Source organism: Mobula hypostoma, chromosome 31 (genome assembly GCF_963921235.1).
Source record: "Mobula hypostoma chromosome 31, sMobHyp1.1, whole genome shotgun sequence".
NCBI lineage: Eukaryota > Metazoa > Chordata > Chondrichthyes > Myliobatiformes > Myliobatidae > Mobula > Mobula hypostoma.
Window position 1 is genome coordinate 25,487 of NC_086127.1, and position 143,233 is coordinate 168,719.

A 143,233-nucleotide genomic window follows, 5' to 3' on the forward strand; every position below is an offset into this window, starting at 1 on the left:
CTGTCACACCCTCCCTCCTCTACACCCCTCCCGTCTCCGTCACTCCCTCCCTCCTCTACACCCCTCCCCGTCTCCGTCACCCCCTCCTTCTCCTACACCCCTCCCCGTCTCAGTCACCCCTCTTTCCCCTACACACCTCACCGGCTCCGTCACCCCCTCCCTCCCCTACACCCCTCCACATCTCTGTCACCCCCTCCCTCCCCTGCACTTCTCTCCATCTCTGTCACACCATCCCTCCTCTACACCCCTCCCGTCTCCGTCACCCCCTCCCTCCTCTACACCCCTCCCCGTCTCCGTCACCCCTCTTTCCCCTACATACCTCACCGGCTCCGTCACCCACTCCCTCCCCTACACCCCTCCACATCTCCGTCACCCCCTCCCTCTCCTACACCCCTCCCCGTCTCCATCACCCCCTCCCTCCCCTACACCCCTCCCCGTCTCCATCACCCCACCATCCCCTACACCCCTCCCCATCTCCATCACCCCCTCCCTCCCCTGCACTTCTCCCCATTTCCATCACCCCCTCCCTCCCCTACACCCCTCCCCGTCTCCATCACCCCTCCCTCCCCTGCACTTCTCACCGTCTCCATTAGCCCCTCCCTCCCCTGCACTCCTCCCCATCTCTGTCACCCCATCCCTCCTCTACACCCCTCCCCGTCTCCAACACCCCTCCCTCCCCTACACCCCTCCCCGTCTCCATCACCCCCTCCCTCCTCTACACCCCTCCCGTCTCCATCACCCCCTCCCTCCTCTACACCCCTCCCTCCTCTACACCCCTCCCCGTCTCCATCACCCCCTCCCTCCACTACACCCCTCCCTGTCTCCATCACCCCCTCCCTCCCCTGCACTTCTCCCCATCTCCATCACCCCCTCCCTCGCCTACACCCCTCCCCGTCTCCATCACCCCTCTTTCCCCTACACACCTCACCGGCTCCGTCACCCCCTCCCTCCCCTACACCCCTCCACATCTCCGTCACCCCCTCCCTCTCCTACACCCCTCCCCATCTCCATCACCCCCCAATCCCTTACACCCCTCCCCGTCTACTTCACCCCCTCCCTCCCCGTCTCCGTCACCCCGTCCCTCCTCTACACCCCTCCCCGTCTCCATCACCCCTCCCTCCCCTACACCCCTCCCCGTCTCCATCACCCCCTCCCTCCCCTGCACTTCTCCCCATCTCCATCACCCCCTCCCTCCTCTACACCCCTCCTGTCTCCATCACCCCCTCCCTCCTCTACACCCCTCCCCGCCTCCATCACCCCCTCCCTCCCCTACACCACTCCCCGTCTCCATCAGCCCCTCCCTCCCCTACACCCCTCCCCGTCTCCATCACCCCCTCCCTCCCCTACACCCTTCCCCGTCTCCATCACCCCTCCCTCCCCTACCCGTCTCCATCACCCCCTCCCTCCCCTGCACTTCTCCCCATCTCCATCACCCCCTCCCTCCTCTACACCCCCCTGTCTCCATCACCCCCTCCCTCCCCTGCACTTCTCCCCATCTCCATCACCCCCTCCCTCCTCTACACCCCCCCGTCTCCATCACCCCCTCCCTCCCCTGCACTTCTCCCCATCTCCATCACCCCCTCCCTCCCCTACACCCCTCCCGTCTCCATCACCCCCTCGCTCCTCTACACCCCCCGTCTCCATCACCCCCTCCCTCCCCTGCACTTCTCTCCATCTCCATCACCCCCTCCCTCCTCTACACCCCCCTGTCTCCATCACCCCCTCCCTCCCCTGCACTTCTCCCCATCTCCATCACCCCCTCCCTCCTCTACACCCCCCGTCTCCATCACCCCCTCCCTCCCCTACACCCCTCCCGGTCTCCATCACCCCCTCCCTCCCCTACACCCCTCCCCGTCTCCATCACCCCCTCCCTCCACTACACCCCTCCCTGTCTCCATCACCCCCTCCCTCCCCTGCACTTCTCCCCATCTCCATCACCCCCTCCCTCCCCTACACCCCTCCCCGTCTCCATCACCCCTCCCTCCCCTGCACTTCTCCCCATCTTCATCACCCCCTCCCTCCCCTACAACCCTCCCCGTCTCCATCACCCCGTCCCTCTCCTACACCCCTCCCCGTCTCCATCACCCCTCTTTCCCCTACACACCTCACCGGCTCCGTCACCCCCTCCCTCCCCTACACCCCTCCACATCTCCGTCACCCCCTCCCTCTCCTACACCCCTCCCCATCTCCATCACCCCCTCCCTCCCCTACACCCCTCCCCGTCTCCATCACCCCACCATCCCCTACACCCCTCCCCATCTCCATCACCCCCTCCCTCCCCTGCACTCCTCCCCATTTCCATCACCCCCTCCCTCCCCTACACCCCTCCCCGTCTCCATCACCCCTCCCTCCCCTGCACTTCTCACCGTCTCCATTAGCCCCTCCCTCCCCTGCACTCCTCCCCATCTCTGTCACCCCATCCCTCCTCTACACCCCTCCCCGTCTCCAACACCCCTCCCTCCCCTACACCCCTCCCCGTCTCCATCACCCCCTCCCTCCTCTACACCCCTCCCGTCTCCATCACCCCCTCCCTCCTCTACACCCCTCCCTCCTCTACACCCCTCCCCGTCTCCATCACCCCCTCCCTCCACTACACCCCTCCCTGTCTCCATCACCCCCTCCCTCCCCTGCACTTCTCCCCATCTCCATCACCCCCTCCCTCGCCTACACCCCTCCCCGTCTCCATCACCCCTCCCTCCCCTGCACTTCTCCCCATCTCCATCACCCCCTCCCTCCCCTACAACCCTCCCCGTCTCCATCACCCCCTCCCTCTCCTACACCCCTCCCCGTCTCCATCACCCCTCTTTCCCCTACACACCTCACCGGCTCCGTCACCCCCTCCCTCCCCTACACCCCTCCACATCTCCGTCACCCCCTCCCTCTCCTACACCCCTCCCCATCTCCATCACCCCCCAATCCCTTACACCCCTCCCCGTCTACTTCACCCCCTCCCTCCCCGTCTCCGTCACCCCGTCCCTCCTCTACACCCCTCCCCGTCTCCATCACCCCTCCCTCCCCTACACCCCTCCCCGTCTCCATCACCCCCTCCCTCCCCTGCACTTCTCCCCATCTCCATCACCCCCTCCCTCCTCTACACCCCTCCTGTCTCCATCACCCCCTCCCTCCTCTACACCCCTCCCCGCCTCCATCACCCCCTCCCTCCCCTACACCACTCCCCGTCTCCATCAGCCCCTCCCTCCCCTACACCCCTCCCCGTCTCCATCACCCCCTCCCTCCCCTACACCCTTCCCCGTCTCCATCACCCCTCCCTCCCCTACCCGTCTCCATCACCCCCTCCCTCCCCTGCACTTCTCCCCATCTCCATCACCCCCTCCCTCCTCTACACCCCCCTGTCTCCATCACCCCCTCCCTCCCCTGCACTTCTCCCCATCTCCATCACCCCCTCCCTCCTCTACACCCCCCCGTCTCCATCACCCCCTCCCTCCCCTGCACTTCTCCCCATCTCCATCACCCCCTCCCTCCCCTACACCCCTCCCGTCTCCATCACCCCCTCGCTCCTCTACACCCCCCGTCTCCATCACCCCCTCCCTCCCCTGCACTTCTCTCCATCTCCATCACCCCCTCCCTCCTCTACACCCCCCTGTCTCCATCACCCCCTCCCTCCCCTGCACTTCTCCCCATCTCCATCACCCCCTCCCTCCTCTACACCCCCCGTCTCCATCACCCCCTCCCTCCCCTACACCCCTCCCGGTCTCCATCACCCCCTCCCTCCCCTACACCCCTCCCCGTCTCCATCACCCCCTCCCTCCACTACACCCCTCCCTGTCTCCATCACCCCCTCCCTCCCCTGCACTTCTCCCCATCTCCATCACCCCCTCCCTCCCCTACACCCCTCCCCGTCTCCATCACCCCTCCCTCCCCTGCACTTCTCCCCATCTTCATCACCCCCTCCCTCCCCTACAACCCTCCCCGTCTCCATCACCCCGTCCCTCTCCTACACCCCTCCCCGTCTCCATCACCCCTCTTTCCCCTACACACCTCACCGGCTCCGTCACCCCCTCCCTCCCCTACACCCCTCCACATCTCCGTCACCCCCTCCCTCTCCTACACCCCTCCCCATCTCCATCACCCCCCAATCCCTTACACCCCTCCCCGTCTACTTCACCCCCTCCCTCCCCGTCTCCGTCACCCCGTCCCTCCTCTACACCCCTCCCCGTCTCCATCACCCCTCCCTCCCCTACACCCCTCCCCGTCTCCATCACCCCCTCCCTCCCCTGCACTTCTCCCCATCTCCATCACCCCCTCCCTCCTCTACACCCCTCCTGTCTCCATCACCCCCTCCCTCCTCTACACCCCTCCCCGCCTCCATCACCCCCTCCCTCCCCTACACCCCTCCCCGTCTCCATCAGCCCCTCCCTCCCCTACACCCCTCCCCGTCTCCATCACCCCCTCCCTCCCCTACACCCTTCCCCGTCTCCATCACCCCTCCCTCCCCTACCCGTCTCCATCACCCCCTCCCTCCCCTGCACTTCTCCCCATCTCCATCACCCCCTCCCTCCTCTACACCCCCCTGTCTCCATCACCCCCTCCCTCCCCTGCACTTCTCCCCATCTCCATCACCCCCTTCCTCCTCTACACCCCCCCGTCTCCATCACCCCCTCCCTCCCCTGCACTTCTCCCCATCTCCATCACCCCCTCCCTCCCCTACACCCCTCCCGTCTCCATCACCCCCTCCCTCCTCTACACCCCCCGTCTCCATCACCCCCTCCCTCCCCTGCACTTCTCTCCATCTCCATCACCCCCTCCCTCCTCTACACCCCCCTGTCTCCATCACCCCCTCCCTCCCCTGCACTTCTCCCCATCTCCATCACCCCCTCCCTCCTCTACACCCCCCGTCTCCATCACCCCCTCCCTCCCCTACACCCCTCCCGGTCTCCATCACCCCCTCCCTCCCCTACACCCCTCCCGTCTCCATCACCCCCTCCCTACTCTACACCCCCCGTCTCCATCACCCCCTCCCTCCCCTGCACTTCTCCCCATCTCCATCACCCCCTCCCTCCTCTACACCCCCCTGTCTCCATCACCCCCTCCCTCCCCTGCACTTCTCCCCATCTCCATCACCCCCTCCCTCCCCTACACCCCTCCCGTCTCCATCACCCCCTCCCTCCTCTACACCCCCCCGTCTCCATCACCCCCTCCCTCCCCTGCACTTCTCCCCATCTCCATCACCCCCTCCCTCCTCTACACCCCCCTGTCTCCATCACCCCCTCCCTCCCCTACACCCCTCCCCGTCTCCATCACCCCCTCCCTCCCCTACACCCTCCCCGTCTCCATCACCCCCTCCCTCCCCTACACCCTCCCCGTCTCCATCACCCCCTCCCTCCCCTACACCCCTCCCCGTCTCCATCACCCCCTCCCTCCCCTACACCCTCCCCGTCTCCATCACCCCCTCCCTCCCCTACACCCTCCCCGTCTCCATCACCCCCTCCCTCCCCTACACCCTCCCCGTCTCCGTCACCCCCTCCCTCCCCTACACCCCTCCCCGTCTCCGTCACCCCCTCCCTCCCCGTCTCCATCACCCCCTCCCTCCCCTACACCCCTCCCCGTCTCCATCACCCCCTCCCTCCCCTACATCCCTCCTGTCTCCATCACCCCCTCCCTCCCCTACACCCTCTCCGTCTCCATCACCCCCTCCCTCCCCTACACCCCTCCCCGTCTCCATCACCCCCTCCCTCCCCGTCTCCATCACCCCCTCCCTCCCCAACATCCCTCCTGTCTCCATCACCCCCTCCCTCCCCAACACCCCCCTGTCTCCATCACCCCCTCCCTCCCTAACACCCCTCCCGTCTCCATCACCCCCTCCCTCCCCTACACCCCTCCCCGTCTCCATCACCCCCTCCCTCCTCTACACCCCTCCCCGTCTCCATCACCCCCTCCCTCCCCTACACCCCTCCCCGTCTCCATCACTCCCTCCCTCCCCTACACCCCTCCCCGTCTCCGTCACCCCCTCCCTCCCCTACACCCCTCCCCGTCTCCGTCACCCCCTCCCTCCCCTACACCCTCCCCGTCTCCATCACTCCCTCCCTCCCCTACACCCCTCCCCGTCTCCATCACCCCCTCCCTCCCCTACACCCTCCCCGTCTCCATCACCCCCTCCCTCCCCTACACCCTCCCCGTCTCCATCACCCCCTCCCTCCCCTACACCCCTCCCCGTCTCCGTCACCCCCTCCCTCCCCGTCTCCATCACCCCCTCCCTCCCCTACACCCCTCCCCGTCTCCATCACCCCCTCCCTCCCCTACATCCCTCCTGTCTCCATCACCCCCTCCCTCCCCTACACCCTCTCCGTCTCCATCACCCCCTCCCTCCCCTACACCCCTCCCCGTCTCCATCACCCCCTCCCTCCCCGTCTCCATCACCCCCTCCATCCCCAACATCCCTCCTGTCTCCATCACCCCCACCCTCCCCAACACCCCCCTGTCTCCATCACCCCCTCCCTCCCTAACACCCCTCCCGTCTCCATCACCCCCTCCCTCCCCTACACCCCTCCCCGTCTCCATCACCCCCTCCCTCCTCTACACCCCTCCCCGTCTCCATCACCCCCTCCCTCCCCTACACCCCTCCCCGTCTCCATCACTCCCTCCCTCCCCTACACCCCTCCCCGTCTCCGTCACCCCCTCCCTCCCCTACACCCCTCCCCGTCTCCGTCACCCCCTCCCTCCCCTACACCCTCCCCGTCTCCATCACTCCCTCCCTCCCCTACACCCCTCCCCGTCTCCATCACCCCCTCCCTCCCCTACACCCCTCCCCATCTCCATCACCCCCTCCCTCCCCTACACCCCTCCCCGTCTCCATCACCCCCTCCCTCCCCTACACCCCTCCTGTCTCCATCACACCCGCCCGCCCCTACACCCTCCCCGTCTCCGTCACCCCCTCCCTCTCCTACACCCCTCCTGTCTCCATCACCCCCTCCCTCCTCTACGCCCTCCCCATCTCCATCAACCCCTCCCTCCCCTACACCCTCCCCGTCTCCATCACCCCCTCCCTCCCCTACACCCCTCCCCGTCTCCATCACCCCCTCCCTCCCCTACACCCCTCCCCGTCTCCGTCATCCCCTCCCTCCCCTACACCCCTCCCCGTCTCCATCACCCCCTCCCTCCCCTACACCCCTCCCCCTCTGCGTATCTGCTTCCCTCCGGCCTCATTGACCGACTGCCCTCTCTGCTCCCTCGGCAGGTGAACATCGGCCTGCTGGCCCTCTCGTCGATCGGCTTCCTGCTGCCCGGCTACCTCTGGTACCACCGTCAGCAGCTCCTCCGGGGGATGGAGAGGGGGGCCGGGGTCCCGTCCAGCCCCGGCAAGCCGGCCCCTCAGGCCGACCCCGCCTGCAACGGCCTGCTGCCCGCGGACGAGTCGACGGCCTAGCGCCCGGAACCCATCCCACGGATCCACCCCCTCCCCTACTCCCGCCCTGCCTCATCCCCTCCCCGCATCACCTCCATGGAGACGCAGAGAGAGGCCCAGCCTAAGCTGCTGTCGACATGGTGACTGGGAGAGAGGCGAGGCCTGAACTGTTACCTCTTTTGTCACCATCGTTAACCTGAAGGGAGATGAGGCTCGGTCTGTCTCCATGGTGATGGGATAGGAGTTGGGGTCTCGCTGTGTCACCGTGGAGATCGGGTGCGAGGCGGGGCCTGCTGTTACCGCGAGGAACCGGGGAAAGGGGAAGCCATGCTCTGTTGCCGTGGTGACGCGTGGACAGAGCCAGGGCCTGTCCTGTCGCCACGGTGAGTTACCAGGTGACGTGAATGCAACCGTGAATTGGGAACAGGAGGCAGCCATTGTTCTGTTGCCGTGGTGACTCCAGGACATCGTTTGGATCCTGGTCCCCCACCCCTCACCCCCATCATGTGAGGACGCGGAGGACCCTCGGGGACAGGGTTACCGGGTCCTCACAGCCATCACCGTGGAGACTGGCCGATGGTGGCGGCCTTTGCTCCATTGCCGTGGAGACTAGGGCCTAACCACAACAGGCCCTGGTTTCCTATTAATTTATCCAGTTCAATTTCTTTTTAACTCTGTTTCTCTTTTTTTTTTGGTAGGTTTTAATAGGAAAAGAAGGGACGATGAGAGTTTATTATTAATTTTTTTCCAGTGTGTCCATCCATTTCTCAGCTTTGCTGCCTAACTTCCGAGGATCGGGAGGGGCGGACGCCTCGTTCCCTTCCTCCTTCATTCATCCCACTGGTATTCATTATTGTAACGGATGTAAAATGAAACCGGTGGGCCAGATTTGAAGGGAAGGGTTAATCAGGGAGTCCAGGCCACATCGGGTGGCCCACGGCCTTGCCCCTGCCCTCTTCTGGGGTATAAGTCCCGGTTGCCAGGTCGACGGCGACAGGGCGGTTGCCCCGGCAACTGCGTCCAAGGCAGGCGGGGAACCAGGTGACGGTCATTCAGACAGTTCTTGACCAGAAGGTCAGCACCGTTGCCTGGGCAACGACCGCGTGACTGGTGAAGGCGGCCATCTTGCCCAGGCAGGCGATTGTGCTGTTGCCCCGGCAATGGCCGTGGCCTTGAACAGGGAATTTTCAAGCGACGTTAAAGTGGAGCAACATTTCACCTGAGCGTGTGTGTGTGTGCGTGTGAGTGTGTGTGTGAGAGTGAGAGTGAGTGTGTGCGTTGTGTGTGTGTGTGTGTATCTGTAGGGAGTTTTATTTCAACTTGAACTAAATGGCACCCTTCCGAGAAGCCCTCGCTCAGAGGTTTGATCCCGGGCGGAGGTTCGTGGTGGCGCTACTACCTGAACCCGCCCCGAGGCTGCCTCTCTCGGTGAGAATCCGAACGAGGAAAAAGCTGGCCTCAAGCTTCGAGACCGTGGCCGCTTGAAAGGTCAAGTTTCTGAGGGGAAGAACACTATTAAAAATGTCATTTAAATATCCAGAATCTTGTGTTCAGAATGAGTTCATGGCCCACAAGGTCAGTGTGGAGCTAACTTCGCCACCAACACGTCTCTCCCCACCCCCCCCCCCCCAGTGTGGGCACCGAGCGCTCCCGGGACACGGGTCAGACACGGTGTGGAGCTCCCTCTACGTCACCCCGACAGTATGTCCCCCCCCCCACTTTATCCCCAGTGTGGGCACCGAGCGTTCCCGGGACACGGGTCAGACATGGTGTGGGGCTCCCTCTACATCACCCCCACAGTGTGTCCCCCCACATTATCCCCAGTGTGGGCACCGAGCGCTCCCGGGACACGGGTCAGACACGGTGTGGAGCTCCCTCTACGTCACCCCCACAGTGTGTCCCTAACCCCCCCACTTTATCCCCAGTGTGGGCACCGAGCGCTCCCGGGACACGGGTCAGACACGGTGTGGAGCTCCCTCTACATCACCCCGACAGGATGTCCCCCCCCCACTTTATCCCCAGTGTGGGCACCGAGCGCTCCCGGGACACGGGTCAGACACGGTGTGGAGCTCCCTCTACGTCACCCCGACAGTATATCCCCCCCCCCACTTTATCCCCAGTGTGGGCACCGAGCGTTCCCGGGACCCGGGTCAGACATGGTGTGGGGCTCCCTCTACATCACCCCCACAGTGTGTCCCCCCACTTTATCCCCAGTGTGGGCACCGAGCGCTCCCGGGACACGGGTCAGACACGGTGTGGAGCTCCCTCTACATCACCCCCACAGTGACCCCCCCCCCCCACTTTATCCCCAGTGTGAGCACCGAGCGCTCCCGGGACACGGGTCAGACACGGTGTGGAGCTCCCTCTACGTCACCCCCACAGTGTGTCCCCCCCACTTTATCCCCAGTGTGGGCACCGAGCGCTCCCGGGACACGGGTCAGACACGGTGTGGAGCTCCCTCTACATCACCCCCACAGTGTGTCCCCCCCACTTTATCCCCAGTGTGGGCACCGAGCACTCCGGGGACACGGGTCAGACACGGTGTGGAGCTCCCTCTACGTCACCCCGACAGTATGTCCCCCCCCCGACTTTATCCCCAGTGTGGGCACCGAGCGTTCCCGGGACATGGGTCAGACACGGTGTGGGGCTCCCTCCACATCACCCCCACAGTGTGTCCCCCCACTTTATCCCCAGTGTGGGCACCGAGCGCTCCCGGGACACGGGTCAGACACGGTGTGGAGCTCCCTCTACATCACCCCCACAGTGTGTCCCCCCCCACTTTATCTCCAGTGTGGGCACTGAGCGCTCCCGGGACACGGGTCAGACACGGTGTGGAGCTCCCTCTACGTCACCCCGACAGTATGTCCCCCCCCCCACTTTATCCCCAGTGTGGGCACCGAGCGTTCCCGGGACACGGGTCAGACATGGTGTGGGGCTCCCTCTACATCACCCCCACAGTGTGTCCCCCCACTTTATCCCCAGTGTGGGCACCGAGCGCTCCCGGCACACGGTTCAGACACGGTGTGGAGCTCCCTCTACATCACCCCCACAGTGACCCCCCCCCACTTTATCCCCAGTGTGAGCACCGAGCGCTCCCGGGACACGGGTCAGACACGGTGTGGAGCTCCCTCTACGTCACCCCCACAGTGTGTCCCCCCCCCACTTTCTCCCCAGTGTGGGCACCAATCGCTCCCGGGACACGGGTCAGACACGGTGTGGAGCTCCCTCTACATCACCCCCACAGTGTGTCCCCCCCACTTTATCCCCAGTGTGGGCACCGAGCGCTCCCGGGACACGGGTCAGACACAGTGTGGAGCTCCCTCTACATCACCCCCACAGTGTGTCCCCCCCACTTTATCCCCAGTGTGGGCACCGAGCGCTCCCGGGACACGGGTCAGACACGGTGTGGAGCTCCCTCTACATCACCCCCACAGTGTGTCACCCCCCCACTTTATCCCCAGCGTGGGCACCGAGCGCTCCCGGGAAACGGGTCAGACACGGTGTGGAGCTCCCTCTACATCACCCCCACAGTGTGTCCCCCCCACCCCCACTTTAACCCCAGTGTGAGCAGCGAGCGCTCCCGGGACACGGGTCAGACACGGTGTGGAGCTCCCTCTACGTCACCCCCACAGTGTGTCCCCCCCCCCACTTTCTCCCCAGTGTGGGCACCAAGCGCTCCCGGGACACGGGTCAGACACGGTGTGGAGCTCCCTCTACATCACCCCCACAGTGTTTCCCCCCCACTTTATCCCCAGTGTGGGCACCGAGCGCTCCCGGGACACGGGTCAGACACAGTGTGGAGCTCCCTCTACATCACCCCCACAGTGTGTCCCCCCCACTTTATCCCCAGTGTGGGCACCGAGCGCTCCCGGGACACGGGTCATACACGGTGTGGAGCTCCCTCTACATCACCCCCACAGTGTGTCCCCCCCACCCCCACTTTATCCCCAGTGTCGGCACCGAGCGCTCCCGGGACACGGGTCAGACACGGTGTGGAGCTCCCTCTACGTCACCCCCACAGTGTGTCCCCCCCCACTTTATCCCCAGTGTCGGCACCGAGCGCTCCCGGGACATGGGTCAGACACGGTGTGGAGCTCCCTCTACATCACCCCCACAGTGTGTCCCCCCCACTTTATCCCCAGTGTGGGCACCGAGCGCTCCCGGGACACGGGTCAGACACGGTGTGGAGCTCCCTCTACATCACCCCCACAGTGTGTCACCCCCCCACTTTATCCCCAGTGTGGGCACCGAGCGCTCCCGGGAAACGGGTCAGACACAGTGTGGAGCTCCCTCTACATCACCCCCACAGTGTGTCCCCCCCACCCCCACTTTATCCCCAGTGTCGGCACCGAGCGCTCCCGGGACACGGGTCAGACACGGTGTGGAGCTCCCTCTACGTCACCCCCACAGTGTGTCCCCCCCCACTTTATCCCCAGTGTCGGCACCGAGCGCTCCCGGGACATGGGTCAGACACGGTGTGGAGCTCCCTCTACATCACCCCCACAGTGTGTCCCACTGCCCACTTTATCCCCAGTGTGGGCACCGAGCGCTCCCGGGACACGGGTCAGACACGGTGTGGAGCTCCCTCTACATCACCCCCACAGTGTGTCCCACTGCCCACTTTATCCCCAGTGTGGGCACCGAGCGCTCCCGGGACACGGGTCAGACACGGTGTGGAGCTCCCTCTACATCACCCCCACAGTGTGTCCCCCCCCACTTTATCCCCAGTGTGGGCACCGAGCGCTCCCGGGACTCGGGTCAGACACGGTGTGGAGCTCCCTCTACATCACCCCCACAGTTTGTCTCCCCCCCCCACTTTATCCCCAGTGTGGGCACCGAGCGCTCCCGGGACACGGGTCAGACACGGTGTGGAGCTCCCTCTACATCACCCCCACAGTGTGTCCCCCCCACTTTATCCCCAGTGTGGGGACCGAGAGCTCCCGGGACACGGGTCAGACACGGTGAGGAGCTCCCTTTACATCACCCCCACAGTGTGTCCCCCCACTTTATCCCCAGTGTGGGCACCGAGCGCTGCCTGATCACACACACAATTTAGTCATTTCGTTGGGATGGAGGAGACCGGTGGGCGGGGGGGATGCAGAGAGGAGGAAAGAGAGAGAGAGAATGAGAAAGAAGATGAATTGAGTGGTGTGGAGGGTGAGGGGAGGCGAGAGAAAGAGAGGCAAGGATTAACAGACAGAGGTGGGGGGGGAAGAAGGGAGAGTGAAAGAACGACGGGGAGGGAATGAGGGGAAAGGTGAGGGAGGAGAAAGAGAGAGTGCTGAAGACAGGACAGGAGAGCGAGGGAGGGGGCAATGTGAGTGGGTGAGGGAGTGGTCGAACATTCACCCTTTCCCGTCTGGGAGTGGACGCGCGGCCGGGAAATGTCCAGGCCCCGGTGAGACTCGAACTCCTGACCCCTGGTATTAACGATCCCTGTGTCTCTCCCTGAACTGTGGGAGCCTCTTTGGACAGCCACCACGTTGTACGGCGTAGGGCCAGGCCACTCGGCCCGAATTGTCCGCGATAGCCCAGCTAGCCCCGCCTCTTCCTCTCTGCGTATCCGCCCAAGTATCTTTCACATATTGCTCCTGTATGGAAGTCAAGCATTTCCCCCGGCAGCTTGTTCTACTCCCTGGGTGAAAGACCGGCACCTTTTAAATCACTCCCTCCCCCCCACCACCACCACCTTCTCATCTGTGATCTCTAGTTTTCCTTTCTCCCCGTCCCCCACAAAAAAAACCTCTCACTGGCAGCGGAGTACATGTCGCTCTCTGTGTGAACGACTTCCTACTTTGAGTCCCTTCCAAATTTCTTCCCCCACCCACCAAATCCGTCCTCTTGAGTTTTATCTCCGGGTGGGTGACGGGGCATAGCAGCTTCTTTCAGTCACCCCTATTGACGTCCTCCGTGTTTATATTTTTCTCCCCCGGGGTTAATTTTATTCGCCGCGGACGGTTCCGCGCGTTAGAAATTTTCCCGTGACCTGTTGGCACGGCCGCAGATTCATTGCAGGAGTGATTAATAGTACTGCTGAGGTAAAGTCAAAAAGTGACAAAATTCAGCTGGTGGTAAAAGCAGCAGTAAACCATTTAGGGTTAGTAGGACTGACATGGGAGGAAGTGAGGGAGAACCTCAGTAATCAGTCAAGCCAGGAAGTGTCATGTGTTGGTTAATACTAATTATGGTGATTCTTTTACAATGGAATGCAAGGAGCTTACTGGCCAATAGCCAGGAATTCAAGCACTTTATTAAAGAAATGGTTGTAAAACCAGATGTAGTGTGTATTCAGGAAACTTGGTTGAAAGCAACTTTAGACTTTGTGGTATATGGGTATACAATGATAAGGAAAGATAGAAATCTAGGGGGAGGAGGGGGTTGTGCTATGTTAATCAAGCAAGGTATACCATATAGGGTACTGGGAAAAGGAGATGATCAGGAATACATAGTGGTGGAAGTGTGGGAGAGAGGGGAGGGAGTGGTTATAATTAACTACTACAATCCATGTAAAAGGTTGGATTTGGACAGCCTATTAAAGATACAAGGACAAAACAGACATAAAGTAGTGTGGTGTGCAGATTTCAATGCTCACAGCACAATATGGGGGGATCAGATTACAGATCCAAATGGAAAGGTAATTGAAGATTTGATGGAAGAAAGGGATTTGGTGTGTATGAATGATGGTAGCGGCACAAGGATAGATATAACAACAGGAACTGAGTCAGTGTTAGATATTACGTTAGTGTCTAATACCTTGGCTGGCATTAGTAACTGGGGAGTTTGGACTGCTTCAACAGTAGGCAGTGATCACTACCCAGTTTTGTGTTCAGTGGGTAAAAGAGTTGAAGTAAGACCAGGTGGCGGAACCCCAAAGTGGGTGTTTGAAAAAGCTGATTGGGGTAAGTTCCAGAAGTTGGGTGAAGAAGGGTTGACAAAGATTGATATTTCTGGAAATGTAGATGAATTAAACAGTCAGGTGACTTCAGCAATTATCATGGCAGCAGAAGGATCTATACCCAGGAGTAAAAATAGGATGAATAGAAAACTGGTACCATGGTGGACAGAGGAATGTTGTCAGGCTGTAAAAAACAGAAATAGAGCATTCAGGCTAGTTAAAAGAACCCATAATATGCAGCATTTGGTTCAATATAAGAAAGCACAGGCAGTGGTGAGAAGAACTATACGTCAAGCTAAAAGGGCAAGTTGGAGGAGTTTTTGCGACAAGATAGGAAGAACAACACCTGTGGGAGAGATATGGGGAGTGATTAAGAGGATGGGAGGAGATAGAAGGGAATGGGAATATCCAGTAATGATATCTGAGGAGGAAACTGCAGTCTCCAGTAGGGATAAGGCTGAGGTCATGGCCAAGTCATTTGTACTGATACACAGTTCAGAAAATTTGTCTGAAGAAGGGAGAAGAAGAAGGGACAGAATAATGAGCCAACACCCAGGTGTGTTAAGCAGGAGGGAAGGAACAGATGATATAATTGATGATCCATTTACATTAGCAGAAATGGTGAGAGCAATAAAGAGATCGAGACCAACCTCCCCAGGGAAAGATCTGATATGCTCTGTGATGCTAAAAAATCTAGGAGAAGGAGTGCTCTTGAAGTTGCTGCATTTTTATAACAGAGTGTGGGAGGAGGGAAGATTACCAAGTGCATGGAAAGAAGCAGTAGTAATTCCAATAAGGAAGCCTGGCAAGGATCCGTCAAAACCCACTAGCTACAGACCAATTGCATTAACATCAAGTATATGTAAGATAATGGAAAGGATGATAACAGAAAGGTTATCGTATGAGCTTGAGAAAAGGGGAATGCTGGCAAGTTATCAGAGTGGTTTTAGAAAGGGAAGGAATTCCATGGACTCAGTGATTATGTTAGAGACTGAAATAAGGAAGGCCCAGGCAAATAGAGAGTCAGTAGTGGCAGTGTTCTTTGACATTGAAAAAGCCTATGATATGATGTGGAAGGAAGGATTATTAATTAAACTGCACAAGATGGGGGTTGGTGGGAGAGTTTTTAATTGGATTAAAGATTTTTTGTTTGGTAGAAAAATTCAAGTTCGGATTGGATCAGAATTATCAAAACAGTACATAGTGGAAAATGGCACACCTCAAGGTAGTGTGATTAGCCCGTTACTTTTCATGATTATGATCAATGATGTCTTCACAAAGGTACCAGTGGATATAGGTAGGTCACTGTTTGCGGATGATGGGGCCTTGTGGAAAAGAGGCAGGAACATGGACCATATAATCAGGAAACTACAAGAAGCAATTGATGAAGTGGTGGAGTGGGGTTATGATTGGGGATGTAGATTTTCAGTAGATAAAACTCAATCTGTATTTTTTACCAGGAAAAAGATTGAGGTAGGGAAGAAGTTAAGAATGTATGGGGTTGAATTAGAAAGGGTTGCATCATTTAAATTTCTGGGAGTTATATTTGATTCACGATTAACATGGGCAGACCATATCAGGAAAGTTGAGGAGAAATGTAAAAAAGTAATAAATGTGATGAGATGTTTGACTGGTAGGGAATGGGGAGCAAGTTGTTCAGCTTTGAAGAGAATGTATGTGGCTTTAGTAAGATCTGTATTGGATTATGGAAATATAGTATATGGATCAGCAGCTAGGTCTCTTATAAGGAAACTGGATGTGATTCAGGCTCAGGCCTTGAGAGTGTGCAGTGGGGCTTTTAAAACGTCACCAGTGTCGGCCCTACAGGTAGAAATGGGAGTAATGCCTTTGGAACTAAGAAGGATGCAACTGATGGCAAACTACTGGGCTAACTTGCAGGGGCACAATGATTCTCACCCTACTAAAGGAGTGTTGCAGGACTGCTGGGAAAATGGGAGGTTTCAGAGGGATACCTTTAGTCGGGTAGGGAATGATATCGCGAAAGAATGTGGAGTGTTTGATCTGAGGATAAGTCCTTCAGTAGTTTATCCGGTTGTAGCTCTATGGAAACTTGTATGGCCTGACATAGACTGGCATTTGTTAGAGGTAAAAAGGAAAGAAAGATATAAAACAGATTTGGTAAATGCATTTAACTGTCATGTGATGGAAAAGTATAGTGATTATACTCACATTTATACAGATGGTGCGAAGGAACCTGAAACAGGAGTGACAGGGTTTGGGGTGGTAATACCAGCAAAAGAAATTGGAATCAGCAGGAGAACATCTAATAAGTTAGGGGTGTTTACAGTGGAGATGCTGGCAGTGTTGGTTGCGTTGCAATGGGTGCAGAAAGCCAGACAAGCCAAAGCATTGATATGTTCAGATTCATCCTCAGTTCTAGCAAGTTTAAGGTCTTTTCACACAAACAGTCGGCAAGATGTACTTTATGAAGTCCTTCAGTTAGTTACAAGAATTGCAAATCAGGGAGGTCAGGTAAAATTTCTATGGGTTCCAGCACATGTAAGGGTGAAGGGGAATGAGAGGGTGGATGAGTTGGCAAAGAGGGCGTTAAAGAAAGAAAATGTGGAAATGCACATTAGTATCAGTAAAGCAGAGGTTAAGTGTGTAATCTGGGAAAAAGTCAACCGAATGTGGCAAGAAAGATGGGACAGGGAGGGGAAAGGGAGGCATTTATATCAAATACAAAAGAGTGTTGCAGTTACTAGGGTAGGTAATGGAAACAAGAGAGGAAACTGTGTGGACTAGGTTAAGGCTGGGACATTGTGCATTAAACAAAACATTGAAAATGATAGGGAAACACCAGACAGGATTGTGTGAGGAATGTCAGGAAGAGGAGTCAGTAGAACATGTAGTTCTGAGTTGCAGGAAGTATGGGATACAGAGAGAGATGATGAGAATTAAACTAAGGGAGTTGGGGAAGCAGGAATTCACATTAAAAGGGTTGCTGGGCATGGGTGAGAGAGCACAAGTCCGGGTATTTTTAGCGTTTTTAAGGGGTACAGGGGTTTTTTATAGAATATGACGAATAAACAGGAATAGGATACTAGGATGGTCAAAGATGGGAGGGTGAAGTGTAGGTTTGTGTGTGTGTGTGTGTGTGTGTGTGTGAGATTGGGTGAAGGGATTTAGAATGTATGTCTAGTGCACATTCTGGAGCAGAGGGTGGCGGTAATGCACCACTAAGCGGGATGCCAACCGCCGTAAAATAAGATACAGACAGACAGGCACGGCTGCAGGCAGCGCAGTCTCCTTGCGCTGTGTGAGGCCGCACCTCGAGTACTGTGTGCGCAATTTCGGTCCCCGTATTGTGCGAGGGAAGGGAGGCTGGACTCCCCCCCCCCCCGAGGTCTGCAGGGGGTGAGCTATGAAGAAAGAAGGGGGGTAAAATTAAACCTTTGTCACTAAAGTAGGCGTAGATTGAGAGGGGACGCGACAGAAAGTCGCGTACGGGTTCAAGGGAGTGGAGGCTAGTGCTACTTCAAATTTAATCCATCACCCAGGACACGGGGACAGAGACGGAGACTGGTTAAAGCGAGATTTCAGACTAGCGCCGGGAAGCATTTCTTTACTCAGCGAGCTACCTCATTGTACAGGCCTCGGAGAACTTCCGAATATGTTACTTCAATGCAAACACGAGGAAATCTGCAGATGCTGGAAGTTCAAGCAACACACACACACAAAATGCTGGTGAACGCAGCAGGCCAGGCAGCATCTGTAGGAAGAGGTACGGTCGGCGTTTCGGGCCGACACCCTTCGTCAGGACATTATTTCAACACGCGATGTGAGGAGGAGTTTGGCCAGCTTTGGCTGCTCTTGTCAAAAACTTTCTATTGTTCTGATCTTTAAAAAAACACACACACACAACATTCAAGAGTGGAAAAGAATTATATATTAACAAAAATAAACTTTTGAGGTTCAATTACAGATATGGTATTAAAATGTGCATTTTTATGCCTGTGTTTACAAACAAAAAAGCGTTATAAGAAGTGGTTTACAAGTGCAGTGACGGGGGAGTGGGATAGATATAGAGAGGGGGTGCGGGGGTTAACTAGAATCTTTGATCAGATTAGCTGACTGGGAGAAGAAACTTCTAGGATGGCTTGAAGTTATTGTTTTAATATCCCCCTGTCGCACTTTCCAGAAGGAAGCTTCTGGAAAATGAGGTTTTTCTAGGTGAGCAATGTCCACAATGATTTTTTTTCCTCCCACTGCCCGCTTTTTATTGTCCTGGGCAGGGGTGCAGTGCTAATTGTTTTAGGTGATGGAGCTGACAAAATGCTTGCCATTTCCCATATTCATTCTCTCTCTCTCTCTTTATCATGTCACACCCAATTTGTGCACCTGCTCCTTTCATGTACTGGGCAACTACCTTGTCCCATTCATTTAATGAGCAGGTACACAAATTGGGTGTGACATTGTGTATACATATATATGAATACGGCTTCTTACAATGTCAAGCACTAAACCAAGATGAAAGAAATATATGAATTCCAGAGCTCCACAGAAATATAGTGATAGTTAAGACATTAACAAGATTATAGCCCATCACTACATTTCAGTGTTTACCTGGTACAATAAAACATATAATACTTAATTTAATAATATGACAGTATTGCACAGTTGTACTCACTAATGATAAAATATACCTTAACAAGCTACTGTGCAATCAAGAATCTCCGGAGGGGAAGGCCCCAAATCCTCGGCTTTGCCTATTGCCTGTTGCCGGGGCCGGGGTCAAAGCACTCGGCAGAGACGGTGCTCAGTGCTCGGTGTCGGAGAGCTGGTCGGAGGCTCGGAGTTTTCGGACGGACTCGGAGTCGGACTGTGGTCGGATGCTTCCAGGATGCTGCATCGGCAAGTTGGTGGTGCTGGAGGTTCACCGTCTGCGTGAGATGATGGGACTTGCGAGAGACTTTGAGACTTTTCACAGTGCTCATGGTCTGTTCTTATCAAATGACGGTATTAAATTTTGCACTGTTGTAACTAAATGTTATAATTATGTGTTTTTTGTCAGTTTTTCAGTCTTGGTCTGTCCTGTGTTTCTGTGATATCACACCGGAGGAATATTGTATCATTTCTTAATGCATGCATTACTAAATGACAATAAAAGAGGACTGTGTGTCCTCATAATCTAATCCGAAATAATTATCAAGCAATTAAAGAAAAAGGTGGTAATCATGTATTTTACCACTTTAAAAGTAATTAAATGCCACCAATGAGAAGTTTCACAGTAATTTCCACAAAGGGTCAGGCGTAATATGTGTTTGGGGGTCTGAAGCAACTCTTGTCCTGGTGTCATCTGCTGATCTGTGGTACTGCAGCCATGTTGTGACGTACGGCTCAGGATTCCACTGAACTAGAGGAGGTCTGTGTAGTTTAACAAACATCAGTGCTGATACATGATCTATGAGAGTCCTTGAGCATGTTGTTGTTATTATCAAGTTGATGTGACTGAATCCTCTCTCACACTCAGCTGTACTAATAGGAATAACTCGTGAACAGCTCAGTAATGGGTGTAAATCTTGGGGGATGCGGTGTCCACGATCCTCCACATAATCCCTGAAGGCATTTATTACAGAGGAAGAAGAAAGCTTAAACCTCTTACAGAGAGATGATATTGCAGCGTCTCCATAATTGGGCAGTATTTCAGCCGGCCAGTTATCTTTATCAAGGACACACATTTCATTTATCAGGGATTTATACATACTTTGAGGTTTAGAAGTTTGAGAACCTTTCAAGGATGTTGCCGTGAACATACGGTGCTGCAAATTGATTATGAGACTAGTAAGAAACTGTAGATAATTAATGGAGACAATTTTGCTGTTGCTTGTTAAGGTAATTTCTCCAATCTTCCCCTTTTCAACTGCCTCTTGAGCTTCTAGAGTTTTTGTACCAGGTTGGTCTTTCAGTCCATGCAGTGATCTTATGCTCTGTTGGATCAGTTTGTCTGCATAAACAATCATAGTGGTGCATTTCTGTAAACACTCTGACAGTAAACCAAGTTCATGCAATGTGTCATATGTTAGAGCTAAGTCCAATAGAAACTGTTCTGAAGAATCTTTTCAACAGACCTTCATAGGTTATTCTGTCACTCCCAGATCTTGTTTCATCCTTCATTGCTTTTTCAAAATGAAAACACAGTGCTTCGTAATTTTGTCACACTGCTGAAACTGTTCAAAACGAGCTAGCTACCCACCGGGTGCCCAGAACATGGCCTATTTTGCGAATTTGTTGTTCTAGTTGAGAGGCATATTCAGACAGTTCCTTTTGAGTTAGAGGTGATCTACTGTAAACAGAGTACAATTTGTCCATAAATGATTGAAAATGATTTATTCCATGAACTTCTCTCACCGAATCACCTACTGCAAGTTCTAATCTGTGATTAAGACAGTGCCAAATTGTCACATCAGGGTAATGTTCATTGAGAATTGTAGCAACACCAGATTTGACACCAACACATTACGCTCGCCCCATCACTGGCAAATGCTACAAGGTTCTGTTTCAAGTAAGAGTCATCAAACCCATGGTTATTGAGACAGTTCAATAGATGCTTAGCAATAGTTGCAGCTTTCTGATCAGGCAGTTCAATTAGATCTAAAAACATAAAATGGGGATCACCTTCCTTATCACTTCCACATTTCAAATAAACTACTAGGGCGGTCTTAATGCTCAGGCTTGTTGATTCGTCAATGAGAACAGAAAATTTGCCATTTACCTGCTTCATATGCTGGCAAATTTTCTTTTTCATATTAATGGCTATGTGATTAATTATCTCTGTAGCACTAGTGAGGGAATGCAGTCCAATTCCAATGTCAGTACCATTTCCTTTTGAAGTTCCAATAAGCCAAAGTGATCAGAGTATGGTCTGTCATTCTGAGCTAAATAATATGCAGAACAAAAAATTGAACAAGTTGTCTTCAGATGCGAAGCATTCATGGTATCACATAATTTTCCAAGAGCATCTTCACTGGCTATAATTTCAACACTTAGAGCAGCAGTGGTGATAGTTTGTCATCCATTTTTCTTCAGTCCAAACACCTGAACAGGGATACAAGCCCGACTTCGAAGGACCATTACTTTTCAGAACTGCATTTGGACCGGGTTAGAAAATTTGAGCTAGAAGTAGGCGAAACACAGTTGTTGTCACTTTTGCAGTCTCTTGTACGTTATTCTTGTTACCCTCCTCGGCTTGTTCACGAAAGAAAGAAGTTAACGTTGTTTGCTTAGAAGCCTTAGGGCTGTTAGTGAGAAAAAATTTAATTTTGTATTAGCGAGTATCCACGGACCACCACAGATGTAGCCTCACTAAATGTTTTCTCACGCATAATTTTGCCATCAACAGGGGTATGCTTCTGTGACATGTCCTGTAGCCACACAGTTAATGCTTTCACAAACACGAGGAGTTAGTCCTGACGAAGGGTCTCGGCCCGAAACGTCGACTGTGCTTCTTCCTAGAGATGCTGCCTGGCCTGCGGCGTTCCACCAGCATTTTGTGTGTGTCACTTAATGCTTTCTCAGTCTTTGCAAACACTTTATCACAAACCAGAGAGGCCATTTTTTGCCGCTGTAGGGGTAGCACTAACACTTCCACAGATTACAGCTTCTTTCTGCTTCATTGTGCGGATGCTCGATTCGTTCTTACCGTTCTCGAGGCCCACTTCGGCAAGCGACACGCCACTTCTCAAAAGATCTAAGATTTTTATTTTCTCGGCGAGCAATGCTCGAAGCAACGAGTGCTGGGGAGGGACTGAGGATCTGTGAAATGGCGGGAGGCTACAGCAGGGTGTGCTGGGACAACGGGTCGAGCGAGGAGGAATTTCACAAATACCTAAATGAAAAACCAGTCACAGCTCCAGGATCACGCCCAAAACGATCAAATATCTGAATGTTATTAGTGGTATTTTCCCCACCAGCCACCACCCCCTGTCATCAACCCCGGCTTCCGCAAATTTTCCTCTATTTCTTTCTTTTTCAATCTTTTTATTAATTTCAAAATACAGAAGCAGAACATAGCCATAATACAAATAGAAGGAGATGTAATGTTACACTTAAAAAAATTAATTGCAAAACCAAGTAGTGGAAATTAACAAAGCTCCCAAACATGTAGAACTAACCACGGATAATACAAAATAAAAAAAAACTGGGAAAAAAAATGAAAAAGGAAAAAAAAACAAAAAAAAAACCCCAAAGAAAAACAAAATTAATCAACTAACCTAAAAGACTTGGACAAAACTAACAACTTAAAAATGGAAAAGAAGAAAACCTTAGTGTCGACGACTCCAATCCCCTCCAACAACAGTACAGGGAGATAAAACAAGTTAGGAAATGATCAAATTACATCAAATGAAAATGCTGAATGAATGGCCTCCAAGTTTTTTCAAATTTATTGGAAGGGTCATAAACCACACTTCTAATTTTCTCCAAATTCAAACACACCATAGTTTGTGAAAACCAATGAAATACAGTAGGAGGGTTGATCTCTTTCCAATTCAGCAAAATGGACCTTCTAGCTATTAAAGTAAGAAATGCAATCATCCTTCGTGATGAAGAGGTTAAATTATTTAAGTCTATCATTGGTAGTCCAAAGATAGCAGTAATTGGATGAGGTTGTAAGTCTATAGTTAGGACCGTTGAAATAATATCAAAAATATCTTTCCAATATTTCTCCAACAAGGGACATGACCAGAACATGTGCGTTAAAGAAGCTATCTCGGAATGGCACCTGTCACATATTGGATTAATATAAGAGTAATAACGAGATAGTTTATCTTTGGACATGTGAGTCTATTTACTACACGGCCGCTATTAAACTCCAAGGGTCCCGGCCCGAAACATCGACTGTAACTCTTCCTATAGACTATAAACTCCGGTTGGAGGAACAACACCTTATATTCCATCTGGGTAGCCTCCAACCTGATGGCATGAACATTGACTTCTCAAACTTCCGTTAATGCCCCACCTCCCCCTCGTACTCCATCCGTTATTTATTTATATACACACATTCTTTCTCTCTCTCCTTTTTCTCCCTCTACCCCTCTCACTATACTCCTTGCCCATCCTCTGGTTCCACCCCACCCCTTTTCTTTCTTCCCAGACCTCCAGTCCCTGATCCTCTCATATCCCCTTTTGCCTATCACCTGTGCAGCTCTTGGCTCCATCCCTCCCCCTCCTGTCTTCTCCTATCATTTCGGATCTGCTCCTCCTCCTCCCACTTTTAAATCCCTTACTCACTCTTCCTTCAGTTAGTCCTGACGAGGGGTCTCGGCCTGAAACGTCGACTGTACCTCTTCCTAGAGATGCTGCCTGGCCTGCTGCGTTCACCAGCAACTTTGATGTGTGTAATCCAGAGGAAAGCTTGCGCGTCTGGGGCCGGCTCGGCGGCAGGAGCTGCCGGGAGACTGTTCAATGGCGTCCTGGCCGCCTTGGGGTGGGGCTCCGCTCCGGATCTGCTGCCTGGGTGTAACTCCCGGAGCCTTCGTCCCTCCCGACGCCGTTCACAGGACGGCCGGGTCTATCCACCCGGAGCCGGGGATCTGACTCGCGAGGACCGGGGCGCGCCCAGAACGCCGGGTGGGCTCGCGCTCTACGTCGTGTGGGGGAGGGGGGTGCGGACCTCCCCCTCCCCCTCCCCCCCCACCCCCGTCCGTCCTGTGGGGTGCGGCCCGGGTCCGAGAGGAGTTCGGTTCCCGTGTGCCGCCGGCGCGGGGGCCCTGCGTGAGGCTCGCCGCTGGAGAGACAGGGAGAGACTCGCACGCTCAGCTCTCCCTTCCGTGGGAGCTGCAAGTGAGAGCGACGGGCAGGACGCACCGCACTCCCACACTAGACGCGTCACAGCAAATCAATTACACCAAGTAATATATATATATATATATATATATACACACACAAACACACACGCATATATTACACAGAGCGTCATAGGAAGTCATTCCTGCCTGTGGCCATCAAACTTTACAACTCCTCCCTTGGAGGGTCAGACACCCTGAGCCAATAGGCTGGTCCTGGACTTATTTCCTGGCATAATTTTCATATTACTATTTAATTATTTATGGTTTATTACTTGTCAATTATTTATGGTGCAACTGTAACGAAAACCAATTTCCCCCGGGATCAATAAAGTATGACTATGACTATATTTACACTAAAAATGGCGCAACCCCCCCCCCCCACCCACAAAGTAGTGAGGTAGTGTTCGTAGGTTCAATGTCCATTCAGGAATCGGACGGCAGAGGGGAAGAAGCTGTTCCTGAATCGCCGAGTGTGCGCCTTCAGGCTCCCGTATCTCCCTCCCGACGGTAACAGCGAGAATTGGGATGCAGCAGCACGAGTAGTAATCACGTCGATTGCGCTCTCCCCCGTTTCCGGAGGCGTTGTTGAAGTCTCCCGCGGCTGGGGATTGAGTGTTCCAGGGCAGGATAAACGGAATGAAAGAGGCAGCCCGGAGAGGGAAGGATGGGACTGGGAGAGAGAGGAGAGAGCAGGGACCTTCGCTCGGAAAATCGCGGCGTGGCACCCGTTTTGAAACATCGAGGGTAAGGGGACGTTGGCGGGAGCTGTCCGAACACCCCACGAGCAGGGTAAATCAGGAAATGAGACTTCGACTCGACTTGGGGTAACGCGGCGCCGACGGGAATACATTCAGACGGGGCTGTAGCCGTGGGAGGTGAGGTTTGCCGAGATAACACGGCAGAAATGTGGAGGTTGTTGAGTGACCCACTTACATGGGGTCCTGGACAGGTTAAGATACAGGAGCAGAATCAGGCCATTCAGCCCATCGAGTCTACTCGTGGCCAATCTCGGATGATCCCACTCAACTCCATACACCTGCCGTCTCACCATATCCCTTGATGCCCCGACCGATCAGGAAACTATCAACTTCCGCCTTAAATATATCCACGGACTTGGTCTCCACCGCAGTCTGTGGCGGAGCATTCCACGGAATCACTACTCTCTGGCTTAAAAGAAACCGTCCTTACCTCTGGTCTAAAGGGTCACCCCTCAATTTTAAGGCTGTGCCCTCTAGTCCTGGATACCCCCGCCACAGGAAACATCCTCTCCACATCCACCCTATCAACATTCGGTGGGTTTCAATGAGAAACCATCCCCACACATTCTTCTAAATTCCAGCGAGTTCAGGCCCAAAGCTGCCAAACGCTCCTTATCTGTTAACCCCTTCATTCCCAGAATCTCTCCAATGACAACACATCCCTCCTCAGATATGGGGCCCAAAGCTGTTGGCAATACTCCGAGTGCGGCCCGACTGATGTCTCATAAAGGCTCAGCATTATCTCTTTGCTTTTATACTCTATTCCCCTTGATATAAATGCCAACATTGCATTTGCCTTCTTTACCACAGACTCAACCTGTGAATTAACCTTCTGGCAGTCCTGCATGAGGGCTCCTAAGTCCCTCAGCACCTCCAATGTTTGAACCTTCTCCCCGTTTGGATAATAGTCCGCACTATTGTTCCTTTTACCAAAATGCATTATCATAGATTTCCCAACACTGTAGTCCGTCTAACACACATCAAAGTTGCTGGTGAACGCAGCAGGCCAGGCAGCATCTCTAGGAAGAGGTACAGTCGACATTTTGGGCCGAGACCCTCCGCGAGTCCTGAAGGACGGGTCCCTCGGCCCGAAACGCGTCGCCTGTCTGTCCTGACGAAGGGTCTCGGCCCGAAACGTCGACTGTCCCTCTTCCTAGATATGCTGCCTGGCCTGCTGCGTTCACCAGCAACTTTGATGTGTGTGTTGCTTGAATTTCCAGCGTCTGCAGAATTCCTCGTGTTTGCTGTCGTCCACCTTTTGCCCATTCTTCCAATTTGTCTCAGTCCTGCTGCAGTCGCATTCCTCCCTCAGCACCACCTACCCTTCCGCCTATCATCCGCAGACTCTGCCACAAAGCCATCGACTCCACTATCTAAATCACTGACCAACTTTGTGAAAAGTTGCAGTCCCGATACTGACCCCTGAGGGGCAGCACTGGTCACCGAGGCGTTTATACCACTGAGACCGCGACAGCCCGGCAGGCTCAAAGAGGCATGATTGGCTTCAGCCAAGAGGAACAGGAGTCGGACAGGGCCCTTGAGAGTTATAAGGTAAGGAAGGAGCTCAACCAGGAACCCGGGTGAACACGAGAAGGCCTTGGTGAGTAGGATGAAGGAAACCCCCAAGGACTCCTACAAACACACGAGGAACAGGAAGATGCCCAGAGTGAGGGTCGGGCCGATCGGGGACAAGGTTCCCTCCGATTTGTGATTGACCGGTGGGCGCTGCGCGATTTTGCTTTTGCCCGGCGACAACGCCATGTGCGCACTGAATTTTACATAGAGAGGGATTCACTTTAACGGCTAGCGAAACACTGTCAGTAAGAACTTCGATCCCCTCTGGGTCTGATCGTGTCCCCTCTCGCTCATCTGCGCTCTCACGAAACATACGTCGCCGGCCTGTGTCGGGTAATGAAGGATTTTCTCGCCGGATCCATATGTAATGTGCTTGCTAAATGACGCGTTAAAAAGTCCAGTTTCCAAATCTCACTCCACTTCTTCCCACCTGTCAAATTCTCCAGCGACTTTTGCATCGTGACAATACACGCGGGTAACACCAGTTTCCGAACTGCACGTAAATATTTCCCGTAGCCGCACGTTCCTGACCTCATGCGCTCTCGGTGTAGCAGTTTCCACTGTTGCACTGAGCCTTCCCGCTTTCAATGGACCGGCTGTTCTTTTGCGCTTCACGCCATTTGCTTCTTCAGAATTCGACACGGTGAATCAATAATTTCTTCAATAAAAACAGTATAAATCAGCCGGTTCTAAACTCTGCAGAGAAATCATCGCAAATCCACCGTCCGCGCCAGAAACCGGAAAGGGAAATGTGATTGTGTACCATAGTGAAATGAACTTCATACGCCGACGGGGTCGAGGGTGACGAACTGTTGTGCGGAGTTTACACTCCTGCGTGCACGAGCAGCAAAAGATGTGTGTGCGCGCACGCGAGAGGGGACATTGACCGGGGATTAAAGGGGAAATAAGCGCCCCGAGGCGGCAAAGGAGGAGGTAGTGGAGGCCTTTAACGAACACCTTGCTTCAGCGTTCCGCAGTGAGAGGGGCCTGGTCCAATATGAGTTTCGTAATAGGAGAAGGTGAAATAATATTCCATGGATGTGGGATGGGTAAACGGGTCTGAAACCAGAGTAAGTAATCGAGGTCGCGCATTAGCCGGGAGGCTGCGACTGGTGTGGGGTCGCCGCGGGGGTCCCAGCTGTTCGCTCTGTTTCTCTCTCTGTCGACGCTGGGCATTTCCGGCACCCCTTCTTCGGAGCTAAACCTGAAGCCGTTCGTTCCTTCGTTCTCTCTCTCTCTCTCGTTCTCTCTCTCTGTCTCTCTCGATCTCTCTCTCCCTTGTTCTCTCTCTCTCTCTCGTTATGTTTCGTTCTCGTTCTCTCGTTCTCGTTCTCTCTCTCTCGTTCTGTCTCTCTCTTGTTTTATCTCTCTCTCTCTCTCGCTCTCTGTCTCGTTCTCACTCGTTCCCGTTGTTTTTCTCTCGTTCTCTCTCTCTCTATCTCTTTCACTCTCTCTCTGTCTCTCTCTCTCTGTCTCTTTCTCTCGTTCTCGCTCTCTCTCTCTCTCTCTCTTTCTCTCTCTCCATCTCTTTCACTCTCTCTCTCTGTCTCTTTCTCTCGTTCTCTCTCTGTCTCTCTCTCTCTGTCTCTCTCTCTCTCTCGTTCTCTCTCTCTGTTTCTCTCTCTGTCTCTCTCTCTCTCGTTCTCTCTCTCTCTGTCTCTCTCTCTCTCTCGTTCTCTCTCTCTCTCGTTCTCTCTCTCTCTGTCTCTCTCTCTCTCTGTCTCTGTCTCTCTCTCTCTCTCTCTCTCTCTCTCTCTCTCTCTCTCTCTCTCTCTCGTTCTCTCTCTCTCATCAAACTCGACAGTTTTTTCCTGATGGTTTTTTAAATGATCATAATCACCCGGTAGTCACTGTTTATGAACCCGTGAATTTTCTTGAAAAAAAACTTGATCATGTCTTCCCTTCTGAAGAGCCCGTGTTGCGCTGCATTTTAAAACATTGCCACCCGTTTCCGTACGCGTTTTTCACTGCGCTGCAATATTTGTTTTTCCAATTGTCGAACGTCTCACTGCGGTCTACCAGGCCGGGTTCGTTTGGAAAATACCGCACCGCAGGCGCTACGTTCCGTAACTTCGAAACAGTAAATTAATTCAAAGGAAGACATGGGTGTCCGAAATGCGGGTCTAACTTCGAGTTCCGAATCGACTTTAAGCGAGGCGCTGCGGGTCACCTGGTATGAAAACAAGAGCGCGCCTCGCTTAAAGCAAACTTTAACCCGTAATGAAAGAGTGAAACGAACAAGAATCAATATTTAGATATATACGCACAAACACACCCACTCATACACGCGATTACTCAAATATTAAATAGACGACAGTCACAATCTGCCGGTTTTTTTTATCTTCTCACCACTAAAAGCACCCTGTCCCGCCTCCCCCGTACGGAGTCCGTCTACACCCCTCGCTGCCTCGGTGAAGCGGGCAGGACAACCAAAGCCCCTACCCCGGACATGTTCTCTTCCTCCCCTGTCCCATCGGGCCGAAGCCTGAAAGCAGGCCCCACCGGGCTTTCGCCCCGCCGACAGCGGACTGTTGAAGGGCCAGAATCGGGTACTGTACATATTGTCACTGGCGTGCGTCTCACGCCACTCGCCAACGGGGAGGGTTTCCCCGGATGCCAACCACCTTAATTCCGATCTTCACTCCCATTCCGACATGTCAGCCCGCGGTCTCCTCTCCTCTGGGGCGTAGAGCCCACTCTCAGGTTGGCGGAGCAACGCCACATATTTCGTCCGGGCAGCCTCCAACCTGAGGGCATGAACATTGATTCCTCCAGCTTCCTGTAATTCCTCCTCCTCCCTTCCCTCTGCTCCCGTTCCCCACTCCGGCTCCCGCCTTCCCTCCTCCTCACCTACATTGCACCTCTTCCCGGTGCCCCTCCCCCTCCCGCTCCCTTTCTCCCATTGGCCACTCTCCCCTCTTATCAGATCCCTTGTTCTTCAACCCTTTACCCTTTCCACCATCACCTCCCAGCTTCTGACTTCACCGGCCCCTCCCCCCCCCCACACACCCACCTGGCTTCACCCCTCACTGTCTAGTTTGTACGTCTCCCCTTCTCTCAACCCAATTCCACCTTCTTATTCGGGCTTCTAACACGCTTCCTTCTCGGCCCGAAACGTTGCCTGTTGATTCCCGTCCACAGACGCCGCCTGGCCTGCTGAGTTCCTCCGGCATTTTGTCTGTGTGCGTGTGTCAGTCGTGAAATCTGACGTTTAGTGACAGCAGTACCATGCACGGGTAACAAATTACCAAACAACAAATAAATAAGCAAATAAACACACGGATAGGCAGATTAGTAAATGGATAGAGAGATAGATAGAGAGATGGATAGATAGATAGACAGAAATAGATTTCCTTGTGTTTGAGAGATAGATATAGACGGATAGATAGATAGATAGATAGACAGACAGGTAGATAGACTAACGGATAGACACAAGAGGATAGTTGGATAGACATGTAGCCCCCCATCCCCCGGCAAGCCTCAGGGTCGCTCGGCTCGCTGTCGTCTAGGGAAACAGCCCTCGGCCCCGCCAAACTTGGTAATAAAGTTTGTGTGGATGCTGTGTGAGGTACCCCACCCCACCCAAATAACAGACAATACACCAGCAACACACATCAAAGTTGCTGGTGAACGCAGCAGGCCAGGCAGCATCTCTAGGAAGAGGTACAGTCGACGTTTCAGGCCGAGACACTTCGTTCGGACTGCCTGGCCTGCTACGTTCACCAGCAACTTTAATGTGTGTTGCTTGAATTTCCAGCATCTGCAGATTTCCTGTTGTTTGCGACAATACACCAGATACGATTAAATGAATTACAGTTTATAGATATTACTGGAACTATATAATTAATAGAGAATAAAATATAAAAGGAAAATAAAAGGCGCCACACTTATCAAAGTTCAATCTCTTCGTGCACAAATGGTTGGAGCTCAAGACCCTTCTTCTTGTTCCCCCTGCGACCCCTCTGACCACCTCGACCGGCCGCCTGGGACCAACCACGGTGGTCGACCAGACACTCCACACGAGTCCGTCTGCGTCTCCTCTCCTCACCGAAGACCCTGGACCTCAGACTCTGGCTCGGGGTCCGACCCCGTTAGCTGACTCACAGCACCTTGTCTATTCTCTCTGTCTCCATCGTGCCTTCTGCCCAACAACCCGTGTATCACAATAACTTGCAAACACACTAGGAAGAATACCATCTATCCCAGTTGGTTCGTTCGCCCTCTTATCAATAACATAACCCAAATAAGCTGCTAGTGAGAGAACTTTCTCAGCAGTTAACATAACAAAGAAGCCATTTTAATTAGCCTACGCAGTAACGTAAAAGAAGAAACCCCTTACAGAGAGATAAGTAAATAGATAGATACATAAACAACAGGAATTCTGCAGATGCTGGAAATTCAAGCCTACAGTTAGACAGATAGATAGGTAGATAGGCGGATAGATAGATAAATAGACAGGTAGATAGATGGATAGATTGATAGATGGATAAGGCGGATGGATAGAAAGATAGATTGATAAATAGATGGATAGGCTCTCTCTCCTATAAATGGATGGATAGATAGATAGACAGATAAACCGATAGATGGAGAGATAGACTATAGATAGATAGTGCCAAAGAGGGGTAAATAACGCAAACGAGGAGCACTGAGGAAGTGTTCATGGCTTCATGGACCATTCAGAAATCTGATTGTGGAGGGGAAGGAGCTGTTCCTGAATCAGTGGGTTGGGTCTTTGGGCTCCTCTACCCACTCTGTGACGGTGGTAATGAGAAGAGGGCACGTCCCGGATGAGGAGGGTCGCGAACGACGGGTGCCACCTTCTCCGGCAGATGCCCTCGTCGCTGGGGAGGCTTGTGCCCCGCGCTGGGGCCGGGGCCGGCAGAGTCTAACCCACACACACACCCCGCCCGCCCGCCCGCACCCTCCCATGATCCTGTGCATTGGAGCCTCCGTACCGGGCAAATACAACCGGTTAGACCGCTCTGTAGAAACCTGCAAAAAGGCTTCGATGAAAATGCTCTCATACTCCTGAGGGAGCAAGCCTGCTTCATGAGTGCATTGACACGCGGGGCCCAGGACGGGTCCTTTGAGATCTTCATGTCCAGGAACTTGAAGCTGCTCGCCATTCCCACAGCCTAACCACACCGCCCCCCTCCCCGCCCCTTGATGAGCACCAGACTGGGTTCCTTCAGCTTCCCCTTCCCGAGGTCCACAATCAATCCCTTGTCCTTAGATTATGAAAACACTCAGTCCTCGTTTATTGTCATTTAGAAATGCATACATGCATTAAGAAATGATACAATGTTCCTCCAGAGTGATATCACAGAGAACAGGACAAACCAAAGACTAACACTGACAGAACCACATAATTATAACATATAGTTACAGCAGTGCAAAGCAATACCATAATTCGATGAAGAACAAACCATGGGCACGGTAAATAAAGTCTCAAAGTTCCCGAGTTGATTGACTCCCGAGTCCCCGATAGCAGGCGGCAAAAGGGAGAAACTCCCTGCCGTAAACCTCCAGGTACTGTCAACTTGCCGATGCCTTGGAAGCAGCCGACCACAGTCGACACTGAGTCCGTCCGTCCGAAAACTTTGAGCCTCCGACCAGCCCCTCCGATACAGCCTCCCGAGCGCTATCCTCCGCTGAGCGCCTTCGACCTCTCCCTAGCCGCTGAAACACGCAAAGCTGAGGATTTCGGACCCTTCTGCTCCGGAGATTCCGGTTACCACACGGTAGCAGCGGCAGCGAAGCGGGCATTTCAGAAATTTTCCAGATGTTCCTCCGTACTCTCACGTCCGTCTCCATCAAATCAGAATTGTGCACGGTCCCCTACTTGACAGATTACAGACATCATTCACCGGAGAGGCCGTGCGCTACCGTCGCGTCGCCATCTTCTCCCCCGCTTCCTCCCTTGTCCTTACTGGCGTGGAGTGGAAGGTGCTTGTTATAACACCACTCAACCAGCTGATCCGCCTCGCTCCTGTACGCCCCCTCGTCGCCATCTCAAACTCTGTTCTCCCATCGGCAGATCTATAGATGGCGTTTGAGCTCTGCCGAGGCACGCAGTCCTGGGTGTAGAGAGAGAGGGTTACACACACATCCCCGAGGTGCGCCAGTGAGGAGAGGGTGTTATCCCTGATCCGTACTGACTCTGGTCTCCCGGTGAGGGAGTCAAGGATCCAGTTGCAGAGGGAGGTACGGAGGCCCGGGATTTGGAGCTCGTTGATTAGCTCTGAGGGAACGATGGTGTTGAACGCTGAGGTGTAATCAATAAACAGCAGCCTGATGCAGGAACTTCCGTTGTCAACAAGATGGACCCCGACCTCATCACCTTCCCCGTTATGCCTTTGCGCCTCGCGGTCTGCCTGCCTGCGCTCCACTTCCTCTGCAGCTGCTTCATTCTGCAATCTGGCATTGCTTTAGACCAGAAGATAGAATGAGGCCATTCAGCCCATCTAGACTGCTCTACCATTTCACCATGTCCGAACCCATTTCCCTCTCAGCCTCAATCTCCTGCCTTCCCTCCCGCCCTGACCAATCCCTTCATGCTCTGACCAATCAACAATCTATCAATCTCTGCTTGAAATATCCCCAATGACATGACCTCCACAGATTCACCACCCTCCAGCTGAAGAAATTTGCCTTTTCAACATCAATGCCTGGTGCAATAAACTACTGGACGATACACAAGAAAGGATTTTCACCGTGCTGCGGTGCTTGTGAGGGTCGGAAAATGTTGAGGCCCCAGTGAGATTCGAACTCACGACCCCTGGTTTACAAGACCAGTGCTCTAACCCCTGAGCTACGGAGCCTCCTTGTACAGTCGCCTCCTGACTCCACCTGTTATTGTTCTGGAGATCTGGGTATGCCCGACATAAACAGTGACGTCCTTCAGTCTGAACGGTTTCAAAGGTCAGAGTGAATTTATGATCAAACTACATATGTGTCAACATGCCCATATCACCCTGAGATTCATTTTCTTGCGGGCATTCACAACAGGTACGAAGGAAGGCAGTGAAAAACCGCACACAGAGACAAACAACCAATACGCAAAAGAAGACAAACTCTGCAAATAAAAAAAAACACAAATACGGTGGATTCTGGTCAGTAGATCAGGACAGCCACTAATTTGAGACAACTCTTCCAGAACAAAAACCAATGGGGAAAACAGCCAGGATTCCCTGCGTTTATTTGGGACACCGTGCCTCTTAATCGGGACAGGAGACGGTTGCCGAGCAGTTTCCAACTGGCGTCAGTTGCGTGAACGTCCCGTGGCCCTCAGACACTACCCTGCGTTCAGAGCGAAGAGTTTGTAAATAGCGACACATGGCGTGTGTTTGCGTTCAAAAAGCAGAGGTTCTCCTCACTGATCATTGGCAGCAGATAAGCAGAAAGACAATATAGAATTATTTCGCTCTCTGCCGTTTCAAGCATTCAGGCTTGGAGACTCCCGAAGTGATTTCACGACTTCAACAAGTTAGGCGCCGCGAAGAATTTGAAGGTGTCGGCAATCGTCTTGAGTGTTACAATGAGAATGAAGATTTGGAGGACGCAATGGGTGAAAACACTCTGTGAAGGTGGTCCACGATCTGCACGAAGTGTCTGCGCGAATTTTGCTCATTGACAGTCAATCAAAGGAACTCGGTTGTCCGTCGTCTCCGACCATGTCAGCGAAGCCCGGGCAGAAGAGTTTTTAAAGGGACAGATCCACTCTCTCGACCTCGGAAGTCCGGGTCTTGTGGGACGAGTAGTTGTCACAGACTGGGCTCTTCCTTGTTTGCAGTGGGTAACCACTCATTCCCTCCGCTCCCCGCTAAGTGTCGCAGAACGGCCCTCACGACTGTTGGATGTCGCGGCTCGTCTCCACCACCCAGTCGGCCGGAGTTGACTTCACACGCTAGGACAGGCCTGTCCCTATCTCACCGGGGTACGAGGCCCGCCGGCTACCCTCCCCTGGTCCGGGCCCTCCTGTCGAAGCGGTGCACCCGGGTTTGTGGACAGACAGCGGCTTGGAGCCGCAGGTGAGAGCCGAGGGTCCGGTGGGGGCCAAAGGCGAGTTGGGCTGCCCCGGAACGGAAGGACACCGTACGGACAGCGGGGTGGTCAGCTCAACCACTGACCCAGGTTCAAATCCCGCTGCTGCCTGTACGTTCTACCCGGTTTCCTCCCGATGCCGCGGTTTCCTCCTACAGCCCAGATTCCTCCTGGTTGGTAGGTTAACTTGGCATTGTAAATTGCCCCGTGACGAGGCTAGGGGGTAAATTGGGGGGATGCTGGGCTTGAAGGGGCGGGACGGCCTATTCCCCGCTGTTTCGCAATCGATAGATAATAGATAGACCCCTACCCCTCCCCGAAGGCCCCACACGTGGCCGGGTGCAGTGGCGAGTCCCGCCGTCTGTAACCGTTAGAACTAATACTGTACACGGTTTATTAGCAGCCGGCCAGCGGTGCAGTGGCGTCAGCTACCGGACTTCGAGGCGAGTTGCAATCCGGCTGGCTCTTTGCGCGCTTTCCATCCGTGCCCGCCTGCAACAGGATCTCGGTAAAATCACAGGGGGAGAAAAGCGGCAAAAGTCCCCCCCGATGCGCCACAAGGCGCGAAAAGGAACAACAATACAGAATACTGAGAACGAGCATTGTAGAGTTTGGAGATGAAGGAGAAGGGGGTCGGTTCCAAAATGGACTCCCCCAACCTTCAGAAGGTGAGCACATCAACACGGAGCGGGGACACAACAAAACAAGGACCCCTCCCACCCAGGCCCGGCTCTCCGGATTCACACCACCAGTTCCGGGAACAATTATTACCCCGCAACCATCAGGCGCTCTTGAACCGAAGTGGGGTCACTTCACTCACCCCAACACGGAACTGGTTCCACAACCTATGGACTCACTTTGAAGAACCCGTCTCCCGCATGCCCACCCCATGCCGATCCCGTCTGCTAACGTCAATCACGTACTCCCCCGACATCAGGGGCCACGGACCCTGGGCTAATGCTAACGTGTCGGGGTGTAGCAGGGTGGAGAGTGAGGGACATTGAGGGTAGGAGAGGATGGAGAGAGGGGGAGGAGGGAGAGGGATGAGCGAGAGAGGGAGAGGGTCAGGGAAAGAAAATGAGAAACGGGTATATAGAGAGAGGAGAGGTGGGAGAGAGGTGCAGAGAGAGAGAGAGAGAGAGAGAGAGAGAGAGAGAAACGGTAAGGCCCAGAGATTCTGCAGATGCTGGAAACCTTCAGCCAACACACACACACACACACACACACACACACACACACACACACACACACACACAGACACACACACACACACACACACACAGACACACACAGACACACACAGACACACACACATTCTCACACACACACACACACAGACACACACACACTCACATTCTCACACACACACAGACACACACACACACATTCTCACACACACACACACAGACACACACACACACACACACACACACAGACACACACACACACACAGACACACACACATTCTCACACACACACACACACACACACACACTCACATTCTCACACACACACAGACACACACACACACACACATTCTCACACACACACACACACACAGACACACACACATTCTCTCTCACACACACACACACACACACACACACACACACACACACAGACCCACACACACACACCCACACACACACACACACACAATTGCCGGAGGAACTCAGCAGGTCAGGCAGCATCTATGGAGGGGGAGAAATAGGCGATGTTTTGGGGTGAGACACTTCACAGGGCGAAACCTACAGACTTGGAGGAAGAGAGAGGCGGACGGAGGCGGACGGAGGCGCGCAGAATGAGGGAGAAGAACAGGGACTCTAGGAAAGAGGGAGAGAGCGAACCAAAACAGGTTCAATATCGCCGGCATAAGTTATAAACTTTGTTGTTATGTGACAGCAGTACAATGCCATACATTGAAAACTATAAATCACAATAAGTACATATTTTTAAAAGTTAATTAAACTAATAGTGCAAAAAGAGGGGGGAAATTCAGGAGAAGAGCTGCCCCTCTCGGCCTTCCCACAGTTCCCCCCCGCTGCCCCGAGGGGGCGCTGTTTCCTGCCGCAGCGCCGTTCGCTGAGTTCCCGTCCTGCGCTGGTCTGTGTGCGGTGCACAGGACGGGCTGGGTGGGGGAACCCACATCTCCAACCCCAGGCCCTGATGTGACTGCGGGTGGACGGCTCCACTCCTGGACACGAACCCCCACCACTGGTGATAAAAAAAGGCCGCAGATCGATTCCCTTCCTGGGCAGAGACGGGGAGCGGGGCGCGGTGGGGAAGGGTTTAGGTTTGGAGAGGAAAAGAGAGAAGGGAAGGGTGTGTGTGAGGGGGAGAGAGAGCAGGGCAGGGTTTAGGCTGCGAGAGAACAGGAGAGGGGGGGTTGTGCGAGAGAGAGAAATCAGGGAGAGAGGGTTGAGGTGGAGAGAAGGCGAGAGAGGGAGAGAAGGGAATTGGAGAGAGAGAGAGTTTGGGACTGGGAGACAGGGAAAGTCGGGAGAGAGGGGAGGGAAAGGGGACAAAAGAGGAAGAGAGGGAGATGGGGAGCCTGAGAGAGAGAGAGAGAGAGAGAGAGAGATAGAGAGAGAGAGAGAGAATACATAAAGACAACAAAGAGAGAGAGAGTCAGAGAGAGAGAGTGGGGTACGGAGAGTGAGGGACGGGGTTAGAGGGAGACAAGGAAAGAGCCGGAGAGATGGAGAAACAAACGGGTTGGGACAGGATGAGAGGGGGAACAGATGGACAGAGAGAGAGAGTGGTGTTAATGCAACATTGAGGGAAAACTGAGAATGGTGGAATCGGTAGAGAGAGTGACAAGGAAAGAGAGAGAGAGAGAGAGATTAAAGAAGAAAGATTAGTTTCAATAACCACACGAACATCAAAACATAAAAGCTCGCAGTGAACTCGGGCGACGTTTGCATCAAGTCCGAGGACTGGACAGAGGGGGCAGCCCGCAAGTACCGGCCCGCTTCCGGCCCCAAGACAGCTCACTGACGGTAAACCCGTATGTCTTTGGGATGTGGGGGGAGACCCAGGGGGTCACGGGGAGAGCCCGTGACAGGCGGGCTGCGGCGGGAATTGAACAGCGGCGGCTGGTGCCGTGTGACGGCGCACACAGAGAGATCAATGAGACAGACACACACACACACACACACACACACACAGTCAGAGGCCTGTCCTGGGTCTTTGGGGATTAACCCATTTGCCCCGAGAATTTGTACAGACCCCAGGGGCCGGAAAACGTCGTGGAGGTTCCCTGTGGGATTCGAACCCCCGGCCCCTGGGTTACGAGACCAGCCCTCTAACCCCTGAGCTGTGGAGCAAGTGTCCGCTGTTGTTGGGGGACGTAATTGGGAGAAACGCACCTAATTCACAACCTCCGACAGTGAGTTGGGGGTTTCGCTCCGACGTGATGACGTTGTCACGTAAAGTCCTTTTGGTGCGCTCTGGAAAATTGCAAATGTCACTCCGCTCTTTAAGAAGGGAGGAAGACGAAAGAAAGGAAATTATCGGCCAGTTAGCCTAACCTGAGTGGTTGGGAAAGTGTTGGAGTCCATTACTGAGGACGAGGTTTCAGGGTAATTGGAGGATGATGATCAAATACTCAAAATCACCATGGTTTCTGTAAAAAAAAATCTTGCCTGACAAATCTGTTAGAGTTCTTCAAGGAAGCAACACGCAGGATGGACCAAGGAGAGGCAGTGGATGTCATTTACTGGGATTTTCCGAAGGCGTTTGATAAGGTGCCACACATGAGGCTGTTTAACAAGATAAAATCCTATGGCGATACAGGAAAGACACTGGCGTGGATAGCAGAATGGCTGACAGGCAGGAGTGGGAATAAAGGGGACCTTTTCAGGTTGGCTACTAGTGATGTTCCTCAGGAGTCAGTATTGGGACCGCTACTTTTCAGATTGTTTGTCAATGATTTAGATAATGGAGTTGATGATTTTCGGGCAAAGTTTGCGGATGATACGAAGATAGGCGGAGGGGTAGGTAGTGCTGAGGAAACAATGCGATTGCAGCAGGAATTAGACATATTGGAAGAATGGGCAAAAAAGTGGCAAATGGACTACAGTGTTGGGATATGATAATGCATTTTGGTAAAAGGAACAACAGTGCAGACCAATATCTAAATGAGGAGAAAATTCAAACATCAGAGGTGCAGAGGGACTCAGGGGTCCTCATGCAAGACCCCCAGAAGGTTAATTCACAGGTTGAGTCTGCGGTAAAGAATGCAAATGCAATATTGGCATTTATTTCAATGGGAATAAAATATAAAAGCAGGGAAATAATGCAACATGGACAATACGCTGGAGGAACTCAGCAGGTCGGGCAGCATCCGTGGAAACGAACAGTCAACGTTTTCGGCCGAGACCCTTCGTCAGGGTGGATGAGGAGAGGATGTTTCCTCTGGTGGGGGTATCCAGAACTAGAGGGCACAGCCTCAAAGTTGAGCGGCCTTTTAGAAGAGAGGTAAAGAGGAATTATTTTAGCCAGAGAGTCGTGAATCTGTGGAGTGCTCCGCCACAGACTGCGGTGGAGGCCAGGTCCCTGTGTATACTGAAGGCGGAAGTTGATCGTTTCCTGATCGGTCAGGGCATCAAAGGATATGGAGAGATATGGGGTTGAGTGGGATCCGGGATTGGCCATACTGGAATGGTGGAGCAGACTCGATGGGCTGAATGGCCTAATGCTGCTCCGATGTCTTCTGGTCTGAGGATTTCCGCCATCCAGGTCACGCTGTCTTCTCACTGCTGCCGTCGGGAATAAAGTGCTGGAGCCTCAGGATTCACACCACCAGGTTCTGGAAAAGTTAATATTCCCCAAACTTCAGGCTCTTGAACCAAAGTTTACTTGCTCCACCATTGAAATATTCCCACAACCTGCGGACCCACTTTCAAGGACAAATCGTCTCATGTTCTCGATATTTATTTCTTATTTTAATTATACAGTAACTTCCGGTCACTGGGGCTCGTCGGCCCTGGTTGGCCGCTGATCCCGTCAATCTACCTCTGTCCACGGTCTCTGACGGAGCCCTGTGACGTCTCCCTGTCACTCACGGAGTCCCGCCCCCCCAGTCACCCGGGGAACAGCCGCTGGGCGGGAACCCACGCGCCCCCTCTGACGTCAGCCACGCGCTGCCCGGCACGTGCGGCGACGCTTCAACGGACGAGCTGAGTCAACCGTTCAACGCTTGATCGCCGGCCGGCCGGCCGCGAGCCCTCACCGAGCCCCTGTTGGTGAAGGTGGACGTCAATCAAACAGCTGTGACAAATGAGAGAGCGAGGCCGGGCGGCGAGTGGGCGGGAACACCGCCGGGGAAGGCAGAGCGCATGCTCGGCCGGCTGAAAGTGCGGGAAGGGCAGGTGAGGGAGGCGGAGAGTTTGAGGGATGCGGAGGTTTTCAGGGAGTCAGCGAGTTTGAGGGAGAATTGGAGGGACAGGGAGGTTGGAAGGAGTGAGAGTTTGAGGGAGGGCAGGTTTTGAGGGAGAGGTAGAGTTTGAGGAGGCAGGTTTTGAGGGAGAGGTAGAGTTTGAAGGAAAAAGAGGTTTTGAGTGGGTGAGAGTTTGAAGGGTGAGAAGATTTCAGGAGAGAGAGAGTGGGAGCGGAAGTTTTGATGGAATGAGAGATTTTGAAGGATGGGGCAGTTTTCGGACAGTGCCAATTTGAGGGACGAGGAGGGTTTGGGGGAGTGAGGGTTTGGGGGAGTGAGAGTTTGGGGGACGAGGAGGGTTTGGGGGAGTGAGAAATTGAGGGACGAGGAGGGTTTGAAGGAGTGAGAGAGTTTAAGGAGGCAGGTTTTGAGGGAGAGGTAGAGTTTGAAGGAAAAGGATGTTTTGAGTGGGTGAGAGTTTGAAGGGTGAGAAGATTTCAGGAGAGAGAGTGTGGGAGCGGAAGTTTTGATGGAATGAGAGATTTTGAGGGATGGGGCAGTTTTCGGACAGTGCCAATTTGAGGGACGAGGAGGGTTTGGGGGAGTGAGAGTTTGGGGGACGAGGAGGGTTTGGGCGAGTGAGAAATTGAGGGACGAGGAGGGTTTGAAGGAATGAGAGAGTTTGAGGAGGCAGGTTTTGAGGGAGAGGTAGAGTTTGAAGGAAAAGGAGGTTTTGAGTGGGTGAGAGTTTGAAGGGTGAGAAGATTTCAGGAGAGAGTGAGTGTGGGAGCGGAAGTTTTGATGGAATGAGAGATTTTGAGGGACGGGGCTGTTTTTGGGCAGTGTGAATTTGAGGGACGAGGAGGGTTTGGGGGAGTGAGAGTTTGAGGGACGAGGAGGGTTTGGGGGAGTGTGAATTTGAGGGATGAGGAGGGTTTGGGGGAGTGAGAGTTTGAGGGACAAGGAGGGTTTGGGGCAGTGAGAGTTTGGGGGAGAGAGTTTGAGGAACAAGGAGGGTTTGGGGGAGTGAGAGTTTGAGGGACGAGGAGGGTTTGGGGGAGTGTGAATTTGAGGGATGAGGAGGGTTTGGGGGAGTGAGAGTTTGAGGGACAAGGAGGGTTTGGGGCAGTGAGAGTTTGGGGGACGAGGAGGGTTTGGGGGAGTGAGAAATTGAGGAACGAGGAGGGTTTGGGGGAGAGAGTTTGAGGAACAAGGAGGGTTTGGGGCAGTGAGAGTTTGGGGGAGTGAGAAATTGAGGGACAAGGAGGGTTTGGGGGAGTGAGAAATTGAGGGATGAGGAGGGTTTGGGGGAGTGAGTGATGGACAGAGAGCTTTTGGAGGAGTGCGGACTGAAGAATGGGGAGGTTTTGACAGAGTTTGAGGGACGGAGGTTTTCGGGAGCGAGAGAGTTTGAGGGATGAGGCGGTTTTGGGGTAGTGTGAGAGTTTGAGGGACAGGGAGGTTTGAAGGAGTGAGTGTAGGTTTTGAGGTTGCGGCAGAGTAAGGGGCAAGGAGGTTTTGAGTGGGTGAGAGTTTGAAGGGCAAGAAGATTTCCGGGGAGTGAGAGCGGAGGTTTTGAGGGAGAGAGCTTTTGAGGAATGGGGATATTTGGAGGGAGTGTGAGTCTTTGAGGGATGGGGAGGTTTTGGGGGAGTGAGAGAGTTAGAGGGAAGCAGATATTGTGGGAGAGAGAGCGTTTGAGGGAGAATTGGAGGGACAGGGAGGTTGGAAGGAGTGAGAGTTTGAGGGAGGGCCGGTTTTGAGGGAGAGGTAGAGTTTGAGGAGGCAGGTTTTGAGGAGGAGGTAGAGTTTGAGGAGGCAGGTTTTGAGGGAGAGGTAGAGTTTGAGGAGGCAGGTTTTGAGGGAGAGGTAGCGTTTGAAGGAAAAGGAAGTTTTGAGTGGGTGAGAGTTTGAAGGGTGAGAAGATTTCAGGAGAGAGTGTGGGAGTGGAAGTTTTGATGGAATGAGAGATTTTGAGGGATGGGGCAGTTTTTGGGCAGTGTGAATTTGAGGGACGAGGAGGGTTTGGGGGAGTGAGAGTGGGGGACGAGGAGGGTTTGGGGCAGTGAGAGTTTGAGGAACGAGGAGGGTTTGGGGGAGTGAGAAATTGAAGGACAAGGAGGGTTTGGGGGAGTGAGTGAGGGACAGGAAGCTTTTGGAGGAGTGCGAGACTGAGGAATGGGGAGGTTTGGCAGAGTTTAAAGGACAGGGAGGTTTTGGGGAAGTGAGAGTTTGAGGGATGGGGAGGTTTGAAGGAGTGAGTGTGGGTTTTAAGGTTGCGGGAGAGTGAGGGGCAAGGAGGTTTTGAGTAGGTGAGAGTTTGAAGGGCAAGAAGATTTCAGGGGGGTGAGAGAGCGGAAGTTTTGAGGGAGAGATTTTGAGGAATGGGGATATTTGGAGGGAGTGTGAGACTTTGAGGGATAGGGAGGTTTTCAGGGAGTGAGAGAGTTTGATGTGTGAGGGGACCCTGAAGTACCCCTATTATCTGTGCTTTTGAAAAGAGAGAGGGCGTTATTTAACAGCTCGTTTGTAAAAGAGAGAGAGATGCAGAGTAACTTTAAGGCACTGGAAGTAACTTCTAGATTTCTACTGAGTTTGAAGTTGGAGACAGCACCGAGCAGCTCGTCAGTTGCTGTGGTGACTGAAGGCAGGTTGTAGATATTTACTTCAAGGACAGTCTGCCTGCTTGTGCATTTCTTACACAGACAGAGGAAGGGGGGATTATTTGAATGACAGGTGGTACCCAGTACGGTGAGATAAATAGGAGGTCAGATGATACAGACCTCAGACACATGATCTGGACACTGAATGAGCATTGCTGTGCCCGTAGCAAAAGTGGGTTTTGGAGGATCGATCAGGCAGATCGATCCAATCGCTCTTGCAGTGAAAAGGAAAGGGGTTGACTGGTGGGGAGTTGTCCATGTGTCCACCCTCGCCTGGGTGATAGCTCCACCACAGAAAACCGGTCCCCCTGGTTAAACTCACAGTCGGTGACTTGTGAAGGAGTTCGAAGGACAACGAGAAGATCGAATGCGTCAGCTCACCTGAAGACTCAAATCTCTGCCTCCCTCTCTCCCTCTCCATCACTACTCAACTCAATACCACAAACTGAACTGAACTTTACTCATCATCGTAAGACTGCATCTTTTTATCCCTGGACGTAAAGAAGCTTGGTTTTTCACACATATATATTTCCACACTTACTGATATACTTACTAATATATATAAAATCATTGCTAACCTGTTTGATTTATATACATTCATATTACTGTATTGCGTAGTTATGAATAAATGTTAGTAGTTTATAGTAATACTGGACTCCAAAGTGTTTTCCATCTCTGCTGGTTTTTAATTCCCATCTAGGGGTACGTGACAGAGGGATGGGGAGGGTTTGGAGGAGTGAGTGTTTGAGGGACTGGAAGTGTTTGGGGAGTGATTGAGGGATGAGAGGTGTTTGAGGAGTGTGAGTTTAAGGAATGGGGAGGTTTTGAGGCAGTGTGAGAGCTTGAGGGCAGGGAAGGTTTGGGAAGTAAGAGTTTGAGGGGCGGGGAGTGTTTGGGGCAGAGATTGAGGGATGGGGAGGTTTTGAGGGAGTGATTGAGGGATAGGGACGTGTGTGGGATTATGAGTGTCATGGGTAGAGTAGACAGTCAGATATCTTTTTCCCAGGGTGGCAATGGCCAATATTTGAGGACATTTGTTGATGGTGAGTGGAGGAGAGTTTAGGGGAGATTTCAGTCTGGTTGTTTTATACAGAGACCGTTGGGTGCCGGGATTGCACTGCCGGGGTGGTGGGAGAGGACGATACAATCGGGGCATTGAAGAGACTCTCAGATCGACACATGGATGGAAGAGAAATGGAGAGTTATGGGCTGTGTAGGAGGGAAGGTTCATATAGGTCAGCACCCCATTGTGGGCTGAATGGCCTGTAGCGTGCTGTACTGTTCGGTGTTCTCTGTAAGGTTTGGGTAGCTGTGACTGGTGTGATGCTGAGGGATCGGTGCTGGAGATCTCAGTTGTTCACTCTGTTTCCCTGTGGATGCTGAGGATTTCCAGCGATCCTCCTTTTGAATTAACCCTGAATCTTGTGCCTGGTTCCTCTCCCCACAGACACTGTCCAGTCTGTGAGTTTCCAGATCCCGATGTTGTTATTTCAGACCTGAATCGTTCTCTCTGTTTCTCTGTTCACAGACACTGCCCAGTCTGAGAATTTCCAGCGCCCGATGTTGTTACTACAGACCTGAATCGTTCTCTCTGTTCACAGACACTGTCCAGTCTGAGAGTTTCCAGCGCCCGATGTTGTTATTTCAGACCTGAATCGTTCTCTCTGTTTCTCTGTTCACAGACACTGTCCAGTCTGAGAATTTCCAGCGCCCGATGTTGTTACTACAGACCTGAATCGTTCTCTCTGTTCACAGACACTGTCCAGTCTGAGAGTTTCCAGCACCAGATGTTGTTATTTCAGACCTGAATCGTTCTCTCTGTCTCTCTGTTCACAGACACTGTCCAGTCTGAGAGTTTCCAGCACCAGATGTTGTTATTTCAGACCTGAATCGTTCTCTCTGTCTCTCTGTTCACAGACACTGTCCAGTCTGAGAGTTTCCAGATCTCGATGTTGTTATTTCAGACCTGAATCGTTCTCTCTGTTCACAGACACTGTCCAATCTGAGAGTTTCCAGCGCCAGATGTTGTTATTTCAGACCTGAATTGTTCTCTCTGTTTCTCTGTTCACACTGTCCAGTCAGTGACTTTCCAGATCCCGATGTTATTTCAGACCTGAATCGTTCTCTCTGTTTCTCTGTTCACAGACACTGTCCAGTCTGAGAGTTTCCAGCGCCCGATGTTGTTATTTCAGACCTGAATCATTCTCTCTGTTTCTCTGTTCACAGACACTGCCCAGTCTGAGAGTTTCCAGATCCCGATGTTGTTATTTCAGACCTGAATCGTTCTCTCTGTTTCTCTGTTCACAGACACTGTCCAGTCTGAGAGTTTCCAGCACCGATGTTGTTATTTCAGACCTGAATTGTTCTCTCTGTTCCTCTGTTCACAGACACTGTCCAGTCTGAGAGTTTCCAGCGCCCGATGTTGTTATTTCAGACCTGAATCGTTCTCTCTGTTCACAGACACTGTCCAGTCTGAGAGTTTCCAGATCCCGATGTTGTTATTTCAGACCTGAATCGTTCTCTCTGTTTCTCTGTTCACAGACACTGTCCAGTCTGAGAGCTTCCAGCACCGATGTTGTTATTTCAGACCTGAATTGTTCCCTCTGTTCACAGACACTGTCCAGTCTGAGAGTTTCCAGATCCCGATGTTGTTATTTCAGACCTGAATCGTTCTCTCTGTTTCTCTGTTCACACTGTCCAGTCAGTGACTTTCCAGATCCCGATGTTGTTATTTCAGACCTGAATCGTTCTCTCTGTTTCTCTGTTCGCAGACACTGTCCAGTCTGAGAGTTTCCAGCGCCTGATGTTGTTATTTCAGACCTGAATCGTTCTCTCTGTTCACAGACACTATCCAGTCTGAGAGTTTCCAGATCCCGATGTTGTTATTTCAGACCTGAATCGTTCTCTCTGTTTCTCTGTTCACAGACACTGTCCAGTCTGAGAGTTTCCAGATCCCGATGTTGTTATTTCAGACCTGAATCGTTCTCTCTGTCTCTCTGTTCACAGACACTGTCCAGTCTGAGAGTTTCCAGCGCCCAATGTTGTTATTTCAGACCTGAATCGTTCTCTCTGTTTCTCTGTTCACAGACACTGTCCAGTCTGAGAGTATCCAGCAGCCGATGTTATTTCAGACCTGAATCGTTCTCTCTGTTCACAGACACTGTCCAGTCTGAGAGTTTCCAGCGCCCGATGTTGTTGTTTCAGACCTGAATCGTTCTCTCTGTTCACAGACACTGTCCAGTCTGAGAGTTTCCAGATCCTGATGTTGTTATTGCAGACCTCAGTCGTTCTCTCTGTTCACAGACACTGTCCAGTCTGAGAGTTTCCAGCGCCCAATGTTGTTATTTCAGACCTGAATCGTTCTCTCTGTTTCTCTGTTCACAGACACTGTCCAGTCTGAGAGTTTCCAGCGCCCGATGTTGTTATTTCAGACCTCATATGGTCATGGGCAGAACAAGGAGACAGCACCTGATATCAGGATGGAACCAAGAGTGTGCAGCATGACTGGAGATGTTTTTATCAGGGGAATTGGTGTATCTTGGGATGGTATGAAGGAGCACCTGGTCACCAGTTAATTCCAGTGACCCCTGGAGATGTTCACTGGGGTTCAGGTGATCCCTCAGTAAATCAGAGTTAGTTCAGCTGCTGCACCATCCCCCACCTGGGAAAATCGTTCACCAGCTTCCCTGTCAACCGGATAATCCGGCCTGGTGGATGGGCCCAGTGTGGTGAAAACCGGCTGATGATGGATCTGTTTGGTTGGTGTTGGGAATCTGACCCAGTGTGTCTGCTGTCCGGGACTGGTGAAGGTCACGGGGACAGACAGAAGGAAACCATTTCCTCTTGTGGTCCAGACCAGAAGAAGGGAGAGTGAGACCTTCTATTGGAGACGGGTTGTACAGGGGTGAAGTCAGGAAACTGCTTCACCCACTGAGCACTGGAGATCAGGATTGCTTTCACTGAAAAGCCCATCCTGTCACACCCAGTGCTGGTTTCAGCACAGCTGTACCTCAGCAATCCCTCCTGTATCTGTCACCTTGCAGGGTGATTATCAACTCCATGTCCCCTGTTTTATTGCTGCATTTATTTGAAAAGCACCGATCGTAAATTAATATTTAGCCACTTTTCCCATAGCTGTTCTGAAACATGTTTTATTTCTCAGTATCAGACTGACCCTGGCTCTGCATTCATGGTTTATTCCCTGTTCGTTCCTTATTTAATCCCTGCTCTTGGGGAAATTGTCTGCCGGAGACCCTTCCCACTTGCAGTACAGCAGCCATGATTAATATCCCGTCCTAAGTGGAATTGCTGCGTGTTCAGTGGGCAATCCCTGTACTGCAGGAGTTCAGCAGCTCCTTCAAAGTGAAAGTAATTTGAACCAGGAAGTGTTGGTTGTGTAAAATAGCTTTCAGACAGCAGGTACAGAGTTTAACGGAGGAGGTCGTTTGTCCCGTCTGCCTTGATTTCTTCACCAATCCGGTAACACTAGATTGTGGACACAACTTCTGTCTCTCCTGTATCACACAGTGTTGGGAAAAGGAGGGGAGAAACTGCTGTCCGGAATGCAGAGAGGAGTTTGCTGACAGATCCCTCAGGGTCACTTGGGCCCTGGCAAGTCTGACTGAGAAGACTCAACAATTAAACCTGAATCAGAAAGAGACGGAGATGAGATCTCAGTGTGAGAAACATCAGGAGGAACTGAAGCTGTTTTGTGATACAGACAAGCAGCTGATCTGTCTGATTTGTAGAGACGCGAGAGAACACAAGTCTCACAACTTCATGCCCATTGCAGAGGCTGTTGAGATTTACAAGGTGAATACAAACAGATTTTGATCACCTGGAAATTTACAGTACTGTGTTATTTTACTGACGTTTTCTTCTTGAACCCAATCCCAGTGTCAAGTTAAATCATCCTTGGAATCTCTGCTGGAGAAGAAATCTGCCAACCAGGAAGTGGAACAACGACAGAAAGAGAAGATTTCTGGATTGAGGGTGAGATCTGCTTCCAGTTTAATGGGTCTGTGTGGTTTATCGAGGCACCCAATTCACACTGAGCACCAACTCCACCCCCCCCCGCCCCCAGTTCAACACGTGGATGAACAACACAGGCTACCACAGCGTACTTCCGTTCCTTGCCCTGTACCTACCATCCACACCTCCACACATCACCTGCTATCCTCCCAGTCTTCACCCCCCCCCCCTGCAGCCCCCACCTTCCACCAACTGCTCAGTCATCATGGACTCTCCTTCACTACTGAGCAGGTGAGAAGGGCTCTGGGAACTCAGACACGGCAAGGCATTGGGACCAGGTGGTGTGAGCCCCAAGGCCCTGAAGGAGAGTGCTGAGCAGCTGCGTGGAGTTCTCCAGCACATTTTCAATCTGAGTCTCAGCCTGGAAAGAGTCCTGACTGTGGAAAACATCATGTGTGGTCCCAAGTACCTAAGAAGGGCCAAACAAAAGTCTTGACTGACTACTGTCCAGTGGCCGCGACCTCACACTTCATGAATACCCTAGAGAGGCTGGTCCTGGCTCATCTCCGACTCCTGGTCAGATCAGCTCTCGATCTCTTGCAGTTTGCCTACCAGGAGTACCTTGGAGTCAACAAATGCAGTCATCTACCTGCTGAACAGAGCCTACTCCCTTTTGGATATGCAGGACAGCACCGTGAGATCATGTTTTTTGATTTTTCGAGGGCCTTCAATAGCATACAGCCCTCGTTGCTGGGGAAAAACTCCATTCAATGCAGGTTGGCACTTCCATTGTATCCAGGAGAATGGGCTACCTGACTGCAAGATCACAGATTGTTTGGCTTCAGAGCTGTGTGTCAGACGTGGCCATAAGCAACACAGGGGCCCCACAGGGCACTGTAATGGCTCCCTTCCTGTTTACCCTGTGTACCCTGGACTTTACATACAACACTGAGTCATGTCATCTGCAGAAATTCTCTGATGACTCAGCAATAGTTGGGTGTATAAAGGGAGGATGGGAGGGTCCTGGTGGAGGACTTTGTCAGATGGTGCAGGCTGAATCATCTGCAGCTCGGCTTCAGTTGGACAAAGGAGATGGTGATGGACTTCAGGAAGACTAATCCTGCACCGCTCCCTGTTACTAGTGATGGTGAGGACATGAATGTGGGGAGAACCTACAAGTACCCAGGGGTTCACCTGGATGACAGACTTGAGTGAAGCACCAACACAGAGGCTGTGTATAAGAAGGGCCAGAGTCGCCTCTACTTCCTGAGGAGACTGAGGTCCTTTGGAGTATGCAGGCCTCTCCTTCACATGTTCTACCAGTCTGTTGTCGTCAGTACAATCCTCTATACGGTGGTGTGCTGGGGCAATGGGTCAACACGGGTGATGCCAACAGGCTCAATACACTGATTAGAGTGTCTGGCTCAGTTATTGGAGTCAAACTGGACAGAACGGAGGCTGTGTGAAAACCCTGGCGATTCTGGACAATATTTCTCACCCTCTGCAAGCCACCTTGGCTGAACAGAGGAGCACTTTTAATAATAGGCTGAGACAACTGTGCTGCTCCAAAGAGCGCTATGCGACGTCATTCTTACCCCCGGCTATTAGGCTCTATAATGAGTCAACGTATAGCCGGGGGAGTGACGATCGCATCCCCCCTCCTGTTAGACTGTTTGAGATAATTCTTTTTTATTCTTTATTTCTCTGCTAATATTTGTATATCTGTGCTCTGGTGACACTATAATTTCCTTTGGTATCAATAAAGTATCTGTCTATCCATTTATCTGTCAATCTATATAGTCCTTGTTATTACAGGGTAATATCAACCATCATGTTTCATTTGACAGGAACAGTCACACACTCTGCAGGCCAACATCACATCTGAATTTGCTAAAATACACCAGGTTCTGGCTGAGAGAGAGCAGCGCTTACTGAGCGATCTCAGGGCAGAGGAGGAGAAGATTCTGAACACCATGGAGAAAAATCTTCAGGAGATTGAAGAGAATTTAACCTCCATTGAGGAGAAACTCTCCAAGTTACAGGAACAGATGAATGAGGAAGACAGTGTGATGTTTCTGAAGGTGAGGGTTTGTTGTTCAGTGAAAGCCCACAGTCTGTTCTGGATCAGACCTGCTCTTGTCACCACACTAATAGATCAAGGGTCTCTCTGGTCTTCCCTGGGATTGAGCTGCTGGGACCTGCATGCTGAGTTATTGATTACTTTGTGCAGCCGAAATGTAATATTCCCCTGAACCTCGCGTTACAATCCATTTGCCATCCCTCGCAGTGAGAACGTGGATGTTCAGTCCCAGTCAATTCAGATCTGTGTTTTATTTATTACAGGAGGAATTGTGTCAGGACAGCAGGTAGGACAGACCCTTTACTGAAACTCTGCACCGTTTGGTAAATAATAATAAAAATAAATAATAGTTCCAGTGACTTTATAACCCACTGTTTGATTTTACAGGGTTAGCGAGGAAACTCAGACATTGTCTGTAACAGAAGGTGTCATAACCATTGGAAAATTCAGGGACACAATACTGAGAGGGATGTTTGATGCCATGAAGCAAGGTAGAGTTTGTATCAATTCCTGTGTTCTGGTGTATTATAAAAGTGAAATTACATGGACTGAAGTGGTAATTGTTAAAGCGATCCTGTAGGTAGTGGTACTTGTGTGTATGACGATCAACTGGAGTGTGACTCAGACTCTATCTGATCTGATGAAGAATTCCACTAACCTGTGTTTATTTTAGACAAGCAACAACAACTCTGTGCTCTCCCCTCTTCCCTCCGTCACCCCTTCCACCCTCTCCCCTCTTCCCCCTCTCCCCCTCTCAATAAATGCATTTAAAATCATTGAACTGTATAGAATATACATCCTCAAATTCTTTCTCTTCGCAAACATCCACAAAAACAGAGGAATGCCCCAAAGAATGAATGATAGTTAAATGATAGAACCCCCGCAACTCCCCCCCCCACGCATAAGCAGCAGAAAAGCAACGAACCCCCCCCCACCAGCTAAAAAGCATTGGCACCCCCTCCCCACTGAGCATTCAAGTGTGTAGCAAAGTATCAATAAATTCGCAGACTTGCAGTACCCCAAAGTCTACTCATTCACCCTGTATTCGACATACCACAGGCTCTCTCTCTCACTAATAAGGGGAAAAAAGGTGTCCCCGTTTCACAGCGCGAGGAGAGACTTAACAAAACAACTGGCTGATTCATGGTGGTAAAAATACATCGCGTCGTTTTTTCTGAGCTCTGTGTCCAAAGGACTCGGGTCTCTGGGCACACAGCCAGCAGCCAGCTCACTGCTTACGACCTTCTGTCTCCGACGATGCATCAGGCGGCAGCACCAGCCTTTGATCAGACTGTCTCCGGAGCCATGAAAATCTAGCACCCTGAAGGCGTGCTGGTCTTCCAGCCCGCGTCCTTAGCATATCGAGAAGTGGCTGGTCGTGAGGCTCAGAGAGCGAGTCCTATTTCCACGAACAACCGGAACTGTAACTCCAGGTGTCCTTCGCCCTTCCCCCTCCCCACGCTTTTCCCGCACCCTTACCCTCCCTTCCCCCTTTCCCTCTCCATCTCCTCCCCTCCCCATGCCCTCTCCTCCCCCTCGCCCTCTCCCTCTCCTCCCCCTCTCTCTCCTTCTCCTCCCCCTCGCGCTCTCTCTCCTTCTCCTCCCCCTCGCGCTCTCCCTCTCCCTCTCCTCCCCCCTCTGTCACACTCTCCCTCCTCAGATGTTGTCTGACCTGGTGAGGCTTTCCAGCACCCTGTATCTTGGGAGAACCCTATCCACATCCCCACACCTCAGGTGCCCCCTCCCCACAACCTCCCTCCAATCCTCAGGATCCGTCTAATTCTGTGCTTCTCCCTCCAGTCTGTGAGTCCCTGGATGTAGAATCGGCCAGTCCATGCCTCAAAGAGTCTGAGGATCTGAATCGTGTGAGAGGGACTGAGACCCGGATGAGTCTCCCTGACACAGGGGACAGGTTAAGACCATAAGACATTGGTTTATCAGTTTGTTTTCTGTTCTGGGATCGAAGGGATTCACATCAGGAAGACATCACTGGAAAGTGAAGGTGGTGGAGAATCTGGGCTGGAGGGTGGGAGTATCCACAGAACCTGCACCCTCTCTGTAGCATGGTACGGTGTCACGAGAGTTAGTGTTGCTGCCTCTCAGCTCCGCAGACCAGAGTTCAATAACGGCCTCTGTTGTCTGTGTGGAGTTTGCATGCTCCCCTGTGACTGTGTGGGTTTCCCTGGGTGATCCAGTTTTCTCCCTCGTTCCAGGGACCTGCAGGTCGAGGGTGTAATTGGTGGCTGTCAATTTCCACTGGTGTGTAGGTCAGTGGGAAAAAGACCCAGATGGGAGTGTGAGACAGAATAAGTGTCAGGGGTACAGGGAAGTGGAGAGAGGGGATATTGGGCTGGTGGGATTGCTCCCCTGAGAGTAGATGTAAAGACCCAGATGGGAGTGTGAGACAGAAAACGTTACAGAGAGAAAAAATTACTTCAGGGCAACTTTGATAACAGTGTTTTTCACCCTGTGTTCAGTGAGGACAATGAACCTGGAGACGGGGGAATGAAACTGTTGTCTGAGGCTCTGAGGGACCCGGAGTGTAAAATACAGAAACTGGGGTAGGTACAGTCTGTTGATCTTTGTGTGGGTAATGTCCCAGTTCTGTCCTGATGAACCCCTGCATCACTGTTCAAACCGTTGATGGTTACCTGTGGAGATTTACATTGAATCTGTTTGTTTCTCTCTTCTGTTTCCTCTCCGTTCATCAGGTTGACAGCTGATCGTTTCACATCTGATTTTGAGCACTTCATCTCCACTCTCAGTACAAACCACTCACTGAGAGAGGTGGAGCTGGACCTGAGTTACAATGAACTGGGGGATTCAGGAGTGAAACTGTTGTCAGAGGCTCTGAGAAAGCTAAAGTGTAAAATACAGAGACTGATGTAAGTACCAGACTGTGGGGGAATGGGGAAGATCATCACTCCATCGATCTCCAATTGTCAATGCTGCTGCAGAGCCCCAGTAACAAGCTCTCACCTCGGGCTCCATCAGGTCCACTCACCTCCACCTGTTTACAGTGCAGCCTGTTCACCTCAGGTCACTTTGTGTGTCTGAGGTGGAATCAGCTCTTGAAACACACTACAGGGTCTATCGCTGTGGGATTAGAGTGGGGCTGCCTTTACCCAGTTCCCTGTGGGGACTCAGACACAACAGGAAATTACTGAGCAGTTGGACACCATCAGTCCCATGGAGGAAGGTGTGACAGAACATGGACCCAGACAACAAAATGTTCAGGGTCAGATTGTGTGTCGAACATTTCTCACTGATGGATTTAAAGTTGATTCAGTGTTTTGGTAACTTTACTTCCCCAACCTTTGACCTGGAGCTGATTTAATATTATCGCAGAACTGTAAACCATTGCAAACCTCAGCTCTCAGTGTGGGGTTTGGAGAATATGCTTGCTGAGATGAAACCAGTTTTCAGTGTGGGTGTTTCCCCGAGGCAGCATTGTGTTGGTGTGGTGACCAGGTTGGGATGTACAGTTAACGTAGATGGTGAGTGGAGTCCACCGAGTTTGGTTCTGTTGGCACAGAATGTCTGGACAGGCGGAGAGGGAGTTGTGTCGTCGTGTGACAACCCGTCCAGAGGATGAGGTCTGGGACTAATGTGAGGAACACGAGGATGTGCTGGGTTTTTCTTGTGGAGTGGAGACAAGGTGACGGGAAGCTGGGAGTGTGGGAGGTTACACTGCCTCACTGTGATTCAGTACAGAGCACAAGGTCCAGAGTGGTGGTGTACTGTGGAGTGGGGCTGGGATGTAGAGGGTGAACACAAATATACAATGTCCCCTGGGTTCTGCCATTTTTTCTGGGGAGATGTGAGTGTTTCCAGTTCAGAAGGTGCAGTGATGTTTATACTGACTGGTGTCTGATGCTGGACATTGGTGTTATCAGTAATTATGGGGTTAATAAACACTGAGTATTACAGTGGGTATTGGTGAAAGTGGGTTTAATAAACCCTGGGATTTAACCTCTCACTTCTCTCTCTGATCCACAGTCTAGATTCTGTCAATATCACTGCTGCTGGTGTTGTGGATCTCGCCTCTGCTCTCAGTACAAACCGCTCACTGACGGAGCTAGACCTGGCTTATAATGAACTGGGAGATTCAGGGATGAAACTGGTGTTTGAGGCTCTGAGGAACCGGGACTGTAAAATACAGAAACTTGAGTAAGTACCAGACTGAGAGAGATTGGGACAGGTCATTTATCTCCACAGCCCGAACAACAGGCTCTCAGCTCACACTCCATCAGGTCCACTCACAAGTTCAGTGTTAAAGTTTATTGTTCTGGGCAAATCTAACCAGGGCGTAAATGTTATGAAAATCAGCTTTTTGTAGCAATAGTACAGATCATTGTAAACATATCAGATATTAATTACACAAGCATAAATTAACATTAATTATACATAAATTACACAATAAAGAAAAAGAATCATAACCGCATTTAGCGATGTGAGTGAATCTAGTCTGAGATGGAATTAGGGTCTTTCAGATCAGTTCAAGAGAAATGATGGGAGTGGAAGAAGTTGTTGTTGAATCTTGGAATGTGGGTCTTCAGGCTCCTGTACCTCCTGTCTGATGCCAGCATCGAGAAGAGCGAATTGCCCAGATGGTGTGGGTTCTGGATGATGGATGTCACTGTTTGAGACCTAGAGACATGGAACAATACAGCACAGGAACAGGTTACTCAGCCCTCAGTGTAGTGCCGAACCAGGTAAAAAGCAAATCAAAATCCCCCAAAGACTTATCCCTCCTTCACACAAAATGTCCATATCGCTCCATCTTCCTTACTTCCATATGCCCATCCCAACGTTACTCAAAAGCCTCTAATTGTAAACGTCCACAAGGGTGGGGCAAAATGTACCCGAGATGCAACCCCTTGTGCTCCTGGGCATTGAAGTTTCACTCCAGGCTGTGAAGCAACTGGTCAGAATGCTTTTCTATGTACATCTGTGGAGGTTTATCACAGTTTGTGATGACATACCAATCTCCTTAATCTTCAAAGAGAGGATAGCATGTGTTCTTCATGATTGCCTCTGTGTTCTGGGCCAATGAGAGACATTGTCACCCAGGAATTTCCTGCTGCTCCCCCTTTCCACCACTGAACCTTCAGGGAGGACTGGTGTTAGTCTGCCTGACTTCCCCTTCCTAACGTCCACAGTCAGTTCCATGATCTTGTAGATGTTCACTGTGAGGTTGTTCTGATAACACCACTCAAGCAACTGACATATCTCACTCTTGTACACCTCCCCATTAGCAAATGTGAATCTGCCAACAACAGTTCTGTCATCGGTGAATCTGCAGGCAGCTTCAGTGCTATGCTCAGGCACAGAGACGGTGGTGTAGAGAGAATAGAGCAGGGGATGAAGCACATAGTGCTCAGGTTTGCCGGTGTTGATGGGGAGTGAGGAGGATGAGGAAGTCAAGGATCCAGTGTGAGGGACAGAGGCCCACAAATTGGTGATAGAACAACAGGCTGACTTATATTTCCAGTTGTCTGGATCATCCAGAACAGGGACGAGAAGGTATCTGCTGTGGACCAGTTGGGGTGACAGGTAACTTGAAGGAGGTCAGTTCCTCACTGAATCAGGAGTTGATTTAAGACTTCTGTGAAGGTCGTAGTGTTTTCATCGCAGCCTTTCTCCTCAGGTCATGGTGTGTGTCTGATACGGAACTGGCTCTTCTGACAGACTACGAGGGCTGTGTGTGTGTAAGGAGAGTGGGGGTGCCTTTATCCTTCTGAGAGAAACAGAGTCAATAGGACACTGTGATCTGCACTGCAAGGCTGAATATGTTGCAGACAGGAGAGTGTGATCTGTGGTAGACAGAGTATTCACAAATGAACAATGTTTCCCACGTTTCTGCTGTTGGTTCCGATGTGAGCTGAGTGTTTCTGGGGATCATGGTGTGGTAATATCTGATGCTGAACATTGGTGTTATCAGTAATTGTGTTAACAAACACTGATCATTACTGAAAGTGGGATTAAATTACTCATCTCTGTCTGATCCACAGTCTGGAGTCTGTTGGTCTCACAGCTGCTGGTGTTGTGGATCTCACCTCCGTTCTCAGCACAAACCGCTCATTGACTGAGTTGGACCTACGTGATAATAAACTGGGAGATTCAGGAGTGAAACTGGTATCCGAGGCTCTGAGAAACCCAAAGTGTAAATTACAGAAACTGTGGTAAGTACCAGACTCTGATGCATTGGGACAGATCATCACTCCATCAGAGTCCCCAGCCTGAATAACAGGCCCTCACCTCAGGCTCCATCAGATCCACTCACAAGCTCAGTGTTAAAGTTTATTGTCCAAGGTGTAAATGTTATGAAAATTACTTTTTGCAGAAACAGTACAGAACATCACAAAGCTGTCAGACATTAATTACACAAATTTAAATTAACATTAATTTTATATAAATTACACAATAAAGAAAAACAAACAAAACCACATTTTGCAAGTTGAGGGAATCCAGTCTGGGATGGAATGAGGGACTTTCAGATCAGTTCAAGAATATGAGGCAGTGGGAAGAAGCTGTTGTTGAACCTTGGTATGTGGGTCTTCAGGCTCCTGTCCCTCCTGTCTGAGGGATTGGCCCAGATGTTGTGGGTTTCTGATGATACAACCAGTCAGAATGCTTTCCAGTGTCCATCTGTGGAACTTGCAATAGTCTGTGATGACGTGTCACTCATTTTCTAAGCCATTGGCTCACTTCCTTCATGTTTGCCTCTATGTTCTGGGCCCAGGAGAGATTCTCTGAGATGTTGTCACCCAGGAACTTGCTGCTGCTCACCCCTCCCTGAGGACTGGTGCTCGTTGGGGTGATAGGTGAATTGAAGGGGGTCCAGATCCTTCACCAATGCCTTTGAACGAAAAATCCTACGAAAGTTAATGGATTCAGTCCAGTACATCACGGATCAAGCCCTCAACTATTGAGTACATCTACGTGAATCGCTGTCATAAGAAAGCAGCATCCATCATCAAAGATCCTCACTGCCCAGGCCGAGCTCTTTTCTCACTGCTGCCATCAGGTAGAAGGTACAAGAGCCTCAGGCCACGCACCACCAGGTTCAAGAACAGTTACTACCCCACAAACATCAGGCTCTTCAACAAAAGAGAATAACTACACTCATCTATTGAGATGTTCCCACAACCAATGATCTTCCTTTAAGGAATCTTTATCTTCTTATTTCATGCTCCCATTATTTATTGCTACTTATTTATAGTTGCATTTGAAAAGTTTGTTGTCTTCTATGCTCTATTTGATCTTTCATTGATGCTGTTATAATTACCATTCAATAGATTAGCTGAGTATGCCTGCAGGAAAAAGAATTTCGAGGTTGAGAATTACAGCGGGACATTGATAGGATGCAAAACTGGGCTGAGAAGTGACAGATGGAGTTCAACCCAGAGAAGTGTGTGGTGGTTTATTTTGGTTGGTCAGATATGATGACAGAATATACCATTAATGGCAAGTCTCTTGGCAGTGTGGAGGATCAGAGGGATCTTGGGGTCCAAGTCCATAGGACACTCAATGTTGCTACGCGAGTTGACTCTGTGGTTGAGAAGATGTACGGTGCATTGGACTTCATCAACCGTGGTATTGAGTTTAAGAGCTGAGAGGTAATGTTGCAGCTATATAGGACCCTGATCAGACCCCACTTGGAGTACTGTGCTCAGTTCTGGTCGCCTCACTACAGGAAGGATGTGGAGGCCATAGAAAGGGTGCAGAGGAGATTTACAAGGATGTTGCCTGGATTGGGGAGCGTGTCTTATGAGATTAGGTTGCGTGAACTCAGCCTTTTCTCCTTGGAGCGACGGAGGGTGAGAGGTGACCTGATGGAGGTGTACAAGATGATGAGAGGCATTGATTGTGTGGATAGTCAGAGGCTTTTTCCCAGGGCTGAATTTGCTAGCACAAGAGGGCATATTTTTAAGGTGTTTGTAAGTAGGTACAGAGGAGATGTCAGGGGTATGTTTTTTACGCAGAGAGTGGTGAGTGCGTGGAATGGGCTGCCGGCGATGGTGGTGGAGGTGGAAACGATGGGGTCTTTTAAGAGACTCCTGGATAGGTACATGGAGCTTAGAAAAATAGAGGGCTATGGGTAAGCCCAGGTAGTTCTAAGGTAGGGACGTGTTATGTGGTGACGTGTATGTACTCTGATAATAAAATTTACTTTGTACTTTGATTTGAGACCTGAAATGCCCAGAGTGTTTTCAATGGACCCTGTTCACCTCAGGCCAGATTGTCTGAGGCCTGGGCTTGAGGTGCAAATTACACTGGCCGTGTGTGTGTTGGGAGAGTGGGGCTCCCTTCACCCACATTCCCTGTGGTGACATGGAGACAATCGGACTCTGTGATCTATCCTATTCTCTCCATGTGACCACAGGGAATGTGGGAAAAGGGAGCCCCACTCTCCCAACACACACACGGCCAGTGTAGTTTGCACCTCAAGCCCATGCCTCAGACAAGCGGAGTGTGATCTGTGATATACAGTGTATCTGCAAGAGTGCAATGTTCCCCAGGTTTCTGCTGTTTGTTCCTGTGTGAACTGAGTGTTTCCAGAGTTCAGGGTACAGTGATGTTTATATTCACTGGTGTCAGATGCTGGATGTTGTTGTGGGGTTTAGTAAACACTGAGCAATTCCCTGGGATTAAATTTCTCATCTCTCTCTGATCCACAGTCTGGTGTCTATCGGTCTCACAGCTGCTGGTGTTGTGGATCTTGCGTCCGCTCTCAGTACAAACTGCTCACTGATGGACCTGGACCTGGGCGATAATGAACTGGGAGATTCGGGAGTGAAACTGTTGTCTGCGGCTCTGAGGAACCCAGAGTGTAAAATACAAAAACTGGTGTAAGTCCCAGACTGTGAGATGGTGTTTCTGGGTATTAACACTGTACACTGGGGCAGGTTTTCCATCAGGACAACAGCAGTTCCGTCTCACTGACCCGTGATCCTTCACACACGTCCAACAGCCATACTCTGTGTCTGGCTCACACCGACAGAACCTTCATCTGCTCTACAGACTGTGATGCCAATGGGCCCTGTGTCACCATAGTGAGGTGTACGTGGGTATCCAAAAGGGCAGTGGGCACTTCCTCAGGTTCCCCAGTTCACAGGCTGGAAACCTGTGGCAGGGTAAAGCTGGCACAAGTCTGGTGATTCCTGTGGGATCTGTGGGCAGGGGCAGTGACTGGGGGAACAGTCAGTGACTCTTTTCACTGGAGTTCGTGCAGCCCTGTGGGTCTCACTGTTTTCAGCTGTGAGGGTGGGAATGTATTTTATTGTTTCCAGATCTTGTCATTCCCAAGTTTTACTGAGTGTTTGAGAGACTGACTTCATAACAATTTAAATTCCCTGATAGTACGGTCTCACCTGTTCAAGTCAAGTCAAGTCAAGTCACTTTTTATTGTCATTTCGACCATAACTGCTGGTACAGTACACAGTAAAAACAAGACAATGTTTCTCAGGACCATGATGCTACATGAACAATACAAAAACTACACTGAACTACGTAAAACAACACAAAAATTACACTAGACTACAGACCTACCCAGGGCTGCATAAAGTTCACAAAACAGTGCAGGCATTACAATAAATAATAAACAAGATAATATGCACAGTAGAGGGCAGTAGGTTGGTGGCAGTCCAGGCTCTGGGTATTGAGGAGTCTGATGGCTTGAGGGAAGAAACTGTTATAACATAGTCTGGTCGCGAGAGCCCGAATACTTCGGTGCCTTTTGCCAGATGGCAGGAGGGAGAAGAAACCCTACTGTCAGTTCAGCCAGACACAGAGGATCAGACTGTTACCATAGCTGAACATCCAGGAGTGTCCTAGTGGAAAGTTGTGGAGGGAACAGTGTGGATCCACAGCAGATGATGGGGAATTTGTGGTCAGCAGGAGATCTGTCAGTGTGATGAACAAGCTCTGGGAATCCCCTGATTCCTCTTATTTCTCTCATTTGCAGGCTCAGTTGGACTGGACTCACAGATTCTGGCATTGAGGATCTCGTCTCTGCTCTCACTACAAAACACTCACTGAGGGAATTGGAACTGGATTCAAACTACCTGACAGACCAATCTGTCTCTGTTTCCCGCCACCTTATACTGACCCACCCATGTCTCGAGCAGATTAAGTGAGTGTTTTTGGTAACGTCTAGTGTGATTAAATATCGGTGAGCCCCTTGGGTGATATTTGTCTGGGAGTGTTGTTGAAATATAAATTTCTGTTCCCTGTTACTAACATTGCTGTGTAATCTCAAACAGATGAAAGTTCTGGAAAACTAAAGCAACACAAAATGCTAAAGGAACTCAGCAGGTCTGGCTGCATTGATGGATAAGAGTAAACAGTTGAAGTTTCAGGCAAGATCCTTCTTCGAGGATTCCTGATGAAAGGTCTCAGTCCAAATCATTGACAGTTAATGCTTTTCCATAGATACTGCTTGACCTGCTGAGTTCTTACAGTATTCTGTGTGCGTTGGCATTGTGTAATCTGTGTGTTTCCTCTTTATCCCTCACTCTGTTTCAGACTGTGGGGGAATCTGTTCAGTTCAGATGGAGAAAACAAGCTGAAGTCACTGGAGGGAACCAGACGAGGACTGAGAGTGATTATCTGAACATCCTTCTGTGTGTACATCGCCAAGCCTGGATCAGAACATCTCTCTCTGATTTCCCACCCTTTCCTTTAATACCGAATGTCCCAACTGGATCCAAGCTAGTGTCCTCTCCCGTTGTGAAGTCAGATGCCTGGACGCAATGTTGTCATCGATCAGAATCAGGTTTAATATCACTGGCATATGGCATCAGTAAAATGCAATACCTCATAAGAACTGTAAATTATAGCAATAAATATATATAAAAAAGTTAAATTGAGTAAGAATTGCAAAAAGAGAAATAAAAGCCGTGACCTAGTGTTAATGGGTTCAATGTCCATCAGAGATCTGATGGCAGAGGGGAAGAAACTGTTTCTGAATCATTGAGTGTGTGCCTCACCCTAACCCTAACCACCTTCCTAATGAAAAGAGGGCATGACCTGAGTGATGGGGGTCCTTAATAATGGATGCCACCTTCTTAGGCCATTGCTCCTTGTAGATGTCCTTGAAATACTCATGATGGAGTTGACTGAGTTTACAAATTTCTGCAGCTTATTTCAATCCTGTGCAGTGGCCCCTCCCTCTCCATACCAGTTGATGATGCAACCAGTTAGAATGCTCTCCATGGTATATCTGTAGAAATTTGCAAATGTCTTTGAAAACATGCAAAATTTCCTCAAACTCCTCATGAAATACAGTGGCTGCTGTGCCTTCTTTGTAACTGCATCAATTTGTTGAGCTCAGGATAGATCCTCAGATGTTGACAGCCTGGAACTTGAAATTACTCACCCTTTCCACTTCTAGGCCCTCGAAGAGGATTAGTGTGTGTTCCCTTGTCTTACCCTTTCTGGAGTTCACTGTCAATTCTTTGGTCTTACTGGCATCGAGTGCAAGGTTATTGCTGCGACAGCACTGAACTGGTTTGTCTATCTCACTCCTGTGCACCCTCTTGTCACTGCCTGAATTTCTGCCAACAATAGTTGTGTAGTCAGATGGCGTTTGAGCTGTAGATTGAGCAAGTGATCTAAGGCCACATGGAATGCCAGTGAGATCACATCGACTGTAGACATATTGTGGTGATAGGCAAATGAGTGGTGGAAATATATCTGTAATCCTGAAGTCTTTATGAATTAGTAACTTCTGAGCAATGTAATGTGACAAAATGGAACCCAGGAAATCCCAAGGCGTGTTGCGGGTTTGGATGGGAATCTTACAAGTCTGTGTGTTTAATGATAGGAAGCTGTGTGTTCATTATTATGACAGGAGATTTGTTTTATGGCTGGGGGCATGTTTTGACAACGGGTAAACAGGACAGAGCTTCTGAAGATCAAATGTCAGAACTAATTACTGATGAAGATAACAGAGGAATGTTATGGAATGGAGCAACCTCATTGCTGTTCTCTGTAAAAAGCATAATACTGCTTTGTTTGAGATTTAAGTTTTCCAGACAATGCTTGGCTGGAAAATAGAACTTCCCTTGCAAGTAAAATAATAAATTGTGCCTATAATTTGATCCACTCTGAATTTGATATAGTTTGTTACATTATATTAAAAGACCGAGTTGAATGGTACACGACAGAATTTGAAAGTTCCACCAAGATTCACTTGTCTAGGTTCGACAGCGCCATGGGAAATTGAGAGGACTGAAATGCCTCAGGGAATCTCCTCGGGATTTGCGGTTGCCAAAGGAAAAGTAAGTTTCTTTCGCTTCTGTGGATTTTTTACCCTTGGCAGTTGGATTTCAGTTTTATCTCACTTTCACCCTATACACTGCGATCAATGCTATGGAGTTGCGTGGGTCAGCTTCTGGTCTTGATTCCGATGCATTCAGCGTGATGATAGAAACTTTGAGTAAGAAAAGAGGTGAAGCTTTAGGTCGACCCAGCATCTGGGACGTGTGAACGAGATGTGCACAAATGTACTGGTTGGTTTCAGTGTTATGGACACTTATACAGGAAATCAGCACAATGGAAAGAAAAGTAACACTGGAAATCATACCATGTGTTTAAAGCAGACACAAAAGCTGCAGAGCCAGAGGGGTAACTGAATATTGTGGTGACGGTTTAACCCTTAGGAGCAAGAAATTTTCTGAAAAGGTTTGCAGTGTGAGTTCATTTGATGGAGAGAGACTGTGCGTGTCTGTGAGAGAGTTAAGAAACTGTGCCTTTGGGAGGTTGCATCAATGTGTCAGAGACCCACCATTAGCTTTTCTCTCTTGATTCTTTGAAAAATGTTTGTGAAAGCTTTTGACGGTGGGAATTAACTATCTATTTTAAGTTTTGCTGTTACTTGTAAGAAGAACAGTACAAGCATGGACTTTTTTTTTGTTTTGTCTTGTTTCCTTTTTCTCATGGAATTGATATTAGAGAAACATAAATTTCTTACTGGCCAGGCATCATCTGGGTTGAGGTGAAAATTTGTGCATCTCTATTCTGGATATGAGATGCCCACATTTCTGTGGGAAAAGGGCATTTGAATCAGAATCAGAATCAGAATCCTTTATTATCGCCAAGTATGTGGACACATACAGGGAATTTGATGCCAGTTTCCCTGAGCTCTCGCTGTGCAGAATCAAAAAGCAAACAAAACAATAGTGCAAATAATCGTGAACTATATACAATGTGGTATACCTGTGTGTGTACAGGTGGACTTGGTTTATAATAGACTAAAATTCAAGTGTTCATAAGACTGATGGCATATGGAAAGAAACTGTTCTTGTACCTATTTGTCCTGGCATACAGTGATCTAAAGCTCCTACCAGAAGGAAGGAGTTGGAACAGGTGATGTCCAGGGTGTGACGGGTCTACAATGATGCTGCTTGCTCGCTTCCTGACTCCAGATGCATATAAGTCCTGGATCAAGGGCAGCTTCACACCAATAATCCTTTCCGCAGCCCTGACGGTTCTTTGGAGTCTATTCTCGTCTTGTTTGGTAGCTGATCCAAACCAGACAGTGATGGACGAACAGAGAACAGACCGGATTATTCCTGAATAGAATTGAATCAGCAGCTCCTGAGGCAGGTTGTACTTCCTGAGTTGACGTAGGAAATACAACCTCTGCTGAGCCTTTTTGATAACAGTGTCCACATTGGGTGTCCACTTCAGGTCCTGGGAGATTGTGACACCTAGAAACCTGAAGGTTGGGGGGCTCCTCCTGAAGTCCACTGTCATCGCCACAGTCTTGAGCGTATTCAGCTCCGGATTGTTCTGACCACACCAGAGGGCCAGCCGTTCCACCACCCGTCTGTATGCAGACTCATCACTGTCTCGGATAAGGCCAATGACAGGGGAAATTACTCATTGGTCGATAATTATATTGGGAATGTGACATTAACAATTTTGGAAAGATTCAAATATTTTTGAGAGCAATTCTAAAAGTTGCTTCAGTAATAAGACTGTTTTCTTTTATAGAACGTAAAAGATGTTGTCCGAGACCTTTAACATATTGATTTTGAGTTTGAGATTCATTGGAAAATAGCTTTGATGCAATCGGTGCTTTGTCATGTAATTTCTTTCCCCACTGGGGACTCCACTCTAATACAGTACAAGGATGACCTCCTGTTGACCTTTCCAAGCAAGAAAACTTGTGAGCAGGGCTCCCTCTACCATTATGAAACCTGTTCTTACTGGTGTCTCTGGAGATGTGGCTCGTTAGCCTTTCGCTAATGGCCACTGGACTCAGTGGTGAGAAAACCACCTTTTTCAAACTCTGTGTGTGTAAGGTCAGTATGAATTGGATCCCACCAAATCCCCTGCTGTCATTACATTAGACCTAGTGTGCAGGCCTAACTGGTCAGCGATCACGTCACTCACACGGTCTCAACCAATAACAGGCGTGGATCTGCTTGGGTCAACCCAGTGAAACCCCCAGGTCCTGTCAGTCATTGCCCCACCCTGGTGGGGGGGGTAAAAGTGGGCAGAGCACCTGCCTATTACAGAATATACAGAGCCTCGTATATTCGGGCAGGAAAACCCAATCCCCACCCCACACACTTGGAGCGAGCTGATGGCTGATTCAGCCATGATCCGTCACTCACAACTGTGTCAACAAGGGCCAGTCATGGCATCTCTGCTCAGTGGCCAACTCGTCCATGAACCTAACAGAAATCAATCAGGCAATCAATAAATTGGCGATTATACTCCGGCTGCTGGTCAAATCTCAGAGGACAATGGGGACTATGGAGTGAGATAGATTGTCTGGTTGAGTGGTGCAGCGATATAACTCCACACTCAACATCAGCGAGACCGAAGAGTTGATTGTGGAGTTCAGGAAAACACATCAGTGTGGGGTCAGTGTTGGAAAAGGTGAGCAGCTCCATGTTCCGGAGCGTCAGCCCCTCGGAGGATCTATCCTGGGTCCAACACCTTGATGTAGTCATGAAGAAGGCACTCACCAGCAGCTATGCTTCATCAGAAGTTATATCATCAAAGACTTGCAAATACTGGTGTACGGTGGAGAGCATTCTGACTGGTTACATCACCACTGGGCGTGGACTGCAATGTACAGGATCTTAAGTGTCTGCAGAGGGATGTCGACTCAGCTAGTTCATTCACGGGTACATGCCTCCTCACCAGCCAGTACATCTTCAAATGGCTGTGCTTCTTTAAGGCGGCACCCATCATTTAAGGGCCCTTACAATCCAGGACAAGCCAGGGAGGAGGTCTAGGAGACAATGGTATAATAACAGCTTAATCCCCTCAGCCAACAGATTTCTGAATGGTTTGTGAACCCACGAACAGTACTGCTGTAACTCTCTTGCAATTTTCATTTATTTTTGTAAGGTGTAGTAATTTTGTGTCTTTGCCCTGCACGGCTGCTGCTGCACGCTAACAAATCTCCTGACAATACTTCCTATTCTGGCAAAGGGCTGCAGAGGAGGCTGGTTTGAAAGGTCAGAGACCTCACATAGCTGACAATTAGGCAAACTAGACCCCAACATTGCCTTGGTGATGGGAGGCAGAAGGTGCAGAGAAACTGAGGAGTGTGCTTTGCACTGATTTGATTAATTTCTGGTTGAATTGTAAGGCACAAACAATCTAGTTTGGGAATGCGAGGGTAGATTAAAAAAAGAGAAAATCTGCAGATGCTGGAACTCCAAGCAACACACACACACACACAAGATGCAGGAGGAACTCAGCAAGCCAGGATGCATCTGGGAAAAGAGGGCAGTTGACGTTTCAGGCCAAAATCCTTTGGCAGGACTGGAGAAAAAGCTAAAGAACAGATTTAAAACAACAGACATAAAAGTTGCTGGTGAACGTAGCAGGCCAGGCAGCATCTCCAGGAAGAGGTACAGTTGATGTTTCGGGCCGAGACCCTTTGTCAAGACTAACTGAAGGAAGAGCTAGTAAGAAATTTGAAAGTGGGAGGAGGAGGGGGAGATCCGAAATGATAGGAGAAGACAGGAGGGGGAGGGATGGAGCCAAGAGCTGGACAGTTGATTGGCAAAAGAGATATGAGAGGATCATGGAACAGGAGGCCCAGGGAGAAAGAAAAGGGGGAGGGGGAAAAACGCAGAGGATGGGCAAGGGGTATAGTGAGAGGGACAGAGGGAGAAAAAGGAGAGTGAGAGAAAGAAAGAAAGAATGTGTGTATATAAATAAATAACGGATAGGGTAAAAGGGGGAGGAGGAGCATTAGCAGAAGTTAGAGAAGTCAATGTTCATGCCATCAGGTTGGAGGCTACCCAGACGGAATATAAGGTGTTGTTCCTCCAACCGGAGTTTCTTTCTTCCTTTTCTGAGTTCCTTTTCAGTCTCCCTGGGCCTCCAGTCCCATGATCCTCTCATATCCCTTTTGCCAATCACCTGTCCAGCTCTTGGCTCCATCCCTCCCCCTCCTGTCTTCTCCTACCATTTCGGATCTCCCCCTCCCCCTCCCCCTGCCCCTTCCAAATCTCTTACTAGCTCTTCTTTCAGTTAGTCCTGACGAAGGGTCTCAGCCCGAAACGTCGACTGTACCTCTTCCTGGAGATGCTGCCCGGCCTGCTGCGTTCACCAGCAACTTTTCTGTCTGTTGCTTGAAATTCCAGCATCTGCAGATTTCCTCGTGTTTCCGAACAGATTTAAAAGGTGGGGGTGGGTGGGGGAGAGAAACACAAGGTGATGGGTGTAACGAGATAAATCAGATTTCGCGCACGGTAGAGAAGCCCGCCTCCCACTGGTGAACAGAGATGTCAGTGAACCCACACTATCCAATCGCTTTGATTCCCTGCCCTTTCCTCCATTACCGGGCTGTTGCTGTCCCGACCGATGTTTGCTTGTTTCATTCGGGTTTGTTTAAAGTTTTCTTGATCCCTTCTCTGTGGTGTGTTGTTTGCCAGAGTCCCCTCCCCTTTGCAGTACAACGGTCGTGTTTAATATTCCCTTTTTCCTGGGTGGAGTTGCCCTCTGTTCAGCCGGCAATCCCTGCACTGCAGGAGTTCAGCGGCTCACGGAAAGTTAAAGAATTTTCAACCGGAAAGAGTTGGAAACATGGCCTCTAGACAATACGTACAGAGTTTAGCCGAGGAGGCAGTTTGTTCCATTTGCTTTGATTTCTTCACCATTCCGGTAACACTGGATTGTGGACACAACTTCTGCCTCTCCTGTATCACCCAGTGTTGGGAAAAGGAGGGGAGAAACTGCTGTCCGGAATGTAGAGCAAAGTTCGCAGACAGATACCTCAGGGTAAACTGGGCCCTGGCAAGTCTGGCTGAGAAGGCTCAACAATTAAACCTGAATCAGAAAGAGACGCAGATGAGATCTCAGTGTGAGAGACATCAGGAGGAACTGAAGCTGTTTTGTGACACAGACAAGCAGCCGATCTGTCTGATTTGTAGAGACGCGAGAGAACACAAGTCTCACAACTTCATGCCCATTGAAGAAGCTGTTGAGATTTACAAGGTAAGTACAAGCAGTCTTTATCACCTGAATATTTACAGTATTCTTATTTTACTGACGTTTTCTTCTTGAATCCAATCCCAGTGTCAAGTAAAATCATCGTTCAAATCTCTGACAGAGAAGAAATCTGCCATCAAGAAGTTGGAACAGCGACAGAAACAGGAGATTTCTGGAGTGAGGGTGAGATCTGCTTCCAGTTTTCCGGGTCTGTGTGGTTTAATTCTCTTTATTACAGGGTAAAATCAATCATCACGTTTCATTTGACAGGAACAGTCACACACCGTGCAGGCCAACGTCACATCTGAATTTGCTAAAATACACCAGGTTCTGGCTGAGAGAGAGCAGCGCTTACTGAGCAATCTCAGGGCAGAGGAGGAGAAGATTCTGAACTCCATGGAGAAAAATCTTCAGGAGATTGAAGAGAATTTAACCTCTGTTGAGGAGAAACTGTCCAAGTTACAGAAACAGATGAATGAAGAAGACAGTGTGATGTTTCTGAAGGTGAGGGATTGTTGTTCAGTGAAAGCCCACAGTCTGTTCTGGATCAGACCTGCTCTTGTCACCACACTAATAGATCAAAGGTCTCTCTGGTCTTCCCCGGGATTGAGCTGCTGGGACCTGCATGCTGAGTTATTGATTACTTTGTGCAGCCTAAATGTAATATTCCCCTGAACCTCGCGTTACAATCCATTCGCCATCCCTCGCAGTGAGAACATGGATGTTCAGTCCCAGTCAATTCAGATCTGTGTTTTGTTTATTACAGGAGGAATTGTGTCAGGACAGGAGGTAGGACAGACCCTTTACTGAAACTCTGTACCGTTGGTAAATGATTATAAAAATAAATACTATTTCCAGTGACCTTATAACCCACTGTTGATTTTACAGGGTTAGTGAGGAAACTCAGACATTGTCTGTAACAGAAGGTGCCATAACCATTGGAAAATTCAGGGACACAATATTGAGAGGAATGTTTGATGCCATGAAGCAAGGTAAAGTTTGTATCAATTCCTGTGTTCTGGTTTATTAAGGGTTTAGATGGAGCAGAGTTTGTTAAGTGTGTCCAGGACGGATTCTTGTTACAGTATGTGGACAGGCCGACCAGGGAGAATGCCATACTAGATCTAGTACTATGTAATGAACCGGGTCAGGTCACAGATCTCTCAGTAGGTGAGCATCTGGGGGACAGTGACCACCACTCCCTGGCCTTTAGCATTATCATGGAAAAGGATAGAATCAGAGAGGACAGGAACATTTTTAATTGGGGAAAGGCAAATTATGAGGCTATATGGCTAGAACTTGCGGGTGTGAATTGGGATGATGTTTTTGCAGGGAAATGTACTATGGACATGTGGTTGATGTTTAGAGATCTCTTGCGGGATGTTAGGGATAAATTTGTTCCGGTGAGGAAGATAAAGAATGGTAGGGTGAAGGAACCATGGGTGACAAGTGAGGTGGAAAATCTAGTCAGGTGAAAGAAGGCAGCATACATGAGGTTTAGGAAGCAAGGATCAGATGGGTCTACTGAGGAATATAGGGAGGCAAGAAAGGAGCTTAAGAAGGGGCTGAGAAGAGCAAGAAGGGGGCATGAGAAGGCCTTGGCGAGTAGGGTAAAGGAAAACCCCAAGGCATTCTTCAATTATGTGAAGAAAAAAAGGATGACAGGAGTGAAGGTAGGACCGATTAGAGATAAAGGTGGGAAGATGTGCCTGGAGGCTGTGGAAGTGAGTGAGGTCCTCAATGAATACTTCTCTTCGGTATTCACCAATGAGAGGGAACTTAATGATGGTGAGGACAATATGAGTGAGGTTGATGTTCTGGAGCATGTTGATATTAAGGGAGAGGAGGTGTTGGAGTTGTTAAAATACATTAGGACAGATAAGTCCCTGGGGCCTGACGGAATATTCCCCAGGCTGCTCCACAAGGCAAGAGAAGAGATTGCTGAGCCTCTGGCTAGGATCTTTATGTCCTCGTTGTCCACGGGAATGGTACTGGAGGATTGGAGGGAGGCGAATGTTGTCCCCTTGTTTAGTAGGGATAGTCTGGGTAATTATAGACCAGTAAGCCTTTCGTCTGTGGTGGGAAAGCTGTTGGAAAAGATTCTTAGAGATAGGATCTATAGGCATTTAGAGAATCATGGTCTGATCAAGGGCAGTCAGCATGGCTTTGTGAAGGACAGATCGTGTCTCACAAGCCTGATAGAGTTCTTTGAGGAGGTGACCAAGCATATAGATGAGGGTAGTGCAGTGGATGTGATCTATATGGATTTTAGTAAGGCATTTGACAAGGTTCCACACGGTAGGCTTATTCAGAAAGTTAGAAGGCATGGGATCCAGGAAAGTTTGGCCAGGTGGATTCAGAATTGACTTGCCTGCAGAAGGCAGAGGGTGGTGGTGGAGGGAGTACATTCAGATTGGAGGATTGTGACTAGTGGTGTCCCACAAGGATCTGTTCTGGGCCCTCTACTTTTCGTGATTTTTATTAACGACCTGGATGTGGGGTTAGAAGGGTGGGTTGGCAAGTTTGCAGATGACACAAAGGTTGGTGGTGTTGTAGATAGTGTAGAGGATTGTTGAAGATTGCAGAGAGAAATTGATAGGATGCAGAATTGGGCTGAGAAGTGGCAGATGGAGTTCAACCCGGAGAAGTGTGAGGTGGTACACTTTGGAAGGACAAACACCAATGCAGAGTACAAAGTAAATGGCAGGATACTTGGTAGTGTGGAGGAGCAGAGGGATCTCGGGGTACATGTTCACAGATCCCTGAAAGTTGCCTCACAGGTGGATAGGGTAGTTAAGAAAACTTATGGGGTATTAGCTTTCATAAGTCGAGGGATAGAGTTTAAGAGTCGCGATGTAATGATGCAGCTCTATAAAACCCTGGTTAGGCCACACTTGGAGTACTGTGTCCACTTCTGGTCGCCTCACTATAGGAAGGATGTGGAAGCATTGGAAAGGGTACAGAGGAGATTTACCAGGATGCTGCCTGGTTTAGAGAGTATGCATTATGATCAGGGATTAAGGGAGCTAGGGCTTTACTCTTTGGAGAGAAGGAGGATGAGAGGAGACATGATAGAGGTGTACAAGATAATAAGAGGAATAGATAGAGTGGATAGCCAGCGCCTCTTCCCCAGGGCACCACTGCTCAATACAAGAGGACATGGCTTTAAGGTAAGCGGTGGGAAGTTCAAGGGGGATATTAGACAAAGGTTTTTTACTCAGAGAGTGGTTGGTGCGTGGAATGCACTGCCTGAGTCAGTGGTGGAGGCAGATACACTGGTGAAGTTTAAGAGACTACTAGACAGGTATATGGAGGAATTTAAGGTGGGGGCTTATATGGGAGGCAGGGTTTGAGGGTCGGCACAACAATGTGGGCCGAAGGGCCTGTACTGTGCTGTACTATTCTATGTTCTATTATAAAAGTGAAGTTACATGGACTGAAGTGTTTGTTGTTAAAGGCATCCTGCAGGTAGTGGTACTTATGCAAATGACAATCAACTGGAATGTCACTCAGACTCTATTGTTTGAACAACTGATAATTTCTAGCTTCACCCCCCCTTCCTCTCTTCCCCTCCCTCCCACCCCGTCCTCCCTTCCCCCCCATGTCCTCTTTCCCCCCCCCCGTATGTCTCCCCCGCTTAGAATTACTTGAATTAGTAACTCTAATTCTCTTCTCCCGCTTCCAGTCTATGAGACCCTGGATGTGGAATCAACAAATTTGTGTGTTGAGGTGTCTGAGGATCTGAATCGTGTGAGAGTGACCGGGACCCAGATCAGTCTCCCTGATGCCACGGACAGGTTTGTCAGTTTGTTTTCTGTTCTGGGATCGAAGGGATTCACATCAGGAAGACATCACTGGGAAGTGAAGGTGGTGGGGAATCTGGGCTGGAGGGTGGGAGTATCCACAGAACCTGCACCCTCTCTGTAGCATGGTACGGTGTCACGAGAGTTAGTATTGCTGCCTCTCAGCTCCGCAGACCAGAATTCAATCACGGCCTCTGTTGTCTGTGTGGAGTTTGCATGCTCCCCTGTGACTGTCTTGGTTTCCCCAGGTGATCCAGTTTTCTCCCTCGTTCCAGGGACCTGCAGGTCGAGGGGGTAATTGGTGGCTGTCAGTTCCCACTGGTGTGTAGGTCAGTGGTAAAAAGAATGGAGGTGTGAGAGAGAATAAGTGACAGGGGTACAGGGAAGTGGGGAGAAGGGGTATTAGACTGGTAGGATTGCTCCCCTGAGAGTAGATATAAAGATCCAGCTGTGAGTGTGAGACAGAGTAACTGACTGGGTACAGAGAAGTTGGGAGACGGGATATTGAGCAGGTGGGATTTCTCCCTACAGAGGTGATGTGATCAGGACAGGATCCATTTACTGATCTAATTATGAACTGTAAATCCTGGTGAGAGGGAATAAACCAGCAGGAACAGAAATGTCAGAGGGTGAAGTGTAAATTAATTGAAATTACCGTTGTCAATACAATAATTTTACCACCTTCATTAGTGTGTTCTCTTTAATAAATACTGATGTTGGAGATGTAAATGTTGAAGCGTTCTGGTTCTCCGTGGGTTCAACAGCAGCTGGGAACAGGGAACCCTGAGCTCCCGGATCCCCCGTCTCCCAAACACTGTTGTTTCAGTGTTGCTGTCACCCTGTGTCTCTCAGGTTGTTGTGGAAACAGCTCTGATGGAAGTGTGATCCCTGTTATGTCAGAGAGAGGGAAATTACTTCAGGGTCACTTTGGTAACAGTGTTTCTCGCTCTGTGTTTAGTGAGGAGGACAATGAACCTGGAGACTGGGGAATGAAACTGTTGTCTGAGGCTCTGACGGACCCGGAGTGTAAAATACAGAAACTGGGGTAAGTACCAGACTGTGAGTCTGTTGATCTTTGTGTGGGTAAAGTTCCAATAATGTCCTAGTTCTGTCCTGATGAACCCCTGCATCACTGTTCAAACCATTGATGGTTACCTGTGGAGATTTACATTGAATCTGTTTGTTTCTCTCTTCTGTTTCCTCTCGGTCCATCAGGTTGACAGCTGATCGTTTCACATCTGATTTTGAGCACTTCATCTCCACTCTCAGTACAAACCACTCACTGAGAGAGGTGGAGCTGGACCTGAGTTACAATGAACTGGGGGATTCAGGAGTGAAACTGTTGTCTGAGGCTCTGAGGAAGATAAAGTGTAAAATACAGAGACTGATGTAAGTACCAGACTGTGGGGGAATGGGGAAGATCATCACTCCATCGATCTCCAATTGTCGATGCTGCTGCACAGCCCCAGTAACAAGCTCTCACCTCGGGCTCCAATCAGGTTCACTCACCTCCACCTGTTTTCAGTGCAGCCTGTTCACCTCAGGTCACTGTGTGTGTCTGAGGTGGAATCAGCTCTCCTAACACACTACAGGGTCGATCTCTGTGAGATTAGAGTGGGGCTGTCTTTATCCATTCCCTGTGGGGACTCAGACACAACAGGAAATTAATCATCAGTCCCACAGAGAAAGGTGTCAGAGAACACAGACCCGGACCTCAAAATGTTCAGGGTGAGATTGTGTGTTGAACATTTCTCACTGATGGATATAAACTTGACCCAGTGTTTTGGTCACTTTAATTCTCCAATTTTGACCCAGAGCTGGTTTAATATTCTCACTGAACTAAACCATTGCAACCTCAGCTCTCAGTGTGGGGTTTGGAGAATATTTTTGCTGTGGTGAAACCAGTTTTCAGTGTGGGTGTTTCCCCGAGGGAGCATTGTGTCAGTGTGGTGACTGGGTTGGGATGTACAGTTAACGTAGATGTTGAGTGGAGTCCCCTCTGAGGTTGGTTCAGACAGCACAGAACGTCTGGAAAGACGGAGAGGGAATTGTGTTGTCATGTGTTACGTACCCCGTAACTGGGTTTCCAAACCAGCAGAAATGGACCACTTAGTTGGAGTCTGGATTACTGGAACTAAGAAAGTTTTATTAAAGAAATAAGCAATACAGTACTCTAATCAAAAGGATAATGAATGCAACAGTTCAGCAATGATAAACACACATGTACACAGAACTAGGATAATAGGATCAATCAAGCTCTATCGTCGTCTAGGGGTAAATGACCAGTTTCAAGTGACGCAAAGTTCAGTTCAATTGAGTTCAGTTCAGTTCAACAGTTGTGCTGTTGGGGGGCGGTGGGGGGGAGAGAGAACGAATGAATATTCAAATCGGATTCCAAACAGACCTTCGATATTCCTCGCAGTCAGCTTTCTGGCGAGCCCTTTGTAATGTCTTCTGAGGTCACCGACTGTGACCCCGTCTGTTCCAGATACGATCGTTCCTCTGCAGTGAACCCGGCACCCAGGCAAGGGCGGACACACACACCAGGTTCCCGCCCGACCGTATCTTTCTACCCTGTGTGTCTATAGCTGGTCCTGCAATCAGACCTCCTAAAACTCCCACCAACTAGTGGGGGTCTCGCTACCTCGTGGAGTCGTGTGTCTGTTGCCTTAGCGAACCTGTCTCTTTTTATCCCCCTGCTGGGGTATTGCCTGTCCATCACACTTCAAACAGTTCAGGATTCAAAGCCCCCGGTCTCTGACAATACTCGGAACTGTGTCTGCTTTCCGTTAATCCCTCTCGTCTCTCATTAACATTTCTGAAGGTTCCCCCATTGTCCTCTTATCGGCATCAATCTTCTGATAACTGGCTTTTTTTTGTCACACCCCTACACTTCAAAGGATTTTTACCGGGGTAAAAATATAGTCATGAATACACTATCAGATACACACCAATATACATGTTTATCAGCTATTTGGCTAATACAGAGACTTATAAGTTATCAACACCTGACAGACAGTCAGCAATCACATTTTCTGTTCCTTTTATATGTGTTATTTTAATAATCCTCTAAAACCAGGCTCCAATTTAGCAAACTTCATAGTGGCCGAAAACACTAATGAATTGTGATCAGTGTAACTTCTCAGTGGTTTTCGCCCCGGACACAGATAACAAGGGTCGTCCCATACCAACTTAGCATTTTTTTGACAAAGGCTTAGTAAGAGGGTGGGTACCATCCGCAAAGTTGTTGTTTTTTTTCTGCAAAACTTCCGATAGTACCCCACCATCTCCAAGAACCTTCTCAGGGCTCTCTTGTCTGTCGGGGTGGGGACTTCAGAGATAGCCCGCACCTTAGCTTGCATCGGAGCCAGCTGCCCCTGTCCTACCACCAATCCCAGATAAGTGACCTTCGCGCGGCCGAACTCACTTTTTGCGAGGTTCACTGTCAGGCTGGCTTCAGACAGCCGTTTAAACAGCTCCTCTACGGCCATAATGTGTTCCTCCCACGTGTCACTCCAGACCACTACATCGCCAATATACACTTCTGTGTTCTGTAGCCCTTTTGACACTTGAATTAATCATTCTGTAGGGTCACTAGGCTGACCTGACGTGACAACCACTCCATGTACCGTGACGTTCGGACATCCGTGTGCGTGCCGTTTAACTAGCTCGCTTTGTTTGGGGATTAAGGGAGAGACCTTATCAGCCAAGCTGGCCAAAACGATAGACTTCTCCCACCTGGTCGGCACCACACTTATCTGTTCAAAATGGGCCCTCCCCTTATCAGGTGGCACCCTAGCCTCATTAATTTTCATGATATCACCAGCTAGATCTGTTTTCTGATCGTGGTGAGCTTTTAACATGTTAATAGCCTCTAACTGTGTTAACTCACGTCTGCAATAGTCAATAACATCCTTCCTCCTGTGCAGCCAGTAAAACTCTTTCATGATTCCGCCGACTGTTTCCCTTCCCCCAAAATGTCCACCGAGGGGTATCTTGTGGGCCAGGTTAAGAATCTCATCCCCATAAATTTTTGGCACCATCCCCCATTCCTCATCTGCGGGCACGGTACTTGGTCTCCCTTTCTTCCTTAGCACTCCCTCCTCCACACAACAGCCCACTGGCTCTCCCCTCAACTCTGCTTCAGAGAGAGCTGTCCCCGCTGAAACCATCAGCTCCTCGTCTCGCTCCTGTGCCTGTACAAATTCCTTCCTTTCTAATGATAAATCTACCTCAATTTCCTAATCCCTCCTGTTTCATTTTCTACCCTCTCCTGGTACAAGGCTGGTAGAAACATCTCCGCTAGAGCTATTTCGGCAGTCTTTCTGGACATACGCAGAGTCACTGCGCAAACGGGATAAACCTGTGAGTCCATGGGCGGGGCCTCAATGCTGGCAGGCGGGCCTGTCAGTTTTACTGCCGGATACACTTCCCCGCCGGCGAGGTCATTACCGAGCAAGATCTCCACGCCTTTCATCGGTAGTTCGAGCCTCACCCCTATTGTGACCGGTCCAGAGACCAACTCGCTTTGTAGGTGTATCTGGTGCAAAGGCACTGCTTCAGTCCCTTGCCCAATGCCTTTGACCCTGACCTCCCCAGTCTGGGTCTCTGAACTAAACTCTAACACACTCTTTACTATCAATGACCGACACGCTCCCGTGTCTCTCCAGATCCGCACTGGAACTGGGTTTAACCCCTCCTTCACCGACACCAATCCGGCCAAGATAATCCTCTCACACCCTTCCTGAACTATGTTAGCCCTCTCCTCTCCTAGCGGTTGGTTTATCAGCTCAATACAGCCAGTCGGAAACGCCGCCTTTCCCTTTCCCGCCTCCTTCTTTGGGGCAAAGCACCTGGACGCAAAGTGTCCGGCTTTCCCACAGTTATAACATACGACCCCAGGAGACTTCCTACCAGACTGCTCCCGGTCTACCTTATCCTTCTCACTAGTCCCCGGCTTACTTTCTGACTTTTCTGGTGGACTCTCCCCGCCGTCCTGACTACCCTTCTGGTAGCCTTTACTCGGGGCAAACTTCGTTTTATGTGTCAACGCGTACTCATCCGCTAACTTAGCAGTTGCGGCTAACGTGGCTGCCTCTTTCTCATCTAGGTAGGGTCTCATACCGTCAGGGACACAACCTTTAAACTGCTCAATCAGGATCAGCTGTAGCAGTCTGTCATAATCCCCCTCTACCCCCTTCGAGGCGCACCAACGCTCACAATATGTCTGCATCTCACGGGCAAACTCTAAATACGTGCGGTCCCACTGCTTTCTCGCATTCCGGAACCTCTGCCGGTATGCCTCCGGGACCAACTCATAAATCCTGAGGATGGCCTCTTTCACCACCTCATACCTCTGGGCATCTTCCACGGACAAAGCTGAGTAAGCTTGTTGGGCTTTTCCTATAAGTACACACTGAAGCAAAACAGCCCACTTATCCCTCGGCCAGTCCTGACTTGCAGCAACTTTTTTGAAATGGAGAAAGTACTGATCAACATCGGTATCGTCAAATGGGGGAACCAGCCTAACCTCCTGGGTCGCCCTGAGCCCTCCACCTTGGTTCGGCATGGGCCCCTGCTCTGCCCTTATCTTCAACCTCTCCAGCTTGAATTCCCTTTCCCTCTGTTTCTCTCCTCGCTCCAACTGCCTCTCTCTCTCTTACTGTTCTAATTGTCTCTCTCTCTCTTGCCGTTCTAACTGTTTTTCTTCATGTTCTAGCTGCCGTACCCGGAACTCGTGCTCGAGTCTCAGTTTTTCAATCTGCACCTGTATTGCGTCTCCACCAGGTTTTCCCATAGATACCACCTCCAGCTCCCCTTGGGGAAACACACCTTTAGATACATAGTGCTTACGATAGCTCTGTGTATCTCCTCTCTCCTCATTGTCGACTTCTCCTTAACAAGATTCAACTGTTTGGCCACAGCTGCCAATTCCGCTTTCCTGGCATCCTCTAATGCCTCCAAGGTTGGCGCCTTTAGAAATTCCTCAATCTCCATTTCTGCTGTTTGCCTTTTCTTTCTTTCGGGAATTTTAACCTAATCAATTTATACCCCGTCCCAAATTTAGCGTTTGAAATCGCAGACGAGAACCCCACTTATGTTACGTACCCCATAACTGGGTTGCCAAACCTGCAGAAATGGACCACTTAGTTGGAGTCTGGATTACTGGAACTAAGAAAGTTTTATTAAAGAAATAAGCAACACAGTACTCTGATCGAAAGGATAATAAATGCAACAGTTCAGCAATGATAAACACGCATGTACACAGAACTAGGATAATAGGATCAATCAAGCTCTATCGCTGTCTAGGGGTAAATGACCAGTTTCAAGTGACGCAAAGTTCAGTTCAATTGAGTTCAGTTCAGTTCACAGTAATCACAGTTGTGCTGTTGGGGGGCGGTGGGGGGAGAGAGAGAACGAATGAATATTCAAATCGGATTCCAAACAGACCTTCGATATTCCTCGCAGTCAGCTTTCGGGTGAGCCCTTTGTAATGTCTTCTGAGGTCACCGACTGTGACCCCTCCGTTCCAGATACGATCGTTCTTCTGCGGTGAACCCGGCACCCATGCAAGGGCGGACACACACACAAGGTTACCGCCGATCCGTACCTTTCTTCTACCTTGGGCGTCTATGGCTGGTCTCGCGACCAGACCTCCAAAAACTCCCACCAACTAGTGGGAGGGCACACCGCTTTCAAGGTCTCGTTACCTCGTGGAGTCGTGTGTCTGTTGCCTTAGCGAACCTGTCCCTTTTTATCCCCCTGCTGGGGTATTGCCTGTCCATCACACTTCAAACAGTTCAGGGTTCAAAGCCCCCGGTCTCTGACAATACTCGGAACCGTGTCTCCTTTCCGTTAATCCCTCTCGTCTCTCATTAACATTTCTGAAGGTTCCCCCATTGTCCTCTTATCGGCATCAATCTTCTGATAACTGGCTTTTTTTTTGTCAGACATGTGACAACCCGTCCAGAGGTTGAGCTCTGGAGTGAATGTGAGGAACGCAGGGATGAGACGGGTTTTTCTGTGGAGGTGGATCAAATGAAGGAAAAGCCGATCAAAGTAGATCCAAGTGCTCCCAGCGCTTGGTGGAAGTGGGATGAATAAACCCTGGGATTAAACCTCTTCTCTCTCTGATCCACAGTCTACGGTCTGTCGGTGTCACAGCTGCTGGTGTTGAGCATCTCACCTCCGTTCTCAGTACAAACCGCTCACTTAAGGATCTGGACCTGGGTGGTAATGAACTGGGAGATTCTGGAGTGAAACTGGTGTCTGCGGCTCTGAGGAACCCGGAGTGTAAAATACAGAGACTGGGGTAAGTACCAGACTGTGGGGGATTGTGACAGATCATCACTCCATCGATCTCCAAATGTCCATGCTGCCCAAGTAACAGCCCTCACGCTGGGGTCGAATCACCTCCCCCTCTGCAAGTTTGTTTACTTCAGGTCACTGCATGTGTCTGGGGAGTGGGTCTGAGGTGGAATCAGCTCTTCAACACACTACAGGGGTCTTAGAGTGGGGCTGCCTTAATCCCATTCCCTGCTGGCAACACGGACACATTAGAGGTCTGTGGCTAGGAGTACAAGGCCTAGAGGGCTGCTCTGGGGCATCTTCACCCAGGTCCTACTGGTTCTTCCAAGCAGATTTGTGACATTCAGATCAGAAGGTATCATGGTGTTTATACTGACTGGTGTTTGATGCTGGACATTGGTGTTATCAGTAATAGTGGGGTTAATAAACACTGAGCATTACTGTGGGTATTGGTGAAAGTGGGATTAATAAACCCTGGGATTAAACTTCTCACCTCTCTCTGATCCACAGTCTGTGGTGTGTCGGTCTCACAGCTGCTGGCATTGGGGATCTAGTCTCCACTCTCAGTACAAACTGCTCACTGATGGAACTGGAGCTGGGTAGTAATGAACTGAGAGATTCCGGAGTGAAACTGGTGTGTGAGGCGCTGAGGAACCGGAAGTGTAAAATACAGAAACTGGGGTAAGTAGCATATTGTGAGATGGTGTTTCCAGTCACTCACACGGACACTGGTGACAGAAGTATATTTCTAGAGGAATACTTTCAATCTAGTGGTCATAATTCCATTTGTTTCAATATAATTATGGAGAAGAATAGGTCTGGTCCTTGCGTTGAGATTCTAAATTGGGGAAAGGCCAACTATGAATATATCAGCAAGTATCTAATAGTGTGGATTGGATTAGTTGTTGTCCAGCAAAGGCCTGCTTCTTAACTTGAAGGCCTTTAAAAGTGAAATTTTGAGACTGCAGAGTTTGTATGTTTCTGTCAGAATAAAAGTCAAGGCTATCACATTTAGGCAACCTTGGTTTTCAATAGATGCTGAGCCTGTGGATAAGAAGCAGAAGGTGCATGTCAGGTATAGGTAGCGATGAACACATTTTCTTCTACTACATGTGAGAATCTACAGAACCGAGACAAAACAGCAGTGAGGACATGGACCATATGTGGCTTAGGGAGGAGGAGATGTTTGCTGTCTTCAGGCAAATTAAATCCACGTGGCCTGATGAGGTGTTCCCTTGGACATCATTTCAGGTTAGTGCAGAAATTGCAGGGCCCTAGCTGAGGTATTTAAGATGCCCTTAGCCGTAGGTGAGGGACCAGAAGATTGGAGAATAGCTGATGTTGTCTGTTCTGTTGTTTAAGAAAGGCTCCAAAATAAGCTAGGAAATTATAGGCCGGTGAGCTTGACATCAGTAGTTATTGGAAAGTATTCTAGTTAAAGTCTGTCCCGAGCCTTTGTGGCCCATCAAGCTGGAGATTATACCGGTTTCTGTGGCGTGAAGCAACTGAGAGTATGAGACTCCGCCGCCCCGCCCCCCCCCCCGGATAGGACGCCAGTCTATTGCGAGGTTCCCCCCCGGATAGGACACCAGTCTATCGCGAGGTTCCCCCCCCCGGATAGGACGCCAGTCTATTGCGAGGTTCCCTCCCCGGATAGGACGCCAGTCTATTGCGAGGTTCCCTCCCCGGATAGGACGCCAGTCTATTGCGAGGTTCCCCCCCGGATAGGACACCAGTCTATTGCGAGGTTCCCCCCCCGGATAGGACGCCAGTCTATTGCGAGGTTCCCTCCCCGGATAGGACGCCAGTCTATCACGAGGTTCCCCCCCCCCCCGGATAGGACACCAGTCTATTGCGAGGTTCCCCCTCCCCCCTGGATAGGACGCCAGTCTATTGCGAGGTTCCCCCCGGATAGGATGCCAGTCTATTGCGAGGTTCCCCCCCCCCCCAGATAGGACACCAGTCTATTGCGAGGTCCCCCCCCCCAGATAGGACACCAGTCTATTGCGAGGTCCCCCCCCCAGATAGGACGCCAGTCTATTGCGAGGTTCCCCCCGGATAGGATGCCAGTCTATCGCGAGGTTCCCCCCCCCCAGATAGGACACCAGTCTATTGCGAGGTCCCCCCCCCCAGATAGGACACCAGTCTATTGCGAGGTCCCCCCCCGCAGATAGGACGCCAGTCTATTGCGAGGTTCCCCTCCCCCGGATAGGACGCCAGTCTATTGCGAGGTTCCCCCCGGATAGGATGCCAGTCTATTGCGAGGTTCCCCCCCGGATAGGACACCAGTCTATCGCGAGGTTCCCCCCCCCCCGCCGGATAGGACACCAGTCTATTGCGAGGTTCCCCCCCGGATAGGACACCAGTCTATCACGAGGTTCCCCCCCCCGGATAGGACGCCAGTCTATTGCGAGGTTCCCTCCCCGGATAGGACACCAGTCTATCGCGAGGTTCCCCCCCGCCCCCACCGGATAGGACACCAGTCTATTGCGAGGTTCCCCCCCGGATAGGACACCAGTCTATCGCGATGTTCCCCCCCCCCCCCCGGATAGGACGCCAGTCTATCGCGATGTTCCCCCCCCCCCCGGATAGGACACCAGTCTATCGCGAGGTTCCCCCCCGCCCCCACCGGATAGGACACCAGTCTATTGCGAGGTTCCCCCCCGGATAGGACACCAGTCTATCGCGAGGTCCCCCCCCCCGGATAGGACGCCAGTCTATCGCGATGTTCCCTCCCCGGATAGGACACCAGTCTATCGCGAGGTTCCCCCCCGCCCCCACCGGATAGGACACCAGTCTATTGCGAGGTTCCCCCCACCCCACCCCGGATAGGACACCAGTCTATCGCGAGGTCCCCCCCCCCCGGATAGGACGCCAGTCTATCGCGATGTTCCCTCCCCGGATAGGACACCAGTCTATCGCGAGGTTAACCCCCAGCGTTTGCTGGTATGTGTGGTTAAGTGCCTTGCTCAAAGACACAACACGCTGCCTTGGCCGAAACTCGAACCCACGACCTTCAGGTCGTGAGCCCAACGCCATAACCACTCGGCCACGCGCCACATGGAAAGTATTCTAAGGGACTGGATATTTGAGTATTTGGATAGACAGGACTGATTAGGGATAGTCAGCATGGCTTTGTGAGTGGTAGGTTGTGGCTAACCAATACTGGAGATTTTTGAGGAAGTCACCAGGAAAGTTGATAAAGGCAAGGCAATGGATGTTGCCTACATGGTCTTCAGCAAGGCATTTGATAAGGTCCCAACTGGGAGTTTGGTCAAGAAGGTTCAGTCTTCAGCATTCAAGATGAGATGGTAAATTTGATTAGACATTGGCTTTGTGGGAGAAGCCAGAGAGTGGTAGTAGATGGTCGACTCTGACTGCATGCCTGTGACTAGTGGTGTGCTACAGGGATGAGTACAGGGTCCATTGTTGTTTGTCATCTGCATCAATGATCTGAATGATGATGTAAAATGGATCAGCAAATTTGTGGATAACACCAAGATTGGGGGTGTAGTGGACAGTGAGGAAGACTATCAGAGCTTGCAGCTGGATCTGGACCAGTTGGAAAAATGGGCTGAGAAATGGGAGATGGAATTTATTGTAGACAAGTGTGATGTGTTGCACTTGGAGAGGACCAACCTGGGTCGGACTTAGGAAGTGTGCAGTAGGGCACTGCAGAATGCGGCAGAATAGAGTGATCTGGGAATACAGATCCATAATTCCTTGAAAGAGACATCACAGGTAGATAGCCTGTAAAGAAAGCTTTTGACCCTCTACCATCCCTTCATGGACGAACCTCGATCCTCTCACCTGCCCTCCCCCAACCTGTCACAGACAGAACTTCAGTACCCTCACCTATCCTCTCCCACCCAGTCATGGACAGAACCTCGGTCCCCTCTCCCACCCCAAAACGGACAGATCCTCAGTCCCTTCTCCCACCCTGAAACGGATAGATCCTCGGTCCCCTAACCCACCCTCTCCCACCCTGTCATGGACAGAACCTCGGTCCCCTCTCCCACCCCGAAACGGACAGATCCTCGATCCCCTAACCCACCCTCTCCCACCCCAAAATGGACAGATCCTCGGTCCCCTAACCCACCCTCTCCCACCCTGTCATGGACAGAACCTCGGTCCCCTCTCCCACCCCGAAACGGACAGATCCTCGGTCCCCTAACCCACCCTCTCCCACCCTGTCATGGACAGAACCTCGGACTCCTCTCCCACCCTGAAACGAACAGATCCTTGGTCCCCTAGCCCACCCTCTCCCACCCTGTCATGGACAGATCCTCGGTCTCCTCTCCCACCCTCTCCCACCCTGTCATGGACAGATCCTCGGTCTCCTCTCCCACCCTGAAACGGACAGATCCTCAGTCCCTTCTCCCACCCCAAAATGGGCAGAACCTTGGTCCCCTCTCCCACCCTGAAACGGACAGATCCTCGGTCCCCTAACCCACCCTTTCCCACCCTGTCATGGACAGAACCTCGGACTCCTCTCCCACCCTGAAACGAACAGATCCTCGGTCCCTTCTCCCACCCTGAAACGGACAGATCCTCGGTCCCCTAACCCACCCTCTCCCACCCTGTCATGGACAGAACCTCGGTCCCCTCTCCCACCCCGAAACGGACAGATCCTCGGTCCCTTCTCCCACCCTGAAACGGACAGATCCTCGGTCCCCTAACCCACCCTCTCCCACCCTGTCATGGACAGAACCTCGGTCCCCTCTCCCACCCCGAAACGGACAGATCCTCGGTCCCTTCTCCCACCCACTCCCACCCCAAAATGGACAGATCCTCGGTCCCCTAACCCACCCTCTCCCACCCTGTCATGGACAGAACCTCGGTCCCCTCTCCCACCCCGAAACGGACAGATCCTCGGTCCCTTCTCCCACCCTGAAACGGACAGATCCTCGGTCCCCTAACCCACCCTCTCCCACCCTGTCATGGACAGAACCTCGGTCCCCTCTCCCACCCCGAAACGGACAGATCCTCGGTCCCTTCTCCCACCCACTCCCACCCCAAAATGGACAGATCCTCGGTCCCCTAACCCACCCTCTCCCACCCTGTCATGGACAGAACCTCGGTCCCCTCTCCCACCCCGAAACGGACAGATCCTCGGTCCCTTCTCCCACCCTGAAACGGACAGATCCTCGGTCCCCTAACCCACCCTCTCCCACCCTGTCATGGACAGAACCTCGGTCCCCTAACCCACCCTCTCCCACCCTGTCATGGACAGAACCTCGGTCCCCTCTCCCACCCTGAAATGGATAGATCCTCGGTCCCCTAACCCACCCTCTCCCACCCTGTCATGGACAGAACCTCGGTCCCCTCTCCCACCCCGAAACGGACAGATCCTCGGTCCCTTCATCCATCCTCCACTGAAGTTGGGTGAGACGAGAGACCCGGGTGAAAGGTGAAAGGTGTAAGTGGAACTTTAGAGGGGAAATTCTTCACACAGAGGGTGGTGAAAATGTGGAATGAGCTGCCAGCACAAGTGGTGGATGTGAGTTTGATGACAATATTTAAGAGATGTTTGGATAGGTATATATATGGGAAGTGTATGGAGGTCTATAGTCCACATGAAGGTCTATGAGACTGGACAGCAACCAAATCAGCACAGACGGGCTGAAGGGCCTGTTTCTGTGCTTTAGTGCTCCATGACTCCAAGACCGGTCTTCCATCGGGCCACCAATACTTCTTGCACTGGCCCACAATTCTTCACACGTGTTTGATCCAGATATACACGTGTCCAATTTCAGTGACATCCTTGGCACAGGGCATCAAGGACTGCCAGACCCACCCTCAGCTCTGGGTTAATACTCCAGTCCTGGGGTAACACACACACAAAATGCTGGAGGAACTCAGCAGGCCAGGCTGCATCTAGGATACGAGAACAGTCGACATTTCGGGCCGAAACCCTTCGACGGGACTTGAGAAAAAAGCTGAGGAGTAGAATTAAACGGTGGTGGGAGGGGAGAGTGAAAGACCAGGTGATCGGTGAAAGCTGAAGGGGGAGAGATGAAACAAGGAGCTGGGAAGTTGATTGGTGAAAGAGACAGAAGGCCATGCAACAAAGAGAAGCGGGGAGGAGCACCAGAGAGAGGTGATGGACGGGCAAAGAGACAACGTGAGAGTTGGAAATGGTGAAAGGTGGGAGTGGGGGCATTGCTGGAAGTTTGAGAAGTCGATGTCCATGCCATCAGGTTGGAGGCTACCCAGGCGGAATATAAGGTGTTGTTCCTCCAACCTAAGTGAGGCCTCATCATGACAGTAGAAGAGTCTGTGGATTGACAAATCGGAATGGGTATGGGAAGTGGAATTAAAATCCGTGGCCACTGGGAGATCCCACTTTTTCTGGCAGACGGAGCATAGGTGCTTGGCAATCGGTCTCCCAATCCATCCTGGATGGCACCGAACAAAGTTTATGACCCCAACAGACTCAGGTGAAATGTCGTCTCAACTGGAAGGACTGGTTAGGGCCCTAAATGGTAGTGAGGGAAGGGGTGTAGGGGCAGGTGTAGCATTTTGTTCCATTTGCAAGGGTAAGTGTCAGGAGGGAGATCAGTGGGGAAGGATGACTGGACAAGGGAGTCTCTTAGGGAGCGATCCCTGCAGAAAGCAGAAAGTTGGGGGGAGGGAAGTATGTGCTTGATGCTTGGTGGTTGGAGGTGGCGGAAGTTTCGGAGAATTATGTGCTGGACGTGGAGGCTGATGGGGTGGAACCCTATCCCAGGTAGGGTGGCAGGCAGGTGGGTAAGAGCAGACGTGCTTGAAATGGAAGAGAAGCGGTTAAGGGCAGCGTTGATGGTGGAGGACAGGAAGCCCCTTTCTTTGAAGAAGGAGGACATCTCCTTTATTCTAGAATGGAAAGCCTCATGCTGAGAGTAGATGCGGTGGAGACAGATGAATTGAGAGTGAGAGAAGCGGGTGGCGTTTGTACAAGCAACAAGGTGATAAGAGGCACAGTCCAGGTAGCTGTGAGAGTTGGTGGGTTTATAATAGATATCAGTAGATAAGCAGTCTCCAGAGATAGAGACAGGTTGTGAAGGGGAGGAGATGTGTCGGAAATGGACCAGGTAAGTCTGACAGCAGGGTGGAAGTTGGAGGCAAAGTGGATGAAGTCGACGAGTTTACATGGGTGCAGGAAGCAGCACCAATGCAGTCGTTGATGTAGCGCAGCATTTTCTCTTGTTTGTGATCCAATCCCGTGGTAGGTGGTCAGAGAAATCCGGGTCAGCAGGAGATTTATCACTGGGGACAGTATCAGGATGATGAACCGACTGCTCTCTCTCTGATCTCCAGGCTGTGTCGTGTTGGACTCTCTGATTATGGCACCCAGGATCTTGTCTCTGCTCTCAGTCGAAACCGCTCAGTGACAGAGCTGGACCTGGGAGCCAACTCCTTCTCAGACCGATGTGTCTCCGCTCTGCAACAACTCACTCTGAAATGCAGGAGTCTGAAGCAGATTGAGTGAGTGTTTCTGTTACGTTTAGTGAGATAAATCCCTGGGTTTCTGTGGTGATATTTGTGCGTAAGTGTTGTAGAAATATTAACCCCAGTGCCCTGTTCTTGACACAGTTGTGTAATCTGTTTGTTTCCTCCTTATTTTTCACTCTGTCTCAGGCTGCAGTGGAATTTATTCATCTCAGACAAAAATTATCTTTTGAAGTCACCAGAGGGAACAGGAACTGGAGAGAGATTGACAGTGTGACTATCTCAGTGTATCTTCTCCTTCGCCACCATGTTTCTGAACGAGCAATGAATCCATGTACACTACCTCAGATTTTTGCCTCTTTTTACACTCATACAATTTTATATATATTTGATTGTAATTTATTGATCTATTATTTATTGCACTGTACTGCTGCCACAAAACAACAAATTTCATGGCAACTGCCAGTGGTATTAATCCTGGGACGCTCGGCATTGGGCCACAAGGGGACAGGGACAGTCTCACCAGGTGTCCCTGGGGCTGGGCTGAACCAGGGCAGAAATCTCTGGAGGTGGAACGGCAGTGTAGTGGGATTGGATTTGTTACTGCCACTGTCACTCATAGGGCCCCTGCCCTCTGATGTCAGTGTTGACTCGAATAGGGGCAATCTTTTTGGTAACCCTTATCTCCGGAAATTCAGTGCAATTAGCAAACAGGGATAAGAAAACCATTCACTGTTGGCTTTCTGTCTCTCTTTATCCCTTCCCCTACCACACGCATCCCCTCTCCCTCCACCCCTCCCCCATTCTTCATCCTCATCTCTCGTTTGTTATTCTTGTAGCATTTAATAAATGATCAAATTCAACAAATTTCATGCTGTATTCCTGACTTCTTGGCTCAAAAACATTAGGATCCAACTGATGGACTCCTCACACAAATGCTGGGTGGAAAGGTTTGAGAGCCCAGTGGGATTCAAACCGAGGGCACCTGGTTTACAAGACCAAAGTTCTTACCCCTGAGCTAAGGATGCTCCTGTTGACTCAGCTCCCTATCTCCCCTCTCAGTATCCTCAAGGACAAGGGGTGAGAGATTACCTTACCATCTGGAAGCAGGGAGGCGCAAGAGAGTCATTCTGCCCATCTGCCCCTGGGCTAGCCCACTGAGGGAACAGCAGAGCTCAGCCGCTCGTTTACAAGTCTAGTAAACCCTTGAGCAATGGAGACTCCTGTACAACATTCCTGTCTCCCATCTCACTACTGAAGAACACAAGGTTTCGGGAAGTTTGTGATTTTGTTCCTTGGAGTGTAGGAATCTGAGGGGTGACCTCACAGAGATGTATAAAATCCTGATGGGTTGAACTTTTATTTGGAACTATTTATTTTACTTTTATTTGTGACGGTACACCCGGAGGTAACTTGAATGATTATGGGGAGAATGTACAAACTCCTTACAGACAGTGTTGGGAATTGGACCCGGGTCACTGGTGCTGTCATGTGCTTTGCTAATCCTTAAGCCCTACCGTGCAACCCTTGTATAGTACATTCCTTTTCCCCAAGAATCAGAGGGCACAGACTTATGGTGAGATGAGAGAGGTTTTATAAAAACCCGAAGGGCAACCTTTTCCACGCAAAAGGTGGTCCGTACCCGGACCTAGTTGTGATATGAAGTGGATGTGACAGGTACAGAAACTACATTTTAAAAAATGGTTGAGTGGATGGATTAGAGAGATCTGGGCCCAATGTGCACAAGTGAGAACTTCGTCAGAATCACAGCTGACATGGATGAATTGTTCCCATGGTGTTAACCCCAGTATGCTTTCCTCATCTTCCTCGCATTGCAGTGAGAATAAATCGCTGCATGGAGTGATGCAGAGATACAGCACAGAAAGAAGCCTTTCAGCCTGACGAGTCCCTGCTGATCATCAACTACCTGTGTATCCTCAGAACAATAAAGGCTGATATCTTTACCGAGATTTTTATTGGCAAGATAATTGTAAACTATGTATTGGAGAAATGAAGATGAAATTAAATTTGAATCTGTGTTGTGAATTGTGCGTCAGACTGGAGTCGGGATCAAACCCGCGACTCCAGGGTTTGGAGATGATGTGACGTGAAAGTGGGCGTGGCTGTGATCCCGTCAGTCACAGAGCCCTGTGTGACGGGGTCCTGAATTACCCCTATGAACTGTGCTTTTGAAAAGAGAGAGAGAGAGTTGTTCAACACCAGACACCTTGCTATTAAGAGAGGGAGAGGCAAAAACAACTTTGAGATGGTGTTATGGTTTCTCTGCAGCATGTTTACACTTTGCAAGGACACTGGCAGCTTCCAAGTTCAAACAGAGAGAAGGGAGGAGCTGCTTGATGGACAGCTGGTGTTCAGCACAGTGAGATAAATAGAAAGTCAGCTGTTAGACCTACAGATGCATGGTTTTGGACACTGAAACTCGGGCATTTACAGTCAATCCAAGAAACAATAGACCCAACAGGACTGACAAACAACCAATGTGCAAAAGACAACAAACTGGCAAATAACAACAATCAATGATAAACTGCTGTTGGCCAGAAGAAACTGCGGTACACAATTAGTGGATTTGATGAATCAAGGACACGGGAGGCAGACAAACCATTTGTCTTTGTTCCCCACCCCCTATTTTGTAGACTCTGAACTGATTCTTCCTCTGGGACAATCTAATCAGAGCAATTGAATGTAGACACACGAAGTTTCAGCTAATGACCTGCCACACCAGAGATCATTCTCTGTTGAGTAGCTACTTATTGAATAAAATGCCAGGCCGACCAAAGAAGCCATCTTTAATCTCGTTAAGCTCCATCTGGGTCACCTCATAAATGGTTTGAACCAGTCTGAATCTGAAACCAGAAATGCACAAGGCTGGGGTGGGCAGAGCCAGGAAACAATGTTGGCTGTAGCCCTGTGCAATGACCAGTTAGAAGATGACTCAGGTAGGTCAGGTGACCTTGAGCCAATGGGATGGAGATCCAATGGTTCAATTGACGAGGAGCAGTGTAAGACTCAGGAGCTCCAAATACGCAAGGGCGATAACTCTCCAGCAACCAGTGACCAACCGTCACGAATAAGGAGGAGCCCATGGACACGTGGAGATCGGGACCACGAGGAGCACCCGGCCAGTGTGTACTCCTTTCCTGGGCAATACTTTTTTCTTTCATTGACTGTTCATGGAGGGTCAGGGATCCTAGTAGTTTGGGAACCCACGTGTTTTTTTTAATTGCAACAATGGAAGTTATTTGTCGGTAAATACAGATTGTCTGTGTGTCGCTGATCATTATTACAAGGAGTGATTCTTGTGACACTGTTCTCCTGTGACAGTGTGTCATGGTGATGTGTACAATGATGGGGAGGCCGTTAAGAAAGGACGTATCTGTCGTATCTGTTAGAGTGATTTTTGGGTTCAGGACAGATACATTTAACAATTGACTTTGGCTACTTTTTTTTAGACTATGAAGACACGCAGTCCTCTTTTAATGTCATTTAGTAATGCATACATTAAGAAATGATACAATATTTCCTCCGGTGTCATATCACAAAACACAGGACAGACCAAGACTGAAAAAACTAACAAAACCACATAATTATGACATATAGTTACAACAATGCAACAATACCATAACTTGATGAAAAAGTCCATGAGCACAGTAAAAAGTTCAAAGTCTCTCAAATGTCCCACATCTCACGCAGATGGGAGAAGGAAGAAAAACTCTCCCTGCCATGCCCGACCACAGTCCGAATCTGAGTCATCCGAAAACTTCAGGCCTCCGATCAGCTCTCCGACACCGAGTACTGAGCACCATCTCTGTCTGAATGATTCGACCTCAATCTCGGTCGCCAACAGCAGGCAAAGCCAGGGATTTTGAGGCCTTCCCTCCGGAAGATTCCCGACCGCGCAGTAACAACAGCAGCGATCTGGCGTTTCAGAAATTTCTCCAGATGTTCCTCTCTGCCTTCACATCTATCTCCATCAAATCAGAATTGTCCACGGCCCCTATTTAACGGGTACGGTGTCATTTTTCACCGGAGGGCTGTGCACGCGTGGTGCGCTGCTCTCTCTCCTCCCGCCAACTGGTCTTTACATCTGAAAATGTATTGTGCATTTACCTTGGAGTTTTGCTCCGAACAATTGTTTCCTAAAAGCTGTGAATCCCAGTCCAGGCAATGCTGATTAAAATTCATTTGGGGGTCTGGCAGGGAGGTGAATCAGGAGGTGTGAAGGTTGTATGTAGTCTCAAAGAAAGCATTGTCCATAGGTAGTAAATATGGAGTTGTCCTTTGATGTTTGATGCGTAAAATAGCAAGCCCCATGTTGGGCTAGCAGACCTTTTCCCCGAAAGCTTATGGATTAAATCGTTTTCTGGCTAAGTTTGCGGATGACACCAAGATAGGTGGAAGAGCAAGAAGTGTTGAAGAAACGGAAAGGTTGCAGAGAGACTTGGTCAGTTTAGGAGAGTGGGCAAAGAAATGGCAGATGAAATACAATGTTGAGAAATGTACGGTTGTACATTTTGGAAGAAGAAATAATTGGGCAGTTTAATATTTAGATGGGGAAAATTCAAAAATCAGAAGTTCAAAGGGACTTGGGGGTCCTCGTGCAGGATACCCTAAATGTTAACCACCAGGTTGGATCAGCAGTAAGGAAAGCGAATGCAATGTTGGCATTCATTTCAAGAGGAATAGTGTATAAGAGTAAGGAGGTGTTGATGAGGCTCTTTGGGGCACTGGTGAGACCTCATTTGGAGTACTGTGTGCAGTTTTGGGCCCCCTATCTTAGAAGGGATGTACTGATGTTGGAGAGAGTTCAGAGAAGATATACGATGATGATTCCTGGAATGCAAGGGCTAACATATGAGGAGCGTTTGTCGGCTCTTGGACTGTATTTATTAGAGCATAGAACAATGAGAGGGGATCTCATAGAAACATTTCGAATGTTGAAAGGATTGGACAGAGGAGATGCGGAAAGGCTGTTTCCCTTGGTGGGTGAGTCCAGGACAAGAGGCCACAGTCTTAGAATTAGAGGTTACCCATTTAAAACAGAGATGAGGAGAAATTTTTTTAGCCAGAGGGTTGTGGATTTTTGGAATTTATTGCCACATACAGCTGTGGACGCCCGATCATTGAGGGTGTTTAAGGAGGAGATTGATAGGTATCTAATTAGCCAGGATATCAAGGGATATGGGGAAAAAGCCGGAAATTGGAACTGGAATGGAGAATAGTTTAGCTCATGGTGGAGTGGCGGAGAAGACTCGATGGGCTGAATGGCCTACTTCTGCACCTTTGTCTGGTAACCTTGTGAAAGCATCTCCACATGATGCCTGCTGTACCTTGTTCTGTCGAAATAAAGAAGCTGCTTTGTGTCTCCCAGTAATTCTCTCTGGTGACTTCATTCACTCAACAGCAGTATCCACTACGTTTTGTGGAAGTTTCCGGTCAAGAGCGTTGCTCCAATATTCGCGTTATTTCAAGAGGACTAGAATATGGGTGAGAAGAGGTTTTAGTGGACTTCAGTGACTTCATCCAGTTCATCTGCAAAACAGTTTACATCTCCTCTTCCCTTTTTTTTGCTTTCTAAGGTGGCTAGGGTCCTGTTGGAGTCTGTGATCTACAGCTGTGCTCAGACTATGGTTCTTCACGGGTGGTGGGTTCTGGATCTCAGAAACCACTGAGCAGCCGGGCATTTCGGCATCTCCAGGCCTGGAAGCCACCTGCCTTCAGGGTGTGGAGCCAGTGGATAAGGCAATTATCACTATCTCTGTCTCTCTATTCATATCTCGTCTGCTGGTTCTCAAGTTGGGGAACTCGTATAAAATGATGCTGTAGATAGTAACATCGAAACAGCGAGCTGTCGGTCTCCCCTCCTGCTATGGTAGGACCTTTCATAGCATCTCCCCCCTTCCCCTCTCCCCCCTTCCCCTCTCCCCCTTCCTCTCCCCCCTTCCTTTTCCCCCCTTCCTCTCCCCCTTCCTCTCCCCCCTTCCTCTCCCCCTTCTTCTCCCCCTTTCCTCTCCCCTTTCCTCTCCCCCTTCTCTCCCCTTTCCTCTCCCCCTTCCTCTCCCCCTTTCCTCTCCCCCTTCCTCTCCCCACTTCCTCTCCCCACTTCTTCTCCCCACTTCTTCTCCCCCTTCCTCTCCCCCCTTCCTCTCCCCCCTTCCTCTCCCCCCTTCCTCTCCCCCTTCCTCTCCCCCTTCCTCTCCCCTTTCTCTTCCCCTTCCTCTCCCCCCTTCCTCTCCCCCTTCCTCCCCCCTTCCTCTCCCCCCTTCCTCTCCCCCTTCCTCTCCCCCCTTCCTCTCCCCCCTTCCTCTCCCCCTTCCTCTCCCCCTCTCTCCACTTCCTTTCTCCTCCTTTCTCTCTCCACTTTCTATACTCCCCTTCTCCTTTTTATCTCTCCCCATCTTTCCTCTCTCTCCTTCTCTCCCGCTCCCTTTCTCTTTCCCCATTCTCTCCTCTCCCTGACTCTCTTCCTCCTCTCTCTCCTGCTCTCTTACTGCTCACTGACAAACCTTTTTGCCACCAGATCCATAGTTGCCCATCCACCATTCCCTTCCCAAAAAGCAGACACCTTCCTACTCCCTGTGCTTTCTCTCGTGTGGCCTCCTGCGTTGCAGCCAATTCTCGGACCTCAGGCAAAACCTTCAAACAGTTATTCAGATCATTATCTCATTGCTGTTTGTGGGATCTTGCTGGATTTGAAATGCCTGCCTTCCACTGAAGGGAGAGGCAGTGGGTATTCTGATGCTGTGAAAGGTGTACACCGTGTACGTTCTCTGACATTTAAATTCAGCTATTGAAAAGCAAGGATGCAATGCTGAGACGATATATTGAACTGGTAAAGCCTCAGTTGGGGTGTATGGGATGTCTAGGGAGGGGTAGCACCTCTGGTGGGGGGCCTGCCATGCCCTTTTTCAGGGCAGCTCGTCCACCTTTGGTCCCCACCTGGCGCTCAGCTCTCACCTGTGGCTCCAAGTAGTCGTAGCACACACAGCGGCCACACCCTGGTAAACCATCTCGGCAGACGGGCCAAACCAGGTGAGGGTAGCCGACGGGTCTTCGACCCTCAGTGAGGTAGGGGATCTGCCTATCCCAGCGTGTGAAGTCTGGCCCCAGCAGATTGAGCGGAGGAGACCGATTAATGGTCCAATGGTCAAGAAGGCAGGCCACCAGGTGTTGGTGGAGCGCTAAGAGCAGGACAGGGCACTTAGACATCCTGGTCATCCAACGCAAGAGATGGTGTCCTCTTTAAACTCACCCGGCAGAAAGCAAAGGCAAACCGCTGCTGTGACCTGCCACGTACGTGATTTCCCAATATGTCAGAGCGTTGTGGAGGGAAATCATCCGCCAACTGGAAATTCCAGATGTGACCTATGATGACGACGACGAAAGCCTCGGACTATTCAGAGCAGTTAAATATTGAAAGGCGTAGATAGAGTGGACGTCGAGAGGGTGCTTCCTCTAGTGGGGGAGTCTCAGACCAGAGAGCACAGCCGCAGAATAGAAGTATGTCCCCTTAGAATAGACATGAGGAAATTCTTTATCCAGAAGGTGGTGAATCTGTGGAATTCATTGCCACCGACAGCTGTGGAGGCCAAGTCATTTGGATACATTTAAAACAGAATTTAATAGGGTTCCAGATATAAAGACCCAGTTGGCAGTGTGAGAGAGAATAAGTGGCTGGGGTACAGGGAAGTGGGGAGAGGGGGTATTGGGCTGGTGGGATTTCTCCCTACAGATGTGATGTGATCGGGACAGGATCCATTTACTTATCTAGTTATGAACTGTAAATCCCTGGTGAGAGGGAATAAACCGGCAGGAACAGAAATGGCAGAGGGTGAAGTGTAAATTAATTGAAATTACCGTTGTCAATACAATAATTTTACCACCTTCATTAGTGTGTTCTCTTTAATAAATACTGATGTTGGAGATGTAAATGTTGCAGCGTTCTGGTTTTCCGTGGGTTCAACAGCAGCTGGGAACAGGGAACCCTGAGCTCTCGGATCCCCCGTCTCCCAAACACTGTTGTTTCAGTGTTGCTGTCACCCTGTGTCTCTCAGGTTGTTGTGGAAACAGCTCTGATGGAAGTGTGATCCCTGTTATGTCAGAGAGAGGGAAATTACTTCAGGGTCACTTTGGTAACAGTGTTTCTCACTCTGTGTTTAGTGAGGAGGACAATGAACCTGGAGATTGGGGAATGAAACTGTTGTCTGAGGCTCTGAGGGACCCGAAGTGTAAAATACAGAAACTGGGGTAAGTACCAGACTGTGAGTCTGTTGATCTTTGTGTGAGTAAAGTTCCAATAATGTCCCAGTTCTGTCCTGATGAACCCCTGCATCACTGTTCAAACCACTGATGGTCACCTGGGAGATTTACACTGAATCTGTTTGTTTCTCTCTTCTGTTTCCTCTCGGTCCATCAGGTTGACAGCTGATCGTTTCACATCTGATTTTGAGCACTTCATCTCCACTCTCAGTACAAACCACTCACTGAGAGAGGTGGAGCTGGACCTGAGTTACAATGAACTGGGGGATTCAGGAGTGAAACTGTTGTCTGAGGCTCTGAGGAAGCTGAAGTGTAAAATACAGAGACTGATGTAAGTACCAGACTGTGGGGGAATGGGGATGATCATCACTCCATCGATCTCCAATTGTTAATGCTGCTGCAGAGCCCCAGTAACAAGCTCTCACCTCGGGCTCCATCAGGTCCACTCACCTCCACCTGTTTACAGTGCAGCCTGTTCATCTCAGGTCACTGCGCGTCTGAGGTGGAATCAGCTCTTGAAACACACTACAGGGTCGATCGCTGTGGGATTAGAGTGGGGCTGCCTTTACCCAGTTCCCTGTGGAGACTCAGACACAACAGGAAATTACTGAGCAGTTGGGCACCGTCAGTCCCATGGAGGAAGGTGTGACAGAACTTGGACCCAGACCACAAAATGTTCAGGGTCAGATTGTGTGTCGAACATTTCTCACTGATGGATTTAAACTTGATTCAGTGTTTTGGTAACTTTACTTCCCCAACCTTTGACCTGGAGCTGGTTTAATATTATCGCTGAACGGTAAACCATTGCAAACCTCAGCTCTCAGTGTGGGGTTTGGAGAATATGCTTGCTGAGATGAAACCAGTTTTCAGTGTGGGTGTTTCCCCGAGGCAGCATTGTGTTGGTGTGGTGACCAGGTTGGGATGTACAGTTAACGTAGATGGTGAGTGGAGTCCACCGAGTTTGGTTCTGTTGGCACAGAATGTCTGGACAGGCAGAGAGGGAGTTGTGTCGTCGTGTGACAACCCGTCCAGAGGATGAGGTCTGGGACTAATGTGAGGAACACGAGGACGTGCTGGGTTTTTCTTGTGGAGTGGAGACAGGGTGACGGGAAGCTGGGAGTGTGGGAGGTTACACTGCCTCACTGTGATTCAGTACAGAGCACAAGGTCCAGAGTGGTGGTGTACTGTGGAGTGGGGCTGGGATGTAGAGGGTGAACACAAATATACAATGTCCCCTGGGTTCTGCCATTTGTTCTGGGGAGATTTGAGTGTTTCCAGTTCAGAAGGTGCAGTGATGTTTATACTGACTGGTGTCTGATGCTGGATATTGGTGTTATTGGTAATTGTGGGGTTAATAAACACTGAGCATTACTGTGGGTATTGGTGAAAGTGGGTTTAATAAACCCTGGGATTAAACTTCTCATCTCTCTCTGATCCACAGTCTAGATTCTGTCAATATCACAACTGCTGGTGTTGTAGATCTCGCCTCTGCTCTCAGTACAAACCGCTCACTGACAGAGCTGGACCTGGCTTATAATGAACTGGGAGATTCAGGGATGAAACTGGTGTTTGAGGCTCTGAGGAACCGGGAGTGTAAAATACAGAAACTTGAGTACGTACCTGACTGTGAGACATTGGGACAGGCCATTTATCTCCACAGCCCAAACAACAGGCTCTCAGCTCACACTCCATCAGGTCCACTCACAAGTTCAGTGTTAAAGTTTATTGTTCTGGGCAAATATATGTGTAAAAGTTATGAAAATCAGCTTTTTGTAGCAACGGTATAGATCATTGTAAACATATCAGACATTAATTACACAAGCATAAATTACACAGTAAAGATAATCATAACCACATTTAGCAATGTGAGTGAATCTAGTCTGAGATGGAATTAGGGTCTTTCAGATCAGTTCAAGAGAAATGATGGGAGTGGAAGAAGTTGTTGTTGAATCTTGGAATGTGGGTCTTCAGGCTCCTGTACCTCCTGTCTGATGCCAGCATCGAGAAGAGCGAATTGCCCAGATGGTGTGGGTTCTGGATGATGGATGTCACTGTTTGAGACCTAGAGACATGGAACAATACAGCACAGGAACAGGTTACTCAGCCCTCAGTGTAGTGCCGAACCAGGTAAAAAGCAAATCAAAATCCCCCAAAGACTTATCCCTCCTTCTTACAAAATGTCCATATCGCTCCATCTTCCTTACTTCCATGTGCCTATCCCAACGTTACTCAAAAGCCTCTAATTGTAAACGTCCACGAGGGTGGGGCAAAATGTACCCGAGATGCAACCTCTTGTGCTCCTGGGCATTGAAGTTTCACTCCAGGCTGTGAAGCAACTGGTCAGAATGCTTTTCTATGTACATCTGTGGAGGTTTATCACAGTTTGTGATGACATACCAATCTCCTTAATCTTCAAAGAGAGGGTAGCATGTGTTCTTCATGATTGCCTCTGTGTTCTGGGCCAATGAGAGACATTGTCACCCAGGAATTTCCTGCTGCTCCCCCTTTCCACCACTGAACCTTCAGGGAGGACTGGTGTTAGTCTGCCTGACTTCCCCTTCCTAACGTCCACAGTCAGTTCCATGATCTTGTAGATGTTCACTGTGAGGTTGTTCTGATAACACCACTCAACCAACTGACCTATCTCACTCTTGTACACCTCCCCATTAGCAAATGTGAATCTGCCAACAACAGTTCTGTCATCGGTGAATCTGCAGGCAGCTTCGGTGCTGTGCTCAGGCACAGAGACGGTGGTGTAGAGAGAATAGAGCAGGGGATGAAGCACATAGTGCTCAGGTTTGCCGGTGTTGATGGGGAGTGAGGAGGATGAGGAAGTCAAGGATCCAGTGTGAGGGACAGAGGCCCACAAATTGGTGATAGAACAACAGGCTGACTTATATTTCCAGTTGTCTGGATCATCCAGAACAGGGATGAGAAGGTATCTGCTGTGGACCAGTTGGGGTGACAGGTAACTTGAAGGAGGTCAGTTCCTCACTGAATCAGGAGTTGATTTAAGACTTCTGTGAAGGTCGTAGTGTTTTCATCGCAGCCTTTCTCCTCAGGTCATGGTGTGTGTCTGATACGGAACTGGCTCTTCTGACAGACTACGAGGGCTGTGTGTGTGTAAGGAGAGTGGGGGTGCCTTTATCCTTCTGAGAGAAACAGAGTCAATAGGACACTGTGATCTGCACTGCAAGGCTGAATATGTTGCAGACAGGAGAGTGTGATCTGTGGTAGACAGAGTATTCACAAATGAACAATGTTTCCCACGTTTCTGCTGTTGGTTCCGATGTGAGCTGAGTGTTTCTGGGGATCATGGTGTGGTAATATCTGATGCTGAACATTGGTGTTATCAGTAATTGTGTTAACAAACACTGATCACGACTGAAAGTGGGATTAAATTTCTCATCTCTGTCTGATCCACAGTCTGGAGTCTGTTGGTCTCACAGCTGCTGGTGTTGTGGATCTCACCTCCGTTCTCAGCACAAACCGCTCATTGACTGAGTTGGACCTACGTGATAATAAACTGGGAGATTCAGGAGTGAAACTGGTATCCGAGGCTCTGAGAAACCCAAAGTGTAAATTACAGAAACTGTGGTAAGTACCAGACTCTGATGCATTGGGACAGATCATCACTCCATCAGAGTCCCCAGCCTGAATAACAGGCCCTCACCTCAGGCTCCATCAGATCCACTCACAAGCTCAGTGTTAAAGTTTATTGTCCAAGGTGTAAATGTTATGAAAATTACTTTTTGCAGAAACAGTACAGAACATCACAAACCTGTCAGACATTAATTACACAAATTTAAATTAACATTAAGTTTACATAAATTACACAATAAAGAAAAACAAACAAAACCACATTTTGCAAGTTGAGGGAATCCAGTCTGGGATGGAATGAGGGACTTTCAGATCAGTTCAAGAATATGAGGCAGTGGGAAGGAGCTGTTGTTGAACCTTGGTATGTGGGTCTTCAGGCTCCTGTCCCTCCTGTCTGAGGGATTGGCCCAGATGTTGTGGGTTTCTGATGATACAACCAGTCAGAATGTTTTCCAGTGTCCATCTGTGGAACTTGCAATAGTCTGTGATGACATGTCACTCATTTTCTAAGACATTGGCTCACTTCCTTCATGTTTGCCTCTATGTTCTGGGCCCAGGAGAGATTCTCTGAGATGTTGTCACCCAGGAACTTGCTGCTGCTCACCCCTCCCTGAGGACTGGTGCTCGTTGGGGTGGTAGGTGAATTGAAGGGGGTCCAGATCCTTCACCAATGCCTTTGAATGAAAAATCCTATGAAAGTTAATGGATTCAGTCCAGTACAACACGGATCAAGCCCTCAACTATTGCGTACATCTACGTGCATCGCTGTCATAAGAAAGCAGCATCCATCATCAAAGATCCTCACTGCCCAGGCCGAGCTCTTTTCTCACTGCTGCCATCAGGTAGAAGGTACAAGAGCCTCAGGCCACGCACCACCAGGTTCAAGAACAGTTACTACCCCACAAACATCAGGCTCTTGAACAAAAGAGAATAACTACACTCGTCTATTGAGATGTTCCCACAACCAATGATCTTCCTTTAAGGAATCGTTATCTTCTTATTTCATTCTCTCGTTATCTTTTGCTATTTATTTATAGTTGCATTTGAAAAGTTTGTTGTCTTCTATGCTCTATTTGATATTTCATTGATGCTGTTATAATTACCATTCAATAGATTAGCTGAGTATGCCTGCAGGAAAAAGAATTTCGAGGTTGAGAATTACAGCGGGACATTGATAGGATGCAAAATTGGGCTGAGAAGTGGCAGATGGAGTTCAACCCAGAGAAGTGTGTGGTGGTTTATTTTGGTAGGTCAGATATGATGACAGAATATACCATTAATGGCAAGTCTCTTGGCAGTGTGGAGGATCAGAGGGATCTTGGGGTCTGAGTCCATAGGACACTCAAAGTTCCTACGCAGGTTGACTCAGTGGTTGAGAAGGTGAACGTGCATTGTACTTCATCAATTGTGGTATTGAGTTTAAGAGCTGAGAGGTAATGTTGCAGCTATATAGGACCCTGATCAGACCCCACTTGGAGTACTGTGCTCAGTTCTGGTCGCCTCACTACAGGAAGGATGTGGAAACCATAGAAAGGGTGCAGAGGAGATTTACAAGGATGTTGCCTGGATTGGGGAGCGTGCCTTCTGAGATTAGGTTGCGTGAACTCAGCCTTTTCTCCTTGGAGCGACGGAGGATGAGAGGTGACCTGATGGAGGTGTATAAGATGATGAGAGGCATTGATTGTGTGGATAGTCAGAGGCTTTTTCCCAGGGCTGAAATGGCTAGCATGAGGGGGCATATTTTTAAGGTGCTTGGAAGTAGGTACAAAGGAGATGTCAGGGGTATGTTTTTTACGCAGAGAGTGGTGAGTGCGTGGAATGGGCTGCCGGCGATTGTGGTGGAGGTGGAAACGATGGGGTCTTTTAAGAGACCCCTGGATAGGTACATGGAGCTTAGAAAAATAGAGGGCTATGGGTAAGCCCAGGTAGTTCTAAGGTAGGGACGTGTTCAGCACAGCTTTGTGGGCCGAAGGGCCTGTATTGTGCTGTAGGTTTTCTATGTTTCTATGTTGTATGTGGTGACGTGTATGTACTCTAGTAATAAAATTTACTTTGTACTTTGATTTGAGACCTGAAATGCCCAGAGTGTTTTCAATGAAGCCTGTTCACCTCAGGCCAGATTGTCTGAGGCCTGGGCTTGAGGTGGAAACTACACTGGCCGTGTGTGTGTTGGGAGAGTGGGGCTCCCTTCACCCACATTCCCTGTGGTGAAATGGAGACAATCGGACACTGTGATCTGTCCTATTCTCTCCATGTGACCACAGGGAATGTGGGAAAAGGGAGCCCCACTCTCCCAACACACACACGGCCAGTGTAGTTTGCACCTCAAGCCCATGCCTCAGACAAGTGGAGTGTGATCTGTGATATACAGTGTATCTGCAAGAGTGCAATGTTCCCCAGGTTTCTGCTGCATGTTCCTGTGTGAACTGAGTGTTTCCAGAGTTCAAGGTACAGTGATGTTTATATTCACTGGTGTCAGATGCTGGATGTTGTTGTGGGGTTTAGTAAACACTGAGCAATTCCCTGGGATTAAATTTCTCATCTCTCTCTGATCCACAGTCTGGTGTCTATCGGTCTCACAGCTGCTGGTGTTGTGGATCTTGCGTCCGCTCTCAGTACAAACTGCTCACTGATGGACCTGGACCTGGGCGATAATGAACTGGGAGATTCGGGAGTGAAACTGTTGTCTGCGGCTCTGAGGAACCCAGAGTGTAAAATACAAAAACTGGTGTAAGTCCCAGACTGTGAGATGGTGTTTCTGGGTATTAACACTGTACACTGGGGCAGGTTTTCCATCAGGACAACAGCAGTTCCGTCTCACTGACCCGTGATCCTTCACACACGTCCAACAGCCATACTCTGTGTCTGGCTCACACCGACAGAACCTTCATCTGCTCTACAGACTGTGATGCCAATGGGCCCTGTGTCACCATAGTGAGGTGTACGTGGGTATCCAAAAGGGCAGTGGGCACTTCTTCAGGTTCCCCCAGTTCACAGGCTGGAAACCTGTGGCAGGGTAAAGCTGGCACAAGTCTGGTGATTCCTGTGGGATCTGTGGGCAGGGGCAGTGACTGGGGGAACAGTCAGTGACTCTTTTCACTGGAGTTCGTGCAGCCCTGTGGGTCTCACTGTTTTCAGCTGTGAGGGTGGGAATGTATTTTATTGTTCCCAGATCTTGTCATTCCCAAGTTTTACTGAGTGTTTGAGAGACTGACTTCATAACAATTTAAATTCCCTGATAGTACGGTCTCACCTGTTCAAGTCAAGTCAAGTCAAGTCACTTTTTATTGTCATTTCGACCATAACTGCTGGTACAGTACACAGTAAAGACAAGACAATGTTTTTCAGGACCATGATGCTACATGAACAATACAAAAACTACACTGAACTACGTAAAACAACACAAAAATTACACTAGACTACAGACCTACCCAGGGCTGCATAAAGTTCACAAAACAGTGCAGGCATTACAATAAATAATAAACAAGATAATATGCACAGTAGAGGGCAGTAGGTTGGTGGCAGTCCAGGCTCTGGGTATTGAGGAGTCTGATGGCTTGAGGGAAGAAACTGTTACAACATAGTCTGGTCGCGAGAGCCCGAATACTTCGGTGCCTTTTGCCAGATGGCAGGAGGGAGAAGAAACCCTACTGTCAGTTCAGCCAGACACAGAGGATCAGACTGTTACCATAGCTGAACATCCAGGAGTGTCCTAGTGGAAAGTTGTGGAGGGAACAGTGTGGATCCACAGCAGATGATGGGGAATTTGTGGTCAGCAGGAGATCTGTCAGTGTGATGAACAAGCTCTGGGAATCCCCTGAATCCTCTTATTTCTCTCATTTGCAGGCTCAGTTGGACTGGACTCACAGATTCTGGCATTGAGGATCTCGTCTCTGCTCTCACTACAAAACACTCACTGAGGGAATTGGAACTGGATTGGAACAGACTCACAGACCAATCTGTCTCTGTTTCCCGCCACCTTATACTGACCCACTCATGTCTCAAGCAGATTAAGTGAGTGTTTGTGGTAACGTCTCGTGTGATTAAATATCGGTGAGCCCCTTGGGTGAGATTTGTCTGGGAGTGTTGTTGAAATATAAATTTCTATCCCCTGTTGCTATCACTGCTGTGTAATCTCAAACAGACGAAAGTTCTGGAAAACTAAAGCAACACAAAATGCTGAAGGAACTCAGCAGGTCTGGCTGCATTGATGGATAAGAGTAAACAGTTGAAGTTTCAGGTGAGATCCTTCTTCGAGGATTCCTGATGAAAGGTCTCAGTCCAAATCATTGACTTTTCCATAGATGCTGCCTGACCTGCTGTGTTCTTGCAGTGTTGTATACCCGACTGAGCAGACTGTGGGTCCTACATCCCTGTGCACTGGGGACAGATCAGCACGCAGTCCAGATCTGATTCCCTCTGATCCAACATCTGTGTTGTAATTACACCCAGTAACTGTACAGCCCTCCCCACCATTGAGCACGTCTCCCCGAAACGTTGTCGCAGGAAAGCAGCGTCTATCACCAGGGACCCCCACCCCCACCACCCAGGCCATGCTCTCTTCTTGCTGCTGCCATCAGGAAAAATGTACAGGAGCCTCAGGACTCACACCATCAGGTTCAGGAACAGTTATTACCCCTCAAACATCAGGAAGGAGGTACAGGAGCCTCAGGACCCACACCATCAGGTCCAGGAACAGTTATTACCCCTCAAACATCAGGAAGGAGGTACAGGAGCCTCAGGACCCACACCACCAGGTTCAGGAACAGTTATTACCCCTCACCCTGAGGCTGTCTACAAGAAGGGTCAGAGCCGCCTCTATTTCCTGAGGAGACTGAGGTCCTTTAACACCTGCCGGATGATGCTGAGGATGTTCTACGAGTCTGTGGTGGCCAGTGCTATCATGTTTGCTGTTGTGTGCTGGGGCAGCAGGCTGAGGGTAGCAGACACCAACAGAATCAACAAACTCATTCGTAAGGCCAGTGATGTTGTGGGGATGGAACTGGACTCTCTCACAGTGGTGTCTGAAAAGAGGATGCTGTCCAAGTTGCATGCCATCTTGGTCAATGTCTCCCATCCACTACATAATGTACTGGGTGGGCACAGGAGTACATTCAGCCAGAGACTCATTCCACCGAGATGCAGCACAGAGCGTCATAGGAAGTCATTCCTGCCTGTGGCCATCAAACTTTACAACTCCTCCCTTGGAGGGTCAGACACCCTGAGCCAATAGGCTGGTCCTGGACTTATTTCATAATTTACTGGCATAATTTACATATTACTATTTAACTATTTATGGTTCTATTACTATTTATTATTTATGGTGCAACTGTAACGAAAACCAATTTCCCCCTGGGATCAATAAAGTATGACTATGACTATGACTAACCATCAGGAAGGAGGTACAGGAGCCTCAGGACTCACACCACCAGGTTCAGGAACAGTTATTACCCCTCAAACATCAGGAAGGAGGTACGGGAGCCTCAGGACTCACACCACCAGTTTCAGGAACAGTTATTACCCCTCAAACATCAGGAAGGAGGTACAGGAGCCTCAGGACTCACACCACCAGGTTCAGGAACAGTTATTACCCCTCAACCATCAGACTCTTGACCCAGTGAGGAGAACTTCACTCGCTCCATCACTGAACTGTTCCCACGATCAATGGACTCATTTTCAAGGACTTATCATGTCAAGTTGTCGATATCGATTGCTTATTTGTTTATTATTATTATTTCCTCCTTTTTGTATTTGTGCAGTTTGTTGTCTTTTTCACACTGGTTGAAAGCCCAAGTTGAATCTGTTATTCTATTGTGGATTTATTGAGTATGCCCACAAGAAAATGAATCTCAGGATTGTATGTGGAGACATATATGTACTTTGATAATAAATTTACTTTGAACATTGAAGGCCACACCTACCTGCACTGTATTCCATTTGTCACTCAATTTTCCAACCTGTCCAAGTCCTTCTGCAGACTCCCTGTCTCTGTGACATTACCTAATGCTCCACCAATCTTTGTATCGTCTGCAAACCTAGCCACAATACTGGTCATTTCCTTCATCCGGATCATTCATGTTGAAAGTGAAATTGTCGCAGTCTCAACACTGACCCATGTGGAAACTCCACTGGTCACCGGCACCCATCCCAAAATGGAGTCTTTTACCTTCACTCTCTCACATCTATCTGCCAGTCAGACAGTCTTCGATCCACGATGGTACCTTGCCTCTGGGGTCTTATCTTGTTTAGTTGCCTCACGTGTGGCAGTTTGTCAAAGACCACCTGAAATATCCAAGTGAATCTCCTGCTTCAAACTTCAAGGTAAAATTTATTATCAGAGTCCATGCACATCACCACATACAACCCTGAGATTCTTTTTCCTGCGGGCATACGAAGCCAATCTATAGAATAGTAACTGTAAACAGGATCAATGAAAGAGCAAGAGCAGAGAAGACATCAAGCTATGCAAATGTATATGTAAGTAAAAAGCAATAAATAATCAGAGCATGAAATAATGAGATCAAGAGTCCTTAAACTGCGATCATCGATTGTGGAAACACCAGAAATAGAATAGAAACCATAGAAACTACAGCACAGAAATGGGCCTTCTGGCCCTTCTTGGCTGTGCCGAACCATTTTCTGCCTAGTCCCACTGACCTGCACACGGACCATATCCCTCCATACATCTCCCATCTATGTATCTGTCCAATGTATTCTTAAATGTTAAAAAAGAACCCATATTTACCACCTTGTCTGGCAGCTCATCCCATACTCCCACCACTCTCTGTGTGAAGAAGCCCCCCCCCTAATGTTCCCTTTAAACTTTTCCCCCCTCACCCTAAACCCATGTCCTCTGGTTTTTTTCTCTCCCCTTGCCTCAGTGGAAAAAGCCTGCTTGCATTCACTCTATCTATACCCATCATAATTTTATATACCTCTATCAAATCTCCCCTCATTCTTCTACGCTCCAGGGAATAAAGTCCTAACCTATTCAACCTTTCTCTGTAACTGAGTTTCTCAAGTCCCGGCAACATCCTTGTAAACCTTCTCTGCACTCTTTCAACCTTATTTATATCCTTCCTGTAATTTGGTGACCAAAACTGAACGCAATACTCCAGATTCGGCCTCACCAATGCCTTATACAACCTCATCATAACATTCCAGCTCTTATACTCAATACTTTTGAGTGAATTTTTTCTCTTTTGTTTCAGAGCTGATGATTGAAGGGTAGTAACTGTTCCTGAACTTGGTGGTGCACGTCCTGAGGCTCCTGTACCTTCAACCTCTTGTAGGATTTCCCACTCAAGGTCATTGATGTTCCTGAACCAGGTGGTACTGCAGTCTGTCAACACACTTACCACGACACATCTATAGAGGCAGTGAGAAAAGATCACCACCTGGGTGGTGAGGATCTTTTGATGATGGAAGCTGCTTTCCTATGATAGCGTTTCATATAGATGTGCTCAATAGTTGGGAGGGTTTTACCCGTGATGTACTGAGTGGAATCCACCACCGTTGGTAGGATTTCCCACTCAAGGTCATTGATGTTCCTGTATCAGCCTGTCAACACATATCTATAGACGTTTGTCGAGGTTCTAGGTGTCGTGCTGAATCCCGAGGAAGTCGGGTCGCTGTGGTAGAGAAGGTGCTTGATCCCTCCTCAAAGCATTCTAAAGGATTCCTCAGGCGAGATTTCCCCTGAATGACACCAGGCTGACCCGCACTGGATCAGGTTCATCCTTCACAATAGACTCTACAATCTTAACAACCTGTGAGGTCTGGCTAACCAGCCTATCATTTTCTGTCTTTTGCCTTGCTCCCTTCTCAAACATGGTGTCACCGCCTGAAATAGTTAAATTACTACATGGGATATGTTCTGCCCCTTCCGGGATGCTTACTGTCCTCCTGCAGTTTGTGGCGCCCTTCTGTCCCACTTCAGTGTAAGGACAGGATTCCCTGCAGGTCAACAGCACCCGTGGAGAGAGAACTTATGAGTGAGAAGATCGGCTTTCTCTCTCCCTACTTTCTTCAAACGGTGGGAGGGACATTCGTCCAGGAAGATAAAAAACCAACATGTCCACAGCTTCCCCCAGCGTCTCCTGCAAATCCCGGGGTCTGCAGTTCCACAGCGTCTCCTGCAAATCCCGGGGTCTGCAGTTCCACAGCGTCTCCTGCAAATCCCGGGGTCTGCAGTTCCACAGCGTCTCCTGCAAATCCCGGGGTCTGCAGTTCCACAGCGTCTCCTGCAAATCCCGGGGTCTGCGTGTCCACAGGGTCTTCTGCAAATCCCGGGGTCTGCGTGTCCACGGCTTCCCCCAGCGTCTCCTGCAAATGCCGGGGTCTGCGTGTCCACAGGGTCTTCTGCAAATCCCGGGGTCTGCGTGTCCACAGCGTCTCCTGCAAATCCCGGGGTCTGCGTGTCCACAGCGTCTCCTGCAAATCCCGGGGTCTGCGTGTCCACAGGGTCTTCTGCAAATCCCGGGGTCTGAGTGTCCACAGGGTCTTCTGCAAATCCCGGGGTCTGCGTGTCCACAGCGTCTCCTGCAAATCCCGGGGTCTGCAGTTCCACAGCGTCTCCTGCAAATCCCGGGGTCTGCGTGTCCACAGCGTCTCCTGCAAATCCCGGGGTCTGCAGTTCCACAGCGTCTCCTGCAAATCCCGGGGTCTGCAGTTCCACAGCGTCTCCTGCAAATCCCGGGGTCTGCAGTTCCACAGCGTCTCCTGCAAATCCCGGGGTCTACGTGTCCACAGGGTCTCCTGCAAATCCCGGGGTCTGCGTGTCCACAGGGTCTCCTGCAAATCCCGGGGTCTGCGTGTCCACAGCTTCCCCCAGCGTCTCCTGCAAATCCCGGGGTCTGCGTGTCCACAGCGTCTCCTGCAAATCCCGGGGTCTGCGTGTCCACAGCTTCCCCCAGCGTCTCCTGCAAATCCCGGGGTCCGCAGTTCCACAGCATCTCCTGCAAATCCCGGGGTCTGCGTGTCCACAGCGTCTCCTGCAAATCACGGGGTCTGCGTGTCCACAGCGTCTCCTGCAAATCCCAGGGTCTGCGTGTCCACAGCTTCCCCCAGCGTCTCCTGCAAATGCCGGGGTCTGCGTGTCCACAGCTTCCCCCAGCGTCTCCTGCAAATCCCGGGGTCTGCGTGTCCACAGGGTCTTCTGCAAATCCCGGGGTCTGCGTGTCCACAGGGTCTTCTGCAAATCCCGGGGTCTGCGTGTCCACAGCGTCTCCTGCAAATCCCGGGGTCTGCGTGTCCACAGGGTCTTCTGCAAATCCCGGGGTCTGCGTGTCCACAGCTTCCCCCAGCGTCTCCTGCAAATCCCGGGGTCTGCGTGTCCACAGGGTCTTCTGCAAATCCCGGGGTCTGCAGTTCCACAGCGTCTCCTGCAAATCCCGGGGTCTGCGTGTCCACAGCGTCTCCTGCAAATCACGGGGTCTGCGTGTCCACAGGGTCTTCTGCAAATCCCGGGGTCTGCGTGTCCACAGCTTCCCCCAGCGTCTCCTGCAAATCCCGGGGTCTGCGTGTCCACAGCTTTCCCCAGCGTCTCCTGCAAATCCCGGGGTCTGCGTGTCCACAGCTTTCCCCAGCGTCTCCTGCAAATCCCGGGGTCTGCGTGTCCACAGGGTCTTCTGCAAATCCCGGGGTCTGCGTGTCCACAGTTTCCCCCAGCGTCTCCTGCAAATCCCGGGGTCTGCGTGTCCACAGGGTCTCCTGCCAATCCCGGTGTCTGCGGGTTCATCGCCGTTCCGTCCTCATTTTCCTCTCACCGCCTCGTACAGTTTGCATCTACACGATAAATGTTATACGTCGGGCAGATGAAGAAGGAATTACACTGAAGTTGTTACCCCTTGCTCTGAATGTGAATGCTGTGTCAGGGAAGCGGCAGGGCAGGGAATGAACCTGCCACTCCACGCGAAGGCGCCGGTCTGGATTTGCGGCTGCGGGAGGAGGCAGACCCGGCCCCTGTCCCCCAGCAGAAGATTATGAAGTCTGCATCTCCTCGTTGGGTTAACAGTGAGAGAACTCGACCCAATCCCCGATCCCCCCACCTCTGGCACAAAGATCTGCAGAACATCATTGGTCAGCAATCACGTCACTCACACGGTCTCAACCATTAACAGGCGTGGATCTGCCTGGGACAACCCAGTGAAACCCCCAGGTCCTGTCAGTCATTGCCCCACCCCGGTGGGGGGGGGGTAAAAGTGGGCAGAGTACCTGCCTATTACAGAATATACAGAGCCTCGTATATTCGGGCAGGAAAACCCAATCCCCACCCCACACATTTAGACCGAGCTGATGTCTAATTCAGCCGTGACCCTCACTCACAAAAGCACGGAATTGAGTAATTTCTGGTTGAACTGTGAGGCACAAATTTAATCTAATATTGGGAACGCGGGGATGGACCAAATATCGCCTGCGGGAGAGAAGGCCGCTCCCACTGGTGAACAGAGATGTCAGTGAACCCACACTATCCAATCGCTTTGATTCCCTGCCCTTTCCTCCATTACCGGGCTGTTGCTGTCCCGAGCAATGTTTGCTTGTTTCATTCGGGTTTGTTTAAAGTTTTCGTGATCCCTTCTCTGTGGTGTGCTGTTTGCCAGAGTACCCTCCCCTTTGCAGTACAACAGTCGTGTTTAATATTCCCTTTTTCCTGCGTGGAGTTGCCCTCTGTTCAGCCGGCAATCCCTGCACTGCAGGAGTTCAGCGGCTCATGGAAAGTTAAAGAATTTTCAACCGGAAAGAGTTGGAAACATGGCCTCTAGACAGTACGTACAGAGTTTAGCCGAGGAGGCAGTTTGTCCCATTTGCCTTGATTTCTTCACTACTCCGGTAACACTGGACTGTGGACACAACTTCTGCCTCTCCTGTATCACCCAGTGTTGGGAAAAGGAGGGGAGAAACTGCTGTCCGGAATGTAGAGAGGAGTTTGCTGACAGATCCCTCAGGGTCAATTGGGCCCTGGCAAGTCTTTCTGAGAAGGCTCAACAATTAAACCTGAATCAGAAAGAGACGCAGATGAGATCTCAGTGTGAGAGACATCAGGAGGAACTGAAGCTGTTTTGTGACACAGACAAGCAGCTGATCTGTCTGATTTGTAGAGACGCGAGAGAACACAAGTCTCACAACTTCATGCCCATTGAAGAAGCTGTTGAGATTTACAAGGTAAGTACAAGCAGTCTTTATCACCTGAATATTTACAGTATTCTTATTTTGCTGACGTTTTCTTCTTGAATCCAATCCCAGTGTCAAGTAAACTCATCGTTCAAATCTCTGACAGAGAAGAAATCTGCCATCCAGGAGTTGGAACAGCGACAGAAACAGGAGATTTCTGGAGTGAGGGTGAGATCTGCTTCCAGTTTAACGGGTCTGTGTGGTTTAATTCTCTTTATTGCAGGGTATAATCAATCATCACGTTTCATTTGACAGGAACAGTCACACACCGTGCAGGCCAACGTCACATCTGAATTTGCTAAAATACACCAGGTTCTGGCTGAGAGAGAGCAGCGCTTACTGAGCGATCTCAGGGCAGAGGAGGAGAAGATTCTGAACTCCATGGAGAAAAATCTTCAGGAGATTGAAGAGAATTTAGCCTCCGTTGAGGAGAAACTCTCCAAGTTACAGGAACAGATGAATGAGGAAGACAGTGTGATGTTTCTGAAGGTGAGGGTTTGTTGTTCAGTGAAAGCCCACAGTCTGTTCTGGATCAGACCTGCTCTTGTCACCACACTAATAGATCAAGGGTCTCTCTGGTCTTCCCCGGGATTGAGCTGCTGGGACCTGCATGCTGAGTTATTGATTACTTTGTGCAGCCGAAATGTAATATTCCCCTGAACCTCGCGTTACAATCCATTCGCCGTTCCTCGCAGTGAGAACGTGGATATTCAGTCCCAGTCAATTCAGATCTGTGTTTTATTTATTACAGGAGGAATTGTGTCAGGACAGGAGGTAGGACAGACCCTTTACTGAAACTCTGCACCGTTTGGTAAATAATAATAAAAATAAATAATAGTTCCAGTGACTTTATAACCCACTGTTTGATTTTACAGGGTTAGTGAGGAAACTCAGACATTGTCTGTAACAGAAGGTGTCATAACGTTTGGAAAATTCAGGGACACAATACTGAGAGGGATGTTTGATGCCATGAAGCAAGGTAGAGTTTGTATCAATTCCTGTGTTCTGGTTTATTATAAAAGTGAAATTACATGGACTGAAGTGGTAATTGTTAAAGCGATCCTGTAGGTAGTGGTACTTGTGTGTATGACGATCAACTGGAGTGTGACTCTATCTCTCTATCTCGATCTCTTTCTTTGTCTCTACCCTCAATATCACTCTATTTCAGTCTTTCTCTATCACTCTGTCTCTTCATCCCTGTTATCTGTCTCTGTCTTTCTCTCACTGTTTCTCTGTGTCTATCTATGTCTATCTCAGTCTATGTCAATTTCTCTCTCTGTCTTTATCTGTTTTTCTATATCTTCCTGTGTCTGCCTCTGCATATCCCACTATTTTCATGTCTCTGTCTAACTCTCCCCCGTATCTCTCACTCCCTGTATCACCCCGTTCTTTCTCTCAATGTCACGCTATCAGCCCCTCCACGCAGCCTCCCACTCCACCCTCCCCCACTCCCCCCCATCTCAGCCCGTTTCCCCCCATCTCCCCCCTCCCTCTCAGAGGTAGATAGAGACACAGAGGGGAGAGGGGAAGAGCGAGGTGAATCGTGTGTGTGTGTGTGTCTCTCTCTCTCCCTCACACACACTCACACTCTCTCTGCCTCAGATGTTGCCTGAACTGCTGAAGATTTCCAGCTCCTTTTGTTTTGGGACAGTTCCGTCCCTGTCCTCACACCCACCTCCCTCCTCCCCACAACCCTCAGGATCCCTCTAATTCTCTGCTTCTCCCCCCCCCCCGCCCCCACCACAGTCTATGAGACCCTGGATGTAAATTCAGCCGATCTGTGTGTTGAGGTGTCTGAGGATCTGAATCGTGTGAGAGGGACTGAGACCCAGATGAGTTTCTCCGACTCCGAGAACAGGTTGAGACCATAAGACATTGGTTTATCAGTTTATTTTCTGTTCTGGGATCGAAGGGATTCACATCAGGAAGACATCACTGGGAAGTGAAGGTGGTGGGGAATCTGGGCTGGAGGGTGGGAGTATCCACAGAACTTGCACCCTCTCTGTAGCATGGTACGGTGTCACGAGAGTTAGTGTTGCTGCCTCTCAGCTCCGCAGACCAGAATTCAATCACGGCCTCTGTTGTCTGTGTGGAGTTTGCATGCTCCCCTGTGACTGTCTTGGTTTCCCCAGGTGATCCAGTTTTCTCCCTCGTTCCAGGGACCTGCAGGTCGAGGGGGTAATTGGTGGCTGTCAGTTCCCACTGGTGTGTAGGTCAGTGGTAAAAAGAATGGGGGTGTGAGAGAGAATAAGTGACAGGGGTACAGGGAAGTGGGGAGAAGGGGTATTAGACTGGTAGGATTGCTCCCCTGAGAGTAGATATAAAGATCCAGATGTGAGTGTGAGACAGAGTAACTGACTGGGTACAGAGAAGTTGGGAGACGGGATATTGGGCAGGTGGGATTTCTCCCTACAGAGGTGATGTGATCGAGACAGGATCCATTTACTGATCTAATTATGAACTGTAAATCCTGGTGAGAGGGAATAAACCAGCAGGAACAGAAATGTCAGAGGGTGAAGTGTAAATTAATTGAAATTACCGTTGTCAATACAATAATTTTACCACCTTCATTAGTGTGTTCTCTTTAATAAATACTGATGTTGGAGATGTAAATGTTGAAGCGTTCTGGTTTTCCGTGGGTTCAACAGCAGCTGGGAACAGGGAACCCTGAGCTCCCGGATCCCCCGTCTCCCAAACACTGTTTTTTCAGTGTTGCTGTCACCCTGTGTCTCTCAGGTTGTTGTGGAAACAGCTCTGATGGAAGTGTGATCCCTGTTATGTCAGAGAGAGGGAAATTACTTCAGGGTCACTTTGGTAACAGTGTTTCTCGCTCTGTGTTTAGTGAGGAGGACAATGAACCTGGAGATTGGGGAATGAAACTGTTGTCTGAGGCTCTGAGGGACCCGAAGTGTAAAATACAGAAACTGGGGTAAGTACCAGACTGTGAGTCTGTGAATCTTTGTGTGAGTAAAGTTCCAATAATGTCCCATTTCTGTCCTGATGAACCCTTGCATCACTGTTCAAACCATTGATGGTCACCTGTGGAGATTTACACTGTATCTGTTTGTTTCTCTCTTCTGTTTCCTCTCGGTCTATCAGGTTGACAGCTGATAGTTCCACATCTGATTTTGAGCACTTCATCTCCACTCTCAGTGCAAACCACTCACTGAGAGAGGTGGAGCTGGACCTGAGTTACAATGAACTGGGAGATTCAGGAGTGAAACTGTTGTCTGAGGCTCTGAGGAAGATAAAGTGTAAAATACAGAGACTGATGTAAGTACCAGACTGTGAGTCTGTTGATCTTCATGTGGGTTAAGTTCCAATAATGTCCCAGTTCTGTCCTGATGAACCCCTGTATCACTGTTCAAACTATTGATGGTTACCTGTGGAGATTTACATCAATTTTCTATGTTGCTGCACAACCCAAATAACAAGTCCTCACCTCGGGCACCATCTGCTCTGCAAGGGTCAGAGTGTTTTCAATGTAACCTGTTCACCTCAGGTCACAGTGCGTGTCTGGGGAGTGGATCTGAGGTGGAATCAGCTCTTTTAACACACTACAGGGGATGTGTCAGTGAGAGGATAGTTGGGCTGAACTTACCTAGTTCCCTGTGGGGACACGGACACAACAGGAAATTGCTAAACACTTGGACACCATCGGTCTCACAGGGAAAGGTGTCAGGGAACATGAACACAGACCACAAAATGTTCAGGGTCAGATTGTGTGTTGAACATTTCTCACTGATGGATTTAAACTTGACTCAGTGTTTTGGTAACTTTTCTCCAACATTTGACCTGGAGCTGGTTTAATATTATCACTGAACTGTAAATCGATGCAACCATCAGCTGTCAGTGTAGGATTGGAGAATACTCTTACTGAGGTGAAACCAGTTTGCAGTGTGGGTGTTTCACCGAGGCAGCATTGTGTCGATGTGGTGACTGGGTTCGGATGTACAGTTAACGTAGGTGGTGAGTGTGTGGAAGTCGAATCCGGATAAAGTCACCCAGAGACCGTGTAAGTGCAAACTCTTTACTCAGAGCATCCCGGGATCACTCAGCTAGTCGCTCAAACAGGAACAGTCTGTGACTGTTCCTGCCCGTCTACTAACTAACTCACCATTCCCCTTACAAAATGGATATAGTTGTTCAGATACCCCACCCCCCACACATACCAAGCTGGAGTCGCAGTATTCCTTGACAGTACCGAGAGACAAATTACAGAATGAGCATAATACCCTAATGCACAAAACAGACTGGAGCTGCCCTGTCTCCACACAAGGAGATAAACATCCTGAAACCCTACCTTCAAAAAGAAATATTGCTCAGCATTGAATAACAAAATTAGCACATCTGTTGATCATCAGCGGTTTCTTTCAGAAAAACAGGCCAAAATTGTTTAACGGAGTGTTGGGCCTTTTACATACTTTATCATTCCCTCCTTTTGATCATTACATGATCAACAAAGCAGTAATTTAATCAGCATACAACATTAATTATAACAATGATAAGTACAACTATTAGGCCATAATGCAATTTCATGCTCCACATATAACCGTACAGGCCTTTGAATGACCACCATTTAGATCCCATGGTGAACCCGTGTAAATCCTGCCCTACTTTCTTGATGCTGTCTCTCCTTGGCAATGTGCTCGGAGAGGGACGTAATGTCAGTAGACCCATCAGGGAAGTAGCTGCCGCATTCTGTGCCAACGACAGCATAGGTTCACCCTTTCTCAGCTCGGATAAAATGTAAAGCCATAGGATTCTGTAGGACACTTTGTGGGATGGCTAACATTTCCATGGTCACCTCAGCCACCTGAGACTGGGTGCCGAATAGAGCACTGGCAGTTTCATTTGCCAATTTCTCCAGGTCAGCTGCCAACTTAATGATTTCTTGGGAGTTCCTTGCCGTGCCGTAAGATGGGAAGGGAATCATCCAGAACCTCTCTGATACGGTGATTCCTCGTTTCTGCCTCTGCTAGTGGGGGTGATCCCACAGCTCGGGCACTACCCTTAGATTGGGGACTAGGGAAGCTAGATAACAGTACCCGCTCCATTTCTTAATCCCCACAAACCCAATAGATGCTATTGAAAGGCCGAGGGAGAAGCCCGCCATTAACATTATAATTATAGATGATGCAAGTGCTGTTCCCCAGGAAAAGTTTCCCCTGGCGGCTGCAGTGACAAGTTGTATTTGCCACCCGGGTGCGGAACACACGTAAGTGTGGCCAAGAGTCTTCAGGGAGGAGGTCATATTCAACAGGTACCACCATTCAGAACACTGCCATTTGCAATCACTCAAGGTCCCCTTGCAATTCTGGACTTCATTACCCCAGGTGTTATTAGAGAATCCCAAAGCAGAGAGTTCCTTGCTGGAATTGAGGGGGATCACTGACAACTGTACCGCAGTCTTTCCATGCGAGGGTGCTTGTGCACATATCCAGCATTCCCCTGCTTCTTAGTGTTTGGCAAATTTGCGAGAAAGGGACAGGAAAGTAATATGGGCAAAATCAGACAGTAGGGGATGTTTTGGCCGTGGCACTTGGGGAACTACTCCCTGTGTGGGCCTCGGGGAAAAGATGGTTCTAACCTGCGGGGAGCTGCCACGTCTTCGTTGGCCACTGCTCCTGTCCTTATGTATGACTGTAGTTGACTGGAAGCCCACACAAAGAAGGCAAAAGACAACGGCCCAGTGCATGGTGAAGACCGTGATAGGATCCTTAGTCGGTAATTTTTTACAGTCTATACGATGTATCCACTGCAGTTGTCCTTCCGACTTGACTGCCGTGGGTGTGGTGAGTAGTACTTGGAATAGTTCCTTCCTCTGTTGTTCTAGTTTGCCATGGCTCCAGTTCTTAATGAGGACCTATCCTCGGGTTCGATGTTGAGGTATCGCCTCCTCTTGTCATATCGTCTTCGACCTTGTATGCCTGATGCACCTGTGAATGTAAGGCTGAGATAATCTTAGTTAGTAGCCAGTTTCTATCAGGAGTGAGAGGCCACGCAGAACCCCATGGGGTCCTCAGGTTTTCCAAAGATGATTTCAGCTGGTGACTATCCCATATTTTCTTGGGGGGTGGCCCTCATATGGAATAATGCTAAGGGCAATACCTTTAACCAATTAAGCCCAGTTTCCTCTAAGTTTTGCCAGTTTGGTTTTTTAATGTATCGTTTCCCCTGTCCACTATACCTGCAACCTGGGGATGGTGAGAGCAATGGAATTGTTGTTTGATGGATAAGGCATTGCAGATTTCCTCATTTGCATTTGCTACAACGTGGGGACTGTTATCGGAACTCAATATTTCTGGTAGCCCATGCTGGGGAATTACTTCTCGCATCAGTATTTTAGTTGCTGTCAGGGCTTATTCGGAGCCTCAAGAGATTTGGCATGTCAACAAATACACTCCAAAACTTCTATAGTTGTACCGTGGAGAGCATTCTGACAGGCTGCATCACCGTCTGGTGTGGAGGGGCTATTGCACAGGACCGAGGCAACACTCTCAACACGCTGGAGGAACTCAGCAGGTTGGGCAGCATCCGTGGAAACGAGTGGTCAACGTTTCGGGCCGGAACCCTTCGTCAGGACTGAAGAGGGAAGGGGCAGAGGCCCTATAAGGAAGGTGGGAAGGAGAAGGTTGGTAGGTTCCAGGTGAAAAACCAGTAAGGGGAAAGATAAAGGGGTGGGTGGGTGATAGGCAGGAAAGGTGAAGAAGGAATGGGGGAAAGCACAATGGGTAGTAGAAGGAGGTGGAACCAAGCGGGAGGTAGTAGGCAGCTGGGGGAGGGGGCAGAGTATGGTTTTTATCCTTTGTTTTTAACCAGACAGGGTATCAGCTGTCCCAATTTTCAAATAATTGTCCGACCTTATACGAGTCTCTCGGCAGATTGGATCTGGGTCCTGTCAAGGTCCTGTGCTGAGGTCCGGGTGATGGACAGAGACTCACATCTGTATCACAGGGAGTGACAAACACAATTTGTCTTTGCAGGTCCGATCGGTCCTGCAGATAGGATGTTCGGTCTGTCACTTACTCAGCCCGCCTCCGTGTCACAGTCCCTATGTTGGTACCCTGCTCACAGCGCCAAATGTGGAAGTCGAATCCGGATAAAGTCACTCAGAGACCCTATAAGTACAAACTCTTTATTCAAAGCAGCTGAGGCTTACTCAGTTAGTCGCTCAAACAGGAACAGTCTGTCTGTGACTGTTCCTACTTAATCCACCAACTAACTCACAATTCCATTCCCCTTACAGAATGGATATAGTCGTTCAGATACACACACACACACAGCTGGAGTCACAGTACCAAGAGACAGATTACAGAATAAGCATAATAGCCTAATACACAAAACAGATTGGAGCTGTCCTACCTCTACGCATGACTACACAAGGAGATAAGCATCCTGAAACCCTAGCTGGCTACCTTCAAAAAGAAATACTGCTCAGCATTGAATAACAAAATTAGCACATCTGTTGGTCATCAGCGGTTTCTTTCAGAAAACAGGCTGCTATTGTTTAATGAAGTATTAACACTTTTACATACTTTATCAAGTGGAGTCCCCTCCGAGGTTGGTTGTATGGGCACAGAATGTCTGGTAAGACGGAGAGGGACTTGCACCGTGTGACAACCTGTCCAGAGGATGAGCTCTGGGACTAACATGAGGAATACAGGGATGTGCTGGGTTTTTCTGTGGAGTTGGGACAAGGGGAGGGGAAGCTGGGAGTGTGAAAGATTGCACTGCCTCCCTGTGATTCAGTACAGAGCACAGGGTCCGGAGTGGTGGTGTACTGTGGAGTGGGGCTGGGATGTAGAGGGTGAACACAAATATACAATGTCCCCTGGGTTCTGCCATTTGTTCTGGGGAGATTTGAGTGTTTCCAGTTCGCAAGGTGCAGTGATGTTTATACTGACTGGTGTCTGATGCTGGATATTGGTGTTATCGGTAATTGTGGGGTTAATAAACACTGAGAATTACTGTGGGTATTGGTGAAAGTGGGATTAAATTTCTCATCTCTCTCTGAACCACAGTCTACGGTCAGTCGGTCTCACAGCTGCTGGTGTTGTGGATCTCGCCTCTGCTCTCAGTACAAACCGCTCACTGACAGAGCTGGACCTGGCTTATAATGAACTGGGAGATTCGGGAGTGAAACTGGTGTCTGAGGCTCTGAGGAAGCCAGAGTGTAAAATACAGAAACTGGGGTAAGTTCTAGACTGGGGGATTGGCACAGATCATCACTCCATTGATCTCCACAGCCCGAATAACAGGCCCTCACCTCGGGCTCTGTCGGGTCCACTTACAAGTTCAGTGTTAAACTTTATTGTTCTGGGCAAATCTAACCAGGGTGTAAGTGTTGTGAAAATCAGCATTTTGAGCAACAGTACAGAACATGACAAAAATGTCAGACATTAATTACAGAAAGTTAAATTAGTATTACTGAGACCTAAATTACACAATAAAGAAAAGCACAGAACCACATTTTGCAAGATGAGGGGATATCGTCTGAGATAGTGAGAAAACTCTGTGAGAGAGTTTGTACGTTGTTCCTGTGTATGTGTGGGTTTCCTCCACGTATTCTGCTTTCCTCCCACAGACACACCAGTTCACACGTTAATTGGTCATTGTAAATTGTCCTGTGATTAGGATGGGGTGAAATAGGTCATTTGCTGAGTTGTGTGTCTCGTTGATCTAGAACAACAATGTTTCATGTGATATCTCTAAGTAAATGAAGTAGATATAATTAGCATCTTTCACGTCAGTTCAAGAACATGATTCAGTGGGAATAATCTGTTGTTGAACCTTGGGATGTGGGTCTTCAGGCTCCTGTACCTCCTGTCTAATGACAGCATGGACAAGAGTGCATGGCCCAGATGGTATGGGTTCCTGATGACAGATGTCACCTTCCTGAGACTTTGCCGATTGCAAATGTCCTCGATGGTGGGGAGAGTTGTACATGATGTGGAACTGCCTGTAGTGTGTTGTGTTCCTCGGCATTGAAGTTTCTAATCCAGGTTGTGATGCAACCAGTCAGAATGCTTCTCTATGTACCTCTGTGGAGGTCTGTCACAGTCTGTGATGAGACACCCATCTCCATAATCTTCTGGGAATGTAGAGAAGCTGGTGTGAGCTGTTCATGTTTGCCTCCATGTCCTGGGTCCAGGAGAGATTCTCTGAGATCTTGTCACCCAGGAACTTGCTGCTGCTCACCCTTTCCACCGCTTACCCCTCCCTGAGGACTGGTGAAGTTTGTCTGATTTCCCCTTCTGCAAGTCCACAGTCAGTTCCTTCATCTTTCAGATGTTCACCGTGAGGTTGTTCTGATAACCCCACTCAACCAACTGACCTATCTCACTCCTGTACACCTCCTGATTACCTTGTGTGAATCTCCCAAGAACAGTTTTGTCACCGGTGAGTCTGAACAGTTTTGCTGCTGTGCTCAGCCACAGAGCCAGTGGTGTGGAGAGAATCGAGCAGGGGTTAAGCACACAGTGCTCAGATATACCAGTGTTGATGTCGAATGAGGAGGGAGAGGAATTCCAGGATATGGTTGCAGGATGAGGTACAGAGGCCACGATTGGACATGGAAGATCAGTTTTAGAGGGGATGATGGTGTTCAGTGGTGAACTGTAATCAATGAACGTATGTTTCCAGTTGTCCCGGTGAACCAGAACAGAGTGGAGAGCCAATGAGATGGCATCAGCAGCAGATTTGTTGTGGTGATAGATGAAGTGATGTGGGTCCAGGATCTTATTGAGCCACGAGTAGTCTTAATCCTTCTATAAAAATCAGAGTGTTTTCAATGCAGTCTGTTCACCTCAGGTCACAGTGTGTGTCTGGGGAGTGGGTCTGAGTTTGAATCGCTGTTCTAACACACTACAAGAGCCGTGTATGTGTAGGAGAGTGGGGCTGCCTTTACCCAGTTCCCTGTGGAGACACGGACACAACAGGAAAATACTGACCAGTTGAACACCATCAGTCCCACAGTGAAAGGTGTCAGAGAACACGGATCCTGATCTCACAATGTTCAGGGTCAGAGTTTGTGTTGAACATTTCTCACTGATTTAAACTTGACTTAGTGCTTTGGTAACTTTAATTCTCCAACTTTTGACCTGGAGCTAGTTTAATATTATCACTAAACTGTAAGTCAATGCAACCCTCAGCTCTCAGTGTGGGGGTTGGAGAATATTCTTCCTGTGGTGATCCCAGTTTGCAGTGTGGGTGTTTCCCTGAGGCAGCATTGTGTTGGTGTGGTGACTGGGTTGGGATGTACAGTTAACGTAGATGGTGAGTGGAGTCCTCTCTGAGTCTGGCTCTGTAGACACAGAATATCTGGACTGATGGAGAGGGAGTTGTGTCGTCATATGACAGCCTGTCCAGAGGATGAGCTCTGGGACTAACATGAGGAATACAGGGATGTGCCGGGTTTTTCTGTGGAGAAGGGACAAGGTGATGAGAGACTGGGAGTGTGGAAGGTTACACTGCCTCACTGTGATTCAGTACAGAGCACAGGGTCCAGAGTGGTGGTGTACTGTGGAGTGGGGCTGGGATGTAGAGGGTGAACACAAATTTACAATGTCCCCAGGGTTCTGCCATTTGTTCTGGGTTAATTTGAGTGTTTCCAGTTTGGAAGGTGCAGTGATGTTTATACTGACTGGTGTCTGATGCTGGACATTGGTGTTATCAGTAATTGTGGGGTTAATAAACACTGAGCATTACTGTGGGCACTGGTGAAAGTGGGTTTAATAAACCCTGGGATTTAACTTCTCATCTCTCTCATCCACAGTCTGCGGTGTGTCGGTCTCACAGCTGCTGGTGTTGTGGATCTCACCTCTGCTCTCAGTACAAACCGCTCACTGACAGAGCTGGATCTGTCTAATAATAAACTGGGAGATTCAGGAGTGAAACTGGTGTTTGAGGCTCTGAGGAACTCGGAGTGTGAAATACAGAGACTGGGGTAAGTATCACATTGTGTTTTCAGTTACAGACACTAAACACTGGGGCAGGTCTGCTGTCGGGACAACTGCAGTTCCGTCTCACTGTCCCGTGATCGGTCACAAACATCCCACAGACAGACTGTGTCTGGCTCACACTGACAGAACCTTCATCTGCTCTATAGACTGTCAACCCAGTTGGCCCTGTGTCACCACAGTGAGGTGTACGTGGGTATCCAAAAGGGCAGTGGGCACTTCCTCAGGTTCCCCAGTTCACAGGCTGGAAACCTGTGGCAGGGTAAAGCTGGCACAAGTCTGGTGATTCCTGTGGGATCCGTGGGCAGGGGCAGTGACTGGGGGAACAGTCAGTGACCCTTTTCACTGGAGTTCGTGCAGCCCCGTGGGTCTCACTGTTTTCAGCTGTGAGGGTGGGAATGTATTTTATTGTTCCCAGATCTAGTCATTCCCAAGTTTTACTGAGTGTTTGAGAGTCTGGTTCTGTGGGCACAGAACGTCTGGGCAGCTGGAGAGGGAATTGTGCTGTCTTGTGACAACCCGTCCAGAGGATGATCTCTGCCAATAATGTGAGGAACACAGGGATTTTACGGGTTTTTCTGTGGAGACCAGAGAAAGGGATGGAAGGCTGGGGGTGTGGAAGGTTACACTGCTTCGCTGTGATTCAGTACAGAGCACAAGGTCCAGAGTGGTGGTGTACTGTGGAGTGGGGCTGGGATGTAGAGGGTGAACACAAATATACAATGTCCCCTGGGTCCGGCCATTTGTTCTGGGTTGATTTGAGTGTTTCCAGTTCAGAAGGTGCGGTGATGTTTATACTGACTGGTGTCTGATGCTGGATATTGGTGTTATCAGTAATTGTGGGGTTAATAAACACTGAGTATTACAGTGGGTATTGGTGAAAGTGGGATTAATAAACCCTGGGATTTAACTTCTCATATCTCTCTGATCTATAGTCTACAGTGTGTCGATCTCACAGCTGCTGGTGTTGTGGATCTCGCCTCTGCTCTCAGTAGAAACAAGTCACTGACAGATCTGGACCTGGCTTATAATGAACTGAGAGATTCAGGAGTGAAACTGGTGTCTGAGGCTTTGAGGAAGCCAGAGTGTAAAATACAGAGACTAGGGTAAGTACTAGACTGGGGGATTGGGACAGATCATCACTCCATGGATCTCCACAGCCTGAATAACAGGCCCTCACCTTGGGCTCCATTGGGTCCACTCACAAGTTCAGTGTTAAACTTTCTTGTTCTGTGCAAATCTAACCAGGGTGTAAATGTTGTGAAAATTAGCTTTTTGTAGCAACAGTACAGAAGATTACAAAAATGTCAGATATTAATTACACAAATTGAATTAACATTAATTACACTTAAATTACACAATAAACAAACAATTTGACGGAATCTATTCTGAGACAGGAATATAACTCCGTGAGAAGGTTCGAGTGTTGTTCCGTGAGTAATTGTGTTTCCTCCACGTGCTCCACTTTCCTGCCAGAGTACAGAGATACACCAGTTATTAGGTTAACTGGTCTTTCCAAATTGTCCTGTGATTAGCTCTAATTCATGTGATATCTCTAAATAAATGAAGTAGATGTAATTAGCATCTTTCATGTCAGTTCAGGAACATGATTCAGTGGGAAGAATCTGTTGTTGAACCTTGGGATGTGGGTCTTCAGGCTCCTGTACCTCCTGTCTGATGACAGCATGGACAAGAGTGCATGGCCCAGATGGTGTGGGTTCCTGATGACAGATGTCACCTTCCTGAGACTTTGCCGATTGCAAATGTCCTCTATGGTGGGGAGAGTTGTACATGATGTGGAACAGTCTGTCATGTGTTGTTTTCCTCGGCATTGAAGTTTCTAATCCAGGTTGTGATGCAACCAGTCAGAATGCTTCTCTATGTACCTCTGTGGAGGTCTGTCACAGTCTGTGATGACACACCCATCTCCATAATCTTCTGGGAACGTAGAGAAGCTGGTGTGAGCTGTTCATGTTTGCCTCCATGTCCTGGGTCCAGGAGAGATTCTCTGAGATGTTGTCACCCAGGAACTTGCTGCTGCTCACCCCTCCCTGAGGACTGGTGAAGTTTGTCTGATTTCCCCTTCCGCAAGTCCACAGTCAGTTCCTTCATCTTTCAGATGTTCACTGTGAGGTTGTTCTGATAACCCCACTCAACCAACTGACCTATCTCACTCCTGTGCACCTCCTGATTACCTTGTGTGATTCTCCCAAGAACAGTTTTGTCACCAGTGAATCTGTACAGCTTCGGTGTTGTGCTCACCCGCAGAGCCAGTGGTGTGGAGAGAATCGAGATGGGGGCAAAGCACACAGTGCTCAGGTATACCAGTGTTGATGCTGAGTGAAGAAGATGAGGAATTTGAGGATGCAGTTACAGGGTGAGGTACAGAGGCCACGATCGGACATAGAAGGTCAGTTTTAGAGGGGATGACGGTGTTCAATGCCGAACTGCAGTCAATGAACGTATATTTCCAGTCGTCCAGATCAGAGTGGAGAGCATCTGCAGCAGACTAGTCCTGGTGATAGGGAAATGAAGGGCGTCCAGTTCCTTTCTGAGGCAGGAGTAGTTTTAATCCTTTGACAACAGTCGGAGTGTTTTTAATGAAACCTGTTCACCTCAGGTCACAGTGTGTGTCTGAGGTAAAACCACTCTTCTTACACACTACAGAGCTGTAAATGTGAAAACAGAGTTAAGTTGCCTTTGCCTGGTTCCCTGGGAGACATGGACACAACACAAAGTTACTGACCAGTTGGACACCAGCAGACCCAAAGAGACACATGTTTGGGAACACAGACCTGGATAACGTTGGTCTTGGACTAACATGAGGAAAACAGGGATGTGCCGGCTGTTTCTGTGGAGACGAGGCAAGGGGATGGGAGGCTGAGAGTGTGGGAGGTGACACTGCCTCACTGTGATTCAGTACAGAGCACAAGGTCCGGAGTGGTGGTGTACTGTGGAGTGGGGCCGGGATGTAGAGGGTGAACACAAATATACAATGTCCCCTGGGTTCTGCCATTTGTTCTGGGGCGATTTGAGTGTTTACAGTTCAGAAGGAGCAGTGATGTTTATACTCACTGGTGTGTGATTGTGGGGTTAATAAACACTGAGCATTACTGTGATTATTGGTGAAAGTGGGACTAATGAACCCTGGGATTAAACTTCTCATCTCTCTCTGATCCACAGTCTATGGTCTGTCGATCTCACAGCTGCTGCTGTTGTGGATCTCGCCTCTGCTCTCAGTACAAACCGCTCACTGACAGAGCTGGATGTGGGTGCTAATGAACTGGGAGATTCAGGAATGAAACTCTTGTCTGAGGCTCTGAGGAAGCGGGAGTGTAAAACACAGAAACTGGGGTAAGTACCAGATGCAAACAAGAGAAAATCTGCAGATGCTGGAGATCTGAACAACACACACAAAATGCTGGAGGAACTCAGCAGGCCAGGCAGCAACTATGGACAAGTTTCAGGAGCTATGGTCAATGATTCAGGCCAAAACCCTTTGACAGGACTGGAGACTAAAAAGCTGAGGAGTGGATTTAAAAGGTGGAGGGAGGGGAGAGAGAAACGCAAGGTGACAGGTGAAACGGGGGGCGGGGGGAGGGATGAAGTAATGAGCTGGGAAGTTGACTGGTGAAAGAGACAGAAGGTCATGGAAGAAAGAAAAGGGAGATAAGAGCACCAGGGAGAGGAGATAGGCAGGTAAGGAGAGAAGGTGAGAGAGGGAAAGGGGGATGGAAAACGATGAAGGAGGGGGCATTACTGGAAGTTCGAGAAATCGATGTTCATGCCACCGGGTTGGAGGCCACCCAAACGGATTGTAAGGTGATATTCAAGCTGTCGTTCCACCAGCCTGATGGCATGAGCATCGATTTCTCAAACTTCCAGTAATGCCCCTCACCCGCCCCTTTCACCATTCACCATCCCCTTTTCTCTTTCTCACCTTATCCCCTTGCTCACCCATCACCTCCCTCCCGTGCTTCTCCATCCTTTTCTTTCTTCCATGTCCTTCTGTCCTCTCCTAGCAGATTCTTCCTTCTCCAGCCCTGTATCTCCTTCACCCATCAACTTCCCAGCTCTTAACTTTATCCCTCCCACTCCCAGTTTCACCTATCACCTGGTGTTTCTCTCTCCCCTCTCCCACCGTTTAAATCGATCCCTCAGCTATTATCTCCTGTCCTGCCGAGATGTTTCGGCCCAAAACGTCAACTGTACTCTTTCCATAGATGCTGCCTGGCCTGCTGAGTTCCTGCAGCATTTTGTGTGTATAAGTACCAGACTGTGATGCATTGGGATAGATCATCACTCCATCGATATCCACAGTCCAAACAACAGGCCCTCAGCTCAGGCTTCATCGGGTCCACTTCAGACATCCCACCCTGCAAAAACTCATTTCAGGGGGGTAGCACCACCATTTCAGGGAGGTAGCACCCCCCCGCTCTCCGCAACCCCATAGCACCCCCACCCGGTCGACCTCCAAGGGTGTATGTAATAATTTGTTTTGTGATCTGTAAACCAGGTTGGGTATATGCAGAAAATGTGACATGACAATATGTACTTATACTATATTATATTATCATGTTTATTCTATTACAACTTTAAGCAACTCTATAGGGAGTTTGGCCTCATCATGTAGGACATCAGTAGCATAGCTCCTTAGCAGCTAGCCAGCTAGTTTAAATAACGTTAGCTATGCAAATAAACGAATGACATCTGTTAAACTCACCTCACCATGTCTTTTACATTTTAACCCACCATGGGCAATAGAATAGTCACTGTTGCAAACAGTGCAGCGAACAACACTGTCATTATTTTTGAGGTTGACTGTAAAGCCCACCCACATAGAAAACTGATAGGTCTATTTAGCACGAAAAGAAACCAATCAGGATGCTCGCTCTCGCTCTCGCTCTCCCTCTCCCTCTCAAAAAAAAATCGATTTCCGAGATATTGTAGATAATTTCTGGGCATCAGGGAGCCGCTATCAATATGCAGGAGACTCCCGGAACTTCCAGGAGAGGTGGGATGTCTGCCACTTGTAAGTTCAGTTTTAAACTATATTGTCAGGGGCAAATGTAGCCAGGGTGTAAATGTTATGAAAACCAGCTTTTTGTAGCAATAGTACAAAAGATTACAAACATCTCAGACATTAATTACACAAACTTAAATTGACATTAGTTGTACATAAATTACACAATAAAGGAAAACAAACATAACCACATTGGTGCAAGTTAAGTGAAGTTAGTCTGAGATAGTAAGCAAAATTTATGTTCATACTGTTTGCCCATGAGAAGAAACATAGAAAACCTACAGCACAATATAGGCCCTTTGGCCCTAAACGCTGTGACGAACATGTCCTTACCTTAGAAATTACCTAGGCTTACCCATAGCCCTCTATTTTTCTGAGCTCCATGTACCTATCCAGGAGTCTTTTAAAAGACCCGATTGTTTCCGCCTCCCCCATCGCCGTTGGCAGCCCATTCCACGTACTCACCACTTAAAAAACTTACCCTTGGCATCTCCTCTGTACCTACTTCCAAACACCTTAAAACTCTGCCCTCTCAGGCCAGTTATTTCACCCTGGGAAAAAGCCTCTGACTATCCACACGATCAATGCCTCTCATCATCTTCTGCACCTCTGTCAGGTCACCTCTCATCCTCCGTCGCTCCAAGGAGAAAAGGCCGAGTTCACTCAACCTATTCTCATAAGGCATGCTTCCCAATCCAGGCAACATCCTTGCAAATCTCCTCTGCACCCTTTCTATGATTTCCATGTTCTTCCTGTAGTGAGGCAACCAGAATTGAGCACAGTATTCCAAGTGGGGTCTGACCAGGGTCCTATATAGCTGCAACTTTACTTCTCGGCTCTTAAACTCAATCACGGTTGATGAAGGCTGATGCACGTATGGTTTCTGAACCACAGAGTCAACCTGCGCAGCAGCTTTGAGTGTCTTATGGACTCGGACCCCAAGATCCCTCTGATCCTTCACACTGCCAAGAGTCTTACCATTAATGCTGTATTCTGCCATCTTATTTGGCCTACCACACTGAACCACCTCATTCTTATCTGGGTTGAACTGCATCTGCCACTTCTCAACCCAGTTTTGCATCCTATCAATGTCCCGCTGTGACCTCTGACAGCCCTCCACACTATCCACAACACCCCCAACCTTTGTGTCATCAGCAAATTTACTAACCCATCCCTCCACTTCCTCATCCAGGTCATTTATAAAAATCACGGAGAGTAGACGTCACAGAACGGATCCCTGAGACACACCGCTGGCCACCGACCTCCATGCAGAATATGACTCGTCTACAACCACTCTTTGCCTTCTGTGGGCAAGCCAGTTCTGGATCCACAAAGCCATTTCCCCTTGGATCCCATGCCTCCTTACTTTCTCAATAGGCCTTGCATGGGGTATCTTATCAAATACCTTGGTGAAATCCATATACACTACATCTACTGCTCTACCTTCAGCAATGTGTTTAGTCACATGCTCATAAAATTCAATCAGACTCATAAGGCACGACCTGCCTTTGACAAAGCCATGCTGACAATTCCTAATCATATTATGCCTCTCCAAATGTTCATAAATTCTGCTTCTCAGGATCTTCTCCGTCAACCTACCAGCCACTGAAGTAAGACTCAGTGGTCTGTAATTTCGTGGGCCATCTCTAGCACCTTTCTTGAATAAGGGAACAACACCTGCAACACTCTAATCCTCAGGAACCTCTCTCGTCCTCATTGATGATGCAAAGATCATCGCCAGAGGCTCATCAATCTCCTCCCTCACTTCTCACAGTAGCCTGGTGTACATCCCGTCCAACTTGATGCTTTCCAAAAGCTCCAGCACATCCTCTTCCTTAATATCTACATGCTGAAGCTTTTCAGTCTGCTGCAAGTCATCACTACAAACACCAAGATCCTTTTCCGCAGTGAATACTGAAGCTAAGTATTCATTAAGTACCTCTGCTATTTCCTCCGGTTCCATACCCACTTTTCCAATGTCACACTTGATTGGTTCTATTCTCTCACATCCTTATCCTCTTGCTCTTACATACTTGTTGAATGCCTTGGGGTTTTCCTTAATCCTGTCTGCCACGGACTTCTCATGGCCCCTTCTGGCTCTCCTAATTTCATTCCTAAACTCCTTCCTGCTAGCTTTATAATCTTCTAGATCTCTATCATTACTTAGTATTTTGAACCTTTCATAAGCTTTTCTTTTCTTCTTGACTAGAATTATAACAGCCTTTGTACACCACGATTCCTGTACCCTATCGTCCTTTGCCTGTCTCATTGGAATGCACCTGTGCAGAACCCCACGCAAATATCCCCTGAACATTTACCACATTTCTTCCATACGTTTCCTTGAGAACATCTGTTTCCAATTTATGCTTCCTAGTTCCTGCATGATGGCTTCATATTTCTAATTAAAAGTTTCCCTAACTTGTCTGCAACAAAGGTTGTAAATTTGTCTCTGTGTGAATGAATCTTGTCTGTGTGGTCCTGTTTCTTCCCACAGTCCCGAGTGTTAGCAGTTAGTAGGTTAACTTGTCATTGTATATTGTCCTGTGATTACTCCTGTTTCGTGCAGTAGCTCGGAATAAATAAAATTAATAGAATTCGCATCTTTCAGGTCAGTTCAGGAACATGATGGCAATGAGAAGAAGCTGTTGTTGAACTTTGGGATGTGGACCTTCAACCTCCTGTCTGAGGGATTGGCCCAGATGTTGTGGGTTCCTGATGAAACAACCAGTCAGAATGTTTTCCAGTGTCCATCTGTGGAAGTCTGCAGTGACATGCTGCTCGATTTATAAGAAAGCTAATGTGCTTTCTTTGTGGTTGCCTCTACAGTATGTTCTGGGTCCAGGAGAGATTCTCTGAGATGTTGTCACCCAGGAACTTGCTGCTACTCACCCTTCCCACCGCTCACCCCTCACTCAGGACTGGTGCTAGTTTGCCTGATTTCCTCTTCTGCAAGTCCACAGGCAGTTTCTTGGTCTTACTGATGTTAAGTGTATGATTGTTCTGATAACACGACTCATCCTGCTGATCTATCTCGCTCCTGTACACCTCCCCGTTACCATCTGTGATTCTGACAACAGTGGATTTGTAATCAGTGAATTTGTAGAGCAGGGGGTGGTGTTGATGGTGAGTGAGGAGAATGAGGAAGTCAAGGATACAGTTACAGTGTGAGGGACAGAGGCCCACAAATTGGTGATAGAACAACTGGCTGACATATATTTCCAATTGTCTGGATAATCTAGAACAGAGTCGAGAAGGTATCTGCTGTGGATAGATACCTACAGTTGGGGTGATAGATTAATTGTAGGGGGTCCAGGTGATTACTGAAACAGGAGTTGTCCTGAGATTTAAGCAAAGCTCACCGCAGGTCACTGTGTGTTTCTAGAGGGTGGGTCTGAGGTAGAATCAGCTCTTCCAACACACTTCAGCGACTCTCAGGCAAACTACACCAGTCCTCAGTGAGGGGTGATTGGTGTGGAACGATGGTGGGGCAACCTTTGCCCAGGTCCCTGGGAACACCAACACAGCAGGAAGTTACAGACCAGTTGGACACCATCAGTCCCACTGAGAGCGGTGTCAGGGGACATGGGCCCAAGCCAGAAACGGTCAAGTTGAGATTATGAGTTGAAGATTTCTCAGCATTCTCAGTGTGTTGGTAACTTTAATTCTCCAACCTTTGACCTGGAGCTGGTTTAATATTCTCACTGAACTGTAAACCATTGCAGCCCTCAGCTCTCAGTGTGGGTTTGGAGAATATTCTCGCTGAGCTGAAACCGGTTTTCAGTGTGGGTGTTTCCCTGAGGCAGCATTGTGTCAGTGTGGTGACTGGGTTGGGATGTACAGTTATTGTAGATGGTGAGTGGCGTCCCCACCGAGGTTGGTTCTGTGAGCACAGAACGTCTGTTCAGATGAAGAGGGAGTTGTGTCGTCGTGTGACAACTCGTCTGGAGGATGAACTCTGGGATGAATATGAGGAACACAGGGATGTGCTGGGTTTTCTGAGGAGACAGGACAAGGTGACGGGAAGCTGGGAGTGTGGGAGGTTACACTGCCTCCCTGTGATTCAGTACAGAGAACAAGGTCCAGAGTGGTGGTGTACTGTGGAGTGGGGCTGGGATGTAGAGGGTGAACACAAATATACAATGTTCCCTGGGTCCGGCCATTTGTTCTGGGGAGATTTGAGTGTTTCCAGTTCAGAAGGTGTATTGATGTTTATACTGACTGGTGTCTGATGATGGATATTGGTGTTATCAGTAATTGTGGGAATAATAAACACTGAAAGTTGCTGTGGGTATTTAGTGGAAGTGGGATTAATAAACCCTGGGATTAAACGTCTCACCTCTCTCTGATCACTGACAGAGCTGGACCTGGCTTATAATGAACTGGGAAATTCAGGAGTGAAACTGGTGTCCAAGGCTCTGAGGAGCCCATAGTGTAAAATACAGAAACTGGGGTAAGCCTGAATAACAGGTCTTCACCTGAGGCTCCGTTCGGTCCACTCACAAGTTCAGTGTCAAAGTTTATTGTTCTGGGCAAATCTAACCAGAGTGTAAATGTTATGAAGGTTAGCTTTTTGCAACAGCAGTTTAGAATGTTACAATCATGTCAGACATTAATTACACAAACTAAAATAACATTAATTGCACATAAATTACACAATAAAGGAAAACAAACATAATCACAGTTTGTAAATTGAAGGAACATACAGTAGTCTGAGATGGAATTAGGGTCACTCAGGTCAGTTCAAGAACATGATGCAGTGGGAAGAAGCTGACTTGTATTTCCAGTTGTCTGGATCATCCAGTACAGAGACGAGAAGGCATCTACTGTTGAGCTGTTGGGGTGATAGGTGAATTGAAGGAGGTCTAGTTCCTGAATGAGGCAGAAGTTGATCTGAGACCTTTGAAGGGTCAGAGTGTTTTCAATGCAGCCTGTTCACCTCAGGTCACTCAACACCATCCACCCTGCTCTGCTGGGGGTGAAGCTGATAGCGATGCAGGTGGATGCTTCCCTGGTATCATGGATTCTTGATTACCTGACTGGCAGACCACAGTACGTGTGCTTGCAACACTGTGTGTCCGACAGAGTGATCAGCAGCACTGGGTCTCCACAGGGGACTGTCTTGTCTCCCTTTCTCTTCACCATTTACACCTCGGACTTCAACTACTGCACAGAGTCTTGTCATCTTCAGAAGTTTTCGGATGACTCTGCCATAGTTGGATGCATCAGCAAGGGAGATGAGGCTGAGTACAGGGCTACGGTAGGAAACTTTGTCACATGGTGTGAGCAGAATTATCTGCAGCTTAATGTGAAAAAGACTAAGGAGCTGGTGGTAGACCTGAGGAGAGCTAAGGTACTGGTGACCCCTGTTTCCATCCAAGGGGTCAGTGTGGACATGGTGGAGGATTACAAATACCTGGGGATACGAATTGACAATAAACTGGACTGGTCAAAGAACATGGAGGCTGTCTCCAAGAAGGGTCAGAGCTGTCTCTATTTCCTGATGAGACTGAGGTCCTTTAACATCTACCGGACGATGCTGAGGATGTTCTACGAGTCTGTGGTGGCCAGTGCTATCATGTTTGCTGTTGTGTGCTGGGGCAGCAGGCTGAGGGTAACAGACACCAACAGAATCAACAAACTCATTCGTAAGGCCAGTGATGTTGTGGGGATGGAACTGGACTCTCTGACGGTGGTGTCTGAAAAGAGGATGCTGTCTAAGTTGCATGCCATCTTGGACAATGTCTGCCATCCACTACATAATGTACTGGGTGGGCACAGGAGTACATTCAGCCAGAGACTCATTCCACCGAGATGCAACACAGAGCGTCATAGGAAGTCATTCCTGCCTGTGGCCATCAAACTTTACATCTCCTCCCTTGGAGGGTCAGACACCCTGAGCCAATAGGCTGGTCCTGGACTTATTTCATAATTTACTGGCATAATTTACAGATTACTATTAAATATTTATGGTTCTATTACTATTTCTATTTCTATTTATTATTTATGGTGCAACTGTAACAAAAACCAATTTCCCCCTGGGATCAATAAGGTATGACTATGACTATGAGTGGGTCTGAGGTAGAATCAGCTGTTTTAACAGACTACATGGGTTGTGTGTGTGTTAGGAGATTGGGGCAGCCTTTACCTAGTTCCTTCAAAGAGACATGGAGACAATAGGACACTGTGATCTGCATTGTAAGGCTGAATATGTTGCAGACGGGGGAGTATGATCTGTGATATACAATGTATAATGTTTCTCAGGGTTTCGGCTGGTTGATCTAGGGAGATCCAAGTGTTTCCATGTTGAAACTCACTGGACTTCCATGTCCAGTGTCTGATGCTGGACATTGGTGTTATCAGTAATAGTGGAGTTAATAAACACTGAGCATTACTGTGGGTATTGGTGAAAGAGGGATTAAAGTTCTCATCTCTCTCTGATCCACAGTCTGCAGTGTGTCGGTCTCACAGCTGCTGGTGTTGTGGATCTCGCCTCTGCTCTCAGTACAAACCGCTCACTGACGGAGCTAAATCTGTCTAATAATGAACTGAGAGATTCAGGAGTGAAACTGGTGTTTGAGGCTCTGAGGAACTCGGAGTGTAAAATACAGAGACTGGGGTAAGTAGCACATTGTGTTTTCAGTTACAGACACTAAACACTGGGGCAGGTCTGCTGTCGGGACAACTGCAGTTCCGTCTCACTGTCCCGTGATCGGTCACAAACATCCCACAGACAGACTGTGTCTGGCTCACACTGACAGAACCTTCATCTGCTCCTCAGACTGTGATGCCAATGGGCCCTGTGTCACCATAGTGAGGTGAACGTGGGTATCCAAAAGGGCAATGGGCACTTCCTCAGGTTCCCCAGTTCACAGGCTGGAAACCTGTGGCGGGGTAAAGCTGGCACAAGTCTGGTGATTCCTGTGGGATCTGTGGGCAGGGGCAGTGACTGGGGGAATAGTCAGTGACCCTTTTCACTGGAGTTCGTGCAGCCCTGTGGGTCTCACTGTTTTCAGCTGTGAGGGTGGGAATGTATTTTATTGTTCCCAGATCTTGTCATTCCCAAGTTCTACTGAGTGTTTGAGAGACTGACATTCATAACAATTTAACTTCACTGATACTACAGTCTCACCTGTTGAGGAAACCCTTCTGTCAGTTCAGCCAGACACAGAGGATCAGACTGTTACCATAGCTGAACATCCAGGAGTGTCCTAGTGGAAAGTTGTGGAGGGAACAGTGTGGACCCACAGCAGATGATGGGGAATTTGTGGTCAGCAGGAGATCTGTCAGTGTGATGAACAAACTCTGGGAATCCCCTGATTCCTCTTATTTCTCTCATTTGCAGGCTCAGGTGCACTCAACTCACAGATTCTGGCATTGAGGATCTCGTCTCTGGTCTCATTTCAAAACACTCACTGAGGGAATTGGACCTGATTTCAAACACACTCACAGACCAATCTGTCTCTGCTCTCCGCCACCTCGTACTGACCCATCAAAGTCTGCAGCGGATTGTGTGAGTATTTGTGGTGACATCTGGTGTGAACCCCTGGGTGATAGTTGTCTGTGAGTGTTGTTGACATATTAATGTCAGTCCCTGTTACTGACACTGTTGTGTAATCTGTGTGTTTCCTCTTTATTCCTCCATCTGTTTCAGACTGACGTGGAATTGGTTCAGTTCAGGTAAAAAGAAAGAACTGAAGACTGTGGAGAGAACCAGACCCGGACTGAAAGTGATCGTCTGAACATCCCACTGTGTGTACATCACCACCCCTGGGATCGGAACATTTCTCTCCGATTTCCCACCCTCCCCTTTGAACCTGAACATCCCAGCTGGAACCGAGCAAGTCTCCTGTGATGGCGTGGGAGGCCTGGCCTGGCCCTGGAACCTGGGACTCAGGTGCTGGGTCCCAGGGTGGTGCTTCCATCGGACGTCCATCACTGGATGTTACCCGGTGCACAGGCGGGACAGTCTCACTCAGTGTCCCTCGGACTGGGCTGAATCTCTGGGGCTGAAGCAGCAGTCAACTGGGACCGGAACTGTCTCTGCACCCTGTTCGGTTTCTGGTGATGGAAGGAGTGAGTCGACTGGGCTGATAAATGATCAGTAATGTCTGTCATGTGCTATAGTGTCATAAGTAGCAATGTCCCAAATGATGAATGACAGCGATCCACAGGGCTGGTTACACAGGGGATCAGCTGGATTAATACGTTACTGAACTTTCTGCAGGTATTTTGTCTAATACACTATTCATCATCGTGATGTGTCGTATAATGTGGGTGATCATGGTCTTTCATTTGTCTTTAATCTGTTGTTCTTATTCTTCTCTCTATCTCTGACCGTGAACCTTCTTGGCAAGATTTTTCTACAGTAGTGGTTTGCCCTTGCTGCCTTCTGGGTGGTGTCTTTACAAGATGGGCGACCTCAGCCGTTATCGATACTCTTCGGGGATTGTTTGCCTGGCGTCAGTGGTCGCATAATCAGGACTTGTGATATGCAGCCGTTGTTCATACAACCATCCACCACCTGATCCCTTGACTTCACGTGACCCCTATCGGGAGCTAAGCAGGTGCTACACCTTGCCCGAGGGTGACCAGCAGGCTAGCAGAGGGAAGGAGCACATTACACCTCCTTTGGTAGAGATGAATCTCCACCCCACCACCCAAAATACAATATTACCAGGCTTTTATTTTACCATTTATTATGCAGTGACCATCATGTGTTGTTACTGAGCTCAATAAACAGTTATTATTTTTGAACGTGTGCCTGAGACTTCACGGTTTGAGAAGAAAATATTCCCTTCATCACTCAGCTTGTGGAGACTCTGACTGATGTTCGGGTAGTGAACTGGGAGATGCTGGAGTGTTCAGAGAGCGATGTTTGGACATCGTTACCGTCTCAGTGTGAGCTGAGGTGTAAAACAGTACCTCAGTGAGGAGATGGAGGAGTTTGTGGTTTATCTCCTCCCATGGGCTGTGTTTGTTGCCACATTCAATGTCGATCATGGGTGGGCTGATAATGACTTGTCGGAAGGGATGGTGTTTGAACAGAGCTGCCGAGAACAGGAGTGAGGGTTTCGACGTTAATGTCACCTGTCCCTGTGAGGGAGCCCTGCTGATTCCCTTCCCATCACGGGCAGAACCTCAGTCTCCTCTCCGTCCCTGTCACAGACAGAACCTCGGCCCCCTCACTCACTGTCACAGATACAACTACAGTCACTCACCCCAGCTCGTCATGGACAGAACCTCAGTCCCCACACCCGTACTCTCCTTTCCTGTCATAGACAGAACCTTGGCCCCCACCCCGTTATGGACAAATCCTCAGTCCCCACACCTGTAGTCTCCTTCCCTGTCACGTACAGAACCTCGACCCCCACCCTGTCATGGACAAATCCTCAGTCCCCACACCCGCACTCTCCTTCCCTGTCACGTACAGAACCTCAGCCCCCACCCTGTCATGGACAAATCCTCAGTCCCCACACCCGCACTCTCCTTCCCTGTCACGTACAGAACCTCGACTCCCACCCCGTTATGGACAGAACCTCAGTCCCCACACCCGCACTCTCCTTCCCTGTCACGTACAGAACCTCGACCCTCACCCCGTCATGGACAAATCCTCAGTCCCCACACCCGCACTCTCCTTCCCTGTCACGTACAGAACCTCAGCCCCCACCCTGTCATGGACAAATCCTCAGTCCCCACACCCGCACTCTCCTTCCCTGTCACGTACAGAACCTCGACTCCCACCCCGTTATGGACAGAACCTCAGTCCCCACACCCGTAGTCTCCTTCCCTGCCACGTACAGAACCTCGGCCCCCACCCTGTCATGGACAAATCCTCAGTCCCCATACCCGTAGTCTCCTTCCCTGTCACGTACAGAACCTCGGCCCCCACCCTGTCATGGACAGAACCTCAGTCCCCATACCCGTACTCTCCTTCCCTGTCACGTACAGAACCTCGGCCCCCACCCTGTCATGGACAGAACCTCAGTCCCCACACCCGTACTCTCCTTCCCTGTCACGTACAGAACCACGGCCCCCACCCTGTCATGGACAGAACCTCAGTCCCCATACCCGTACTCTCCTTCCCTGTCACGTACAGAACCTCGGCCCCCACCCTGTCATGGACAGAACCTCAGTCCCCACACCCGTACTCTCCTTCCCTGTCACGTACAGAACCTCGACTCCCACCCCGTTATGGACAGAACCTCAGTCCCCACACCCGTACTCTCCTTCCCTGTCACGTACAGAACCTCGGCCCTCACCCCGTCATGGACAGAACCTCAGTCCCCACACCCGTACTCTCCTTCCCTGTCACGTACAGAACCTCGGCCCCCACCCTGTCATGGACTGGAAGCAGGGAGGTTTCAACGCGAGTCTTTGATTGGAGTGCAGTGCAGAGGCAGTGTCAGCGTTCCCACCCAAGTCCGGAGAAGAGCTTTAAAAACCCATTCTCCAGAAAAGAGGGGTAACATCTGGAGGAGCTGTCATTGTTGGAGTGGTCTGAGTCAGAGAGGTAAGGCATTGGCTCAACAGGGTTTCGGCAAAAGCCAGATGCAAGGTAAGTAGATAAGTTCATTCCATATTTCTTTCTTTCTTTTTTAAACTTTTTATTGATTTAAAAGAGGTATAAATACAGTCAAGAAGAGAATTAGTTCAAGTATATGTATCAGTAACAATATAAACCAAGATTAAGATAGACATTGTCAAAATCATAGATATTATTAAACTAGTATAAAATATATAATAAAAAATAATGAAAATAACAATTCTCCTCTGACCAGTTTACGAAGAGAATGAAAAAAACATTTGGTTTGAAATGAAAAGAAAAAAACCCACTACACTATAGCAAAACAAAAAAAAAAAGGACTGGGCAGTCTATTTTGAGGATACGACCAAAAAAGAGAAAGAAAGACTTTCTGATCAAATCTAAAATTTCGGAAAAAAAGATTGAATGAGTAATAAATCAAATTAAATGAAAATATTGGATAAAAGATCGCTGTATTTGCTCAAATTTAAAGGATGTATCAAATGTCCGACTTCTTATTTTCTCTAAACTTAAACAGGACATAATGGAGGAGAGCCAGTAAAAGGCCGTCAGTGGATTAGAATCCTTCCACTTCAATAAAATGGCTCTCCTAGCCAGTAAGGTTGAAAAGGGTGTCATACGTTGAGGAGAAACAGGAATAGTTCCTTCTTCCGATGGGATAATCGCAAAAATTGCCGTAAGCAAATTAGGTTGTAGATCCAGATCCAAAACTTTTGGTAATGTTTTAAATACATCTCTCCAAAAATTGTCCAGCTTTATACAAGACCAAAACATACAAGTTAAAGTGGCCACCTCAGTATTACATCTGTCACAAATAGGATTGATGTTGGAGAAAATACGTGCTAGTTTATCCTGTGAGATATGGGTCCGATACACTATCTTGAACTGTATCAAGGAATGACGGGCACAAATAGATGAGTTGTTAACCAAACGAAAAATTTTACTCCATTGATTATCTGAAAATGACTCTTGAAATTCCCATTCCCAAGCGCATTTAATTTTATCATTAGATATCATTTGTGAACTCAGTAACCATTTATAGATTATAGCTATCAACCCTTTTTGAAATGGTTTAAACTGAAAGAGAACATCTGTCATATTAGGTGGATAAGCAGAAGGGTCATTTGGTAACAAACCACGTAAAAACTTCCTAATTTGTAAATATCTAAAAAAGTGTACATTATTTATCCACTAACTGAGAAAAAACAACATTAAACAGTCCCCTGAAAACAAATCTGGAAAAGTTATTATTCCCTTGGTTTTCCAGATTAAAAAGGCCTTATCCAAAATTGATGGTTTCAAAAAATAATTGAGATAGATATTACTGGAAAGAAAATCATTTAACTCAAAAAATCTATGAAACAGAAACCAAATTGTTAATGTATGTTTAATAATAGGATTAAATTCTTGTCTGCTAATCTTAGAAAACCAAAAGGGAAGACGCATCGGTTAATCTTGCGAGACCATGAATCTGCGCCTGGAAAGTCTTCACTCTCCGGGGCGCAGGCCTGTGCAAGGTTGTATGCCCCGACTCTCTTGCCTACTCTTTTCCTCCCAAACCTCTCCCCCACTGTTTCCCCCCAACTCTCTCCCCCGCTGTTTCCCCCGACTCTCTCCCGCTCTGTTCCCCTGACACTTTCCCCCACTCTGTTTCCCCAGACTCTCTCCCCCACTCTGTTTCTGCCCCAGACTCTCTCCCTCACTCATTTCCCCGACTCTCTCCCCCACTGTTTCTCCCTGACTCTATCCCCACTCTGCTTCCCCCTGACACTCTCCCCCCACACTGTTAACCCCGACTGTCTCCCCCACTCTATTTCCCCCGACACTCTCTCCCACTGTGTTTCCCCCCGACTCTCTCCCCCACTCTGTTCCCCCGACACTCTCCCGCTCTGTTTCCCCCGGATCTCTCCCCCACACTGTTAACCCCGACTCTCTCCCCTACTCTGTTCCCCCGACTCTCTCCCCCACTCTGTTCCCCCGACTCTCTCTTCCCCAATCTGTTCCCCTGACTATCTCTCCCACACTGTTCCCCCGACTCTCTCCCCCACTCTGATCCCCCCGACTCTCCCCCCCACTCTGGTCCCCCCGACTGTCTCACCACTCAGTCCCCCCCAGACTCTCTCCCCCACTCTGCCTCCCCCTGACTCTCTCCCCCACTCTGCCTCCCCCCGACTCTCTCCCCCAATCTGTTTCCCCGACTGTCTCACCCACTCCGTTTACCCTGACTCTCGCACCCACTCTGTTCCCCTTGACTGTCTCCCCCACTCTGTTTCCCCCGATTCTCTCCCCCACTCTGCCTCCCCCCGACTCTCTCCCCCACTCTGCCTCCCCCCGACTCTCTCCCCCACTCTGTTTCCCCGACTGTCTCACCCACTCCGTTTACCCTGACTCTCGCACCCACTCTGTTCCCCTCGACTGTCTCCCCCACTCTGTTTCCCCCGATTCTCTCCCCCACTCTGTTCCCCCGGATCTCTCCCCCACACTGTTAACCCCGACTCTCTCCCCTACTCTGTTCCCCCGACTCTCTCCCCCACTCTGTTCCCCCGACTCTCTCCCCCACTCTGTTCCCCCGACTCTCTCTCCCCCAATCTGTTCCTCCGACTATTTCTCCCACACTGTTCCCCCGACTCTCTCCCCCACTCTGATCCCCCCGACTCTCCCCCCCCACTCTGGTCCCCCCGACTGTCTCACCACTCAGTCCCCCCCAGACTCTCTCCCCCACTCTGCCTCCCCCCGACTCTCTCCCCAATCTGTTTCCCCGACTGTCTCACCCACTCCGTTTACCCTGACTCTCGCACCCACTCTGTTCCCCTTGACTGTCTCCCCCACTCTGTTTCCCCCGATTCTCTCCTCCACTCTGTTTCCCCCGATTCTCTCCCCCACTCTGTTTCCCCCAACACTCTCACCCACTCCGTTTACCCCAACTCTCGCACCCACTCTGTTCCCCCCGACTGTCTCCCCCACTCTGTTCCCCCCGACTGTCTCCCCCACTCTGTTTCCCCCCGACTCTCTGCCCTACTCTGTTCCCCGCGGCTCTCTCCCCCACTCTGTTCCCACGGCTCTCTCCCCCACTCTGTTCCCCCCGACTCTCTCTCCCCCACTCTGTTCCCCCGACTATCTCTCCCACACTTTTCCCCCGACTCTCCCCACCACTCTGTTCCCCCCGACTCTCTCTCCCCCACTCTGTTCCCCCGACTATCTCTCCCACACTGTTCCCCCGACTCTCCCCCCACACTGTTCCCCCGACTCTCTCCCCCACTCTGCTCCCCCGACTCTCTTCCCCACTCTGTTCCCCCGACTATCTCTCCCACACTGTTCCCCCGACTCTCTCCCCCACTCTGTTCCCCCGGCTCTCTCCCCCACTCTGTTCTCCCGACTCTCTCCCCCACTCTGTTCCCCCCGACTCTCTCTCCCCCACTCTGTTCCCCCGACTCTCTCTCCCAATCTGTTCCCCCGACTATCTCTCCCACACTGTTCCCCCGACTCTCTCCCCCACTCTGATCCCCCCACTCTGGTCCCCCCGACTGTCTCACCACTCAGTCCCCCCACGACTCTCTCCCCCACTCTGCCTCCCCCCGACTCTCTCCCCCACTCTGCCTCCCCCCGACTCTCTCCTCCACTCTGTTTCCCCCAACACTCTCACCCACTCCGTTTACCCCAACTCTCACACCCACTCTGTTCCCCCCGACTGTCTCCCCCACTCTGTTCCCCCCGACTGTCTCCCCCACTCTGTTTCCCCCCGACTCTCTGCCCTACTCTGTTCCCCGCGGCTCTCTCCCCCACTCTGTTCCCACGGCTCTCTCCCCCACTCTGTTCCCCCGACTCTCTCCCCCACTCTGTTCCCCGCGGCTCTCTCCCCCACTCTGTTCCCACGGCTCTCTCCCCCACTCTGTTCCCCCGACTCTCTCCCCCACTCTGTTCCCCGCGGCTCTCTCCCCCACTCTGTTCCCACGGCTCTCTCCCCCACTCTGTTCCCCGCGGCTCTCTCCCCCACTCTGATCCCCCCGACTCTCCCCCCCCCACTCTGGTCCCCCCGACTGTCTCACCACTCAGTCCCCCCACGACTCTCTCCCCCACTCTGCCTCCCCCCGACTCTCTCCCCCACTCTGCCTCCCTCGACTCTCTCCCCCAATCTGTTTCCCCCGACTGTCTCACCCAATCTGTTTCCCCGACTGTCTCACCCACTCCGTTTACCCTGACTCTCGCACCCACTCTGTTCCCCTCGACTGTCTTCCCCACTCTGTTTCCCCCGATTCTCTCCCCCACTCTGTTTCCCCCAACACTCTCACCCACTCCGTTTACCCCAACTCTCGCACCCACTCTGTTCCCCCCGACTGTCTCCCCCACTCTGTTCCCCCCGACTGTCTCCCCCACTCTGTTTCCCCCCGACTCTCTGCCCTACTCTGTTCCCCGCGGCTCTCTCCCCCACTCTGTTCCCACGGCTCTCTCCCCCACTCTGTTCCCCCGACTCTCTCCCCCACTCTGTTCCCCCGACTATCTCTCCCACACTGTTCCCCCGACTCTCCCCCCCACTCTGTTCCCCCCGACTCTCTCTCCCCCACTCTGTTCCCCCGACTATCTCTCCCACACTGTTCCCCCGACTCCCCCCCACTCTGTTAACCCCGACTCTCTCTCTCCCACACTGTTCCCCCGACTCTCCCCCCCCCCCCACTCTGTTCCCCCGGATCTCTCCCCCACACTGTTAACCCCGACTCTCTCCCCCACTCTGTTCTCCCGACTCTCTCCCCCACTCTGTTAACCCCGACTCTCTCCCCCACTCTGTTTCCCCCCGACTCTCCCCCCACTCTGTTCCCCCGACTCTCTCCCCCACTCTGTTCCCCCGACTCTCTCCCCCAATCTGTTCCCCCGACTATCTCTCCCACACTGTTCCCCCGACTCTCTCCCCCACTCTGTTCCCCGCGGCTCTCTCCCCCACTCTGTTCCCACGGCTCTCTCCCCCACTCTGTTCCCCGCGGTTCTCTCCCCCACTCTGTTCCCCCGACTCTCTCCCCCACTCTGTTCCCACGGCTCTCTCCCCCACTCTGTTCCCCGCGGCTCTCTCCCCCACTCTGATCCCCCCGACTCTCCCCCCCCCCCACTCTGGTCCCCCCGACTGTCTCACCACTCAGTCCCCCCACGACTCTCTCCCCCACTCTGCCTCCCCCCGACTCTCTCCCCCACTCTGCCTCCCTCGACTCTCTCCCCCAATCTGTTTCCCCCGACTGTCTCACCCAATCTGTTTCCCCGACTGTCTCACCCACTCCGTTTACCCTGACTCTCGCACCCACTCTGTTCCCCCCGACTGTCTCCCCCACTCTGTTCCCCCCGACTGTCTCCCCCACTCTGTTTCCCCCCGACTCTCTGCCCTACTCTGTTCCCCGCGGCTCTCTCCCCCACTCTGTTCCCACGGCTCTCTCCCCCACTCTGTTCCCCCGACTCTCTCCGCCACTCTGTTCCCCCCGACTCTCTCTCCCCCACTCTGTTCCCCCGACTATCTCTCCCACACTGTTCCCCCGACTCTCCCCCCACTCTGTTCCCCCCGACTCTCTCTCCCCCACTCTGTTCCCCCGACTATCTCTCCCACACTGTTCCCCCGACTCTCCCCCACTCTGTTAACCCCGACTCTCTCTCTCCCACACTGTTCCCCCGACTCTCCCCCCCCCACTCTGTTCCCCCGGATCTCTCCCCCACACTGTTAACCCCGACTCTCTCCCCCACTCTGTTCTCCCGACTCTCTCCCCCACTCTGTTAACCCCGACTCTCTCTCTCCCACTCTGTTCCCCTGACTCTCTTCCCCACTCTGTTCCCCCGACTCTCTCCCCCACTCTGTTCCCCCGACTATCTCTCCCACACTGTTCCCCCGACTCTCCCCCCCACTCTGTTCCCCCGACTCTCTCCCCCACTCTGTTCCCCCGACTCTCTCCCCCAATCTGTTCCCCCGACTATCTCTCCCACACTGTTCCCCCGACTCTCTCCCCCACTCTGATCCCCCCGACTCTCTCTCCCCCACTCTGTTCCCCTGACTCTCTCCCCCTCTCTGTTCCCCCGACTCTCTCCCCCACTCTGTTCCCCCGACTCTCTCCCCCAATCTGTTCCCCCGACTATCTCTCCCACACTGTTCCCCCGACTCTCTCCCCCACTCTGATCCCCCCACTCTGGTCCCCCCGACTGTCTCACCACTCAGTCCCCCCACGACTCTCTCCCCCACTCTGCCTCCCCCCGACTCTCTCCCCCACTCTGCCTCCCCCCAACTCTCTCCTCCACTCTGTTTCCCCGACTGTCTCACTCACTCCGTTTACCCTGACTCTCGCACCCACTCTGTTCCCCCCGACTGTCTCCCCCACTCTGTTCCCCCCGACTGTCTCCCCCACTCTGTTTCCCCCCGACTGACTCCCCCACTCTGTTTCCCCCCGACTCTCTGCCCTACTCTGTTCCCCGCGGCTCTCTCCCCCACTCTGTTCCCACGGCTCTCTCCCCCACTCTGTTCCCCGCGGCTCTCTCCCCCACTCTGTTCCCCCCGACTCTCTCCCCCTCTGTTTCCCACGGCTCTCTCCCCCACGCTGTTTCCCCCCAACTGTCTCCCCCACTCTGTTTCCCACGGCTCTCTCCCCCACGCTGTTTCCCCCCAACTGTCTCCCCCACTCTGTTTCCCACGGCTCTCTCCCCCACGCTGTTTCCCCCCAACTGTCTCCCCCACTCCGTTTCCCCCGACCCTCTTCCCCACTCTGTTCCCCCGACTCTCTCCCCAACTCTGTTCCCCCGACTCTGCCTCCCGACACTCTCCCCCACTCTGTTTCCCCCGACTCTCCCACTGTTCCCCCCGAATCGCTCCCCCACTCTGTTCTCCCCGACTCTCTCCCCCACTCTGTTCTCCCCGACTCTCTCCCCCACTCTGTTCCCCCCGACTCTCTCCCCCTCTGTCTCCCCGATTCTCTCACCCACACTGATCCCCCTGACATTCTCCCCCACTCCCTTTCCCCCAACTCTCTCACCACTCAGTCTCCCCCGACTCTGTCCCAATCTGTCTCCCCCCACTCTCACCCCAACTCTGTTTCCCTCGACTCTCCCCCCACTCTGTTTCCCCCGACTCTCTCCCCCACTCTGTTTCCCCCGACTCTCTCCCCCACTCTGTTTCCCCCGACTCTGCCTCCCGAGACTCTCCCCCACTCTGGTCCCCCGACTCTGCCTCCCGACACTTTCCCCCACTCTGTTCCCCCGACTCTCTCCCCCACTCTGTTCCCCCGACTCTGCCTCCCGACTCTCTCCCCCACTCTGTTTCCCTCGACCCTCTCGCCCACTCTGTTTCCCCCGACTCTGCCTCCCGACACTCTCCCCCACTCTGGTCCCCCGACTCTGCCTCCCGACACTCTCCCCCACTCTGTTCCCCCGACTCTCTCCCCTACTCTGTTCCCCCGACTCTGCCTCCCGACTCTCTCCCCCACTCTGTTTCCCCCGACCCTCTCGCCCACTCTGTTCCCCTGACTCTCTCCCCCACTCTGTTCCCCCGACTCTCTCCCCCACTCTGTTTCCCCCGACTCTGCCTCCCGACACTCTCCCCCACTCTGGTCCCCCGACTCTGCCTCCCGACACTCTCCCCCACTCTGTTCCCCCGACTCTCTCCCCTACTCTGTTCCCCCGACTCTGCCTCCCGACTCTCTCCCCCACTCTGTTTCCCCCGACCCTCTCGCCCACTCTGTTCCCCTGACTCTCTCCCCCACTCTGTTCCCCCGACACTCTCCCCCACTCTGTTTCCCCCGACTCTGCCTCCCGACACTCTCCCCCACTCTGGTCCCCCGACTCTGCCTCCCGACTCTCTCCCCCACTCTGTTCCCCCGACTCTCTCCCCCACTCTGTTCCCCCGACACTCTCCCCCACTCTGTTCCCCCGACTCTCTCCCCTTCTGTTTCCCACGGCTCTCTCCCCCTCTGTTTCCCACGGCTCTCTCCCCCACTCTGTTTCCCCCGACTCTCTCCCCACTCTGTTTCCCCCGACTCTCTCCCCCACTCTGTTTCCCCCGACTCTCTCCCGCTCTGTTTCTCCCCAACTCTATCCCCACTCTGCTTCCCCCGACACTCTCCCCCACACTGTTAACCCCGACTCTCTCCC

General features: G+C 50.1%; 3 protein-coding genes and 1 non-coding gene across 5 annotated transcripts; 3 read left to right on the forward strand and 1 right to left on the reverse strand.

The window, feature by feature from the left end:
- Positions 1 to 33,148: 33,148 nt before the first annotated feature.
- On the reverse strand, positions 33,149 to 33,221 carry trnat-ugu (transfer RNA threonine (anticodon UGU)). Its single transcript has one exon. It is a non-coding gene; the product is annotated as a tRNA-Thr (tRNA).
- Positions 33,222 to 39,782: 6,561 nt separating this feature from the next.
- LOC134339911 (tripartite motif-containing protein 26-like) lies at positions 39,783 to 61,628 on the forward strand. The gene is made up of 14 exons (XM_063036697.1): positions 39,783 to 39,815; positions 46,873 to 47,298; positions 47,383 to 47,478; positions 49,305 to 49,538; positions 49,801 to 49,823; positions 49,925 to 50,028; positions 51,338 to 51,449; positions 52,015 to 52,098; positions 52,249 to 52,422; positions 53,537 to 53,707; positions 55,552 to 55,722; positions 58,222 to 58,392; positions 59,508 to 59,675; positions 60,068 to 61,628. Exons 1-14 carry the CDS (start codon positions 39,783 to 39,785, stop codon positions 60,153 to 60,155), a joined length of 2,055 nt encoding a protein of 684 aa, XP_062892767.1. The 3' UTR covers positions 60,156 to 61,628.
- Positions 61,629 to 66,380: 4,752 nt separating this feature from the next.
- LOC134339912 (ribonuclease inhibitor-like) lies at positions 66,381 to 101,446 on the forward strand. The gene is made up of 17 exons (XM_063036698.1): positions 66,381 to 67,015; positions 67,097 to 67,192; positions 67,280 to 67,513; positions 67,776 to 67,798; positions 67,898 to 68,001; positions 70,695 to 70,806; positions 71,771 to 71,857; positions 72,028 to 72,201; positions 77,954 to 78,124; positions 78,631 to 78,801; positions 85,420 to 85,587; positions 93,730 to 93,816; positions 93,986 to 94,159; positions 95,270 to 95,440; positions 97,255 to 97,425; positions 99,988 to 100,158; positions 101,275 to 101,446. Exons 1-17 carry the CDS (start codon positions 66,605 to 66,607, stop codon positions 101,444 to 101,446), a joined length of 2,697 nt encoding a protein of 898 aa, XP_062892768.1. The 5' UTR covers positions 66,381 to 66,604.
- A 6,510-nt stretch (positions 101,447 to 107,956) lies between these two features.
- LOC134339955 (ribonuclease inhibitor-like) lies at positions 107,957 to 133,303 on the forward strand. Of its 2 annotated transcripts, XM_063036759.1 has the most exons (15): positions 107,957 to 108,591; positions 108,673 to 108,768; positions 108,856 to 109,089; positions 109,352 to 109,374; positions 109,476 to 109,579; positions 110,347 to 110,458; positions 111,443 to 111,529; positions 111,700 to 111,873; positions 116,625 to 116,795; positions 119,378 to 119,548; positions 120,497 to 120,667; positions 122,745 to 122,915; positions 131,030 to 131,200; positions 131,927 to 132,094; positions 132,236 to 133,303. In XM_063036759.1, the coding sequence occupies exons 1-15, from the start codon at positions 108,181 to 108,183 to the stop codon at positions 132,321 to 132,323; spliced, it is 2,352 nt and encodes a 783-aa protein (XP_062892829.1). In that variant the 5' UTR covers positions 107,957 to 108,180; the 3' UTR covers positions 132,324 to 133,303. The 2 variants fall into 2 exon arrangements, with proteins under 2 accessions (XP_062892829.1, XP_062892830.1); XM_063036760.1 differs by lacking the exon at positions 131,030 to 131,200.
- The last annotated feature ends 9,930 nt before the right edge of the window (positions 133,304 to 143,233 follow it).

Coding starts and splice junctions, on each gene's coding strand:
- LOC134339955 (XM_063036759.1), top strand. CDS start 108,181: ATGGCCTCTAGACAGTACGTACAGAGTTTAGCCGAGGAGGCAGTTTGT. Junction 111,874..116,624: donor TGTAAAATACAGAGACTGAT/GTAAGTACCAGA, acceptor TCTGAACCACAG/TCTACGGTCAGTCGGTCTCA. Junction 116,796..119,377: donor TGTAAAATACAGAAACTGGG/GTAAGTTCTAGA, acceptor TCTCATCCACAG/TCTGCGGTGTGTCGGTCTCA.
- LOC134339912 (XM_063036698.1), top strand. CDS start 66,605: ATGGCCTCTAGACAATACGTACAGAGTTTAGCCGAGGAGGCAGTTTGT. Junction 71,858..72,027: donor TGTAAAATACAGAAACTGGG/GTAAGTACCAGA, acceptor TCGGTCCATCAG/GTTGACAGCTGATCGTTTCA. Junction 100,159..101,274: donor TGTAAAATACAAAAACTGGT/GTAAGTCCCAGA, acceptor TCTCATTTGCAG/GCTCAGTTGGACTGGACTCA.
- LOC134339911 (XM_063036697.1), top strand. CDS start 39,783: ATGCTCGGCCGGCTGAAAGTGCGGGAAGGGCAG. Junction 52,099..52,248: donor TGTAAAATACAGAAACTGGG/GTAGGTACAGTC, acceptor TCCGTTCATCAG/GTTGACAGCTGATCGTTTCA. Junction 52,423..53,536: donor TGTAAAATACAGAGACTGAT/GTAAGTACCAGA, acceptor TCTGATCCACAG/TCTAGATTCTGTCAATATCA.